The sequence below is a fragment of the Phacochoerus africanus genome, chromosome 2 (genome assembly GCF_016906955.1).
Source record: "Phacochoerus africanus isolate WHEZ1 chromosome 2, ROS_Pafr_v1, whole genome shotgun sequence".
Taxonomy (NCBI): Eukaryota; Metazoa; Chordata; class Mammalia; order Artiodactyla; family Suidae; genus Phacochoerus; species Phacochoerus africanus.
In genome coordinates, this window is record NC_062545.1 from 88003211 (window position 1) to 88147389 (window position 144179).

Sequence of the window (144179 nt, forward strand, 5' to 3'; positions counted from 1 at the left end):
TCAACAGTATGATACAGTTCATTACAAAACTCAGTTGATCAACACTGCATTTATAAAATAGTAGTTGCCAGGAGACGGGATTAAGATGGCGAAATAGAAGGACTGGAGCTCAACTTATCTCCTAAAAACAATAAAATTCATAACTAAAGACTGAGCACACTTCACCAAAATGGACTGGAAACCTTAAAAAAGATACCCTACTCCAGAAGAAAAAGAGGAGGCCACATCAAGAGGTAGGAGGGGCGATTTCACGATATAAACAACCCCATACCTCCTGGGTGGGAAGCTCCATAGACTGGAAACTAACTGGTTAACCTACAGGAGTGAGAGTTCTGAGCCACACATCAAACTCTCACGTGTGGGGATCTGACACAGGGAGGAAGAGCCCTGGAGCATCTGGCATTGAAGGCCAGTGGGGCTTGTGCACAAGAGCTCCACGGGACTTGGGGAAATGGAGACCCCATTCTTAAAAGGCACACACAGACTTTCATGTGCACTGAGTCCCAGGGCAAAGCAAAGTCTCCAAGGGAATCTGGGTCAAACCTGACTGCAGTTCTTGGAGGACATCCTGGGAAAACAGGGGTGAATGTGGCTTGTTGTGAGGGAAGGACATTGAAAGCAAAGCTCTCAGGAATATTCAGCAGCTGTAACTTTCTCTGGAGGTGGCCATTTTGGGAAAATCTGGCCCCACCTGTCAGCCAGCCGCTGAGAAGCCCCAGGGCAAACAACAATCCAGGTGGGATCACAGCCCCACCCCTCAGTAAACAGGCTGTCTAAAGACCCCTCAGGCACACAGCTGCCTCTAATCCCATCCAGAGACTAAGCCCCACCCACCAGAGGGATTAGAATCAGCTCCTCCTACCAGGAGGCGGGCATCAGCCCCTTCCATCAGGAAGCCTACAGCAAACCCCAGTACCAACTTCAGCCACAAGGGGGACAGACACCAGAAGAGAGGCTATTATAACTCTATTATCTGTAAGAAGGTCACCACACCAAAAACCTATAAAAATGAAAAGACAGAGAAATATAACTCAGATGAGGGAGAAAGAAAAAAACCCCAGAAAAACAGCTAAGTGATCAGGAGATTCTCAGCCTGCAGGAAAAAGACTTTAGACTGTTGATGCCAAAGATGATGCAAGACATTGTAAATAAACTGGAGGCAAAGATGGATAACTTACAGGAAACACTGACCAAAGAGATAACAAGATATAAAACTTAAACAAGAGATGCAAAATACAATAACTGAAATAAAAAATTCACTAGAAGCATCTAAAAGCAGAATACAGGAGGCAGAAGAACGAATAAGCGAGGTGGAGGACAGATTAGTGGAAATTACGGATGCAGAACAGAAAAGAGAAAAAAGATTGAAAACAAATGAAGAGAGTCTCAGAGAACTCTGGGACAACATGAAACGCACCAGCATCCGTATTATAGGGGTGCCAGAAGGAGAAGAGAGAGAGAAGGAGACAGAAAAAATATTCCAAGAGATAATAGCCAAAAACTTCCCTAACATGGGGAAGGAATCACTCATTCAAATCCAGGAGGCACAACGAGCACCATACAAAATAAACCCAAGGAGGAACACCCCAAGACACATACTAATCAAACTGACCAAAATTAAAGACAAAGAGAAAATCTTGAAAGCAGCTAGGGAAAAGAAACAAATAACATACAAGGGAACCCCGATAAGGCTATCGGCAGATTTTTCAACAGTAACTCTGCAGGCCAGAAGGGAGTGGCATGATATACTCAACGTGATGAAAGGAAAAAACCTCCAACCAAGATTACTCTACCCAGCAAGGCTCTCCTTCAGATTTGAAGGAGAAATCAAAACCTTCTCAGATAAGAAAAAGCTGAGAGAATTCAGCAACAATAAACCAGCCTTACAACAAATACTAAAGGAACTTCTATAGGCAGAAAAGAACAAGAGAAGAAGGAAAGAAAAAAGAGCAGCAAAAACAAATCCAAAGTAATTAATAAAATGGCAATAAGAACAAATTTTAAATATCTATGCACTCAACACAGGTTCGCCACAATATATAAGGCAACTGCTAACAACCTGAAAAGGAGAAATTGACAATAACACAATCATAGTGGGGGAATTTAACACCCCACTTACAGCAATGGACAGATCAACCAGACAGAAAATCAATAAGGAAACACAGGCCCTGAATGAAGGATTAGACCAGATGGACTTAATAGATATTTATAAGACATTTCATCCAAAAGCAACAGAATACACATTCTTCTCAAGTGCACAGGGAACATTCTCTAAGATTGATCACATACTGGGCTACAAATCCAACCTCAGTAACTTCAAGAAAATTTAAATCATATCAAGCATCATTTCCAACCACAATGCTATACGACTGGAAATCAACAACAAGAAAAAAACTGCAAAAAACACAAACACGTGGAGGCTCAACAACATGCTACTAAACAACCAATGGATTCCTGAAGAAATCAAAGAGGAAATTAAAAAATACCTAGCAGCAAATGACAACGAAGATATGACACTCCAAAACCTATGGGATGCAGCAAAAGCCATTCTAAGAGGAAAGTTTATAGCAATACAAGCCCACCTCAGGAAACAAGAAAAATCTCAAGAACCTAACTTTATATCTAAAGCAGCTTGAGAGAGAAGAACAGACAAGATCTAAAGTTAGTAGAAGGAAAGAAATCATAAAGATCAGAGCAGAAATCAATGAAATAGAAACGAGGAAAACCATAGAAAAGATCAATGAAACGAAAAGCTGGTTCTTTGAAAAGATCAACAAAGTTGATAAACCCCTAGCCAGACTGATCAAGAAAAAAAGAGAGAGGACTCAAATCAATAAAATTAGAAATGCAAATGGAGAAGTAACAACGGACACCACAGAAATACAAAGGATCATAAGAGACTACTATATGCAACTATATGCCAATAAAATGGAAAACCTAGAAGAAATGGACAAATTCTTAGAAAAGTACAATCTTCCAAGACTAAACCAAGATGAAACAGAAAAGATGAATGGACCCATCACAAGAACTGAAATTGAAACTGTGATTACAAAACTTCCAACAAACAAAAGTCCAGGACCAGTTGGCTTCACAGGCAAATTCTATCAAACATTTAGAGAAGAGCTAACACCTATCCTTACGAAACTATTTCAAAAAACTGCAGAGGAAGGGATACTCCCAAACTCATTCTATGAGGCCACTGTCACCCTGGTACCAAAACCAGACAAAGACTCCACAAAAAAAGAAAACTACAGGCCAATTTCACTGATGAACATCGATGCAAAAATCCTCAACAAAATACTAGCAAACCGCATCCAACAATTTATCAAAAGGATTGTACATCATGATCAAGTGGAATTTATCCCAGGGATGCAAGGGTTCTTCAATATCCGCAAATCCATCAGTGTGATACACCACATTAACAAACTGAAGAATAAAAACCATATGATCCTCTCAATAGAAGTGGAAAAAGCCTTTGACAAAATCCAACATCCATTTCTGACAAAAACCCTTCAGAAAGTGGTCATGATGGGAACCTACCTCAACATGATAAAGGCCATATATGACAAAGCCACAGTGAACATCATTACCAATGGTGAAAAGCTGAAAGACTTCCCACTGAGATCAGGAACAAGACAAGGATATCTGTTCTCACCACTACTCTTCAAAGTAGTTTTTGAAGTCCTAGCCGCAGCAATCAGAGAAGTAAAAGAAATAAAAGGAATCCAAATTGGAAAGGAAGAAGTAAAACTATTGCTATTTGCAGATGACATGATACTATACCTAGAGAATCCTAAAGACTCTACCAGAAAACTGTTAGAGCTCATCCACGAATTTGGCAAAGTTGCAGGATACAAAATCAATACACAGAAATCAATAGCATTTCTATATACTAACAATGAAAAAGCAGAAAAGGAAATTAGGGAAGCAATCCCATTTACCATTACATCCAAAAGAATAAAATACCTAGGAGTAAACCTACCTAAAGAAACAAAAGACCTGTACTCTGAAAACTACAAGCCACTGATGAAAGAAATCAAAGATGACACAAACAGATGGAAAGATATACCAGGCTTGTGGATTGGAAGAGTTAATATTATCAAAATGACTATATTACCCAATGCAATCTACAGATTCAGTGCAATCCCTATCAAATTACCAAGGAAATTTTTCACAGAACTTTAACAAAATATTTTAAAGTTTCTTTGGAAGCCCAAAGACCCAGAATAGCTAAAAACATCCTGAAAAAGAAAAATGGAGCTGGAGGAATCAGGCTCCCTGACTTCAGACTATACTACAAAGCAACAGTCATCAAAACTGCATGGTACTGGCACAAAGACAGACATATAGATCAGTGGAACAGGATAGAAAGCCCAGAATTAAACCCATGCACTTACAGCCAACTAATCTATGACAACGGAAGCAAGACTATACAATGGATAAAGGACAGCTTGTTCAATAAGTGGTGCTGGGAAAACTGGATAGCCAAATGGAAAAGAATGAAATTAGAACACTTCCTAACACCATACACAAAAATAAACTCCAAATGGATTAAAGACCTAGATACAAGACCAGACACTATCAAACTCCTAGAGGAAAACATAGGCCAAACACTCTCTGACATAAACGACAGCAACATCTTCTCAGATCCACCTCTCAGAGTAGTGACAACAAAAACAAAAATAACCAAATGGGACCTACTCAAACTTCAAAGTTTCTGTACAGCAAAGGAAACCCTAAACAGCACAAAAAGACAACCCACAGAATGGGAGAAAATATTTGCAAATGAATTGACTGACAAGGGATTAATCCTCAAAATTTATAAACAACTTCTGCAGCTCCATACCAAAAAAACAAACAACCCCATCAAAAAATGGCAGAAGATCTAAACAGACAGTTCTCCAAAAAAGACATACAGATGGCCAAGAAACACATGAAAAGATGTTCAGCGTCACTCATTATTAGAGAGATGCAAATCAAAATCACGATGAGGTACCACCTTACACCAGCCAGAATGGCCATCATCCAAAAGTCTACAAACAATAAGTGATGGAGAGGGTGTGGAGAAAAGGGAACCCTATGACACTGTTGGTGGGATTGAAAATTGGTGCAACCACTGTGGAAAGCAGTATGGAGATACCTCAGAAAACTAAACATAGAACCCATCAATCCCACTCCTGGGCATCTATCCAGAGAAAACCACGACTCGCAAAGACACATGTACTCTGATGTTCATTGCAGCACTATTTACAATAGCCAAAACATGGAAATAACCTAAATGTCCATTGACAGAGGAGTGGATCCAGAAGATTTGGTACATATACACAATGGAACATTACTCAACCATCAAAAAGAATGAAATACCAGAATTTTTAGCAACATGGATGTACCTAGAAACTATCATGCTAAGTGAAGGCAGCCATACAATGAGACACCAACATCCAATGCTTTCACTGACATGTGTAATCTGAAAAAAGGACAGACAGAACTTGTTTGCAGAACAGATGCTGACTCACAGACATTGAAAAACTTATGGTCTCCGGAGGAGACAGTTTGGGGGGTGGGGGGATGTGCTTGGGCTGTGGGATGGAAATCCTGTGAAATCAGATTGTTATGATCATTATACAACTACAGATGTGATAAATTCATTTGAGTAATAAAAAAAATGAAAAAATAATAAAATAAAAATAAAAATAAATAAAATACTATTGCAAATGAAAAAAAAATAGTAGTTGCCAGGAGACTAATCAGATTAGTCCAAGAATTTTAGATTAAGTGGAGCATGCTCACAGAAGAGATTACTACTAAGATGCTACTAAGGCTGGTAGCAGAATTTTATCATCATACTTTATAGGCACCACTGAACAGATGTGTCTTTGTCTTAGCCCAGGGTAGACCGCATGATAGTGAGCTAAGTAGCTGTGAATGATGTGAAAGACTTGAGCCTTTCCATGTGGTCCAAGTGTGCCATGGATACACAGGGACAGATCCCAGCTCGACACAAAGAAGACACATCTGACAGAGTGTTCTCACCAGCATGGACTGTCTTAGAAATGATGAGTTTCTGGAAGATAATGTGTAGATGAGACTCAGTCAACCAAAACCATTGGATGATTTCAACCCTAATGTTCTGTGGTTCCATATACCTCCCATTTTTTCCACATATGAAAATATGACTTTCAGTTTTATCAGCCCATTTATGCTGAATTTACATTATTCTGTTTTTCATCCTCACTCTATGATGAGCACCTAGGATACAAGGAAAATGTATAATAAAAGGAGCAGTTTACTGGGCTGCTGAATTCCTATTAACCTGCAGGTAAAATCACTTCCAATTTTTCAAGTTCTTCCTGGACTCTCCCTTCTATACATACATCATTTTTGATCTGTAAATATCCCTGCTTGCTTTTTCTGTACATTTTATATTTTCCTCCTCTGGTGTCTTATCTTTCTGGAATTATTTACCTCCCCTGATTTCCTAAGTTTTATATCTGGACTTCTCTTGGACTAAGCGGTAATTGACACTTCACTCTGCTGACCTATCCCCTCTCATTAGCAATGCCTTTTTTTCTCGTTTCATCATTGATCATCTGAGGGACTATGTAGTTTAGTTTTTCCATCTTTTAAACATCTTCTTATATTATCGCCTTTAAGTTTTATCAATTTATTTCCCTTTAAAAAAACATGTTTCTAAATGATCTATGTATTTGTTATCATTTTACCAAAAATGTGTTTTAAATATGAAGTATTACTTTTAATGTAATTTTTTTGGTCTCTTTAGGAGCCGCAAGAGCAGTATATGGAGGTTCCCAGGTTAGGGGTAGAATCAGAGCTACAACTGCTGGCCTACACCACAGCCACAGCAATGTAGGATCTGAGCTGTGTCTTCGACCTACACCATAGCTCACAGTAACGCCAGATCCTTAACCCACTGAGCGAGGCCAAGGATCAAACCCGCATCCTCATGGATACTAGTTGGGTTCATTTCCACTGAGGCACAACAGGAACTCCAATGTAAAAATATTGCATTTGTGACGCATGGCTACTTTATTTCCCCAACCATGCAAGACACTTTTTCTGTAGGTGTTTCTCTATTACCAAACTTTATTTCTCCCCATGGAGAAGAGATATTCAACTCATTGATATTTAACAATTATTAGAAGAGATAATACTGCAAAAATCATAGCTTTGCTCTAATCATTCATACAGAATCATTCATAGGGAGATGGTACAATTTAGTAGAAAACCATCTTACTCTTGGCCAGTTGAGCATATGGAGATTCCAGAAGAATATACAGAGGAGAATCAATATTTGAACCATACGTTTGATTCATGCATTTGTATGACTCATATTCCAAGTCTTAAGGTATGTGTGGGGTGGATGTTGTGGAAATATCCAAAGTGGCCTTTTAAGTTTATATAATTTGCCTTAATCTCCTACACAGACCTGGGGTCAATATTTTAGATTCTCAGGATACTTTATATAACCATCCCTCTTGTGGTCAATAAGGAAAATGTGTTCCTTTTGTAGGGATTCCTTTCACCAGGGCATGGAAAATTCATGAACCTTGGCTCTTTTAGATACTAGCTGACCTATGCCACAGTATTAGCAATGCCAGATCCTTTAACCCAATTTACCAGGCTGGGGATCCAACACACACCTCTGTGGGTGATCTGAGCCACTGCTCATTATTATTATTTCTTTTTTACTTATTCATTGGATTTATTCCGGGTAATCTGAGCCACTGCTCATTCATTATTATTTCTTTTTTATTTATTCATTGGATTTATTGCTATGGCCAGGACTTCCCATACTATGTTGAATAAAAGTGGTGAAAGTGGGCATCCTTGTCTTGTAGCGGGAAGGCTTTCAGCTTCAGAAGCAATTCTTATACTCTTACAAATTATTCTAAGTAGAAACAAATAGGAGGAAGTATTTTCCAGCACATACTGAGAAGTTCACATCAATCTGGAGGAAATATTTTCTAAATCTGAAATTCTATCTACATGTATTACACCTAAACCACAAACATTGAGGGACTTCTAAGGATGAAGTTCACGTTTTTGTGAATGATGCTATACTCCACTACTTGCTTGTCTCCCATGTATCTCCTGACAGATTCGGTGGCAATCACTACCTGTTTTCCCATTAACTCTTTGAATATTTCTGTCTTGGACATTACTAATTGATGTTTCCCTGTTTGAATAGTCTTCACTTCCTGCTGCTGCCCTATTTATAACCGTCCTACCAGTCCCAGTTCAAATCTTATTTCCTGTTTTAAGCCTTTCTAAGCCCCAGGTAAGGACAGATGATACCTACTTTTTGTAATTAGCACATGTATTGTCTATATCACTGATTTTTACATTATACACATACACTTTTTAGCCTGTCTTTAAAGGCTGACTTAACTTTTGTATAGTTTGTATCATATCTTCCAAGCAGCCATGTGATCCACAAAATTCCACTTAATTTATGGCTCTACATAAATCGGTCTTCTTTGAAACCCTGGAGGAGCTATCACAGTATTATTATGTAAGAGATGCTTTTTGCTTTTTTTTGTTTGTTTGCTTTTTTTTAGGGCCAAACCCATGGCATATGGCAGTCCCCAAGCTAGGGGTTGAATTGGAGCTGCAGCTGCCAGCCTCCACCACAGTCATAGCAGTTCAGAATCCGAGGCACATCTGTGACCTACACCACAGCTTGTGGCAATGGAGGATCCTTAATCCACTGAGCAAGGCCAGGGATCGAACCTGCATCCTCATGGACACTAGTCGGATTCATTTCCGCTGTGCCACAATGGGAACTTCTTGAGATATTAAATAAATATCACCGTTAAGCTAATGAATAGATTTTTTGAGAGAAAAAATATATAATGCTGTCAAGTTTTAAAGGAATAAATTTAAGTATACAACACAATATTATAAAAATATACAAAGACCACTAAAATGAGAACAGAGGCGATTTATGCAGATTTCCTCTAGCAAAGTCATTATTGCTTTATTTGGTAGGGATTCAAAGGTGGGCGGATAGTGGAGTTGAAAATCTGTTATAGTGGAAGACAAGAAGTCTTCAGGAATGTTCTTATAGGAAGTTGTTGGCAAGGGAATTTTGAGGTGAGCTAGCTAGAAGGCAGGAATCTTATCTTGCTTTATCTGGTTGGTTCTGAGCTAGAAGAGAGGGAGGAGGATTATGAAAATAGGAGAAGCAGGCAATTAGTGACCAAGTCCTGACCATTTGGGGCCAAGTGCTACAGAGGCAGTGGTTTAGTTTCCTTGGCTGGTTGCTGCAGAGGCTTTGGGTCAGAATTCCATTGTTGCATATGGTGAATGGATTCAGGCTCTCAGTAGAGTAGTAACTTACGTGTGTACAATATCTTGTGAGGTCTCTAGAACTGTATAAACTCTTTTATTGGGTCCTTATGACACCTCTGTAAGCCCGACAGATACTAACACCCGGATTTTACCAAAAAGGGAGATCTTGTCATGACTCAGCAGCTAACAAATCCTACTAGCATCATGAGGATGTGAGTTCCATCCCTGGCCTCACTTGGTGGGTTAAAATCCAGCGTTGCTGTGAGCTGTGGTGTAGGTAGAAGGTACAGCTCATATTCTGAGTTGGTGTGGCTCTGGTGTAGGCCAGCAGCTGTAGCTCTGATTGGACCCCTAGCCTGGGAACCTCCATATGTCACAAGTGCGGCCCTAAAAAGACAAAAAGAAAAAAAAAGATTTTACCAAAAAGAGGACTGAAGCTTAGAAAGCAAACTGTCTCGCCTGATGTATCCAATCTAGTAAAAGGAAGTGCTTCCACGGGGACTCACATCGTCCAGATACAAATTCTGATTTAAGAGGAAATAATCATGAATATGTTCGATCAAGCAAGGGCTTGCACAAAGGAGAATAAAAGCCTTAAAATTGCTGAGAGTAAGGAGGATGGGGTCTGGAAAATCTGAAGAATATTTGGGGGGAAAAAATGGAACATCATTCAGCACATAAGTGAAAGATACTGGGAATATTTGGAAGGAAGGGTGAGTGAGAGCGAAATAATCAGTATTCCTAACAGGGGTCTATAGAAGGCAAAGAAGCATCACCCTTTCCAGGTGGAGTCCCAGCTCACTTTCTTTCAATCTGGATGTACACCTTCAGGGGGCCATTCTGTGTCCTCTGGGTGTTTGCAGTATAAGAGAGTGGAGACATTTGGGAAAAGGGTGTTTCAGTGCCATCTTAAGATGCTTCCGAGTTGATGTAAGAAGTGAATTAGAGTTCTAGGGATATGCAGAGAGAAGAAAGGAGGGAAGGGTGGGCTTACTGTTTATCAAGGTGCTGTCTGCCCAAATCCACTTAGCAGAAATACTAACTAAGAACATAGTGCTAATTGAGAACTAATTGAGAACAAGGAGGAAGAGCTCCAGGGAGGCAGCAGTGATTTAGTTACTAGATGGTCCTGCTACTGGTAATAAGTACTTTGTGGCTGGAGAGGAGGTGAGAGAGAGAGAGAAATGCCTGTGAAAAGGACATGTGGCCTGGCTGGAGACATAAAGAGCAAGAGCAAGAACATTTATTTTAGGATTGGTCAAAAGTGAAGTGGCTTTGCTTCCTTTTATCATGAGTCAGCTGTCACATCTTCTATGAAATATCCCCTGATTGCTCCCTCCACCTCAACCTCCACAAGCTGCATGCATGTTTTTCCTGGAATTAGACCATAACTATTTACTAGTACAGGCAAATATGATGATGATGGTGGTTTCATTACCATTAACACCATATTCATTCTTGCTCTAATAAGTTCCCCTCATCTTATTAAATATCAAGCTTGTCACACTCCAAAATTTAGTCAATACCATTTTCTTTTCCTTTTTATGGCTTCACCTGAAGCACATGGAAGTTCCCAGGAGCTACAGCTGCCGGCCTACACCACAACCACAGCAACATAGGATCTGAGCTGCATCTGCAACCTATACCACAGCTCACGGTAACACCGAATCCTTTATCCACTGAATGAGGCCAGGTTTAGAACCCAGGTCCTCTTAGATACTAGCCAGATTCATTTCTGCTGAGCCACAACAACGGGAACTCCCCAAGCAGCTTCTTATGCATGCTAATTCCCTGTCCGAAAGAATTCTATTTTCTTAACTATAAGGAAATTCTCTAAAAGTCCCACACACAAGTTTGGTGCCACAGTGGCAGCTGCCTTTCCTACAGATTCCTGACCTGTGGGTCTGGATCGTGTGTGTCTTCCCAGACTCCAACTTCCAGGGAACAGCTAGCATTTCTTGCAAGATGTCAGGAGTGCTCTTGTGGCTCAGCTGGTTAAGAGTCTGGCGCTGTCTCAGAAGCGGCTGGGGTTGCTTCTGTGGCGTGGTTTCATCCTTGGCCTAGGAACTTCCACCTGCCATAGGTGAAACCAAAAATATAATCCACAAGTGGTTGCACGGCTAATGGGCTCCAGGCCAGGAGGAGAAAGGGATTTTCACATTAGTATCACAACGTCTCTACAATTCTCACACAGAATTTTCCCTGCCCACAAGATGCCAAATGAAGTGGCTCTTTGGGGAATTATTAGCTTCATTTCATCCATAAGAAAGTGAAACCCAAACCACCAAACCAGACTAATACATCAAGTAGAAACATTTCATCTCTAGGTACCAGGCACACCACTATTTGATTTGCAGAGTCGTTGTCTGTGGGGGTGGCTTTCAGTTATCCAGATGCCTCCTACATACAGGTCAGAAGACCAATTTTCAGGTAAGGAACACAGTGGATTTCCATCTGGGCACAGTTAACAAGGTAGAAAGCACAATATACAAGTTAATATATAGATGTCTCTGTAAATCAAGTTTTTGGCCCTGCCCCTGTTCAGTTAAGCAACCAGACTATAACAGTGAAGATCATTCAGTTCAACCCTCGTGATGTACCATCCAGAGATGGATGCATTCAGTTAAATTGTGACCCATCCCGATGAACTGAAAGGTGTGGCTTCAAGGACTGGGACTCTTTGGTGTGGATAGTCATCAATTCTGTTGTGTTTCCTTCACAGACATTGCATTGCTTACTTACAGCTTTATGAAACTTGAGGACAATTCCCTTTCTTAATGTGCTTCTGAATAATAACCACAACATCCACCTCCCATGATTAATCACAACCCACCCCTTCCTACAGTAGGAGTCTTTTGTTCTGTTACTATTGCAGCAACTTCTATTACAAGATTGAATGACTGCTCCTCCACTGATTGTATGTAATTTTTATCTGAACCCCTGTTTTTCAGGTTGGGGAGGGGGAGCTGAGGCAGCCTCATAGATGTGAAGTCATCTATCTTAAGTTCCCCGGTGTATGTAATGGAGTCTAGAGGTCCCTCTTATTATTATTATTTTTTAATTTATAATGTTTCTTCAATTTCTGTTGTATAGCAAAGTGACCCAGTCATACACAGTTCCCCATGCTGTACAGTAGGAATCCATTGCCCATCCATTCCAGATCTTACAGTTTGCATCCACCAACCCCAAACTCCCTGTACATCCCACTCCTTCCCCTCTCCCCCTTGGGAACCACAAGTCTGTTCTCCTGGGCTGTGATCTGTTTCTGTTTTGTAGATAGGATCATTTCTGCCATATTTTAGATCCCACAAATCAGTGGTATCATACGGTATTTGTCTTTTTCTGACTTACTTCATTTAGTATGAGAATCTCTAGTCCCATCCATGTTGTTCCAAATGGCATTCGTTTGTCCTTTTTTATGACTGAGCAGTATTCCATTGTGTATATATACCACATCTTCTTAATCCATTCCTCTGTTGATGGACATTTAGGTTGTTTCCATGTCTTGGCTATGGGAATAGTACTGCTATGAAAACTTGGACTTCCTCTGGGGCTCACATTATAGAGGTCCTCTTATTAGCTTTACATCCATACCCCTGTGTCAGGCTGCGTCTTACTACACATTAATGACATCTAGATACTTATATTTTATAAAGAATTATGGCTGCTCAGAACTAGGATGAAAACAGGATTTTAGAAGACTACTTCTGCTCATCAAGCTATAGAAGCATTAAAAATCCTTCTTGAAGATGTGGTATATATACACAATAGAATACTACTCAGCCATAAAAAAGAACAAAATAATGTCATTTGCAGCAACATGGATGGAACTAGAGACTCTCATACTAAGTGAAGTAAGTCAGAAAGAGAAAGATAAATACCATATGATATCACTTATATCTGGAATGTAGTATATGGCACAAATGAAACTTTCCACAGAAAAGAAACTCATGGACTTGGAGAACAGACTTGTGGCTACCAAAGGGGAGGGGGAAGGCGACAAAGTGGAATGAACTGGGAATTTGTGGTTAATAGATGCAAACTATTGCCTTTGGAATGGATAAGCAATGAGATCCTGCTGTATAGAACTGGGAACTATATCTAGTCACTTAAGATGGAGCATGATAATGCGAGAAAAACAATATGTGTGTGTGTGTGTGTGTGTGTGTGTGTGTGTGTGTGACTGGGTCACCTTGCTGTACAGTAGAAATTTGACAGAACACTGTAACCCATCCCATATACAGAAATGTTCGCATGCCAATCCTAAACCCATAATCCATCTCTTCACCCCACCTGTCCCCTTTGGTAATCATAAATTTGTTTTCAAAGTCTGCAAGTCTGTTTCCGATTTGTAAATAAGCCCATTTTATCATTTTTTTAGATTACATGTATAAGTAATATCAAGTGATGTTTGTCTTTCTCTGTCTGACTAACTTAATAGGATAATCTCTAAGTGCATTTGTGTTGCTGCAAATTACATTATCTCACTCTTTCTTAAGGATGATTAGTATTCTATTGCATATATGTACCACATGTTTTTAATCCAGTCATCTGTTGATGGACATTTAAGTTACTTCCATGTCTTGGCTGTTGTAAGCAGTGCTGCTATGAACATAGGGATGCATTAATCTTTTTGAATTATAGTTTTCTCACATATATGCCCAGGAGTGGGATTGCTGGATTGTATGCTAGTTCTAGAATCTTTTTTATTGTCTGTTTTCTTTGATGTACTACAACTTCTTGATGTCTTTAAGGCACATGCACTTGCTTCACTAACCACCTTCTTCATGTGCATTTACTAGATGTATGTGATTGAAAAAATATCAGTCAAATCTTTAGCAATTGTTTTTAAGGCATCATTGTGTATAAAGTTTAAACAAAAATTCGGTAAAAAAAGATTCCCATAAGAAAATATATTCAGCTATTAGTACTAGAAATATAATACTGGAAAAGATGTGCAAATCTGAAAATTCAGTCAGATAGTCAGGAATTTCTTTTGCTAGGGCATAATTATACACAATGATTTAAACAAAAATAGTCTGACAATAAGAATGAGTCCTATATGAAAATATGAACAACTTTAAAGTGTTAGAAAGAAAATACTGGAGAAAATAGTGTAACTACACAATCATTCATTAAACTTGTTTTGTGGGAAATATTTAAATAAAAAGTTTTCAGATCATTAAGAGGCTTAATTTTTTAAAGTCTGGTATATTCTTCTGCATGTCTGTGAGGCAGTAAAAGACCATGTTCTTTAGCTCTGTCATCTTCCCTTTAGAAAAAAACTGACAAAGGATATTTGAATTAGCTTTTATCTTCTTTATCAATTTTCAGAATCATTAATATAAATTCACATAGAAATTTCTGAGACATCTGCTCCTTTTCATTCCTCTAAATTCATGGGAACTGCAATCATAAGCATATTACCTTGCAGAGACTGAAGTTTACAATTGATGAAATGCACTTAGTAGTTGTAAACCTTACTAAATTGAAACTAGACTATGAAAATGGACTATGTTGAATTAGGGTCAAAAAAGTTAAACAACTGATAGAAAGTCTACTCCAGAAAGTCGATAATTAAATCCATGGTTTGGAAAGAGCAGTTATTCACTTTACATAGCTATAATGCATGTTGGAATTACATGGCTCCCCTCCCCTCAATAAAGTGATTTTGAAATGAAAAAAAAATGATAACTCACAGGAAAGATTTTGCTGAAGAGGTGACAATTACAATATGCCCTGAAGGTGAGTAGAATTCAGTAAGGATGATGTTATGTAAATGTTGCATTAAATGCTGAATTAACATTCTGAGAAAAGGAAGTAGGTTAGTACTATATCAGTAAATCACTTTTCCCAAGGAACCCAGTTAATCATAATACAAGGATCAACCTGGCATCATGCTTAAGCCAGATCAGTGAAAACCTGCTCTCTTGGTAGAAAGTGATAGTTCAAGTGAGAAGAAATAATGCCTAGAAAGAGTGGAGGTAATGGAAATGAAATGGCAAAGGCTCTGAAAGAATGCTATAGAAAGTCCCACGATGGCAAGAAGCAGGGCTGATTGGTCATCCCTATAGCTCAGCACCTAGTTTAATGCCTGAACTTAGCATGGACTTGTCATGTATTGAAGGAATGAATGAGTGAACGGATAGATGAAAGCCAGAATGTATATGACTTCATATCTATTTAATAAATGTAACTATTGAGAGTATGTATATGAGTCAGTCTTACTCTGACATTAATAGAAATATTTATATGGAGAAGGAGTCAATTTCAGAGAAAGGGGATGTGTTTATTTTGGACAGGTCAGGTTAAAAAAACCAAACAGGATATCCATGTGGAAGTGTCCAAAAGACAGTTAAAAATATGAGTTTGGTGGAGTTCCACTGGGGCTCAGTGGGTTAAGAACCCTACATAGTGTCCATGAGGATGTGGGTTCAATCCCTGGCCTTGCTCAGAGGGTTAAGGATCTGGCATTGCCACAAGCTGCAGCACAGACCACAAATGTGGCTTGGGTCTGGTGTTGCTGTGGCTGTGATGTAGACTTCAGTTGCAGCTCTAATTCAACCCTTAGCCTGGGGAACTGCCATACGCCCAGGTACAACTGTAAAAAGAAAAATAAATAAACAAATAAAAATATGATTTTGGGAGTTCCTGCTGTGGTGCAGTGGGTTATGAATCCAATTGCATCAGCTTGGGTCCCTGCAAAGGTATGGATTCTATTCCTGGCCTGGTGAGGCAGGTAAAAGATCCAGAATTGCTAGAGCTGTGGTATAGGTCACAGCTATGGCTGGGATTCAGTCCCTGGCCTAGGAACGTTCATAAGTTGTGGGTGCAGCCATAAAAAAATTTTTAAAATATTTTAAAATATGAGTTTGTTGCTAAGGAAAGAGTATTTTTGGTGAAATAAAAATCATCTTCCAAAAAGTGCTGATTTTTAAATTAGATACATGAGGTTCTATTTTTTCCTTATCTTGATTTTTATAAAACAAATTTTACACTTGAATTTTTCTTCTTGTTTCACTCTCATTATGTTCAGGTTATTGATTCCTGCACAGCAAACTATCTCAAAACTTAGTGGCTTAGCCATCAATTTGTCATCATTACCTCTCACAGTTTTTGTTTTGTTGTTGGTTTTGTTTCTGGTTTTGGTTGATGGGATTTCACTAGATGGATGGTGCTCACAGTCTCTCATGCAGCTGTGGTCAATGGTGCCTATCTGGGGCCTGGGCTGAGATGCTGGGATAGCTTCGGGATGGCTGGTCATTTGTCTAAGAAGCCTCTCAACAAGACTAGCTTGGACTTCCTCATAGCATGACATAGTCTCAGAGTAGTCAGGCTTCTTTGTTGTTGGCTTTCCCTGGAGTGAAAATTCTAAGAGAATAAAAGGAAAGCAACATAGCTTCCTACCAACTACATGAGAAGTCACATCATAGCACCTTTACCATGTTCTATGCATCAAAGGAAGCCCAGAATAAAGAGGAAGGGAATGAATAAGTCCATGGATGTCATCTTTGGAGGCCAGCTGCCATACTTCCTTTACCCACTTATTTGTGTGCATTTGCCTTTTTTTAAAAAAAATACTGTGAGATGTTTAAAGATCATAGAGCAAACACCATTCCTGAAACCACCACCAGATGAAGAAACAACTTGAAACTTTCCACTTCCATTGCCACCTCCCTTGCAGCCCTCCTAATTATAATGACCTCTTCCCACTAGAGGTAACCACTATCCTGATTTTTGTGATAATCATTTCTTTGGGTCTCTTTAGAGATTCACTCTCCAGGTACATATCCCAAGGAAATATAGTTTAATTTAGCTTGTTCAGAACTTTACATAAATGGAATTATACTGTATGTACTTTTGAGACTTGCTCAACATTGTGTTTGTAATCATAAATATTCCATGTGGACATCATTTATCCATTTAAATCACTGCATAAATGCCATTGTACGAATACAGTGATTTATTTATCCATTCTATTATAGATTGACGTTGGATTTTTTCCACTATGGTTGCTACACATACTGCTGCTGTAAACAGTCTTGGACATGACTTATGCACATTTGCAAGTTCTTCCTTATACTTAGAAGTGGAATTGATGGGACATCAGGAATGAAAATTTTCATTCACTTAGATAAGTCAAACCTTTCCAAAGCAGCTAAACACTTAACATTCCCATCTGCAAGATGTGAGAGTTCTCGTTGCATCACACTTGGCATATTAAAAGTTTTAATGGTTACTAACCTGGTGTGTGAATAGTGCTATTTTAAAATCACTTTAATTTGAATTAACTTGATGATTATTGAAGAGCAGTAACTTTTCTTCTGTTTATTGACCACTGGGATTTCCTCTTTTTGAGGGGCCTGTTCAAGCCTCTTCCTGTTTTTCTAAGGAATTATCTCTTTCATTGATTTGTAGAAATTTTAATATTTGTGGATCATAGCTTGTTCACTTTGGAGTTCAACTTTTCATTCTCTTTCATAACATTGTTTGATAAAAAGCAGCTTATCATTTAAATGTATTCAAATGTATCCATGTTGTCATTTATCCCTTTATCAGAATGACATGATAATACATTGTTCCTGTGAAATAACTTGGGCAAAGTGGGAATTTTTAATATATTTAAAAATACAAAGCACAAATACACTATGCCAGCTCTTAAAAAACATCATATTAGAGCACCATAATTAATAGTGAGTGTGAAAGAAAGGAAGAAGGGTTAGATAGAAAAGAGAATAGGGTCGATGGCTAAAAAGAAAAAGGAAATAATTTAGAGAAAGAGTAGTCTGAGAGGTTAGGAGAACAGTTGAGGCTGTACTGTGTCTCAAAAGAGGGAAGGGAGCTTTGCAAGAGTGAGGGAGGTTGTCAAGAGTGTGCAGTGTTGCTGAGAGTCTAAGTTCCATGAGATTTCAACTGGCCATCCTTATCTTTTCTTTCTTTTTTAATTCCTATTTTGTAGCAAAGTGCCACTTTCCAGCCCATCAGACTCTATAAATATCAAGTGGCCAGGCTTTCTTCCGTTGGCCCTTGGGTCCTTTTGCTGATCTGCCTTCATCACATGTCACTCATGCTGCCCTGAGAGCCAAGATCTTTCAATGAAGTGAGCCAGTCACTCTTTACGGACAGGGACATTGGGACACAAACTATAGAAATGGCTTAAAATCATCAAGATCATCAGAAAATTAGGTATTAGGTAATTTTTACTGATGCTTTACATATGAAACATTAATCCACAGTGTTCTTACCCTAGGGCTCAGATGTCAGCCTTAAGCATTCAGTTATTTGTACTCTAGGGAGATTAAAAGAGACATCAAAGGCAAACAACCCTGAGATTACACTGAGAGACTTTTCCAGTGCCAATGTGTCATAGAGGAGAATGAAAATGGATTTTAGAATTGAGCTTTACTGAATTTCTTGGTATCAGTTTCTTCATTTGGGGATAATATGGTTCTACCACCAATCTACTGAATTTTCTGAATCACTGAGACTTGAAACAGAATTTACCTTCTTTAAATTAAGGCTGTTAAAGTATAGATGAATTAATGTCATGCATTACACTGGGTTTTTTGTCCTGTAGTGAAAGCAATGTCCTGTGTGACTAATGACTTGACTTTCACTATAACTTTGAATAAAAAGGTACTTTTAATGGATATATATCTTTATAACCATACGTGTGTGTTTGTGTGTGTGTGTGTGTGTGTGTGTGTGTGTGTGTGTGTACCTTATCACCATCTATTTAGGCCAGGGACATATGACAAGGTTACTATGTTCTTAACAAAATATGTTTTATGGTCAAGGTTTTTTTTGAAACTTTTAATGGAGCTAACCTCTGACGTTTTATTTAAAGATACTTTAAATGTTTTTCAAGCTATTACCTAACAACACTATAATCTCTATGTGAAAAGTGTAAGTGCCCATTAATGTACTGGGGAGTAATAGTTCTTTGTCGCTTTTTACTTCTGCGTCTTCCCTCAAATAGCAGGCTGTCAAGAACCTTTCTGATGTAATTGCAATTGTGAGTAATGGCACCTCCCACCACCTGTAGTTTTCTGCTTCTTATCTGGTTTGTGTTCAGAAAACACATAAGAAAACCTTCTTCCAAATTTCATGGTAAAAAGAATCTAGAAGTTTCTGAAAGAGTTTTATCCTAGTGGCTAAAAATAAGAGCTCATATTTTCAATTTCTAATTTTGAGCCAATGTTTAAAAATGCATGTGTGCTATCTGAGTCTTATCTCAACCCTCTAAGATGGATACTATTATTACCCTTATTCTACAGAGGAATTAAATGAGGTTTAGGTAGAGTCATTCTTATACAAGTAAGAATCCTGCATGAAATCATTTTTTCTTTCCAAATCGCCCCTCAAAAATGGATAGAGAAACGATATAGGCAAACAAATGAATAAAACACCCCTGGACAATATCTACTACAAAATGAGGTAATGATAAATTCTCATGAACCCAAAATATGAATGGAAGGGGACCAAATACTAATAGCACCTGGATCCATATGATACAAGAAACAGGATGTTGGAATGTAGGGGGAAAAAAAATGACCCCAAATAACAAACAGAATGTTAGATTGGATAATCTATGAGCAGAGGTGGAAATTGCAGGGTGGGGCGAGGGCAGCTTTGAAGGCTCCAATGCTCAGGTAAGTGGCAAGGACATGAAGGAAGCCCTAATGATGATGGCAGGTCTAGACCCTTCCAACTCCCTGAACAAACCAACTGGAGTTACTTCCAGTGCACAGTCCTATACTGAAGAGAAACTTCTAGGAGGAGAATTCAAGTTGAGTTTGTTAATTAAACACAAGATCTGTGAGCTCCCATTGGGATTATTGTTCAGGGACTTGAAAAGGCCAGGGTGGGTCTTGTCCTGATTATTAGGTATGAAGCCTCTCTCTGCATCTTTGTGGCAGAGGTGCCAAGAAATTTTAGTTCAAGTGCTCCTCCAAAAGCCAGGGGACATGGACTGCACACTGTCCTAAAAAAATCCATTGTACTTAGCTTAGTTTGAGAATATGGAATAATGCCATTTTTTTTCTAACCATATAAGTCTATGTCATATTTTAGTGGCTTTCCTTTTTCAAAAAGTGGAAAAAGAAACTTCTTGAAGAGAAATTCATAGTTTGTCTCTTCTCATATTTCTTTTAAAAAGGCTTGAAAGATATTCAGAGAGAGAAAAATGTGATGCAATAAATGATATTTGTCAGAATGAGAAGAAATTTCTTTGTAGTTTCCCAGCCAGTGGAGCTCAGATTATGAGGAAAATTATTCCTGGCCATATTATCTTCTTTCTGCATATATATACTGTTGTATTTTTAATCTCTTTGTTTATAAATTAAGTTCACTTTCAAACCATTGTTGTGACGAACTTTTTTTTCCACTTTCCCAAAGAGGATTCATTTGTTCAGTAAGAAGAAAAGAAGGGATTTTTATCACGGAATTTTAAAATTGTCTTCACCAAGACGCAGCAGTGGAAGGGATCAGCCCCAGCAGGGTGTAAGAGTTAGGGACAGATCTGGAGGACAAGATGGCGGAGGAGTAGGGGGACATGCTCGCCCTCTCCCACAAACACAACAAAAAAAGCACATCTACAGAATAAATGACTTGCACAGAACAGCAACCAATTGCTGGCAGAGGAACCTAAACTCCAATAATGGCAAGAAGTTCGTGACATTACTGGGCAGAATGGGAGAAAAGAGGAGAGTGAGAGAAGGTGAATCCGAGCGGGATGGGCACTCCCGAAAGGGAACTGAGGAGGAGAAAGGGATCCCGCACCCTGGAAAGTCACCTACATGGGGGAAAGATCAAACGAACTGGAGGAATCTCCAGATGCAGAGAAGAGTGTAGCAGTAAGTTGGAGTATGGAAAAGCTGACCAAGAACCGAATGGACCATCTGAACTACAGGCACAGTCACCAAAAATTGAGATGCCTGGGTGGGGCTGGGCACCAAATCCTCGGCTCCAGAGGTTAGTCCCCGGGAAGGGGACGGGGGATGCCTGGATGGGGGCTGGGCACCGAGACCTAGGCTCCAGAGGTTAGTCCTCGAGAACGGGCTGGGGGGGGGCGGGGCGGAGCGGAAACTGCCTGGGAGGCCTAGAAACCATTTGACGGGGCAGAGACTGCCTGGGAGACTAGAAAACAAAGCTGTCGCAGAGGAAGGGAGCAATACTCTAGGGGCGGGGAAGTGGAAAGCCGCATCAGAGGGAACCTGGGAGAAGAGCCTTGTCTGCACCCATGCTGGGGAGGGGAGAAAAGAAGGGGTGGGTCCCCATAGAATACCCCCATGCCACAGCAAGCTTACAGGCCCGCTAGCTAGCTGAAAGCTGTGCTTCCCAGTGCATCCCCTCGCCCCACCCCCACCACCCCTTATGCTCTCGCTGAACCTGGGCTGCCTCCCATCCAGGAGGGCTGGCCTCAACAATTGCCTGAAGCCTACCACCGCAGGGGCTGTCCCTGCACAGGCCTGCTTGCCCTTTGGAGGGGCTACACTTCCGCAGAGCAGCACCAAACACCACCAGCCCCTGAGAAAAGGCCTGCAGCCCAGAAAAGCTAGAACAAGCCTAGCCAGGTGGTGAATAGATTTGCCTAATTCTCCGATGGTTTTTCTGAGTCAGGCTGCCCCGGGGAGGAGCCTCTTCGGTTTCCAACGGCCCTGCTACCCGCCCAAGCCCCCAGGGGGTGCCCCACTCCCGAGGAATAGCTGCTCAGCACCACCAGCCCCCTGGAGGACCCCCTGCAGGACCCCCTGCAGCCCAGAAAAGCTGCAACAAGCTTGGCCAGACTGTGAAAAGATCCGCCTACATTCAAAGGCCATCCTTCTGAGTTGGGCTGCCCTAGGGAAGAGCCTCTTAGGTTCTCAGTGACCCAGATAGCTGCTCCAGCCCCCAGGGGGTGCTGCACTCCTGAGGAACAGCTGCCCAACACCGCCAACCCCCTGCAAGAACCCCACAGCCTAAAAACACCAGAGCAAGATCTGCATGACCGAGTGAAATCTGCTACCATCGTGGTGTGGACCTCCCAGTCCTGTCTGCCCTCAGGAAGTCCTCCTTTGCTTCAAAGAAACACTGTTAGCCCCATCAACACTCCAGAAATGCCACACTGCCTCAAAAAAGATTGACCAACAACGCCAGCCCTCAGGAAATATTCCATGGCAGTGACAAGGCAAACACTGCCCGATAACAGAGAGTACAACTCCCTCAGGAGAAAGAAAACAACAAGCAAGATGAAGAAGCTGAGAAACCACCCCCAGTCAAACCAACAGGAGAACTCACCTAAAACAGTCAACAACGAAACAGATCTCTGCAGTCTGACAGACCTGGAGTTCAAAAGAGAAAGAGTGAAAATACTGAAGGAATTAAGAGAAGATATGAACAGTAATGCAGACTCCCTCAGAAAGGAACTAGAAAATATAAGGAGGAGGCAAGAAGAACTAGAACATTCATTGGCAGAGATGCAAACGGAACTAAGGGCAGTAAAAACCAGAATGAAAAATTCAGAAGAACAAATCAGTGATATGGAAGATAGAATAATGGAAATCACTCAATCCGCTCAACAGACAGAAAACCGAATCAAAAAACTGGAAAGCAATATAAGAGACCTATGGGATAATATAAAGCGGGCCAATCTACGCCTAATAGGAATTCCAGAAGGAGTAGAAAAAGATAAGGGGATGGAAAATATATTTGAGGAAATTATTGCTGGAAACTTGCCAAATCTAAAGGATGCTGGGTTCAAGATACAAGAAGCACAGAGGGCCCCAAACAAACTGAACCCAAATAGACCCACAGCAAGACACATCATAATAAAAATGGCAAAAGTTAGTGATAAAGAGAGGATCCTAAAGGCAGCAAGAGAAAAACAGAATGTTACCTACAAGGGAACCCCCATAAGAATATCACCTGACTTCTCTACAGAAACACTACAGGCCAGGAGGGAATGGCAAGAGATATTTAAAGTGCTAAAAGGAAAAAAATATGCAACCTAGAATACTCTATCCAGCAAGAATATCATTTAAAATAGAAGGGGAAATAAAAATTTTTTCCAACAAACAAAAACTTAAAGAATACAGCAACACAAAACCCAGGTTAAAGGAAATATTGAAAGGGCTTCTCTAAACCAAAAAGAAAGGAAGGAAAGGTAAGAAAAAATAATAGAAACAAAAAAGAAGAAGAGGAAGAACTGGGACTGAGGAAACCGCAATCAGAGAGCAGTCACTCAAATAAGCCAGCATACAGATTTAATCATGAACAGGACTCAAACAAAATAAAATTAAAAAGAAAAAAATAAAAAAGAGTCATCAAAACCATAAAATGTGGGCAAGGGATGTTAGGAAATAAATAACCCTTTTTGTGTGTTTGTTTGTATGGTTCTCTTCTTAATTTTAATATAGTAATGAAGTGTTTGAACTTACAGGACCATCAGGCTAAAACACACAATTATGGGAAGGGGTTAGCATACTTAAAAAACAGGGCAACCACAAGCCAAAACCAAATATTGCATTTGCAAAAAATGAAAAAAAAAATACACTCAAGCAGATAATAACAGGAGACCATCCAACCAAAAAACAAAAAAAACAAAAAAAAAAAGAAAGGAAGAATGGAGAACCATAGAATCAACTGGAACACGAGGTTCAAATGGCAATAAATAATCATCTATCAATTATCACCTTAAATGTCAATGGACTGAATGCCCCAATCAAAAGACACAGAGTGGCTGAGTGGGTAAAAAGGAAAAAACCTTGAATATGCTGCCTACAAGAAACTCATCTTAGGACAAAAGATACATATAGATTGAAAGTGAAAGGGTGGGGGAAAATATTTCACGCCAATAGACATGACAGAAAAGCAGGAGTCGCAACGCTCATATCAGACAAAATAGACTTTAAAACGAAAGACATAAAGAAAGACAAAGAAGGACACTACTTAATGATTAAGGGATCCATCCAAGGAGAGGATGTTACTATCGTCAACATATATGCCCCAAATACAGGAGCACCCAGATACATACAACAAATATTAACAGACATAAAGGGAGATATTGATGAGAATACAATCAAAGTAGGAGACCTTAATACCCCCCCCTCACATCAATGGACAGATCCTCTAGACAGAAAACCAATAAAGCAACAGAGAGCCTAAAGGAAACAATAGAAAAGTTAGACTTCATTGATATCTTCAGGACACTACATCCAAAAAAAGCAGAATACACATTCTTCTCAAATGCTCATGAAACATTCTCAAGAATCGACCACATATTGGGACACAAAGCTAATCTCAATAAATTTAGGAGCATAGAAATTATCTCAAGTATCTTCTCTGACCACAATGCCATGAAATTAGAAATCAACCATGGGAAAAGGAAAGAGAAAAAACCTACTACATGGAGACTAAACAACATGCTACTAAAAAACCAATGGGTCAATGAGGAAATCAAGAAGGAAATTAAAAACTACCTTGAAACAAATGATAATGAAGACACAACCGCTCAAAATCTGTGGGATGCTGCAAAAGCAGTGCTCAGAGGGAAATTTATTGCAATACAGGCCTTTCTCAAAAAAGAAGAAAGATCCCAAATGGACAACTTAACCCTCCACCTAAATGAATTAGAAAAAGAACAAAAAAGTCCTAAAGTCAGCAGAAGGAAGGAAATTATAAAGATCAAAGAAGAAATCAATAAAATAGAGACTCAAAAAACAATAGAGAAAATTAATGAAACCAAGAGCTGGTTCTTTGAAAAGGTAAACAAAATGGACAAACCCCTGGCCAGACTCACTCAAAAGAGGAGAGAAAGAACCCACATAACCAAAATTAGAAATGAAAAAGGAGAAATCACAACAGATACAGCAGAAATACAAAAAACCATAAGAGAATACTATGAACAACTATATGGCAACAAGTTTGACCATCTGGAAGAAATGGACAACTTTCTAGAATCTTACAGCCTGCCAAAACTGAATCAAGTAGAAACAGACCAACTGAACAGACTGATCACTAGAAATGAAATTGAAGAGGTCATAAAATCACTCCCTACAAATAAAAGTCCAGGACCAGATGGCTTCACAGGTGAATTTTATCAAACATATAAAGAGGAATTGGTGCCCATCCTCCTGAAACTCTTTCAAAAGGTTGAAGAAGAAGGAATACTCCCAAAGACAGTCTATGATGCCACCATCACCCTCATTCCAAAACCAGACAGAGATACCACCAAAAAAGAAAACTATCGGCCAATATCATTGATGAATATAGATGCAAAAATTCTCAACAAAATCTTAGCCAACCGAATCCAACAACATATCAAAAAAATTATACACCATGACCAGGTTGGGTTCATCCCAGGTTCACAAGGATGGTTCAACATACGCAAATCAATGAGCATCATACACCACATTAACAAAAGAAAAGTCAAAAATCATATGATCATCTCAATAGATGCAGAAAAAGCATTTGACAAAGTCCAACATCCATTCATGATCAAGACCCTCGCCAAAGTGGGTATAGAGGGAACATTCCTGAACATAATCAAAGCCATTTATGATAAACCCACAGCAAACATAATACTCAATGGGGAAAAACTGAAAGCCTTCTCGCTCAAATCTGGAACAAGACAGGGATGCCCACTCTCACCACTGCTCTTCAACATAGCCACAGCAATTAGACAAACAAAAGAAATAAAAGGCATCCATATAGGAAGAGAAGAGATCAAACTGTCCCTGTATGCAGATGACATGATACTATACATAGAAAACCCCAAGGACTCAACCCCAAAACTACTTGAACTGATTCATAAATTCAGCAAAGTAGCAGGATATAAGATTAAATTCAGAAGTCAGTTGCATGTCTGTATACAAGCAATGAAATATTAGAAAAGGAATACAAAAATACGATACCTTTTAAAATTGCACCTCACAAAATCAAATACCTCGGAATACACTTGACCAAGGAGGTAAAGGACCTATATGCCGAGAACTATAAAACTTTAATCAAAGAAATCAAAGAAGATGTAAAGAAATGGAAAGATATTCCATGTTCCTGGATTGGGAAAATCAATATTGTAAAAAGGGCCATACTACCCAAAGCAATCTACAGATTCAATGCAATCCCTATCAAATTACCCATGACATTTTTCACAGAACTAGAACAATCCAAACATTTATATGGAACCACAAAAGACCCAGAATCGCCAAAGCAATCCTGAGAAACAAAAACCAAGCAGGAGGCATAACTCTCCCAGACTTCAAGAAATCCTACAAAGCCACAGTCATCAAAACAGTGTGGTACTGGTATCAAAACAGACAGACAGACCAATGGAACAGAATAGAGAATCCGGAAATAAACCCTGACACCTATGGTCAATTAATGTTTGACAAGGGAGGCAAGAACATCACATGGGAAAAAGAAAGTCTATTCAGCAAGCATTGCTGGGAAACCTGGACAGCTGCATGCAAAGCAATGAAACGAGAACACACCCTCACACCATGCACAAAAATAAACTCAAAATGGCTGAAAGACTTCAATATATGACAGGACACCATCAAACTCCTAGAAGAAAACATAGGCAAAACACTCTCTGACATCAACATCATGAATATTTTCTCAGGTCAGTCTCCCAAAGCAATCGAAATTAGAGCAAAAATAAACCCATGGGACCTCATCAAACTGAAAAGCTTTTGCACAGCAAAGGAAACCAAAAAGAAAACAAAAAGACAACTTACAGAATAGGAGAAAATAGTTTCAAACGATGCAACTGACAAGGGCTTAATCTCTAGAATATATAAACAACTTATACAACCCAACAGCAAAAAAGCCAATCAATCAATGGAAAAATGGGCAAAAGACCTGAATAAACATTTCTCCAAAGAAGATATACAGATGGCCAACAAACACATGAAAAAATGCTCAACATCGCTGAATATAAGAGAAATGCAAATCAAAACTACCATGAGATATCACCTCACACCAGTCAGAATGGCCGTCATTAATAAATCCACAAATAACAAGTGCTGTAGGGGCTGTGGAGAAAAGGGAACCCTCCTGCACTGTTGGTGGGAATGTCAACTGGTACAGCCACTATGGAGAACAGTTTGGAGATACCTTAGAAATCTATACATAGAACTTCCATATGACCCTGCAATCCTACTCTTGGGCATCTATCCAGACAAAACTCTACTTAAAAGAGACACATGCACCCGCATGTTCATTGCAGCACTATTCACAATAGCCAGGACATGGAAACAACCCAAATGTCCATCAACAGACGATTGGATTCGGAAGAAGTGGTATATATACACAATGGAATACTACTCAGCCATAAAAAAGAATGACATAATGCCATTTGCAGCAACATGGATGGAGCTAGAGAATCTCATACTGAGTGAAATGAGCCAGAAAGACAAAGACAAATACCATATGATATCACTTATAACTGGAATCTAATATCCAGCACAAATGAATATCTCCTCAGAAAAGAAAATCATGGACTTGGAGAAGAGACTTGTGGCTGCCTGATGGGAGGGGGAGGGAGTGGGAGGGATCGGGAGCTTGGGTTTATCAGACACAACTTAGAATAGATTTACAAGGAGATCCCGCTGAATAGCATTGAGAACTTTGTCTAGATAGTCATGTTGCAACAGAAGAAAGGCTGGGGGAAAAATGTAATTGTAATGTATACATGTAAGGATAACCTGACCCCCTTGCTGTACAGTGGGAAAATAAAATAAAAAAAAAAGAGTTAGGGACAGACGGGTGAAAAAAAAAATTGTCTTCACCGTTTTAATAAAAATTACATGACAAAAAATAAAAATAAAAATCATCTAGTGGCTAAATGCCCAGGCTGGGGGCTGGTGTCTGCAATTCCAGGGGTCTGTGATTCTAATAAGGATGGCTCTTCTCACACATCTAGCTTGAAAGGTTTGTCCAAAAGGACACAACCCCTAGGAGACTCAGTTTTCTGGAGCTGCCATAACAAAGTACCATGTACTTCACAGCTTAAGACAGCAGAAATTTATTCTCTCCCAGTTCTGGAAGCCAGAAGCCTGAAATCAAGGTGTTGGCAGGCTTGATTCCCCCTGAAGCCTCAGTAAGAGAATCCTTCCTTCCTTCAAGCCTCAGGAGGCCCAAGTCCTCATGACTTGTGGCAACATCCTCCAGTGTTCGCCTCCATCTTCTTTTGCCTTCCATTCTTTTATTTATTTATTTGGTCTGTGTCTATGTCTCCATGTGCCTTTTTCTTATAAAGACACCTGTCATTGGATTGAAGCCCTACCCTAAGCTAGGATCATGTCATTTTGAGATCTTTAACTTAATTACACCTGCAAATAAAGTCATATTGGGAAGTTGTGGGTGACTTATGTTTTAGGGGGGCCACTGTTCAACTCATGGGGACTGATAAGTAAGGAAATTCTATCATATACTTAAAAATTTATTAGTGATAAAGATTATGCTGTACTCTTTTAATATCATTATTAAAAATGCAAAAACTTATCAACTTATGATATTTAATGAAAGAATACATTTACATCTTGAGTTTATTTCTTGTCACAGCATGAGATAAATTTTGTTTTGGAGAAAATTGATACTTCACCATTAAGCTTCTCAGAATTGTGAAATTCTAGTCTCTTGTACTGGGATTAAACCCTAAAACTAAAAGCAAAATCAGAAAAATGTCAGAGGCATTTTTGTGAGATAATGTTTTCATATTGGCCCATAGCCATATCATTATTATTACTATTATATATTATTATTATTATTACATGTTTTTACATTGTTCATATTTGTGTTCAGTCAGTTGTTAAATCAGTGACCTATGAATAAGAAATCCAACCAGGGAATTTTACAATAAGTAGGAAATTTCTGTAATAGAAAAAGAAAATTGAAGAGAAAAAATGTTCCCTTCAATATGAGGATTCTTTTTTATGGTTTCCTAAACAAAAATGATCAGTGTATGAAGAAAAGAAAGACATCCTATTCCTAATGTGATTAGGCAGAAGACAGAGAGACAGCAGAGAGATGGGGCAGCGTGAGGGTTTTTGCTTTCTCTCACATCCAGTGATATTATGTTTGCTGCTCCTTTTGTAGTATAGTACGAAATGCTTACACCTCTTCTTACCTAAGAGGGAGAACTAACTAAAGGAGAATAAGGTGGTAAAGACCAGAACATAGAATCCGTGAACCTAATTTGTTTGTAAATCTAACTCCTTTTTGTTTCTCTTTCTCCATCAACAGTATAAATTCCACATAATGAAAACCTTACCCTAACTCACAGAAGTTTTTACATGTAAAAATCCAGAAATTAATCTTTTAGAAAGAGAATATTGGAAATTTTGTGCTCTTTCTTGGGATGGTTCTTAAATTGTCTAATAATCCAATGCAACAAAGACAGTGATGCTCAACCAACATTTCATCTGGCCCCTCCCTTTCCTCTGCAGTGAGAAGGGACCATGGAACTAGTTCTGGCCAAGGAAGTATGAACTGAAGCAATAAATGTCTCTTCTTATTTGAGGTAGGGAGAAAAAGCCCTCATGATTCTCCGTTTCTGCTTGGACTCTTGGAGTAAGAAGAAAGGTCACATGTTGCTAATAGCAGGGCTCTAAGTTTTAAACTACCTAGGTCTCTGAGTGACCACATTTGGTTCAGTACCCTGGAGAGGTCCAAGTCCTTAGGGTACACTTCCCGTGAATGAAAAATAAACTTTATATTTTAAGTCATTGAGGTTTGAAGATGCAGTATTGCCACTGTATAAACCTATCCTAACATGTGTGATGTTTCTAAGCTGTTTGAGATTTGCTGAAGTAATCCCTTAACAGATGTGAATCAAAATTGAATGCTCCGAAGTAGACAGACAATAAATTTGCTTTTTTAAAAATGCACTCTTTTTTACGCTTTTTGATATTTTTGTTGCTGTTAAAAGGAAAAATAGTCTTGTGATTATGGGCAAGGGTATGTAAGTAGTCATTTTATTAATAGAAAAGTCTGTAATTGCAAATTCCTCTTCTACTTTTTTTTTTTTTTTTTTTTTTTTGCTTTTTAGGGCCACACCTGCAGTATATGGGAGTTCCAGGCTAGGGGTCAAATGAGAGCTGTAGCTGCTGGCCTATACCACAGCCATAGCAATTCAGGATTTGAGCCACATCTCCCACCTACACCACAGCTCAAGGCAATGCCAGAACCTTAACCCAGTGAGTGAGGCAAGGGATTGAACCTGCATCCTCATGGGTACTCGTTGGGTTTGTAACCCACTGAGCCACAATGGGAACCCCCTCTTCTTCTTTTTTTAACCCTAATTAACTTGATTGATTTTTTCCCACTTTTGAAAAGTTATATGTGAAAGCATGGAAATTATATCTTTTCTGATATCATATATTTCTTCTAGGTGTTTATATGTAATGTATAGGAAACTTCATAATATGGTGTCAATGGATGGGATTTTTGGCTAAACCAAAATTTAAACTGATATAAAATTTGTTTAACTTTGATGAGCACTAATAGGATGAATTTAGAAAAATCACCAAAGCCCTGATCCAACCATAGAAACCATTCTCCCTTTTCATGGGATTAAATGAAAATTATAAACTATGACCATTGCTCCTAAGCCTTGTGGGCCATTTAAGGGACCAAGCCCCTTTGATAAATTTTTGCATCTGCTTTGAAACATCACGTGTTATATATATGGACAGAAAAGGGACATGACCCACTTCTAGGACTTCCCACCAATGGAGATTACTAATAGTTACTAAAATAACCTGCAACCCTAAGGCATTTGGAGCATCTAACTGCACATGTGCCTCAAGGTTATGATAACTACTTGTTGTACAGGGTCCCTTAGTAACTACTGGTAACTTTCACTGGTTAGATATAGGTAGGTAAGAACTGTTTATACTTTTTCTTCCAAGATCACTAACAGGTGATATGGTTAGATGAGTACATATATAAGACTCTCCAGCAAGAAGAAAAATAGCCTGTCCTCTAGGTTACAGAAGTCCCTTACTCCTATACACCCATGTAACACTGTTAAAATCATTGATCATACATGCAATTTAACAATGTTTCAAGAGCTTACATTATCAAAGAAGCAGGTGCCAATTTTAAAGGCATCCCTGCTGCTTGGTGTAGACATTTAGAATGGGAATCAGGGCTGAGAGGGGGAGGAGACCATCCTTTTGCTTCTAAAATTCCTCTAGTGCCCCTAACATCCTTTTTCCTACTGATGATATATATATTACAAGTACTGGAACAATATGTACTTGTATTATAATCCTAGCAGTTAACGTCTGTTGCAGGATTTCTTTTTGCTGTTAATATCAGGAAACACAAACCATCTCGAGCCATTTATACTAAGCCATGAATTAAATAAAAGAGTCAACAGTTAACTAGATTCATACACACATGTCCATGCCTTCAAATTGTACAAATAAATGTCATTCTAAAAAAGTGTTTTATTCCTTTAAATGACAATTGAATGGAAGCCCTGGGAGAGACATGAGGACTTCATTCCAACAAAGTGTTATCTTTGAAAGATACAAGGAAAATACCTTAGTAAATTCATCATATGGAAAGTCCATCAAAACTATATTCCAGGACAAGGTGGGTGACTGATCCACCACTGACTGCATCCATAGATTGACCTCTTTTTCAGGAGGATTAAGGCAATATGGTACTAAAATGGGTAATGAGATCTTAATTAAGCTCCTGGGCCAGTAATTAGTAGGCAGTAGTTGTGGCGTGCTCTTCATTATGAACAGGCAGCTGCACATTCATCTATTAAGATTGTTTACTGCTTTTTGCACAAAGATAGGGTAAACAACCTGGGTAAATCTGTAGCCTTTTTGAGTTTGCCTAAATAAATTCAGCAAGTTAGTTTTATTGTTTAATTCCAGTTGAGGCCGGGCAACTGAGGGTGATTTTAAAAAACAGAGAGAGAAATTATTCATGTCTAATTAATTTAACAGGAGAATAAAACCAAAAAACTTTCTCCTACTGCTATCCCCATTTCTAATTGACTCCCCCAGCCCCTGCCCCCATCCTATACACTGACTCCTCATAGCTCCAATTCATTATAACCCAAGCTTCCCTTTTTCTCTAAGCTTTCAATCCCTGAGAACTGAAAGATGATCAGAGACTGCTAGAAACAAGCAAAATATCATAAATAGCAGCATACCTTTTGCAGCAACCTGGTCCTGCTCTTAGAAAGGAGATTCTTGATCAATGTAAGTTGCAGCAAAGAAAAGAATCCTTCTCCTGATGTGTTCTCCCACAGGAAGGGATGATTTCAGTCCTTTTTAACAGGCTCTCTATGAATACTCTTTGAAAGGAAAATCATAGTGCTTTTAATAAAAGCACTTCTTTCAGTTTCCTTCCCAAACTCCATCTGTTTCCTTTCCTATAACCTGGTGGATTACATCTTATTAAAAGGATTCTATTTACAAAGGAGGGTAGAATTACTATGTTACTTAAGGACCTATTTCTGGAGGGGGCAGTGATAGCATAAACTAGTATCTTGCCTTTATTTTAACTTGATTCTACACTTCAGCTTGAGTCCACTTGAATCAGTATAATAAACAGACTTTTCTACATTCTGAAGAAAAGCATTCAGTTAAGTTCTTTGAAAGGTGAATAGAATTATCAATAGAATACATTTATCATGCACAGATCATTATCTATCTATATGCACACATTTATTTATATAGATGAATAGGTATTCATAATCACCTAGTCACATAAGTTGTAACCAACAATTGATTCTGAAAACATGATAAAATATAAGCATTAACATAATAACAAAAGAATAAGAGCTAACAACTTTGAACTGATACATATAAATCAACTACAATTTTGGGCTGTAGTATATAACCCAACATGTATAGTCTCATTTAAACTTCAAAATAATGCAATTAGTGGATACTTTTACTATCTCAGTCTTACAGGTGGGGGAACTAAAACACAACAAAGTTAATTATGTAGAAGACAGCTTAATGAATATTTATTTTGATTGGTTGATTTAATTATTTACCAGATTTATTCAAATATATATATATATATTTGCTTTTTTTTTTAAGGCTGCAGGTACGACATATGGAAGTTCCCAGGCTAGAGGGTCTAATTGGAACTGCAGCTGCTGACGTACACCACAGCTCACGGCAATGCCAGATACTTAACCCACTGAGCGAGGCCAGGGATCAAATACACCTCCTCATGGATGCTAGTCAGGTTCATTTCTGCTGAGCTACAACTCATTATGTTATATATTTCTTAATATTTAATTATTTCTCTAGTTGCTAAAGAATTAATTCAATCAGTAAAAAAATAAGTATTCATTGGAGTGCCCATTGTGGCATTCCTGATGTGCTAAAAAGCAGGAAAAAAAAGAGGATTTATTGAACTCTCTTCTACATAGTTAATTAACCTTGCTGTGACTTAGGGTGAGCTTGTTTGTGCATACATACACACATACTAAGTAAAGAACATATAAAGATATATACATATATATATATATATATATATAGTATGGGCACACACACACATATATATACACATATACATACATGTACATTCTAAGGAGAAGGAGAGTGAAAGACAATTCTCGTATTTGTGAATCTTTTGCATTTTACACACCTTGTCAGTTACGCTCTGTTTGCCCCTTTTATTCTGAACTATCTTCTTTTCAAGGATCCCATAGTAAACAGCCTTTGAAGATGGAAATTGTGTCTTTGGAACAAAGGTAGCCTTGTTACAGCCTGGGACGATGGAGACAGTATCACCCTCCAGAGAAAAGCTTACTGCTATGAAAGACTCACATTCCCTAAGCCTGGGGCTCCTCTCCTATGAGGCAGTCCATTGTGGTGTCACGCGTTACCGGAGTTCCCTCACATCACTATGGAAAGGAGGTTCAGGAAGAAGCATGACTTATGCTGATACTCTCTGACCACTGATACTGGTGAATAAGTTCCTTTGTCTCTGTCCCAGGCATCCTGTGTCTTTAGACAGCCTCAACAAAACTGACAGGCTACCACTTAGCTTACAAATGGGGTAAACCCTCAGATCCTTCATAGGTTCTTTCCTGCTTTCTGATACACAGATACATTGTTCTTCCTTTCTGATCTGTCTCAGGATTCAAAAAGTAGTAAAATTCACTTACTGATACTTTTACACTTTGTTTTCATTCCTACCAAGCCTTAGACAGGGCAAATGGAGAGAAATGGTGAAAGGCAAGTAACAAACAAAGGGCTCCAGAAATAACAACTGGGTCAATGAGACACACAAGCACAGGTTTTGCGGCTCAATTTTGGGTCACTCTGTATTGCATGCTCTGGGAGCAGCTGGGGCTGCCTAACCTGCTGATGGTACAACTTTCACACTCATCTTCCCCTGAAAAGCATGTCTATCCCACCTTATTTCTCTAATAAGGCCCTGAATATTTTCCCTGTAAAGCACAAGCTGCCAGCATGATATAATTTGGTGATAGAAAAACAGCTCTTTAAAGGAGCTATTCTGTTGAAGGACAGCAGTTCCCTGGAAACCAGGTAATAAAAGTCAGCTCCTTTTTACTGCAAGTGAAAGTGATCTCCTTCTTAAACCCTGTCTTTCCTAATCCTAGATGTATTAGAAAATGACCCTCCTAACAGCAAATGTTATTTTTACATTCATAACTATAACAAACACATTCTATGATCATGTAAATATTATTTTACTTGCACCAAAACATTACTAGGATTTTGAGGGTGATAACAATATTCAAAGATAATGCTAAAAATGCACTGATCTATTTAGCTGTAATATAACATCTTTAAAACATTTGGGAAAATTCTATAGTAACTTCCATGTTTTTTATTTATATATAAGGCAACAGGGTTTGGGGGGTTTGTTTGTGTGGGTTGATTTAACTGTTTTAATTAAAGGCCAGTTCTCAAGTTTTCTGTATCCTGTGAACACCCAGATTATCCTTGACTTGGGAAACAGTCTCTTCTTTTTCTGGAGCCTCAGATAAAATGTGGCTCTACTGTGTTAGGTGGGACAGTGGTTGTTTAAGAAACCAACATCCACATTTCAGTGCCCTAATATAATAAATGTTTATTTTTCACTGATGTAAAAATCCTCTGCAGGTGCTTTTGGTAGATCGGATAGAGAATTCTACTCTGTATAGTCATTCAGGGACCTGGGATGTTGAACGTTGTACCATGATCAACACATGCCTTTTAAGATCATCCTGTGTTGATATTCAGCTGGCAGAGAGGGCAAATGAAACTACAAAAACTATCCCCACTTCAAACTACCTTGACCCCAAAGTGTCATACGCCACTTCTGCTCATATTCCATTGGCGGGAATTAATCACAAGGCACCACTGAGATTCAAGGATGATTGGCAAGTATAATCCATGACAGGGCAGTCAATTCTTGAAAATAACTTCTGACTATTGAAGTGGGTTATGAATATTTGATGGAAAAGCTGCCCCTGCCTCACTCCCTCCACTTAGTAATTACTCCCCAAGCTACCTGTAGAGACCTCACAATATTTTAATAATTTGTTCATTTTATTCTGTGAATGAGCCTGAAAACTCATTCTGTAGATATGCGGAAGCACTGATTCATTATGCTATAAATAAAGTAGTAAAAACTTAAACAGGCTTACACTGGTCATGATCAGTGCAGTCACAACGGAGAAATCTGCACAAAATACTGTGATATATGATGATATTTTCATGTACCCTTACCTGTTATAAGCATGATTTGAAGCCCATTAAGTAAATACATATTGCTAACCTTGTTTATATAATATATCCTTCTCTAAAAAATAATTCTAAAAAAATCCTCCCTAGTTATTGATCTTTTTTTTTTTCCCCTTCAGAACAATGGCTAATGCGCAGTTTCAGGAAAGAAAAGGGAAATCAAGAGAGCATATTCATAAAAAAATAAAATTTAGTTCTCAAACTAATAGTTATTAACTACTGAATGAATCCACTATGTTTTACAGATGGAGAAACCAAAAGCTAGGAGTTAAGTGGTGCCTGATCACAGTAAAACAGTAAAAACAATAAAATTAGATCTGAGAATCAACCCTTCCAGTCCTGTGCTTCCCCTGAATCCTGATGTGTGAGGCAGGTTAAGGTTTTCTGCAGCTGCTGTGGCTGGATGCCCTCAGATTTACTCTGCAGCTGCCTCTGAGTCTCCATGTCATGGGCTACTAGGAATTGGATAGAGTGCCATTGGTCGTGGGTTGGTCTTTGGAAGTGTTTTCATTATTCATCAAATGATCATGGGTTGGTCTTTGGAAGTGTTTTGATCATTCACCTCTTTTCTTGCGATTTGACAAAATCTATTAAAAAATGAAGAGTGCTGAACACATAAAAGAAGAGAAAAAAAATCCCAGATAGTTATTGCCATATGCAAGCTAATCTAATAGCAATGGTTTCCATTATTTGAGGTTAGATTCTGGACCAGGAGGTGCTTTACATCATGTTATCTCAAGGGGTCATCAAATAATGCTTTGCAGTACATATTGTCAGCACAAATTACCTGTTTTACATATGAGAAGGTAAGTAATTGGGTAAATGAGGGACAGAGTCATCATTCATTTGGGAATGCCTCAATCCAGGCCATTCCTTTCCCCAGCTCATACTTAATTCTCATGAATTTCAGAAGAGGACATGCAGATAATCTGATATGTGGTACTATTAGTGGGAATTTTTAGGCATATTGGAGCAATGACTGGTTGCTCTACATGCAACGACATTTCTAATGCTGAGGCTGGAACTGACCATTTAAATACGTGAAACATCAAAGAGGTTGTGCCTTAGAAGGTTCCCTTTGATTGCCCATATGTGGTAATGTGTAAGTACAGGGTAATTTTTAGAATAAGTCCATTTAAGGTGGTAGAATTCATATGTTCATTCACATACGAGAACGTTCCTGAAAGCACAATGAATTTTTTAAAGTGAATTTTTAAAAAGTATTTAGAGTAAAACAAACATACAACAATGAAAATGATATGTCAGAATACAATTTAGAAAACTAACAACTGTCACCATGCTCTTGAGAATAACTCCCTTTGGGCAGCACCTTTATTTCCTACTTGCATTCATAATTCAATAATTATCTGTCTATTATCTCCTTGCCCAGATAGCCTGTAAGCTGCATGACAGCACTCAAATCAGTGTTAGTCATCAAGACCTCTGTCTCCAGCACAGTTTCTCCTTCATTACACTGGCTCTTAATAATACCTGTTAAGGGAGTTCCCTTCATGGCTCAGTGGCTAAGGAACCTGACTAGCATCTATGAGGATGCAGGTTCAATTCCTAGCCTCACTCAGTGGGTTAAGGATCCAGCCTTGCCGTGAGCTGTGGTGTAGGTCTCAGACGTGGATTGGCAGGCAGCTGCAGCTCCAATTGGACCCCTAGACTGGGAACATCCAAATGCCATGGGTGTAGCCCTAAATGAAAAATAAATAAAATAATAATAATAATACCTATAAAATGAATTGATGAGTGAAGTACTGAAAGTCATTAAAAGTATTTAAATAAACTAATGCAGGCTAATTGTAAAATTCAAGCAACACAAAAAAATACAATGCGCTCTACCAGGCTTCTCCCACTTGATTGAACACTGCAGAAGAACATCAGTTCATCATTTCTTATAAAGTTTTTGAACTTTTATAAGCATGTATTCACTTCTTTTTATTGAAGTATGATTGGTTTACAATATTATATTAGTTTCCAGAGCATAGCATAGTGACTGTACTTGGTGACTTGGTGTTTTATTTTTTCTTTTCTTTTTAAAATTACTTAATGAATTTTATTACATTTATAGGTGTTCAACAAACATCAAAACCAAATTTTACAGCATTTCCATCCCAAACCCTCAGTGCATCCCCCCACCCCCCAACCTATCTCCTTTGGAAACCATAAGTTTTTCAAAGTCTGTGAGTCAGTGTCTACTCTGCAAAGAAGTTCATTGTGTCCTTTTTTTAGATTCCTCATGTAGGTAATAGCATTTGATCTTGGTGTCTCATTGTCTGACTGACTTCACTTAGCATGATAATTCTTACGTCCATCTATGTTGCTGCAAATGCCGTTATTTCTTTCCTTTTATTGACTGAGTAATATTCCATTGTGTACATGTAACATATCTTCATGTCCACTCCTCTGTCGATGGACATTTAGGTTGTTTCCATGTATTGACTATTGCATATAGTGCCACAATAAATACTGGAGTATATGTGTCCTTGCGAGTCATGGTTTTCTCTGGATAGATGACCAGGAGTGGGACTGCTGGATCAAATGGTAGTTTTATTTGTAGTTTTCTGAGGCATCTCCATACAGTTTTCCACAGTGGTTGCACCAATTTACAATCCCACCAACAGTGTAAGAGGGTTCCTTTTTCTCCACACCCTCTCCAGCACTTATTGTTTGTAGACTTTTGAATGATGGCCATTCTGGCTGGTGTAAGGTGGTACCTCATCGTGGTTTTGATTTGCATTTCTCTAATAATTAGTGATGTTGAACATCTTTTCATGTGTTTTTTTGCCATCTGTATGTCTTCTTTGGAGAATTGTCTGTTTAGATCTTCTGCCATTTTTTGATGGGGTTGTTTGTTTTTTTGGTATGGAGCTGCAGAAGGTGTTTGTAAATTTTGGAGATGAATCCCTTGTCAGTTGATTCACTTGCAAAGATTTTCTCCCATTCTGTGGTTTGTCTTTTTGTTTTGTTTAGGGTTTCCTTTGCTGTACAGAAACTTTTAAGTTTGATTAGGCCCCATTTCTTTATTTTTGTTTTTATTGTCACTACTCTGAGAGGTGGATCTGAGAAGATGTTGCTGTCCTTTATGTCAGAGAGCATTTGCCCTGTTTTCCTCTAGGAGTTTGATAGTGTCTGGTCTTATATCTAGGTCTTTAATCATTTGGAGTTTATTTTTGTGTATGGTGTTAGGGAGTATTCCAATTTCATTCTTTTCCATGTGGCTATCCAGTTTTCCCAGCACCACTTATTGAACAGACTGTCTTTTCCGTTGTATATTCTTGCCTCCTTTGTCATAGACTATTGACTGTAGGTGTGCAGTTTAATTCTGGGCTTCCTATCCTGTTCCACTGATCTATATGTCTGTCTTTGTGCCAGTACCATACAGTTTTGATGACTGTAGCTTTGTAGTACAGTCTGAAGTCAGAGAGCCTGATTCCTGCAGCTCCATTTTTCTTTTTCAGGATGTCTTTGGCTACTCTGGGTTTTTTGTGCTTCTAAACAAACTTTAACATATTTTGTTCGAGTTCTGTGAAAAATGTCCTTGGTAATTTGATAGGGATTGCATTGAATCTGTAGATTGCCTTGGGTAATATAGTCATTTTGATAATATTGACTTTTCTAATCCAAGAGCATGGTATGTCTTTCCATCTGTTTGTGTCACCTTTGATTTCTTTCATCAGCATCTTATAGTTTTCAGAGTACAGGTCCTTTGTCTCTTTAGGTAGGTTTACTCCTAGGTATTTTATTCTTTTGGATGCAATAGTAATTGGGATTGCTTCCCTAATTTCACTTTCTGATCTTTCATTGTTAGTATATAGACATGCAGTCGATTTCTGTTTATTAATTTTGTATGCTGTGACTTTGCCAAATTCATGGATGAGCTCTAACAGTTTTCTGGTAGAATCTTTAGGGCTCTCTAGGTATATATCATCTGCAAGCACTGATAGTTCTACTTCTTCCTTTCCAATTTGGATTCCTTTTATTTCTTTTTCTTTTCTGATTGCAATGTCTAGGACTTCCAAAACTACGTTGAATAATAGTGCCACTATTCCCACCATTCTCAGTGGGAATTCTTTCTGCTTTTCACCATTGAGAATGATGTCAGCTCTGGGTTTGTCATATATGGCCTTTATTATGTTGAGGTAGTTTCCCTCTATACCCATTTTCTGAAGGGTTTTTACCAGAAATGGGGGTTGGATTTAGTCAAAGGCTTTTTCTGCATCTATTGAGAGGATCATATGGTTTTTATTCTTCCATTTGTTAATGTGGTGTATCACACAGATTGATTTGTGGATATTGAAGAATCCTTACATCCCTGGGATAAATCCCACTTGATCATGGACTATGATCCTTTTACTGTATTGCAAGATTCAGTTTTTGTACATTATAGTCTATTAAACTTATTATAAGATAATGGCTATCATTCTCTGTGCTATACAGTATAAGTCACAGAAAGTCAAATACTATATTACTTATATGTGGAATCTAAAAAATAAGTGAATGTACAGTGGAATATTACTCAGCCATTAAAAGGAAAGAGATACTGGCATTTGCAGCAACATGAATTGATTTAGAAATTATCATGCCAAGTGAAGTTAGACAGTGAGACACCAGTGTCATATGCTATCACTTACATGTGGAATCTAAATAAAGGATACAGTGAACTTCTTGGCAGAACAGATACTGACTCACAGACTTTGAAAAACTTATGGTTTCCAAAGGAGACAGGTTGGGAGGTGGGGAGATGGGCTGGGGGTTTGGGATGGAAATGCTATAAAATTGAGTTGTGATGATCATTCTACAACTATAAATGTAATAAAATTCATTGAGAAAAAATTAAAAACCAAAAATAAATAAATAAGTAAATAAAAAATAAGTGAATGTATATAGTAAAACAGAAATAGATTCACAGAAAACAAACCAGTGGTTACTGGGGGAAGAGAGAAGGGGGTGAGGCAAGATAGGGGTATGGGATGAAGAAATACAAATCACTATGTATAAAAGAGATAAGAATGAGAAAAATAATGTGTATATATGTATGATGGTTCACTTTGTTGTACAGCAGAATTTGGTACAACATTATAAATCAACTATACTTTAATAAAAAATACAAAAAATAAATATAAAATAGATAAGCTATAAGGATATACAGTAAAACACAGGAAATATAGCTGATATTTTATAATAACTATAAATGTCATATAACCTTTAAAAATTCTGAATCACTATGTTGTACACCTGAACATATAATATTGTACATCAACTATACTTCAATCTAAAAAATAAGAAATGTACATAAGAAACATAGGAAAAATATATAGATATGCAACAAAGATATAATGTATTTACTTTCTGGTACACTAAATTACCAGATAAATATATTGATTTGAATTATAAATATATTTATTTGTTAATATAGTATCAAATCAATGATCATCAATCTAGACAAAAGATATAGTTTGGTTAAATTACTCCAGTCCCTAATAGGTCACATTCTACATATTTCTAAAAAAAAAAAATCCTTATATCAACTGATTTTTTGTGATTTATCTCTTTTTTATATAGGTAGCAATCAGAAAAGAGACCAAAGCAATTTGAACTTTTGGATTCTTTGGAGTCAGGAGAAATAACAACAGACATAACATTTTACACATGGCTTACAACATAGGTTCTTGATTTTGCTCTTGGCCAGTTTTGTCCATGGTGGAGTAATTTATTTGGTCTTGTGGTCATAAAAAATGTGTTATTGAACTAGAACTAGTGCAAACGACCCTGCCAACAGGAGCCACAGGAGGGTGCTCTGACACTGCACAGATCCTAGGAGACTGTTTCATTCTTAATTAAGTCTAATCATATCATTTGGTATTCGGTGATTTAAATTTGTTTTGTGTGTATAGGAATAATTTTACAAATTATGATTTAATATAATCAATTGTGACCTAGAAATTTTCGTTCTACATTGATATGCTGTGGTAATGAAATTATTTCAGTGGAAGTTAAACTATAGATATAGGATCAGCATTATCTAGTGACATGTAAAAATACATGTAGAAAACTAGAGCCATATTTTACTTATGAGTATATATTTGCAACTGCAGTGGGGTTCATCTTATACCATAATGTAGGACTTTTCATAATCTATAGTGGTTTTGCAAATAAAATTCCTTGATGCATACTCAGATGTAAATCATGCTGGTCTCTATTTAATATTAATATAAAAAAATATTAAAATTCTTTTTAAATTTCTCTTGTTACATGTGGAATTGTGAAGGACTGCTCCTGTTTTCATTCAAAGTTTATGTTTTTTCACTAATATGTTCCTAAAACCATAATGGTGGAATGTGTCTAAACCTGTTTGAGTAGTTTAATTGGTATCTGTTGCCTTTGCCTGTTCTGTATCTTTGACCAACAAGGAGTGGTTTTCAATAGTATGGTTCCCAAACCAAGAGCACCAATATCCCTTAGTATCTTGTTAGAAGTTCAGAATTTATGGTCCCACCCTGAGTTGTTTAAAAGAGTATCCACATTTTTAACAAAGTCTTCAGTTTGACTGAATCTACATTAAATTCTGGCACACATTGTTGCCCCATACCACTATTTATTGATATCTAAAGAGTTCCTTGATTTGGGGTAGAGTTGATCACACTTTTTCCTGGCATACAGATATGGCACGTGACCCAGCCTTGGCCAATCATAGCACCGCAATTTTAAGACCGGCTTGATTGCTTCAGCAATGGTTAAGTGACCCAGGCCATGAAAATCATTATCTCCCACGAAAAATCTTTGCAGGGGCTCTCAAAAGTGGATCACTTTCTATTAGGTTTGCTCGGCTTTCAGAATTAAGTTCCATAATCCTGGTGGCCAATATTTCATTACAGACAGCGAGCCTACCTAAGAATGAAGACAATGCAGAAGAAATTAAAGCCAAGAGATAGGGAAGGAGCAATGGGAGAGGGAAAAGATAAACAAGAGAAGGGAAGAGGTGAGGGGAGAGGTTAAAAGAGGGAAGTGAAAGAAAGAAGAGGGAAGTGAAAGAAAGAAGAGGGAAGTGAAAAAAAGAACAGGGAAGACAGGAAAATGGAAAGGAAGGAAAAATGGAAGACATATATATCATTATGCTCCAGAAAGTGTCTGTGCCTTAAGCCAGCAACACCTATGAGATTTCTCAATCACATAAGTCATTAAATTCCATTGCTTAAGTCAAGAGTTGGCTTTCTGACACTTGCAAATGAAATTATCCTAATGGTACCGATGATAAATATGTTTCTATGAGGAATTTAATTACCAAACTACCAGTCAGCAGACTCTTAGTGTGCCTTACATTTAGAAACATGCTTTAATTGTCAGCCTCAGCCTAATTTACTCTGTAATGCATTCAACAAAGCAAGTTCATGTTGTACATTTCTGAATCTCAAAACATGTGCTTTATCTTGAATAATTAAAAATGTGGTTGCTACTATCTTGCTGTAATGCCTGCCTTGGTAGGGGCTGACAGAAATGCCAGGGATTATTTCACTTGATGTTTAAAAATTCTTAGCCTTCAACTACTTATTATAGTGATTTTGAATTCTTTTAACACTTTCTGAAAACCTGTTTGATGATATCGGCATACTACAAGTAAACAGATTTAAAGAAAGCAGATAGAAAAAACAAATACTACTTTCCTTTCCACACCTCCTATCCCTTGCTTTCTTCTTCAGCCTGACTCATGTCCTGTTGTTCTTTCTTTCTTTTGACTTTCATTCCTGGGCCAAATAGTGGGCATCATCAAATACCAAATTCTGTTTTTAATCAAATTGTAATTAAACAGTTTTTCCCACACTATGAAATTCTTATTATCAAATTTTCCTGTAGATATTAGATAATGCATATGCTCTTCGTGGGAATATTCAAACATACAAAATATTGTAAGGGAGAGATTACGTTTACATCATTGTATTAATGTACTAATGTATTATTTGGAACTTATGCTGTATATTCTTAAATTGTTTTATACTTATAACATTTTCATGGAAGTTGATTCATCACAAAATAGAAATTTTCAATGTGCAGAATATATATACATATATACATATATATAGTGTGTGTATATATATATATATATGTTCTAATAATATATATATATTTCCCCTACTAAAAATACATAAATGTTAACATTGTAAGCCAAACTTTTGAGTGTTGAGCCGATCTAACAGCAACATTTTTTCCTAAACCCAAAAAGAGAAGCTCCCCTTACCAACCTCGTAAGTCCATTTTCTGGAGAGGAAGTATAAAGGCTATTTTTTATTTAGTTAGTCAAGAAGCATCTATTGAACACTTGTCATGTTGTTAGGTTCTGTAGATAGAGGTGGGGACAGGAAAATGGCTATGTCCTGGTTCTTTCCTGGAACATAATGTGATATGTTAATGGAGTGGTTGGGGGTTGGAGAGATCTGGGGGAAGAAGGCCTTACAAATCTTCCTGGGGATTTGTATCAAAATATACAAAAGCTTGGATTGGATTTTCTCCTTTCCCACCCCAATGAAGGATGTATCAAAATGTGGAGTGAAAAAGTTTCCCAGGGCCTGGTTCCTTCCAGTATACTCCTACCTGCCTGGACTTTTTACCTATTTGTAACTAACTGATGGTGTTTCCAATGAGGTGTTTGTTCTGGGAGCAAAGATGATGGGGTGATTAGTTCTGTGCAGAGCAGAGCTGGAAACCTCAGAGGAATTTCTGAACACAATTATGATGATTACTTTTGTAGCTCAGGTGGGCCTTAATGGATTAGAAAAATAAAAGCAGGCAGAGAAATAGGGCAAGAGCTTTGTCTGCTTGTGGTAATGGAGACATAACGGTGATGAAGCTTTTAAAAGTTTCCACCAATTGCCATAAGCATTCTTCAGGTGGTAGATAAGAAGGTAAGGGGCAGAGATTATGTGGTTTTCTTCTGGCTGTGAAATCCAAGCTTTCCTGTCCAAAAAGTGCTCTAGACCTCCATGCTTGGCTTCCTAAAGGTATGAAAAGCATCAAGTTTAATGCGCCAGGGATGCTACTGATTATGGTTTACATGCTGCTTTGCCTTTGTATGCCCAATAAGAGACACCTTGAGGTGATGAGAATTGACTCCATCAATAACACAAACTTTCTTTTAATATATTAATGTTGATTCTTGCTCTTTCACAGCCTCCTGTCTAAATCAAAGCATTTTCTTCAAAACTCTACTTATCTACCATTTTTCTTCTTCCTGAGTTCTGTGTGTGTGTACACACAAGTGTGTATACCATGTATGTGTGTATTGAGCAGTGGAGCTCCACAACCTGGGTGCCTACACTCCGTTGCTTCTGTCTGGATATATTCTATCACCAGGAAGATGGCGTTTTTGTTTTTGTTTTGTTTTATGGCTGCATCTGTGGCATAATGCAGAGTTCCTGGGCTAGGGATCACATCCAACCTGCATTTATAACCTACACTGCAACTGCGGCAACTCTGGATCCTTTAACCCACGGCGCTGGGCCAGGAATCAAACATTTGTTCTGGTGCTGCAGAGATGCCACCAATCCCATTGCACCACAGTGGGAGCTCCCAGATGGTGTGCTCTTGACAAGGCATGTGCCATGGGCTAATGCATGGACAGATGCATAACTGTTTATTGACCTGTGGATGAATGAACACCAATGAAGTGATCCTTCAGAACGAAAATTTTCCAAAAGTTGGGTTATTTGTTTTTTTCAAACAGATTTTGGTATGCAATATCTACTTTGCAGAGAGAATAAATATCTTGTCTCAAAATGTTTTGCATGTGAAAGTGGTGTCATGGGATCTTCCTTTGCTTTCATTCTTCATAAGCCACTTTATTCAGTTCCAAACTCATCAACGTTCTTTGTCATCTATCCCTCAATATTACTGCATGTGAATTTAAGGAATGGAAGAAATTTCAAATATAAATGGAGAAAGTATGTGGTTGTTATAGCAAGCCAGACACCTTATCTAGCCCTCTGTGTGAATTTCCACCTCACTGCTCACTGAGACTCAGAAAGAGTCAGGCTTTACCTGGTTTGAAAGTTCCACACTCTGCCTTGATAGCATGCTCTCCTCTCTGTCAGAGATGGCTCTAAATGCAATGATATAGGATTTAAAGGAATAAAACGTGATATTTTAAAAGAATTTTTTAATAGTTGAAAATCTGTATATTTATATTATATTTAGCTCATTCAAAAAATATTCAAATTGTGAAAGTACAAAACATAATATATGCTAAGGTCAATGAGTTACATGAGAAGTCCTCAGAAAATGTTAGTTATGTAAAGTCACGTTATTTGTACAGCTTTCATTTATTTGAACTTCCATTCCCATGACGAAAACATTTGATATAAGTTTTAACTTTTCCATTTTAATCAGGTTTTCTTTTGGGGGCCATGGTCCTCTTGTATTTTCACTTGCTGATTGGTTATTTTGTTATTTTTATAGAATTCACATGAGAAAAAGGATTATTTTGCTTACACTGACTTTAGAAAGGTATTTTGTGCTACTTTCCCATTCAAATGTGGTGAAGGGCTAAGCTATTTCCAAGGAAAAGGTAAGGAAGCACTTGGCCCCCAAAACTCAGTTGAGAGACAAACCCTGTTTCAGTAAAAGTAGTTCATTAGTACTCTTCATAAATATGATCACTAAGTGAGATTGCATCGGTTAAGTTACGCATTTTAAAAATTCTGCATGTGCTGCTTTGTTCATTTACTTCCACAGGATGCATTTCCCTTTGGAAGTAAGATGTGTAGTCCAGTGAATACTTTTCTGTTTATAGAATTCTGTTCTCTCATGTCAATGGATCAGTCATTTCCTTTCTGGACAGGAATCTGCAGAGTATAGAAATAATGTTTATGTTTGTTGGGAGGTCAGAATTGAGAAAGCACTATTTTAGGCCTATCTAGATTTGTCAATTTCATGCTCATAATTTTTCTTTTATTGTTTGTTTGTTTTTCTTGGGGAGGGGGGGGCTGCACCTGGGGATGCACAAGTTCCCAGGGCAGGGATCTAACCCAAGGCACAACCGTAACTAGAGCCACACCACTGACAATGCCAGAACCTTAACCCACTGGGCCATGAGGGAATTCCCACATTTATTTGTGACATGATCACTTCTTGGTTTTGAGAGCTGTGGTGTTATCAGTTATTCCAACTGTTTGGCCAGAGTGTTCTTAGTAGATAAAATACTCTCTGAAGTCCTGTTCACACTGCTTTGGTTCATCTGTAGCAATGTTTCTTACTATTTAATCAAACAGATCTCTGAATGCATTGAGCATTTAATATACACAGAAAAAAAAAGAATTTTTAGACTCAGTTTCTATATATGTGTTCAATTTTAGGATTTATGCTACTTTTTTAATGTCCATACCTGTACCATATGAAAATTCCTGGGAAGGGGATTGAATCTGAGCAAGTTACAGCTGTGACCTACACCACAGCTATGGCAATGCCAGATCCTTTAACCCATTGAGCCACACCAGGGATTGAAACTGCACCTCTGCAGCAACCCAAGCCATTGCAGTTGGATTATTTTTAAATTTTTTTATTGTAGTTGATTTATAGTGTTGTGTCAAATTCTCCTGTACAGCAAAGTGACCTAGTCAATATATACAAATGCACACACACACCCTTTTTCTCACATTACCGTCCATCATGTTCTATCACAAGAGACTGGATACAGTTCCCAGTGCTATACAGTAGGGCATAATTGCTTAACAATTTTATTTTTATTTTTATTTTTGATTTTAGGGCCACAGTGTGACATATGGAGGTTCCCAGGCTAGGGCTTGAATCAGAGCTACAGCCTCTGGCCTATGCCATAGCCACAGCAACGCCAGATCCAAGCCACCTCTGCAACCTACACCACAGCTCACAGCAATGCCAGATCCTTAACCCACTGAGCAAGGCCAGAGATAAACCTGTGTCCTCACAGATGCTAATCAGATTTGGTTCCACTGAGCCATGATGGGAACTCCTGCTTAACCATTTTAAATGTAATAGTTTGTGTCTACTAACCCTAAACTCCCTGTCCATCCCATTCCCTCTTGGCAACCGCAAGTCTGTTCTCCATGTCTGAGAGTCTGTTTCTGTTCTGTAGATAGGATCATTTGTGTCACATTTTCTTTCTTTTTCTTTATTCCTTTCTTTCTTTCTTTCTTTCTTTCTTTCTTTCTTTCTTTCTTTCTTTCTTTCTTTCTTTCTTTCTTTCTTTCTTTCATTATTTATTTATATTTTGGGGGGGGATAATGTCCTTTTATTTATTTTTTTTACTGGATATCACCAAATTAATACTTTTTAAAATCATTTATTTATATATATATATATTTTTTTCCACTGTACAGCATGGTGACCCAGTTACACATACATGTATACATTCTTTTTTCTCACATTAAGTGTTCCATCATAAGTGACTAGACAGAGTTCCCAGTGCTAAACAGCAGGATCCCATTGCTAATCCATCCCAAAGGCAACATTCTGCATCTATTTACCCCAAGCTCCCAGTCCCTCCCACTCCCTCCCCTTCCCCCTTGGCAACCACAAGTCTTTTCTCCAAGTCTATGATTTTCTTTTCTGCGGAAAGGTTCATTTTTGACATATATTAGATTCCAGATATGTGATATCATATTGTATCTGTCTTTCTTTTTCTGACGTGCTTCACTCAGGATGAGTCTCTAGTTCCATCCATGTTGCTGCAAATGGCATTATTTTGTTCTTTTTTATGGCCGAGTAGTATTCCGTTGTGTATATATACCACATCTGCCTAATCCAATCATCTGTCCATGGGCATTTGGGTTGTTTCCATGTCTTGGCTATTGTGAATAGTGCTACAATGAACATGTGGGTGCGTGTGTCTTTTTTAAGTAGAGTTTTGTTCAGATATATGCCCAAGAGTGGGATTGCTAGATGATATGGTAGTTCTATGTATAGTTTTCTAAGGTACCACCATACTGTTCTCCATAGTGGTTATACCAGCTTACATTCCCACCTATAGTGCAGGAGGGTTCCCTTTTCTCCATACCCCCTCCAGCATTTGTTATTTGTGGACTTATTAATGATGGCCATTTTGACTGGTGTGAGGTGATATCTCATGGTGGTTTTGATTTCCAATTCTCTAATAATCAGCAATGTTAAGCATTTTTTCCTGTGCTTGTTAGCCTTCTGTATATCTTCTTTGGAGAAATGTCTGTTCAGGTCTTTTCCCATTTTTCCATTGGGTTGTTGGATTTTTTGCTGTTGAGTTGTAGAAGTTGCTTGTATAGTCTAAAGATTAAGCACTTGTCAGTTGTATCAATTGAAACTATTTTCTCCCATTCTGTAAGTTGTCTTTTTGTTTTCTTTTTGGTTTCCTTTGCTGTGCAAAAGCTTGTCAGTTTGATTAGGTCCCATTGGTTTATTTTTGCTTTTATTTATGCTGCCTTGGGAGACTGACCTGAGAAAACATTTGTAAGGTTGATGTTAGAGAATGTTTTGTCTATGTTCTTTGAGCCGTTTGATGGTGTCCTGTCGTCTATTTAAGTCTTTCAGCCATTTGGAGTTTATTTTTGTGCATGGTGTGAGGGTGTGTTCTAGTTTCATTGCTTTGCATGCAGCTGTCCAGGTTTCCCAGCAATACTTGCTGAAAAGACTGTCTAAAGGAAACAATAGAAAAGTTAGACTTCATCAACATTTTCTGGACATTGCATCCAAAAAAATCAGAATATACCTTCTTCTCAAGTGCACATGGAATATTCTCAAGAATTGATCACTTACTTGGATACAAAGATAACCTCAACAAATTTAAGAGTATAGAAATTATTGCAAGTATCTTCTCTGACCACAATGGCATGAAAGTAGAAACCAACCACAGGAAAAGAAGTAAGAAAAAACTTACTACATGGAGACTAAACAACATGCTACTAAAAAACCAATGGGTTAATTGGGAAATCAATTGGGAAAAAAATACCTCAAGACAAATGATAATGAAGACAAAACCACTCAAAATCTATGGAATCCTGCAAAAGCAGTGCTCAGAGGGAAGTTCATAGCAATACAGTCCTGCCTCAAAAAAGAAGAAAAATCTCAAATGGACAACTTAACCCACCACCTAAATGAATTAGAAAAAGAACAAGCAAAACCTAAAGTCAGCAGAAGGAAGGAAAGCATAAAGATCAAAGAGGAAATCAATAAAATAGAGATTCAAAAAACAATAGACAAAATCAATCAAACCAAGAGCTGGTTCTTTGAAAAAGTAAACAAAAGTGACAAAACCTCTGGCTAGACTCACCAATAACAGGAGAGAAAAAACCCATATAAACAAAGTAGGAAATGTGTCACATTTTAGATTCCACATATAAATGATATCATACATTATCTTTCTCTTTCTCACTTACTTCACTTACTATGAGAATCTCCAGTTGCAGCCATGTTGCTGCAAATAGCATTATTTCATTCTTTTTTATGAATGGGTGGTATTCCATTTTGTATATGCACCACATCTTCCTAGTAGGGGTGCATGTATCTTTTTGAATTATAGTTTTGCCTGGATATATGCCTAGCAGTGGGATTGCTGGATCATATGGTAGTTCTGTATTTAGTTTTCTGAGAAAACTCCCTACTGTTATCCATAATGGTTGTACCAATTTACTTTTCTACAACAGTGTAGGAGGGTTCCCATTTCTCCACACCCTCTCTAGCATCTGTTATTTGTAGACAGTGATGTCCATTCTGAACAGTGTGAGGTGGTACCTCATTATACTTTTGATTTGCATTTCTCTAATAATTAGTTATGTTGGGCATTTTTTTTTTCATGTGCCTGCTGGCCATCCATATTTCTTTTTTGGAGAAATGTCTATTTCGGTCTTCTCGCTATTTTTTAAATTAGATTGCTTGATTTTTTTTGTTGTTGTTGTTCAGTTATATGAGTTGTTTGTATATTTTGGAGATTAAGCCCTTGTCAGTTGCATCACTGGCAACTATTTTCTCCAATTCCTTATGTTGTATTTTCATTTTTTAATGATTTCCTTTGATGTGATAAAGCTTGGAAGTTTGATTAGATCCTATTTGTTTATTTTTGGTTTTATTTCTATTGCCTTGGAAGACTGACCTAAGAAAACATTTGTGCAGTTGGATGTCATGGAATGGTTTGCCTATGATCTCTTCTAGGAGTTTTATGGTGACTTGCCTTATGTTTAAGTCTTTAAGGCATTTTGAGTTTATTTCTGTGCATGGTGTGAGAGTATGTTCTAGTTTCATTGATTTACATGCAACTGTCCAGTTTTCCCAGCATGACTTGCTGAAGACACTGTCTTTATCCCATTTTATATTCTTGCCTCTTTGTTGAAGGTAAATTGGTATAACCACTATAGAAAAACAGTATGGAGGTTCCTGAAAAATTAAATATAGAAATACCATATGATCCAGCAATCTCACTCCTGAGCATATATCTGGACAAAACTTTCATTCAAAAACATGCACTGCTATGTTCATTAGAGCACTATTCACAATAGCCAAGGCATGGAAACAACCTAAATGTCTATCAACAGATGAATGGATTAAGGAGATATGGTAGATATACACAATGGACTACTGCTCAGCTATAAAAAAAGAACAAATTAATGCTATTTGGAACAATATGGATGCAGCTAGAGATTCTCATACTAAGTGAAGTAAGTCACAAAAAGACAAATACCATATGGTATCACTTATATATGGAATCTAAAATATAGCACAAATGAATTTATATACAGAACAGAAAGAGACTCACAGATATAGAGAACAGACTTGTGGTTGCCAAGGAGGAGGGTAGTGAGTGGTATGGACATGGAGTTTGGGGTGAGTAGATGCAAATTCTTACATTTAGAATGGAGAAACAATGAGTTCCTGCTGTATAGAACAGGGAAATATACCCAATCACTTGTGGTAGAACATGGTAGAAGATAATGTGAGGAAAAGAATGTATATATATATGTATGATTGAGCCACTTTGCCGTACAGCAGAAATTGACAGAAGTCAACTATAAAAAAAATTTTAAAAATAATATCTATTTTTTCTGATATGAGTATTGGGACTCCCATTTACCTGTCATTTCCATTCACATGAAATATCTTTTTCTATCCCCTCACTTAGTGTTATTTGCCCTAAGGTGTCTCCTATAGGCAGTATATTGTAGGCTCTTGTTTTTGTATCCAGTCTGCCATTCTATGTCTTTTTATTTGAACCTTCAGTCCATTGACATTTAAGGTATATTTATCAATAATTATCAATATTGCCATTGATAGATATTTACTGCCATTTTAAACTTGTTTAAAATATATTTATTGCAATTTAAACATTGTTTTCCATTGATTCTATGTCTTTCCTTTGTTCCTTTCTTTTTTTAGTTGGATGATTTCCTTTTATTTTATGCTTATGTCCTCTTCTTTTAATTTTTGTGAATGTATTGTTTAATTTTGATTTGTGGTTGCCCTGTTGTTCAAGAATGTTAATCCCTTCCTATATCTGCTTACTTTAGCCTGATAGTTATACAGGCTCAAAGACATTCTAAAAAAAAAAAAAAAAAAGAGAGTCTAGATTTCCTTACTCCCCTTTCCTACATTTTATGATTTTGATGTCCTTTTTTATATCTCCATGCTTATCCGTTTGCTGTTCCTTGTGTTTATCATCAGTTTTACAAATAGTTTTTTTTCTTTTTGATCTATATACTGTTTTTTTAAGTGAATACTATCCATTTGTGATTTCATCCATCCTACACCTTCCTACTTCTTTCCTATTTAGAGGAGACCTTTCAGTATTTCTTTAGAATGGTTTTAGTATTGCTGTATTATTTTAGTTTTTGTTTACCTGAGAAATTATTTATTTCTCCTATTTTAAATGATGATATTGCTGGGTACAGTATTCTAGGCTGATAATTTTTCCCTTTCATACCTCTGAATTTATCTTGCCAATCTCTTCTGGCCTGTATTGTTTCTGTAGAGAAATCAGCTGATAGCCTTATAAGGGGGTTTCCTTATAATTAACTGTTTGTTTTTCTCTTGCTCACTTTAGAATCCTCTCCTTTTGCCATTTTTATTATAATATGTCTTGATGTGGTGCTATATGGGTTCAACTTGTTTGGGGCCCTCTGTGCTTCCTCTATCTTGATATCTGTTGCCCCCATTAGATTTGGAAAATTTTCAGCCATAATTTTTTCAAGTATATTTTCAATCCCTTTTCTTTCTCCTTCTGGAATTCCTACACATAACATGTAGATTTGCCCATTTTAATTATACCATAGATCTCATATTGATTTCATGTTTTTTTCCTTTGGATTTCTGTCTGCTGTCCTGACTGTGTGATTTCCATTATTCTATATTTCAAGTCACTTATTTGTTCCTCTGGATTATTCATTCTGCTCTTCAATGGCTTTAACTCAGCTTGCATCTTTGCAAATAAATTTTCTAATTTTTCTTGGCTCTTCCTTATATTTTCTATTTCCTTTCTAAAGTAGTCTGCATTACTCTTGCTATCCACTCTTAATTCATTCAGTATTTTCATTGCCTCCTTTTTGAATCAGTGTCTGTTAGACTGCAGAGGTCTGTTTCATTGTTTGCTGCTTCACAGGAATTCTCCTGTTCTTTTAACTGGGGATGGTTCCTGTGCTACTTTATTTTGACTATATTTTTTCTTATTCTGTGGGTTTAGGGAAAACAATTATCTACTGTAGCCTTGGAGAGCTATTTATATGTGGGAACATCACTGGGTAGCTTGTGAGGGCTTACTTTGTTTTTGTTTTTGTTTTTGGCCTTAGGGCTGCTTTTGGTTTAGATGTTTGCTATCTATTTTCTTTCCTCAGTGTGTGAAAGTTGTAATCCCCTTGATAGGGGATGTACCAGTGTAAGACCTGCATGTGCTTCCAAGGTCATTGGGGCAATGGGCAGGGCCTTTAGCCAGTGCCTGGTTGCCGGGTCCTTGGGAGGGGCGAGGACCCATGGGGAAGATGGGGTTGCAGGCTGCTTCTGATTGCAAGGCCTTGGGCAGTGGCAGTGACCCTCAGGGTGGTGTAGGTTGTGCCCAGAGCCTTTGGCAGTGGTAACAGTGGGGCATGTGTGTTCCCAGGGGAGTGAAGGCAACAAGTGGCCCTGCAGTTGGATTCTTACTCCACTGTACTATAGCAGGCACTCCAGATCTAATGCCATTTTAAATAGCTTTTTTCAGCCATGAATCTAAAGAGCTTAGCAAAACAATAAATAACATTAAAAAGGAAGAGAGATTAAAGTGAAAATAGGGATTGCAGAAAATGCTTTCTCAGTGTTTCTTCAAAATGGACTTTTCATTTTAGAATACATTTAGATTTACAGAATACTTATGAAGAAGTACAAGGAGTTCCCATATACCCTACACCCAGGTTCCTCTGTTGTTAACATATTACATAGCTCTAGTTAGTTACATGTCACAACTAATGAATTGACAGCTTTACATTTTACTGACTAGAGTCCACACATTTTTCATATTTCTTTTTTTTTTTTTATCACAGGATCCCATTCAGACTCAAGCATTACATTTAATAGTGATGTCTCCACATCTCCTCTGTGGCTGTGCTAGTTTCTCACTTTTCTTATCAGACTTGGTCAGCAATAATGGGTTTGGGGGAGGAAAACAGGGTTAAAACATGATTCTCATCACAGCATATGAAGTTTACATCCTATCAATATGACATCGCTCTCGACATTAACCTTGAACTCCTGTCTTAGGTAGTATCTGCCATGTTTATCCACTGAAACATGACTCCTTTCCCCGCTTTTCCATATATTTGTCACTTTCACACTAAGGAATTGGGAGTAATATTTAAGCTATTTGGAATTCTTCTGGATAATGTAGCTATTCTGATTTATTTATTCAATTGTTCACTGTACATCAATGTGAACTCATGGGTATTTATTTTACAATTTGGATTATTACCCAATACAAGTTTATCTGTTGCTCAAGTGTTCTAGCTTTGGCAGTTGGGAGCTCTTCCAGTTGACTCCTGTATCCCTTCTACATAACAACATGGGCTTGTTTGGCTAGTTTTATTTTTTAGGGCTTTTTTTTTTTAAGGACTACAAAATGGTTCCCAGCCCTCTAGGAAGTGCCCTACTTTTTTATTTTTTTTATTTATTTTACTGGGGAATTGTACAAGAATTTAAGACTTGTGTCCCATTCTTGGTCATTGCTACTGCAGTGTCAGTACCACTAGGCCCTCTCAGCTGACAGAGCAAGGAAATATATGTGCGTGTAGTGATTCCTGTATATATGCATATCTACCAATATTTATATAGTTATACGAAGCTAAACAAGAGTTCATCCTGATGTGTTCAACTTTAATCTATTGCCACATGGGCCTTAGACAGAAAGTCTAAAATATGTCTCCCCTTTCTGGTCCATAACCCCTCCCTCCAACAGTGAGAAACCTGGACCCTAACATTTTACCATCCCTCCACTCTCTTGATGATGGCAGCTTCATAATAAGTCTTGAAATCAGATAATGTGAGTCTTCCAGTGTTGTTGTTCTTCAATATTTTGTTGAGCCTACTAGATTGTTTGCCTTTCCATGTGAATCTTGGACACAATATTGATATCTATAAAGACACTATGTTGATATCAGGTTTTGAGAGTGATTGAATGGAATAAATGGATCAATATGGGAAGAGGTGTCATCATTGAGTCTTTCAATGCAGGAACATGGAATAGCTCTCCATTTATTTAGATTTTTGATTTCTTCTACCAGTGTTTTTTAGATTTTGGCATACTGTTTTGTATGTTATTACGTTTATACCCAAGTGCTTCCTTTTTTGGTGCTATTGCAAATAATATATTTTTATGTTCAAATTTTAATTATTTACTGCTGGGGAGTTTTGTATATTGATGTTGTTCTGTATGATGCTGAACAGACATAGTATGAGGGTCTCTTTGCCTTCTCCCCAATCTTCATGGGGAAGCACCAAGTCTCCTATTATGAGCTACAATATTAGGTGTAGGTTTTGTGTAAACACCATTCATCAAGTTGAGGAAATTCTCCTCTATTCCAGAGTATCAAGTGTTTTTATTATGAATGGATATTGAAGTGTATCAGTTTTTATCATGAATGGATATTGAATTGTATCAGATGATTTTCAGCACATTTTTCTTCTTTTGATCTTTTCAAGGAACCAGATTTTTTATGTGTTGTTTATGTGTTGGCTTACACTGGTGGAGTTTCAAATGTTATACTAGTTTAAATACCTTGAATAAATCCCACTTGTTCCTGGTGTGTAATTATTTTTACATATTGTTAGTCTACCTGCTCATGTTTTGTTGAAGACTTCGTATCTATGTTCATGAAAGATATTGGTTTATTGTTTTCTTTCTTTATGGCATCATCTGTTTTACAACTTAGGGTAGTTCTAATTTCAGAGAATAGATTAGAGATTATACCCTCTGCTTATATTTTTCAGAAGAGATTAAGGAGGATAGGTAGTATTTCTTCCTTCAGTATTTGGTGGAATCAGTGAAAACATCTGGGCCTAGTAATTACTTTTTAGAAGGTCTTAAAATGTCATTTCAATTTTAACAAGTATAAGACTATTCAGGTTATTGATTTCTTTGTATGAATTTTGGTAGTTTGCATCATTCAAAGAATGGTTCATTTTATCTACATTATCAAACTTGTGAGACTAGAGATTCTTGTATCTTTTCCTTATTGTCATTAGTGTTGTTCCCTTTGTCATTTCTGATATTGGTAATTTTGTCTCCATTTATTTCTTTGTTGGCTTGATTAGAAATTTGTCAATTTTATTGATCTTTTCAAGGAACCAGATTTTTTTTTTATAACAATGTTCTCTCTTGGTTTCCTGTTTTCAATTTCTACTCTAATTGCATCACTTCTTGCTTTTTTTCCCTTCCGCTTTAGGCTTAAATATTATTTCTCTAATTTTCTAAAGTTAATCTTAGGTAGTTGATCTCAGGTCTTTCCTATTTTCTAATATAAGCATTTAATACTATAAACTTCCCTCTCTGGCCTACTTTCACTGCATCTCTCAAATGTTGCTGTGTGTCTTCATTTACATTTCATTTAAAATATTTTAAAATTTCTTTGGGTCTCATTTGACTCATAGATTCGTTAGAAGTTTTTTTGTTTGTTTGTTTGTTTGTTTGCCTTTTCTAGGACTACTCCCATGGCATATGGAGATTCCCAGGCTAGGGGTCTAATTGGAGCTGCTGCTGCTGGCCTACACCAGAGCCACAGCAATGCGGAATCTGAGCCACATCTGTGACCTACACCACAGTTCATGGCAATGCCAGATCCTTAACCCACTGGGCAAGATCAGGGATGGAACCCTCAACCTCGTGGTTCCTAGTCAGATTCGTTAACCACTGCACCATGATGGGAACTCCAGATTCTTTAGAAGTTTGTTATTAAATTTTCAAATATTTGTGAAATTTCCAGCTATCTCTAGAATCCATTTCCACTGTGGTTTGAGAACATACTTTATATGCTTTTTTAAATTTGTTAAGATGTGTTTTATGACATAGAATGTGGTATATTTCAGTGAATGTTGGATGAAATCTTGAGAAAATGTATATTCTACTGTTGAAGAAAGTATTCTGTACATGTCAATTAGATCAAGTTGATTGATAATGCTGTTTAGGTCATCTTTATCCTTAGTGATTTGCTGCCTGCCCGATCTATCAAAGAGGGGAAGAGGTGTTGAAGTCTCCATTAAGAATGGATTTGTCTTTCTCCATTCAATTCTATCAGTTTCTGCTTCATGTGTTTTCATTCTCTTTTGTTAAGTGCATACACAATTTAGGATTATGTCTTCTTGGAGAACTAACTCATGTAATGCTCCTGTTTATCTTGGATTCTTTTCCTTGTCTTGAAGTCCTCTTTATCTCAAATTAATATTGCTTTATTTTTGTTAGTGTTAGTATATATCTTTTTTGTTGTTACTTTACTCTTAAACCATTAGAATCTTTGCATTTAATGTAGGCTTTTACAGACAACATAGAGTGGCTCACTTGTATTTTCAAAACCACTCTAACAACCTGTATTTCAATTGATTTATTTAGACCATTCACCTTTTAAGTGACTAGGAAAATCACTGGATTTATATATACCATATTTGAAATTTTTTATTTATTGAATTAATCACCCCTTTCTGACTTCTCTAGTTTGAATTGCTCATTTTATATTATTCTATCTCCTATCCTAGAATATTGACTATATTAAAAATTCATTGGTTGCCCTACAATTTATGATTTACATTTTTATCTACTTTAAGCCAACTTTCAGATACCACTATACTCTTATCATGGAGTGCAGATACTTTATAAGAAATTACTCTTAATGTCCCCCAGTTTCCACTGTGGTCTTTCTGTCATTCATTCCAGCCATTTCTAATTACCTCATACATTGTTATTATTCTTAAAATTTATCTTAGATCAAATAAGAATTAGACAAAAAGATTTTATTTTACTTTTATATATTCCTTCTTCAATGATTTCCTTTCTTTAGGTAGATCCAATTTTCTGACCTTTACTTTTTTTCTTCTCTGAAGAATTTCTCTAGAGCAGACTGGCTGATGAAGAATTTCAGTTTTGGGGATTTTAAAAATTTTTTTCATTCACTTTCAAAGGATAATTTTGGTAGATCAGAATGTTAGGTTTGACATATTTTTTATTTTCAGCACTAACTCATTCTCCTCTTGCTTTCCTATTCTCTGGTTAGAACTCCAATATAATTCTTATCCTTGTTTCTCTCTAAGTAAGGGTTTTGGAGGTTTTGTTTTTGTTTCTGCCTCTCTCTTCTTTTACTATTTCTCTTCCCCTTTCTTCTTTCTTATTCTTCTCCTTCCTCTTCTTCTTCTTTTTTACAGCCTACCGTTGGAATATGAAACAGATAAATGTAATCACTACAGCTGAGTTGGAAGGGATACAGAGGATTTCTTTTGAAGAAAAGAGATGGACTTATGGGAACCACTTTGTACAACTCTTGCAGGTGTCACTTATGTGGAATGCTATGCAATTGACACGTCCTGGACTTTTGGTAACTCTGGAAACATTTGACTTGGTTTTTCCCAGAAATAGGACTCAGGAGGAAAAGCAAAGAAAGCATAAAGATCATGAGCTGTGGAGTGAGAGAGGTTCACACTTAATCTCAACCTGGCTCTTATACCTGAGAATCCTTAGGAGTGTTATCTTATCTTTCCAAGCTGTTGTCTCATTGTCTGGAAAACAATACTCAATACTCATGGTTGTATTGAAAATCATATTACTATATAGACACTGGAAATAAAGCATCTGATACATAGAATTGATAAAACAATTCGGGTCTCTCTTCCCCCTTCTTTCCCTCCTCCCCTTCCTCTTCAGACTATTTTCATCCTTCTTTCCTCCCTCCTCTTCATCTGTTCCCTCTCCTTTTCTGTCTTCCTCCTCCTCTTTTGCTTCTCCTTCTCCTCCTCCTTCTCCCCTTTCTCCTCTTCCTTCTCTTTCCTTTTGTTTCTCCTCTTCTTGCTCCTCCAATTCCTTTTCCTTATCATTCTGTCCTTTCCTCCTCTCCTGTAAACTAAAGCACCGAATCTTGTCTGAGATTGAACTGGAAAGCTATTGCATAGAACAGAAAGAGCACCTTTCTGACAATACTATGCAGTGACTACATAGGGATAGGTAGACTAAAAGCAAGTTAAAGAAATTAGCCAGGTATTTATAATATGTGCTTGGATTGGAGGGTTGACTGTGGTTGTCTCAAGGCAGCAGGTGGACTGGAACAAGCTTAGTGAATAAGCTGGCTCTGGCATAAATAGAATTTTGAATTGTGTCAATGTGGCTGGGATTATACTCTTTGGATCATCTCTTACTGACTTATTGTTATTCCTTCTGAGAGTCCAAGGCTTGCTTTCAAAGAGAAGGAACACAAATTTGAGCCAAAGTGCTGGAAGTGGGATAAGATCAGCATCCTCCTGGAGTCTCGACAGGAGGTATTTGCACTACAGTAAAAAATGATTCAGTTTGGGAGTTCCCACTGTGGCTTAGCAGATAATGAACCCAACTAGTATCCATGAGGATGTGGGTTCAATCCCTGAACTTACTCAGTGGGTTAAGGTTCTGGCATTGCCAAAAGCTGTGTTTTATGTCACAGATGCAGCTCGGATCCCACGTTGCTGTGGCTGTGGTATAGACTGGCAGCTGCAGCTCCTATTCCACCCCTAGCCTGGGAACTTCCATATGCCACAGGTGTGGCCCTAAATAAAAGCATAAAAGCAGGGGAAAAAAAGATACAACTCCAAAGAGCAGATGAATCTCAGGGAGGCAGAATCAGAGCTACTTAGTAACCTAAAGATCATTCTGTTTCTGGTGGTTTTAGGAGGCTGTGTTGGTTTTATAATGAGCAGCCCCTTGTGGGAAGCAGGGAACACTTGCCTCAACTCTATGCCTAAATTCTGGATTCCAAGTAGCACTTTTATCCTTCTGAAATTACAGATATGGGGAAAAAATTTTGAGAGCTTCCTGTAGGCATGGGGCTTTAAAACAGCATCCTTAGAGAAAAACGGGCATGTTTTCTTTATCTGTGACTTATCTCCTCGATTCTTTTCTTTCTTTCTTTCTTTTTAGGGCTTCACCTACAGCATATGGAAGTTTCCAGGCTAGGGGTCAAATCGGAGCTGAGCTGTTGGCCTATGCCACAGCCACAGCAACTCAGGATCTGGGCCACGGCTGCAACCTACACCAAATCCCTAACCCAGTAAGCAGGGCCAGGGATTGAACCAACATCCCCATGGATACTAGTTGGGTTCCTTACCACTGTGCCACAATGGGAACACTTTGCTTGATTCTTAATATGCTCCAATGCTGTCATTTCATAGAATCTTCTTACCTCACAGTGGTGCACCCAGTCTTAGCTCTAACTGAGCATATCCGAAGAAAAATTTAAGAATACCAATACTTAAGCTGGTTTAATTTTTCTGAGGCATTGATAATTTTATAAGTTCCTCCATGAAGCAATATACACCTAGGGTTGTAAACTACTTAGAAGTAAGTTCCCATGTTTCTTCTGGAATTTTTGCTCACTGTCTCTTGGTTTGCCCTTTGTGGCAATGAAGGGCATCTGGTCACTCTCATCCTAGAACAGTTCTCCAAATGTTTCAAAGTAAATCCACCCCTCAGGTGTTTCACTAAATCAGCCTAGTACCTTCATCTCACTTCTTAAAAGCCACTCTATCTTTTTTCATTCTTTTTATAATTCTCATTAGGAATTCTTGAAATTTTAAATCTCTTGAAAGGCAAAAGACAAGAGTTTAGGGGAAAAATAGGCTTTATTTTAATTATGGTAGTAAAATTACCATTTCTTACCCATTATCCCCTTGTCAAAACATTCTGGGAGATTATTAACACTTCCTATTTTTGAAACAGTTACTGCCTATTGAACATCTATTATCAGTGTCCAGCTGACATTCTGATATAATTAATTTTTTCCAAAATTTACGTTAGAGATTTTCCTAGTTTTTTGAAGTCTTCTGTTGAGAAGAGACTACTTATACATTTCCTTAAATCTGGGGGCATAAGAGAGGCACTGTTGAGCAATAAATCTCAAGGGAAAGATTCAGTGGAAAAGCCCATTTCTATCCTATTATAGCAATTTTTAGGTGTATTGGATTCCTGTTTAAATTCCACCTAAAGGCTGTCAAATGGAAGTAAAAGCAAGGGGAATAATACCTTAAATTTCAACTATTGAGCAAAGGAGTAAAATTTCCCCTAAAGCATTGAACCATTTAATTTCTATCAGTGTTATCTGAGGAAAAATATCAATCAAAGAAACTTAGAAATCAGAATAAGCCCTCAGCCTTCAGAAACTGTAAAAGTTCTGGTTCAGGGAAATCAGAATAGAAATTTTCTTCTCAAGGTAGCCATGATTGAACTTTTGACCTTTATTTACAAAATAAACTTAATTTGTCAGAAGATTGGCAAGGATATATGGCTTTTCTGAGAACTGAAAATCTGCTATGAAGTCAACATAGCACTACATAGACTGGACAAACTCTGTACTAGGAAAGGGTAGGGAAACTTATTCTAAAATAGAAAGTGGATGATAGCTTAAGATGCCAAATAAATGACAGTTATAACTAAACTATACTTGCTTATGTTAGGTGCTAGGTGAGAGACCAAATAAACATTCATATTTGTGAGCATCCATCCTACACATAAATTTTGGTTATTTTTCAGATCAGCTCTAGAATCAAGCTGACTGGGTGGTGAGGCAAAGGGGACCAAGGAATCATAATGATTTTTTCACAGTTAATCTTAAACTAACTAGTCACAAACAAATATTATTGACCACAGAATGAGAAAAAATTTCAAATTAGTCCATAACGATTTCTATACTGAGGCAGTTTTATCCTTTGAGGCAGACTGAAGTGGAAGAGGCTTCTATTTAATGTGGAGTCTGGGCTGCATGGCAGAAGAGAGAAAGCATATAAACTGATTTTTATGACATATAAAAATGAAGTTTAAAAAATACTACAATCAATGTTGACTGAACAGATAGTATTTTGAGGATCAGCTAAGATTAATTATCATGCCAGTGCCCTGCTACTACAACTTTTAAAAAAGAATTATTTACCTTAATATTGATGATTAAAGAGTCAAAAAAAGTCATCTACCTAGGATGCTCTTTGTTGTGTGAAGTCAAACTGGTGCTAAGGCCCAACCTGCTATTTTATTTTATTTTAATTTTTTATAATGATTTTTATTTTTTCTATTATAGTTGGTTTACAGCATTTTGTCAATTTTCTACTGTACAGAAAATTGACCCAGCCATGTACATATATATATATATATATACACGCCATTCTTTTTCTCACATTATCCTCTATCATGCTCCATCATAGATCTAGTTCCCAGTGCTATACAGCAGGCTCTCATTGCTTATCCATTCCAAATGCAATAGTTTGCATCTATTAACCCCAAACTCCTGGTCTATCCCATTCCCTCTCCCTCCCCCTTGGCAACCACAAGTCTGTTCTCCAAGTCCATGAATTTCTTTTCTGTGGAAAGGTTCATTTGTGCCATATATTAGCTTCCATACATGTGATATCATATGGTATTTGGCCTTCTCTTTCTGACTTACTTCACCTAGTATGAGATTCTCTAGTTCCATCAACACTGCTGCTAATGGCATCATTTCATTCTTTTTATGGCTGAGTAGTATTCCATTGTGTATATATACCACATCTTCCTAATCCATTCATCTGTTGATGGACATTTAGGTTGTTTCTACGTCTTGGCTATTGTGAATAGTGCTGCAATGAACATAACATGTGCCATGTGTCTTTTTCAAAGAGAGTTTTGTCAGGATATATGCTCAAGACTGGGATTGCTGGGCAAATAACAAATGCTAGAGAGGGTGTGGAGAAAAGGGAACCCTCATACACTGTTGGTGGGAATGTAAATTGGTACAATCACTATGGAAAATAGTATGGCGGTACCTCAGAAAACTAAATATAGAGCTACCATATGACCCAGCAATCCAACCTGCTATTTTAGACATCTTGGGATTGAAAGCTCCAGTAGACACCTGGGAACGTCTTCCTTGGTCCTTTCCTCTGAGAACAGTCTCCCATCCCTAACACGGGTCCACAGGGACCACCACTTTCTTACATTGCCTTGGTCCTCTGGCAACATCAGACAGGCCCTGACTCACACATGGTTAGTCATATTTGCCTCAGGAATGTGAATGGAGGGACAGAGCCCATACCTTGGCTGCTGAGCCACTGCAATGGCAGCCCTCTAGGGAGAGACCCAGAAATTCACGATGCTATGAGCCTTAGATCCAGCTCCATCCTTTCTTGAGAGTGACTTCTTTGTCCAAAATCCAATATTCTTAGCATAAGTTTCCTTTTAGTAGTGAAAATTTCTCATGCTGTATCTTTAAAAAAACACTTCTTTACTATGTAAGCAATTGTGACAGTAGAGTTTAGGAAAGGCTTCGAGGACTCAGCTAATTTGGCACCGTCACTGCATATGAAGAGACTGACTCTCTAGTTGTTCAAGTTAATTCTAACATATACAGAAATAGAGATGCAGGATGAGAGCTTAGCTTCTACTTTTTCTGAGCATCCCACTCTAGTTCCCATGGTTTACCCAAGTTACGATAAAGGCTCATGAAACACAAGCCTCTGGGCTTAGTAACCTTTCCACATATTATGGTTCCTTTGCCTCATGCTAAGTTTCTTACTTTTCATGTTTCCATTTTTTATTGTATTTCCTTTATCAGTGAAACAAAAGGACCAGGATTTTTATATGTACTCTATCTAGGCAAAACCCAAAATTAAGTCTCATAGATTATTATTTGTAAACAAAGTGTGTTTGGATAGGGAGAATTCAAAATAACAAATTAATCTATTCAACCAATATGTATTACATCTTTAGTGTGTGCTAGGCACTATTTTGGATTCTTGGGGATAGGGGAGTAAGCATAGATAAATCTCTGCCCTCTTGGAGTTTCTGTTCTAGTAGAGGAATAGACAATTACAACATTATATAAAACATACAGTCTATTGTGCTGGAATGAATACCAGGGTATAAGTACAGCAGGGAAGGGAGACAGGCATGTATGGTTTGGTACTGTAATTTCAGAGATGGTGGCCTCATTTAGAGGAAGACATTTCAATAAATCCTCAAAGAAGTAAAGTAACTGGCTTTGCAAATACCTGGAGACAAGCCAACCAGAAAGAAAACAGCACATGCAAAGGCCCTGAGGCAAGGATATATCTGATTTGTGCCAGAGACACTGACGAGGCCAGTATGGCTGATGCCCTGTGAATAAAGGGGAAAACCATAGAAAATGAGGCTAGAAAAAGGTAAAGTAGTCTAGGAGACACAGATCACATATGGCTTTATATTCTATTGGCTTTATCTTTTGCCCTGATGCAAAACCACTGTGGGAATTTGAGGTAAGGAGAGATGTAGTTTTAGCCGCATTGTTGTGGCTGCTGAGGTCAGAAGCAGGGAGATAAGCTAGGAAACATTTGCAATAATTCAGAAGAGAGATAATGATGGCAACAAAGAAGAGAGAAGTAGGAATATTCTGGATATATTTTAATGATGTAGCTGACATGATTTAATGATGAATTAGATATAGCTACAGAGTATGTAAGATAAAGAGAAATTCAGGAGACCTCCAATCCGTTTGAACAATTCAAAAATAGAATTGCCATTTACCAGCAAATCCCCTAGGATTAAAACAGATCCCATAGGGTACCCTACTACACTGTTGGTAGGAATGTAAATTGGTACAACCGCTATGAAAAACAGTATGGAGGTTACTCAGAAAACTAAATATAGAACTACCATATGGCCCAGATATCCCAATCCTGGGCATATATCCTGACAAAACTATAATTCAAAAAGATACATGCCTCCCATGTTCATTGCAGCACTATTCACCACAGGCGAGACATGGAAACAACCTAAATGTCCATTGACAGGATGAATGGATTAAGAAGATGTGAGATATATATATATATATATATATATATATATATATATATATACCATGATATATATATATATATCATGAAATACTACTCAGTCATAAGAAAATCACAAAATAATGCCATTTGTAGCAACACAGATACAACTAGGGAATCTCATAATAAGTGAAGTAAGCCACAAAGAGAAAGACAAATTCCATATGATATCACATATGTATCATCTAAAATACAGCACAAATGAACCTATCTATGAAACAGAACAGACTCACAGACATAGAGAACAGACTTGTGGTTGCCAAGGGGGAGGGGGAGAGGGAGAGGGAGTAGGATGTACGGGGAGTTTGGGGTTAGTAGCTGCAAACTACTATGTTTAGAATGGATAAGCAATGAGGTCCTACTGTACAGCACAGGGAACTATACCCAGCCTCTTGGGATAGACCATGATGGAAGATAATATAAGAAAAGGAATGTATATATATGTATGACTGGGTCACTATGCTATACAGTAGAAACTGGCAAAACATTGTAAATCAACTATAATTTTTAAAAAGGGGCAATGTGAAAATAAGACTGCGATGTAGGATGCCAGGGATTAAGCATACTCCAAGTGGAAGTTTTTGCAACATATATCCCATGCTGCACAGACATCGCTGCGTGTACTCTGTAAGCTTATGTATTAAGGTGGCCATGTTTTTACCCCAAATGCTCAGACACATTAGAGCCATCTACAATTACCCATCAGGACATCCTTACCATCTTTCCAGATAAGGTGAATTGCCTGCTTTAACTGTTTTTGAATTTTACAATACAGTCAAGGGACTCAGACAGTGACACTGCCCATTTCCCCTGATTTTCTACCCAAAAGATTGGTTTATGAGTGAAGCTGATGATTCAAATGTTAAATTTCTTATGGCAGGGCCTGGATTGGGGCTGTTAAAGTCCCCAGCCCAATCCTGTTACAGGTGCTCCTTGGTTACTTAATTATTGTATTTAGGATTCAAGTTTATTTCTTATTGTTATTTTTCCAAATACAGCAGAAAGCATTTGATTAATAGTTAACAGAAAACATAAGGATTCAGAGAAATTGATTTAAATTCAACATGTTCTCATTTTTGTGCCAACCTCAAGGACATCTGTGAAAGTGAAAATTTCTCCCCAAATTAAACTAATTTCAGTTGAAAGATTTCTCTTGTTTTCTTCTACTCCAATATTTGATCATTTGCTCAATGACCTCGACTTTCTGTAAACCCCAAAGAGCACAGTGCCATCCACTAAGAGAGAAGGAAGAATTATTTCTCTTGTTTAGAAACATTGCCCACTTACAATAAATGTGAACCATTCTTTCTTCCCATTTCCTATAACCCTTAAAGCCAATTCATCAATTTTCACAGAATACAGCCTTCTTCATGGTTGCACATTCATTTTTGGTATTGAAACACGAGTAGCGTCCAAAATTTTCAATTTTTTTTCGTAAACAAATTTGTGCCTTTTGCTGAGAAGCTAATGGAGCCTTTCACTTTGTGTTGTTGTTTGGAAAGACGAACGCTTTCCCATCTGAGTTTCTCTTAACTAGATTCAAGAATCATTATATTCATTATTTATTCAGTCCTTCCTGACTTCCTTCCTTCCCTCCATGGGCACTTATTAAGCATCTAGTAAGTGCCAGGCAGTTGTGGGAGACTGACAATAAAAAAGACGAATAAATCAAGATCTACCTTTAAACAATTTACAGTAAAAACCATAAACAACTAAGTACAAAATAAGTGACATCATCATTTCTCAGCAGCGCTAATCTCCCTCTGAACTTGCTGTTTTCCCTTTACTCTCGTCTCTACATTGGGGCCAGATTAATCTCATAAACAAAGATTAGGATGTGTAATTCTCATGTTCAAAAACTCTCTGTGGGTTGTTATCACCCTCAAAATAAATTCTGACATCCTTGAAGCTTCTTTGTGGTGCAGTGGGTTAAGGATCTGGCATTGTCACTACTTGGCTTGGGTTGCTGCTGCAGTGTGGGTTCAGTCCCTAGTCTGGAAACTTTGAGATGCTGGGGGCCTGGACAAAAATGAATAAATAAATTCTGACAACTTTGGTAAGGTCACAATACAATTTGGCTCAACGACCTCTCTGCTTCCCCCATCCCCATCATGGTGCTCAATGAACAAGGATCTTTTCCTGTGTTTCTGCCTGAAACAATTTTCCATGACCTCTTTTTATGACTCACTCCCTCAAGTATCTTCAGTGCAACACTGGATCCAAGACACACTGCAGGCTCTGCCACTGTTTGTGGCAATGCTGGTTCCTTAACTCACTGAGCGAGGCCAGAGATTGAACCTGCATCCTCACAGTAGGTTCTTAACCTGCTGAGTCACAAAAGGAATTCCTCATACCAATTCCTTTACAGCAAAATCCATGTTCCAGATTTTAAGTTTCATGCAGGAATGGATTTTTCTTTCTATTTTCTTTGTATTTGCATCCCCAGCCTCTAGAAATGGGCTTGGTGTAGAAGAAGTACTCAACTAATACTGATTAAATGATTTCACGAATTATGGAAATGAGTGGCAAGCGAGGGAATGCAGAGGATAAGTCACTGAAGTAACATGCAAATAGGGTGTAAATGATGAGCAGAGATTTGATTGATAAGGATAGAAGGGGAACTTTAAGAAAGATGTATGTATACAAAGTGGGTATCCCATAATGTGATGCATTAAATTAACTCAGGACATGGTGTGCTTGGGGCAAATGAAGTTGGGTATCTAGAAGACACAGATATGGTAGTCATCAGTGTTAGAGAGGTGAGTTACAACAATGAAGTTTCTCTGAGGTTAAGCACAGGGAAAAATTGAGAGAGATTCTAACTCCTAATAATGCCTTGCTTTAAAACGAGCTGTGCTTCCTCCCAAAGGTCTTACTGGTGACAAGTAACTCCGTGAATAATTGCATTCAACTTTAATGAGTTTATGGTAATTAGTGGTTTGAAAGGATGAGCCTTTTGCTATTCCATTATTAAAATGATTCGTGAGCAGACAGGTACACTCTCTGCTCCTGCAGGCTTGAAATTACATCCTCTTTATCTTTTCTTCCATCCCAGCTCCAAGCACAGTGCCTGACACATGGTTCGGAGCTCAGTAGATAATGACTAGAGCAGCAGGTGTAAATTTTTTATTTCAAATCTAAATATTTTAAACAAACCAGGAGCACTATTTTGAGCATTCTCTATAGCATTTTTGCAAAAAGAATAACCATCTTTATTTATCCAACTGCATGTTCAATTGCTTTGAGTACTGAGGAGACTGTTTCTGGCTGGTCAGAATGCCCATCATCATGTTTGCAATGGCTTGGTGTCATTGCCATCCTTCAATGGCCAGCAGAGGTGCTGTCTCCTCTGAGGGACAATCTGTTCTCAATCCACGGAGCTCTAAGAGTCCTCAGCACCACTACTTTGGTACCAGTTACCCTGCCTTTTTCTAACAACTTAGATTTACAAGTATGTGTTGTAGATACAGGTTCTGCCACCCACCTGTATTTGGAGTTCTTCAAGGATGGGAAAAGCTATTCATGCTTAACAATATCTCAAGCATCTAACAGAACGTTTTTCCTTTATTCAATCTGACACATATTTCTGAGGCCTCTAAAAGTTAGGCACTGTATACTGTGCTTTTTATGGGGCATAAGACAATGGACAAAAAGATGGAAATCCGTACATCCTGTGTTTTATATATAGTGGGAATAGGTAGGAAATAAAAATAAATAAATAAATAACATATGTGGTGTGTGAGAAGTTGGCAGTTGTTAAGAACAAGAAAGCAAGGAAGAAAGTTGGTGGCACTGAGAGGGAAGCTTGCAGGTTAACATAGGGTGGCCTGAGCCGCCTCAGAGAAAAGACTGCTTTTGTAAAAAGACCTCCAAAATGTGCAGTTGATGGGAGTTCCCATCGTGGGTCAGCAGTGACGAACCCAACTACCATCCATGAGGACTCAGATTCGATCCCTGGCTTTGCTCAGTGGGTTAAGGATCTGGTGTGGTGGTGTAGGTCATGGACAAGGTTTGAATCCCAAGTTGCTGTGGCTGTGGGGTAAGCCAGCAGCTGCAGCTCCAATTAGACCCCTAGTCTGGGAACTTCCATGTGCTGGGGTTGCAGCCTTAAAAAAAAAAAAAAAGAAAATGTGCGGCTGAATTTGTCTCTAGCCTTAGTCAGTTGCCTGGGTACAGATGAATATTTAGGCAGAGAATTATTCTCTAGACATGGAAATTTATAAGTAGAGAGGAGTTGGCATGAGGGCACACCTGGAAGGTTCTAGAACAATAAGGAGGGCAGAGTGGCTGCAGCAGAGGAAGTGAGCAGGAGGAGGAAAGGGAATAGGGTCTGATGGACAATGGGTATTCATAAAATACAACACACTGTAGGTGCTGCAAGGATGTTGGCGCCTCTGAGATTCCCAGGATTGTTCTGGCTTCTGTGCTGAGAATCAAGTGCAGGTGAGTGGGGCAGGACTCGGAACAGCAAATGCTCATGGAACACCCATCAAGCCAGATCTTCACTAGTGACCAGGAACAGGGCTGCTCATGAGAGGGGCTTTGATATCTGCTCCTGAGTTCCCGAACCTCTAGCTTTAGTCCTCTGGACACCATGTTGCCTGCCCCTTCCAATCACCAGAGCCTTTAACCTATCCTGAGTTCTCTCTTCTGAGAGCTGAATTCTGGAGAATTTACCTCATACCTATAAGACATCTTTTACTTTACTTTTTTTTTTCCTTTGAGTGGAGTCAAGGCACATTGGAGCAGCAAATTAAAATGTACTAATTGTACATTTTGTCTTCTACCAGAAGTAGGTGGTTGTGTTATGAACAAAGAATGACTAAGAAAATATATCTAACTGTGAATGAGTAAGGTTCTGGAAATAACTTAATGCCAAGGTGAGGTCTTATATAAAATTGTGGAATGATCAGCATTTCCCTGGAGCTCCTATGTCTTACTCATCCCTTCTCTGATCAGCTACTCAGGGCTAGTACTCCCACCTTCCTCACTCATATGTAAATGCACACATTACAGCCCATTCTTTACACCTCGTATTCTGCTAGGTGCCTGAGAGGGAGATGATGTTCCAATGAGGTATGGCTAAGGGAAGATGACCTTAGTCATCACCTTAGCTATCACTGCTCTCAAATACTGGCATGCCTGCATCTAGTGAAAATGATGAGTTTAAATATATTTGGGGAGGTTGCGTGTAGGTGGTTTTGATTTGTAAAACACCTTTCAAGCAGCCTAGAATGGAGATACCTACTCAGACCAAAGAAATGACAATTAGCATCCCTGGGAAATACTGTGTAGCCTGGGATATTATTTTAAAATGAAGGATTTTTTATTATTCAGTTATGGGGTGGATGACAGATCAGAGGAAATCATCCTTGAAAAGGACATAGACTTCAAGAGGGGAGGAGCATGCCATCCCTTGGGGAGCCCCTTGGGAGAGCAGCTGGTTAGACAGGGGGCCAAGGGAGCAGGAAACGCAAGGGCAATGGCCTTGACTATGGGTTCCATAGAAAAGATGGGCTGGCCGAGTAAGCATGCTTAGGATTGGCTAGTTTGGATAATTTCAACAGGCTCTGGGTTCTGGGGACCATGCCTAGTTAGCTGGCACCTGGCCCTGGAGTGATTAGGGCAGGTGGATGGTACCCAGAGTGTGAGAAGCCTGTGTAAGCACCTAAAGGATGTGTTGGGGGTGTGGGCTCTGAATTGGCTTGTTTGCATATGAAAGTTGTGCTCTCTGTCCAGTAGGTTCGTACCTCAAGACAGTGGCCAGCCTGGCAGGGAAGTCTCTGCAGGACCAGCAAGGACCCAGAGGTCAAAGACTCAGAGACATATGGTAAGTACAGACACACAGGTGTATGTCTTGTCTCTAGAAGAGTTCATGTCTCCTGGGCATAGTGACACACATCTGATAACTTCCAACAGAAGAAACAAAATAGATCTTCCCTGAGTGTGAGTCATGATAAGCAAAAAAGATGTACAGATGGGGCTTTACATTTCTTTCACTGTAAGAGATTTTTTTAGAGGTTTCAGATTACAAATATAGGATTTGGGAACCTTCCAGGTTGAAAACCTCTCTACTTAGGAAAAAACAAACAAACAAAAACCCTTAAAAGGATCTTTGATCTACTCATAATGGTAGACAAATAGTCTTGTCCACGGCAAATGTCCAAGTATTTTCTGACTCATATTTGCACCTAAAAATTATGCATTCTAAAAATCTCATCATATAGAAAAAAAAATTGCAGACTGTACTTGAGATACACCAAAGTGCCCTTTAAAAATGTACTAGGGATTTCCCGTTGTGGTTCAGTGGTTAACGAATCTGACTAGCATCCATGAAGACACAGGTTCGATCCTTGGCCTTGCCATTGCGTTAAGGCTCTGGTGTTGCTGTGAGCTGTGGTATAGGTCGTAGATGAGGCTCAGATCCTGCATTGCTATGGCTGTGGTGTAAGAGAGCAGCTACAGTTCCGATTCGACCCCTAACCTGGGAACCTCCATATGCCGTAGGTGTGGCCCTAAAAAGCAAAAAAAAAAAAAAAAATTTACTAGAAGATCACTCTGCAACTGCATTTTAGGTCCTCCTCCTTGCTGGTCTGTGATGCTTGTTATTTTTTTATTTCTCTGAACAATATCCAGGCAGCTTCAAGAGAAAATCCATTAATGCCTCTAAATTTGCATCTGTATAGCAGTTTTCTCAATTCTTCACCTTGGTCTGGAGGAACACATTATGACAGCTCCCCTCTACCCCCCCCTCAAAGAAACACTGTGTTGGAAAGTAAGAGAAGTCTGCGGAGGATTTGGATTCAGTTTAAAAAATCACCAGAGGGGTCTGCCAAATTTCTACTATGTATTGTAGACACATTGCTCCTTAAGAAACCCCATTGGCTCATGATTTATTGGAGACCAAATACCCTGGAAGACTCATAAATTACTCTTTGAATGGGCTTTTAAATCCCTCTCCTACATCCCACCAATGGATTATGCTTCAGACCTATTTGCACCTGACTTAATCTATAGGAAAATTCATCTGTTCTTCCTATCTCATTTCTTAGATTGTTATATAAAAAGATTATGTAGCTGGAATATATTTAAACAACAGAGATTTTGTTAGCAAGATATTATCAGTCATATTACATACTAAAAAGTTTTCTGAAACATGTTATTTCAAATCTAGGTTTTAATATTTGAGTGATTTCCTAAAATGCCTTCTGGATACAAGGGTGAGACCATTCGCATGGATAAAACTGCAGATATTTTTATTCCAAAACAGGCCTTCTTTAATTTGGAGGAGAAAAAAAATCAAGCTATCAGAATTTTCTCTATCATCTCCCCAGATATAAAGATATTTAATGATTTCTGCAAATACTTGAACCTGAAAAATTGTCAGCCTTCTGTGCATGAGGTATGAGAATTAAACAAACCAGCCCCTTGGTTTTGAAGATCAAAACTAAAATGACTCATTGCAATCAATAAGCTGTATATAAGTAGAAAAAATAAAATGAACAGATGGGCAAATAAAATGAGGTAAACAACAAACAACAGGGTAATCTTTAAATTACTAAGTTAAAAAAAAAAGTGGGACAATAAGTTTCTGTTTTGGCTCAGCAGTAACAAGCCCAACAAGTATCCATGAGGATGTAGGTTTCTTCCCTGGCCTTGCTCAGTGGGTTGGGGATTCAGCGTTGCTGTGAGCTATGCTGTAGCTCTGATTCAGCCCTTAGTCTGGCAATTTCCATATGCCATGACCTGTGCAGCCCAAAAAGCCAAAAAGCCAAAAAAAAAAAAAAAAAGCTCAAAAGCCAGACATAGATTTAGGTAAAACAACTAAAAGACTGGAAGTGTGATAGTCTGTAAAAGTTGTAAAAGTGTCATTCATTCATTTACTTAACAACAAACTTCCATTCAAAAAAATATAACCGATGGCTTATGTTGTGCTAGATGTTAAGAGACTATGACAAACTAGCCAATGTTTTCTCCATCGTTGGGCATAAAGACTATTTTGAGAAAACAAACCCAAGATAAGTTATAACAAAAGGAGGGCAAGAGTGAAAATTAACTATGAGCTACTTTGGCAGACTCTAACTGGTCTCAAGGATCAAGGGATGAAGACTTGTCTCTGGAGGCAATGATGCTAAGGAGAGATATAGAGAAGGCATAGATGTTAGAGAGTGAGTGGATGTAACAAGACAGAGATGGAAGTGGTAGTAGTGGATGCATTATTGGGTGGTTGCAGAAGTGTCTACAGGCAGAGGACACAACAGCAGGAACAGAAGCACTGTGTGGTGGGCAAAAGAGTAGCATGACTTAAGAACTGAACATTGGTCCCAGTACTCCAAGAAAAGAGTACAGAGATAAGATAAGCAAAAGGCTGAACATTAAAGGGCTCAGTCAGGAATCTCAACTTTACTCCAAGAGAAATGAGAAGTCACTGATGGATTTTAATGAAGAGATTTTAAATCTACATTTAAAGCCAACCAAACAAAAGAACTATGCCAGTAGTGGCATGGAGATTGGGTTGTAAGGCAGTGATAAATGTGGCTAATTAGGTATGAGGCTATTTCATTAAATTAGGTAACAGGTGATGACTTTTTCAGGCTGGGCTATTAGAAGTGGGGTTAATGACCCCACTAGAGAAGCATAGAAGAGGTGAAAACCATGGCACTTGAACATTGATGACATGGGTGATAGAAAGTAGGAAAAAATCAGAAAAGGTCTTTAGGTTTTTAGACTGAGCAAACATGGTCATTGGAGGACTTAGTGAGGCAGGAAAGACTGGAGGAAGAATAGTTTACGGGAGAGTTCGTGAGTTCTCTTTTGGACATGTTGAATTGGAAGTGCTTGTGGGGCAGCCCTGTGTCATCACTTGCAAGCTGCCGATGTGTATAGTATAAAAGGTGGAGTCAGATAAGAGGTTGGAGCTTCTGTCAGTCAGCCTGGGCTGGATTATAACAAAATTTCAGGAAATTACAAGGTTTTTTTTAAAAAATTCATTCAATAAATATTTATTTTTAAAAAGTTTTAGTGAAGTATAGTTGATTTACAAGGTTGTATAATTTCTGTTGTACAACAAAGTGATTGAGTCATATATACACACACATCCATTCTCTTTCAGATTCTTTTCCTATATAGATTTTCAGAGAATACTGGGCAGAGATCTCTGTGCTACACAGCAAGTCCCTGTTAGTAGATTGTTCCATATACCCCAGGGTGCATATGCCAATCCCAGATTCCCTGTCCATCCCTCCCACCCCCCACCTGTTTCTTTGGTAACAGTAAGTTTGTTTTCAAAGACTGTGAGTCTGTTTCTGTTTTGCAGACTTATTTGCAGTTAAGTTCATTTGTATCTTTTTTTTTTTTGATTCCATATATAGGTGATATCACATGATGTTTGTCTTTCACTGACAAATATCACTTAGTATGATAGTTCCTAGGTCTATCCATATTTCAGCAAATGGCATTATTTCACTCTTTTTTATGGATGAGTAATACTCCACCATATATATGTACCATATTTTCTTTATCCATTCCTCTGTTGATGGACATTTATGTTGCATCCATGTCTTGGCTATTGTAAATAGTGCTGCACTGAACATTGAGATGTATGTATGTTTTCAAATTATGGTTTTCTCTGAATAGATGTCCAGGATTGTGACTGTTGGATCATATGGTAATTCTTTTTTTTAGTTTTTTGAGGAAACTCCATACAGTTTTCCATAGTGGTTGCACCAATTTACATTCCCACCAACAGTGTAAGAGGGTTCCCTTGTCTCCACACCCTCTCCATCTTTTGTTGTTTGAAGATTTTTGATGGTGGCCATTCTGGCTGGTGTAAGGTGGTACCTCAGTAGTTTTGATTTGCATTTCTCTAATAATTAGTGATGTTGATTTTCATTTTTCTAATAATTAGTGATGCATTTCTCTAATAATTAGTGATGTTTCATGTGTTTTTTGGCCATTTGTGTGTCTTTGGAGAAATGTCTATTTAGATCTCCTGCTCATTTTTTGATATGATTGTTTGTGGTTTTATTGGGTAGTGAGCTGCAGGAGGTGTTTGTATATTTTGGAGATTATTCTCTTGTCAGTTGCTTCATTTACAAATATTTTCTCCTATTTGCTGGATTGTCTTTTTGTTTTGTTTATGGTTTACTTTTCTGTGCAAAACATTTTAAGTTTAATTAGGTCCTATTTGTTTATTTTTGTTTTCATTGCCATTACTCTAGGAGGTGTTTCTGAGAAGATATTGTTGCAGTTTATGTCAGACAGTGTTCAGCCTATAATTTTTTCTAACAGTTTTATAGTATCTGGTCTTACATTAAGGTCTTTCATCAATTTTGAGCTTTTGTGTATGGTGTTAGAGTGTTCTAATTTCATTTTTTGCATGTAGCTGTCCAGTTTTCCCAGCACCACTTCTCTCTGTGTGTGTGTGTGTTTGCCTTTTCCAGGGCCGGTCCTTCAGCATATGGAGGTTCCCAGACTAGGGGTCTAATTGGAGCTGTAGCCGCTGGCCTACGCCACAGCCACAGCAATGCTGGATCCTTAACCCACTGAGCGAGGCCAGGGATTGAACCCCCAACCTCATGGTTCCTAATCGGATTAATTAACCACTGAGCCATGACGGGAACTCCCTGCCCAGCACCACTTACTAAAGAGACTATCTTTTTTCCATTTATATCCTTGTCTCCCTTGTCATAGATTAGTTGATGACAGGTGTGTGGGTTTTTTTTCTTTTTTTTGTCTTTTTAGGTCCACACCTGTGGCATTTGGAAATCCCCAGGCTAGGGGTCCACTTGTATCTTGTAGCTGCCAGCCTACACCACAGCCACAGCAACATGGGATCCATCTACAACCTACAACACAGCTTACACATCACCGGATCCTTAACCCACTGAGTGAGGCCAGGGATTGAACCTGCATCCTCATGGATACTAGTTGGGTTTGTTACAGCTGAGCCAAGACAGGAACTTGCTGTGTGGATTGGCTTATTTCTGGGCTTTGTATGTTTCTGTTTGTGTACCAGTACCATACTGTTATGATGACAAGTTTTATTTCTTGCTTTTGCTACATGTCCATTGCTGGTTGGGAAGGGAGCTTTTCCAGATTCTCTACTCAGACTCCCAGGCTGATTTAAGCCTTACTTGGTTATGATGCTGCTACCTCAACTGGCTTCAGCATTGACCATGGCAAGGCAGGAGAGTATGTAGAAGACATATCAGATCAATAATGTCCTGTCCTGAAGTGACACTTGCTACTTCCATTTATAGTACGTCAGCCAAGGTAAGTCACCTGACCTCTGCTGAGTTCTGGGAGGAGTAAATGCAATTTCCCATTATTTTCTAGGAAGAGAAAGAGATCCAGAAAATTTTTGGTGAGTGATAGTAATGTCTATCACAGAACTGATGATGTGAATTTAGATGATCTTAACCTATGGACCATGTAGTTGATATATGTTGCATGTGCTGGACCAATATTTTCCCTATATTGTAGTAACTCCTCATATTATACATCTGTCTTCCCAAGACAGAAGATAGAATATTTATATCTCAGCCTCTCTTGCAGTTTTATATGCAGGCATGTGGCTTAGATTTCTTCAGTCATTTGAACCCACTTGAGATTTGCATCAGAGAGTTAGAGTATCAAGAGGTGAATGTGAAAGGAGGAATACACACTCTGGCACATGTGATAACAGAGACGTTGTTATTGGATGGGTAGCTTCGGAATCTAATTTACATTGGGTTCCAAAATATCCCTTTAAAAATTAATTTTCTCCTTAACTAAATCAGAATACTTTCTAATGTTTGCAATTACAAATCCTGAGCAGGATGGTATTTGGTCCCAGGAAAGGCAATAGTTCCTCAAGGAAATGAAAATCAGTGGCATTGAAGGTCTAGTAAGTATAGGAGTGGAAACTCTAGTGGTTAATGACAGAGCACATGAGTTATTTAAATAATTCTCTATAATGAAATGGCTATTGAAGAAAAGACTGGAAAAATATGTAGCTGTTGATAAAGAGTGAGTAGTAAGGACTAAAGATTATAAAGAAGAGAAGGAAGACAGGCTTATTCTAGCTGTACTGGGGAGCTTAGTGACAGAAAATGATAAGATCAAAGTTTTAAATTCTTGGCTCAATGCAGAGTAAGAGAACCAGGGACTTGCTATATCTGTCAAAAGTACTTGTTGCAACAGCAAGATTGATGTAATTAAGAATAAAACATCCTGTCTGATGTTCTAGGTTGCTGAATTTGAGATTAGTTTGAATTCACCTCTTTGTCAAATTTCTTAGTAACAGCACTTGAATAGAAAGGAGTCTGACACCAGAATCAAAAAGGAGGCATTTGGGAGAAACCTGAATACCCAAACTTTATGGAGAGTCTTGTCAGCAAAACAACCTCTTTTCTGATCTATTTAGGCCTCAAGATCCCTAAGTTACTGCTTTACAAGGAGGGCCAATTTTCCTCATGGCCCTTCTTTTCACCCTTTATTGCTGATGGTCCATAGCTACAGTCAGAAATTTTAATTGCTTCCTCAGTTGGTTGTTTGAAACTTACACATAAGGATTGCCTGTGCTGAATGAATTAAAGTTGGCATAAAATTCCTTGAATTAAAGTAGAAAATCAATCTGATAAATCATGGACATTTTTTGGAGTCAATTTATCATCAGTTACTGTAACCCTCCAGTTGGTTTTCTGAGAGGACCTAGAATATTGGTAGCTAATGCATCAGGAGAGCAAGATTCAGTGCTATTGAAAATTATGATGGTGGTTGCTTTTGGTAGCCTTTGAAGTCCTTTGAGTCAATCCGTTTGAAAGGAATTCCCTGATTCCAATGGAGTTTATACAATCACTAGAGAGGGTATTAAATAAGTCAATATATGTAAACCACTTAGAAAAGTGCCTGGCACATGTTAAGCAGTCAATAAATCTTAGTTATTATTAGTCTTCCCCTAAGATATCTGTGCTATCCATGAGGTCAACTACACTGAAGTTAGAGAAATACCCACACATTTTGTTGAGTATTGGATTCCAATCCCAAGGTTACACTACTGGCTGAGCCACTTCTGTAATTCACTAAAAACACTGGGTTTATTGGGGGTCAAGTGATTAATGTATATCTTAGTCAGCTTGGGCTGCTATAACAAAATACCATAAACTGGGTGGCTTAAGCAACAGATTTTTTTCCTCACAGTTTATATACTGGTCAAGATGAAGAGGCCAGAAGATTCAGCCCATCCTCATGATTTCATCTAACTGAATTCTAAAGGCTCCACCTTCACATACCACCACTTTGGGGCTCAGGTCTTCAACTTACGAATTTTGGGAATTCCCTCAGTCAATAACAATGGAAGTTTGGCATATATATATTTTGAAGTAGGCCCTGTGGGTTTGGAAGCATCCTGTTGCTTTTGCCCTAGTTCTTTCTGAGGATTGGAATAGCTATAATCAGTCAGTGGAATGATCCACAGATTAGGTTCATAACTCATAGAGCAAACTCTATTATGGTATGCTAAATAGGGGTTACTGGACCTGTCCTTTCCCTTTAAATGTAAAAACCAAAGTGTTATCATATCTCAGGTCAAATTATAGGGATTTATAGTCCCACTAAAGGCATAGTCAGGCCTTTCACTTCTTCATTCAACTAGCTTGTAAATAGATGCATGTTGGATGCACTATAGATTTTCCTACATTTAATTCATTTAATTACATGTTAATTCTAATTTCAACTGTTTTAGATTCAGTATTATTTCATGAGGAAAATTACCAAAAAAAAAAAAACCCAAAAAACAAAAACCATGCTTGGAATAGTACCCGGAATGCAGCTATTTATATGGTAAATACCTTTTCTTATCCTATTAATTAGAGAGCACCAGAAACAGTTTGCTTTTACCTGGTACAAACAGCAGTAGTCCTTTACTATCTTGTCTCCGAACTACATTACATCTATGATTCTGGACCATAAATTATCGTAGGGGGCCCCTGAACTTCTCATAATGTCAAAGAGCATCAACCAAGTTCATTATATTGACAACATCACAAGGAAAGGAACAGTAGAGCAAGTGCTCTAGAATGTTTTTTGGCAAGACTTGTACACATGCTAAGTTTGGGTGATAAATACCATGAAAATAAAGAGGTCTGCTACTATAGAAAAATTTCTGAGTGTCCTGTTGTGTAGGACATGCTAGGATACACCATTTGAAGTGAAAGGCGAGGTGTGGAACCTTGTCTCATAAATCTCTAAAAAAGAAGTGCAGTGGATTTCAACTGATATTGGAGAAAATTATCATCAAATTTGGTTTGGCTATTTAATGGCTTTGCCAAGGGACTCAAAAGGATGCCATTTTTAAAGGGAGTCTCAGCAAGATAAGACTTTTTAGCTGGAGCAGATGCCATGAAAGCAACCCTCCAAGGGGCCTTATGACAGCTGATCCAGCTGTGCCCACAGTGTCCATAGCAGAAGGAGGTACAACATACAGCCTGGGTCAAGCTTTAATAGGGGGATCATAGGACAGACACCCAGGGTTTTGAAGCAACATTGTGACCTTTTTGCAAGTAACTATTTCCTTGTGATTAACAGTTGCTAGTGTTCCCATCAAAACAAGATCATGATAGACATTGAACACCTAGAGATAGAGCACAAAATTACATGATCTTATACTCATGAACTTGGTGTTACCTAGTAGTCCAAGCTACACAACTGATTATGCCCAGCAATGACCCATCATTTAGGTATAATAGATACATGTTTGACTTCAAGCAGGTCCTAAAAGACAAATAAGTTGCATAAGCAGATTCATCAATTAAAAATAAAAGAAGCTTGAAATTGAGGTATAGCCAAGATGGCAGTGTAGGAAGACTTTGATCTTATCTCCTCCCATGAGCACAACAAAAGGACAACTATTTACAGAGCAACTAACTATCTATGAGAATGACCTGAAGACTTTCCACAACTAAATATACAAAGGAATCACAACAAGATGGGTAGTAGGGGTGGAGATCAAGTATAGTTAAGACCCACACTGGAGTTCCTATCATGGTGCAGTGGAAACAAACCCAACTAGGAACCATGAGGTTGCAGGTTTGATCTCTGGCCTTTCTCAGTTGATTAAGGATCTGGCATTGCTGTGAGCTGTGGTGTAGGTTGCAGATATGGTTCAGATCCCATGTTGCTGTGGCTGTGATGTAGGCCGGCGGCTACAGCTCTGACTTGACTCCTAGCCTGAGAACCTCCATATGCCACAGTTGTGGCCCTAAAAAACAAAACAAAAACAAAAAAACAAGACCCACAACCCCAGGGAAGTGACCCACAAGTGGTAGGAAGTGGTAGGTTAACTGTAGTTGCAGAGGTTCTCCATAGGAGCAAGGGGTCTGAGCTCCCTATCATGGGGGATGGGCCCCAGAAGGTCTGCCTTTGAAGCTTGCATACTGGACAACAGTCACTATCAAAATACCAGTGGGATTTTTCACAGAACTAGAAAAAAAATCTAAAATTTGTGTGGCAACACAAAAACCTCAAATAATCCAAACTATCTTGAGAAAGAAAAATAAAGTTGCAGGTACCCCACCTCCTGATTCAAAATTATACTACAAAGTTACAGTAATCAAAACAGTATGGTACTAGAACAAAAGCAGACATAAAGATCAATGGAACATAATAGAGAACCTCAAATAAACATACACGTATATGCTCAATTAGTGACAAGTGAAGCAAGCATATGTAATGGGGAAAAGAAAGCCTTTTCAATAAATGTTGTTGGGAATACTGGACATCTACATGCAAAAGATTCAAACTGGACTACTTCCTATAAACTCAAAATGGATTAAAGACTTAAATGTAAGATCTGAAACTATAAAACACTTAGAAGAAAACATAGCAGTATTTTGATGTTGGTCTCAGCAATATATTTTTGGCTCTGTCACCTCAGATCCAAACAAAAACACAAATAAACTAATGGGACTGCATCAAACTAAAACATTTTGCACAGGAAAGGAATCTGTCAACAAAATGAAAATGCCATCTATTGAATGAGAGACAATATTAACAAACAATATATCTGACAAGGGGTTTATATCCAAAATATACAAAGAACTCATATAACTCAACATCAAAACAAATAAAGAATCAAGTTAACCAGTGGGCAGAAGACTTGAATAGACATTTTTCCAAAGAAAACAAACAGATTGCTAACAGGGAAATGCAAATAGAAACAACAATAAGATATCACCTCACACCTATCATAATGGCTATTATCAAAACTAAAACAAATAACAAGTGTTGCCAAGGATCTGGAGAAAAGGCAACCCCTGTGCCTGGTGAGAGGAATATATTGGTGCAACCACTATAAAAAAGTGTATGGAGGTGCCTTAAAAAATTAAAATGGAACTACCATTAGACTCAGCAATTCAGTGTCTGGGTATTTTTCCAAAGAAGTAAAAACACCAATTCAAAAAGATCAATGCATCTCTATGATCATTGCAGTATTATTTACAATAACCAAGATAGGGAAGTAATCTAAGTGTCCATGAATACAAGAATGGATAAAGAATATATGGTACAGGGGGCTCCCACTGGGGTGCAGTGGAAACAAATCTGACTAGGATCCATAAGTATGCAGGTTCAATCCCTGGCCTCACTTAGTGGGTTAAGGATCAGGAGTTGCTGTGAGCTGTGGTGTAGGTCACAGGCACAGCTTGGATCCTGCGTCACTGTGGCTGTTGTGTAGGCCGGTAGCTGCAGCTCCAATTCGACCCTTACCATATACAGGTGTGGCCCTAAAAAGCGAAATAAATAAATAAATAAATAAATAAATAAATAAATAAATAAATAAAAGAACATATGGTAGATAGATAGATAGATAGATGGATAGATAGATATTTATCGCTATCTCTATACACACACATACCCTGGAGTATTATTTAAAAATAAGAATGAAATCTTGCCATTTGCAACAACATGGACAGACCTAGAGGTAAGTAAAAAAAGTCAGACAGAAAAGATAAATACCATATGATTTCACTCATACGTGGAGTCTAAAAAGTCAAAACAAATGATGAACAACAAAGAAACGGATTCATAGACAGAGAATAAACTGGTAGTTGCCAGATGGGAGGAAGCTGGGGGGAATGAATGAAATAGATAGAAGAGATTGAGATATAGACTTCCAGTTAAAAGATAAATATATCATAGCACTGTGATGTACAGCATAGAGAATAGAGTTAATAATATTATGATAACTTTGTATGGTGACAGATGATAGACTTACAATGGTGATCATTTTGTAATGTATAAAAATACTGAATAACTATGTTGTATATCCAAAACCAATATAACATTTTAAATAAATTATTCTTTTATTTTTAAAAAAGGGTATCAAATGTAGCCATAGGACAAATAAAAAATAAACACTAAAGTGAAACAGATAGTTTTAAAATTAATACACTATATAATACAATGTAAGTATTGCAATAGGAAAGGGGGTTCAGGGCACATTGAACCCAACCTCAGTTTTTACAAACACGACTGGGCAGAAGGTCAGAAAGGGAGTGAAGCAAGGGAATGGAGAAAGATGAACAGAGCCAGGGAAGTGGAAAAGTTCTAGAGGGTTGTCAGCACACATGCACCAAACCCCCTGATAGCTGGCAATTATTGAAGTTAGGATTCTTTCCTCCCCCAGAGACTGGGAGATGCTGTCTTACCTGATGATTGCATTTCTAAGCAAGGACTTTCAGGACCTTGAGAAGACATTCCTGAGTTACAGGAGATACAAATCTACCCCAAAGGGAGAGAGAAAAGGATTCACAATTGTTAAGTAAATGATCTAAGAAAAGGTCAAAGGCCTACCTGATAAGTTGTTGGCTGAAACAAAGAGCACATTCTTCTAGCAGCCTTGAGTTTCAGGCAGTCATTTTAAGGAGGTTATGGTCATCCTAGGCTTGCAGCCTTGAGCTGTTAGAAATTATGCTAGTACTGTTCAAAACTTTTAATGCATAGTGTGTGTGTGTAGGTAATGAACAAAATAATTTATGCTGAGAATCTGTGGTCTGGGGTCCTTTTAGCCAAGGCTGAGGCTTTGTCAAGGAGAGGATCAGAGGAGACGGACTAGAGTTTGGTCAAGAAGAGACACTAACTTCACAGTCCCTGTGTTCCACTGGTTTTGCTGCTTCCATTAGGGAACAGAAGTTTGTTCTGCCCAGATAGCAGAGTGCCATCACTCCGCTAGCACTTTTAAAACTCATGAGAAAGTCCTGTAACAAGCAGATTGAAAAAGAAACAATTTGAGCCTAATTCACTTGGCATGATAGGCTGGCACTAATCAGAACTGGACTGCTGTTACATTCAACTCATTCAGAGGTGGCAGTAATGATAGTAGAAAAGGAACATCTTCTCAAAATACAGAAGTTCAAGTGGCATATTTATGTTTGCTTAGTATAGAGAGGGATGGCTGAAGGCTGGCTCTAGGCTGATTCATGACTAATAAGCAAGAGTTTGACTTGTTGGTCTGGCACATGATGGAAGAAGTGTCAATGAAACGGAGATCTGGGGTTAGAGTTATGAACTTATTTCTCAAAATGTGCTGAGAGACTGACAATATTTGTATCCTAAGTGACTACTCTGAAAGACTCCCTACCGTGGAACAGGCTCTCAATGATCTATTGGACAAAATGACCTCCCTTGTAGGTGAAAGTCTGACTCCCTCCAGCTACTCCAAGATCTGCCCAGTGTACCCTGGAAACAAATGGCCATGGTGCCAAGGACAGTGGATTTAGATGGATTTCCCCACAACAAGGTTGCCCTGGACAGCAGAACTGCTGATTACCTGATTTATCTGCATCAGAAAACGATCCTAAGCCCCTGGTAGGGTCTATACTCCAGGGAAACTATCTGGTGGTGGTAACTTAATTACCTAGGGTAGGGCTTCTTCCATTATGGAATAGAAGTTTGTTCTTAGTAGGATAACAGGTTGATTTGGATTTGTTTTTGCCCCCATGTTCAGTCTCCTTCCTCTAGCATCACCAAGCACAGACTTTATGGAATATCATATTTACTATTAAGCCACTCCATACAATAGTTTTGCTTTTGGAGAATACATTTTTAGATAAAAGAAGTAAATTAATGAGCCAACTCTCATGCAACTCACTGTTTGTGCCAGGAATACTATGACTGATGAAATGTTTTCTTCCTTTTCAAGGTGATGATATATTCATCTATAGGCAGCTGCAATGGGACAGGTGATGGCATGTTTCTGTCTGGAAGATTGAGTTTGGAAGAAGGACATTAATTTTAGGTCAGTAAGAGTAGATTGCCATGAATGGATCTTTTCCATTTTTGGTCCCTGAATATTCCAGAACACTTTCCCTATTTTCTATAATCTCCATGCAATGAATCCTGTCTTCCTCAGCTAGGAAAACTCACATTTATTGACTCTTTGCAGTCTGAGTGAGGACAGACATGTGACTGAAGTTCCTCTGAACAGACACAACTTTGAGGGACTTGGGTGCATATGTGAGGAATGTGAGGATCTTGCTGTGTAAGGAAGCACAGTGGCAGAGGTCTCCCATTCTTCAGTGGTGGCACTAGCGTTTTCACTAACACATCTTCCTAGTGTGGGGACTATTTCTGGGATTAGCCTTACAGCCTATCTCTCTGACTCTCTTTCAAATTTTGTGAGCATTCTAATATGAATAAATTCCTTATCATCTTAAGCTAGTTGGTATGTGGGTGCTTGCAACGAGGCACTCTGTCCTGGACAGCAGAATTATGATCACTGAAATCATGGGAACAGATATTTCTCCTAGAGAGAGCATGTATGAAGCAAAAATAAGGCCTGAGAGATGACCCCTGAGGAACCTGACTCATCAGGTGGAGAAAGAGAAGCCAGGAAGCAAGAAGGATACAGAGGTGCTAGGGAGGTAAGGTCACCATGCAAAGAGCAAGGATCATTTTATCCAGAAGGGACAGCATTTTCACAGGACAGCGGTTGTCCTTGTTGAACACTCCTGGAATTGCAATGGTGAATAAAAATAGTCTTTTATTGTACCATCTCATTTCACCACCGCAAGAACCCTATCAGAGAGGTAATGTTTCCTGCATGAATGAAGGTAAAGGAGGATGATAGGGAAACAGTATAGCAGATACTATATACAACAATTTCATTTTAATGAGAAATAGAATGGTAGCTGGAGGAAGACACAGGTAGGCTTTTTGTTTGTTTGCTTGTGTTATGGAAAGTGGGTGAAATTTAAAGGTAAAGGAGAGAGGCAGATGGGCCAAGTTTGACATAGAGAGAATGTGATACAAAATGCAGGTGGTGAGTTCCCATTGTGGTTCAGCACGTTAAGAACCTGACATAGTATCCATGAGGAGGTGGGTTCAAACCCTGACCTCGCTCAGTGGGTTAAGGATCCAGCATTGCTGTAAGGTTCAGTGTAGGTTACAGATGCAGCTCAGATCTGGTGTTGCTGTGGCTGCAGTGTACGCCTCAGCTGCATACACCATGGTGCAGCACTAAAAAGAAAAACAAAACAAAACAAAATAAACCTCCAAATGGAGGTAGCCTCATTACCTTTGATAGGAGGAGGCAAACATGTCCATTATTATAAAACCGATAAAAAGAAGATAATTGTATATGATGGCCAGGGTTTTGTTTGATAGCAGGAATTTATGAGAATTTCTATTTTTTTCTAATTTCTATGTAAAGTACAGAATGAGGTTATTTGCTAAGAATGAGGGCAGGTGAGGAGAGTTTGGTCAAAATGCTGAGGAAAGAAGAGGTAGTTTGAGAGAGTTCTTAGAGATGAGAGTGAAATACAAAATGAGAAAAACAGAAAAGATTCAGTGTGCAGCAGTGCTGAAATGGAAACAATGAATATATACTAGTACAATTAGCTCTTTCTGTGTGGTTTTCTCCAGGAATACTCAGCAGATTGGTGAAGGACACAGAAGATGGATCACAGTAGCATCCTGAGCTGGAGAAATGGAGATGTAAGATATCTGCTACTGTCTTTGTCAGGAGGACCTAGATATGCACATACTATGATATGACTCAGGATGGGCTGTAGTGGGGGCACAAAGCAGGAAGTAATTATCCCTACTGGGGGACCACTGAGTGCTTGGAAGACTTGAAGACTGAGGTTTGTATGACGTGGAGGAGGGAGTACTCAGGAGAAAGATAAAGCTGTGTGAAAATGTCTTGGTTTTGATGATCGACTCTGTGTATTCTGAGTAATGTAGGGAAATGGTTCAGAAATATTTCTCACAAAATTAAATATTAAACCATTATAATGTTGTGCAGGGTTGCACGTTCAATTCACATAATTTACTGAATTGTGTTGGCGTCATGTCATTGATACCAGGGCCAAGTGTAGAGTCTAGATTGATTTACTCAGACCTTACAGTCACATTCAGGAGTGTAGCTAATAACAAGCAACAACTAGCACCTTGACCCGATCAATAAATGATGTCTCATTGTGCTCACAGAGCCCCAGGCAGACAATATCCGGCCACTACATAACAAACCCATCCCAAGCTTTTAACCTTAGATAACTGCAAACAAAACAAACAGAGGAGCAAATAAAAACTATGTTTCTTAGCACATGCTGGATTTTACTTGTCAGCGCTTGGTTAGTGCTGAGTACATCAGTAACTTACTTTCATATGCTGTTTCCCATTATCCAAAGGCAATGTGATAAAGTGTACCAATTAAGGTGTCTGGAAAGTCATCTATAAAGTGATGCAGGTAGTACAGAGAAAGCAAAATAATCTTCTATGGATATTAAGTTTGCTAAAATAGTCAAAGGCTGTGAGTACATGTCTGAATGTCTAAGATATTTCCATCTAGGTAGTTTCTGATGTATCCTATATTTTCACACTTGCTTTTTCTTTTTTTTTTTAACAGTGGAAATAGATCACTTTTATGGTTAGTATTTAAGGAATACTTATGAGTGTTATATCAGAAAGTTAATGGACTTTGTAAAATGTTACAAAGTTTCTTGACTTGTAGAATTGCAGACAGGATGAACATTTCTCCTCAACAAATACTATGTAAACTATTGTTATCTTTGAAAATAGAAGTTTTAAAGGAATTAGACTTTGCTTTATAAAACTACTTCACAGCAAACTTCGCACTTATTTCATATTAACTGAAAGGTATATTTATTTATCTTCAAATAGCTCCTAATTGAGATTCTGTGGAACTTACATCCCCTTGCATGTCATACTCTTTGCTCACTAACTCAGAGTAATACAGTATCAGAGTGTCACTGCACAGGTCGGCTAGTGGCCCTGAACTTTGGCCCACATATCTGAGCTATCTATTTCTTAGTGTGAATAATCAAATGAAAATTCATTAGGTTTGGTTCAAAGCAAGCTTCCCCTAAGGTGCTTGATGCAAAAATCAAAATCATTTATTACATGCCCTGAATATCTAGTTAAATAGACACTATAGTATACAATTTGATTTTTTTTTTTAATCTTTTCACTTTGCAAAAAGTAAAGAAGCAAGTCTTTTAGCAAAAACAACTCCATGCCTGCAGATTTTGCACCTTGGTTATATTAGTGTTGTTTTTTTTTTGTTTTTTGGGTTTTTTTTTGGTTTTGTTCTGCAGAACTGGATTAATATGATCCAGTTGTGGCACGTGGAAATGAATCCGACTAGTAACCATGAGGTTGCAGGTTCAATCCCTGGCCTTACTCAGTGGGTTAAGGATCTGACATTGCTGTGAGCTGTGGTGTAGGCTAGCAGCTGTAGCTTCGATTAGACCCTAGCCTGGGAACCTCCATATGCTGTGGGTGTGGCCCTAAAATCTAAAAAAAAAAAAAAAAAAGACCGCAGGGTCATGACACACTCTCATTGTTGGTCAATTCATAGCTTTCTTTTCCTTTCCTTTGCTTTCCTTTCCCTTATTTCCTTCCTTTATTTCTTTTATGACTTATCTTCTTATAATATAATAACCAATCATAAATCTAAAAAAAAAATCTAGGAAGTCCTTGACAATAGTCTATATCTAACCATTTGGTTTATCTTAGCTAAAACAGTCCTTGACATTCTGCTAACTTGAAGTTACTAGCATTATTCTAAATCCTATTTTATTATCCACTAAATTTCCTTTTTATATAGTTTACCATATCTGTATGCATTCACAGAAGTATATATTTTAAACATTATTTTAATTCTGTAAAAAATGTTTTTATGCTATATGTATTCTTTGGGATTGACTGATTTTTACTTTCATTCATATTGCTGAATATTACTATAATTCTTTTGTTTAAACCTATGGATAATATTCTACTGAGTGAAGATCACACAATTTATTCTCCCACTTTCTAATTTATGAGCATTTGATATTTTGCTATCATAAGCAGCAATACTATGAATATTTTTGAATTAATAAATGTTCCTTTTGCACATAGCCAGGGTTTTATTCCTATATACACTTAGAAATGCAATTACTGCATCATAGAATACTTGTTTATATCTGTTCTGAATATTTGTCTGGCTTTCATGTTCATGATTTAAGACTAAACAGCTAAAATAAGAAAGAGAAAATAAGACTTCTTCAATGGTGTTTTGAAAATAATATAATACTTATTTGGCTTGGAAGAGTTCAATAGTAAATGAATGCAGAAAAAAAAAATGGTTCATGGGGTTACCTGTACTTTGTGAAGCTCATGTGGTCATGATGCTCTTTGTTTCTTGATGGTCATCGAGAAGAAAACTGCCTTAATTATAAATCAAATATCATACTGACACAACTCTAACTGAACATTTGGCAGGTATATGATTCTTTAAGGGGATAGAAAAGGATCAATCATATCTGGAAACATATAAAATATTTTCTCCATTATAAGGAAGAACTTTCAGGAAAGAAGACCTCTGTATTAGTAACTAGATCAAGTCTTGCCTCATTAACATTTATTTTAGCATTTTAGATTTTTGTTTTTTTTTCTAAAATGTGCTGTGCTAAATGATTACTTTCACTCACTTAATCATTTTCACAATTGCTAGGATGCCAGTAATTTTATTTTCAAAAAAGGAATTGATGAAAGTCAAATCATGTTGAATCTTCTTACAGCAGGGATCAAAGCTGGTTATTGTTATGCAATTGCGTGTTCAGAAGTGTACTCTTACTTATAAACATTGCCTTTACAATAGATGCTTTTTGACATTCTAATGGATTGTCCATATTCCCTCTGAGTAGCAGCTTGACTTGATGATAGTCCTTCAGACTATTAATAAATCCTGCCATCATCCTGCCATAATTGATCACATTTACTGCTTTGCTTCCTTTGTCCCATTTTGAGAAGAAAATATAGATGAAATATTTTTCCATATAATTCCTTTGAATGCACATTAACCCTTGCTATGAATTACCCTTCATACTTGTCAGTAGATGTATTCAGGAGCAAGAAAGGGCTTATCCTTTCTTTGAATGATTAAAGGTTTAAAGCAGCCACAGTAAACAGTGATTGTAGAAAATGAAGCAAAAGTAAACTAAGCCCTTCTTTTGCACTCTTTCTTTTCTTTCCAGTTGGTAACCCCCTTCTTCATTCTCTTGAGCTGGCAAGAAGCAGAGGTCCTAATGGAGGGCCCTTATGTAGTTTCAAAAGTGTAGAATAATGCAGCAATCCCTACTGAACTGAACTGGCAGTGTTGGTCCTTCTTTCTTACCACCACGAGCAATAGGAATTATCAAATTATCAAACCATTATAAAAGCAATAAGAAAAATAAACACAATCCCACCATTTTTTTAAAGTCAATCATAATTATATGAGCCCCAAATGAAAATCCTAAGTACTTTCCACCATGTCTGAGCAATATACATAACTTTCTTAAGACATTCTTTAAACAGGTTTTCCTTTTAGATACTAAAGGTAAATAAATATATGCTACTTTTGTCACTGATAGTTGTGCAACTCTTCTTGCAGAACTGTCCTTTAGCAGGAAGTCAACTAATGGTTGTCAAGAGTGGAAAATGTTTGAAGTTTCTACTGAGTCTATATGTAACATACTGACAATCTGTACATCACAAGTGAGTGGGGACACCAAAGTTCATTTATAAGGAAGCTAACTGGAAAGTGGGATATATTTTGTATAAAAATTCCATTATACATGGACATAAGATTTTTTCATCAGGACACAAAGGCAGCTTAATCTCAGATGCACCTATGTACCTTGTATTGCTAGTTGACCTGTAATTACTCATGATTGGCCATATTCTTTTTTCTTCCACGGAAAACACTTTCTGAGTTTCAGCTCATGCTCTACTTAGGCAGTAGTGTTTGGAAACAAGAGAGCCACCTAAGAGAAGAGATCAGCCTCCATTTCTAGATTTGAGACCTACATTGGGTTCTTGTCTCTGAAAGTGAAGGAAAGAACAGTTGTCTAGGCTGTGGGAGCTTTGGTTTTATATTCACTCATCTGCTTTTGTGCAGATCCTTCCCAGTCTGGAAAACCAATTGCCATTGTTAATCTATAAACTAATACAGTAACATAGTCACTAACGATTGACCAATTACCATGTTCCAGACATAGTACCTAATTATAGTAAACATTAGGACCTAAATTTAGAAAGAACCTTCTAAAGTGCTAAAAGCATTAGGAGACAATATCAAGCCCACTTACACTAAAACAAATTCAGTACTTCTAGATCAGCCAAGCAACTAAGTGTGTGACTTGGTCTTGTGCTTAGATTTTTTAGCATCTGTTTTGCCATCTATAAAATGAAGGCAATGAACTAGATGATATCAGGTTATCAGGTTCCCTTTAAAGTCAAAAAGTATTTGAACATTTAAAAATACTCAAGAATTTCTTTTCTGTGGAAAGGTTGATTTGTGCCATGTATTAGATTCCAGATATAAGTGATATCATCTAGTATTTGTCTTTCTCTTTCTGACTTACTTCACTTAGTATGAGTCCCTAGTTCCATCCATGTTGTTGCAAATGGCATTATTTTGTTCTTTTTTATGGGTGAGTAGTAGTCCATTGCATTTATATACCATATTGGGGGAGAGAGTGGGATGGACTGGGAACCTGGGGTTAATAGATGCGAACTATTGCCTTTAGAATGGATAAGCAATGAGGTCCTGTTGTATAGCACTGGGAACTATATCTAGTCACTTACGATGGAGCATAATAATGTGAGAAAAAGAATGGATACATGTACGTGTGACTGGGTCATTTTGCTGTATAGTAGAAAATAGAACACTGTAAACCAGCTATAATGGAAAAAATAAAAATCATTTGAAAAAAATACTCAATAAAGTATGAACTGGGAGTTCCCATTTGTGGCGCAGTGGTTAATGAATCTAACTAGGAACCATGAGGTTTCGGGTTCAGTCCCTGCCCTTGCTCAGTGGGTTAAAGATCCTGCATTGCTGTGAGCTGTGGTGTAGGTTGCAGACACGGCTTGGATCCATGTTGCTGTGGCTGTGGCGTAGGCTGGTGGCTACAGCTCTGATTAGACCCCTAGCCTGGGAACCTCCATATGCCATGGGATTGGCCCTAGAAATGGCAAAAAGACAAAAATAAATAAATAAATAAATAATAAAGTATGAGTGATGGCTCATTGAAGTGAATAATGCCTTTCTGTCATAAACTTTTATATGCTTTTAGATTGCAAGATTCCTGGGTAAGAGGCAGTGTACTTGATGTCTCCCCACAGCAGGGGTTTGCATTGCCAATGGTGCAGTCAGAATTTAGAATCCCAAGTCCCCAGGGGTGTGTGGGGGGGAGGGGTTTGCAGAATTAAGTCCAGTCCAGGCAGGTGGGGCTGGAAGATATTGGGATTGTGGTAGGTAGCTTATGCTTCCAGAAGCAGCGGTCTTTAGTGAAAGGTGACTAGTAAAGTCAGAGTTCACAGGAACTCTGTTGTGACTGGTGCAGGTATCAGCTAGTGGCTGGCATGTTACTGAATGCTGGCAAACTGGAGGAAGAGATATTGAAAGCCTGGTCCCGCCACATTCCTATGAGAGTGCTCATAGGAACAAATGAGAGTAATAAGACCACAGTCCATGGCATATTAGTTGGGGATCAGCAGGTCTAAGCTACAGAAATTGTCTCCTTAACATGTGCCATAAAGAACGTCTGGTGGCTCACAGACCAAACTGGAAAGCTGAGGATCAGTCAGCTTTAGGAACAGGCAGAAAGCAGGCAGCTATGGGAGTCCAGCAGCAAGAATGTTCATAGTCTTGTCAGTGTGCTGTGGTTGTGATAAATCAGCTGCAGCTGGCTTCAGTGATTCTGCATAAGGTTCAAATTTCAGAGAGGGAGTTTCCAAATGGTTCACCTTTCAGCTAGAGGGAAAAAGTAGCTTGATTTTTTTTTTTTTTTTTTTAGTGTTAAAAGAGACTACACAATGGGACAAGGAAACTACAAAAGGAAATTAATATGTTATTTCCAAAAGAAGATGGCATTTAGGACTGGGATCCAGATGCAATGGGAAACCAGAATGACAACAGGAGGCAGCATAGACTGCCTGGCATGTGAACCACACACAAAGAATTGTAACCACCCACGTTACAAGCAGGCAAAATCTGTTCTGAAGTCTCTGGTGGGCAGGAAAGAAGTCTTCTAAATATACCATGAGGATTTCACTGACTCCAGACCTCTAAAGGACTGATGTGTTTATAGCAGGTCAGCAAATTAAATTGCATAATGTAGTAAAGCATGTTGCAGTTTCTAGCACATCTAAATTATGGTTAGCATTTATTATGATAAGTGCCATTAAACATAAGTTGAATAGGGAGAGATTCAGGCAGAGAATAAATTTCATTATGGCTCAGCTATGAGTCCACTTAGAATTAAGTTAGAACATTTAGAATGAATGGAGATAGGAATAAATGCAATGTATTTAATATCTATCTCTGTCACATCTCGTGTGACTCTGAAAAGGTTCTTAACTTCTCTGTGCCTGTTTCCTCATCTATAAAATGGGACTAATAGAAATAGTAGTTTTGCCCTATTTTATAGCATCTGCTTCCTTTTTTTTTTTTTTTTTCTTTGGCCATGGCATAAGAAAGTTCTGGGGCCAGGGACTGAACCCATGCCACAGCAATAACTATGCCAGATCCTTAATCAGCTGAACCACCAGGGAATTTTTTTTTTTTAAGTTTTATTATTTTAACTTTAGAGTTCACAAGGTGCTTTCCATAGATATTTCATTCCATTGACAGAAAGAATCCTGCACTAAGATTATCCTTTAAAAAAATTAACAATAAAGAAATGGAGATTTTTATCTATACAATGGAGGTAGAGTGATACCTTCATTTTTTAAATTCAAGCGCTCTACCTTGTTAGGTGTGTAAAAATACATATCACGGAGGAGCTCCATGAAGACGGGAAAGAGCAAAACTTTGCTTTCTGCTCTTCTACCCGCCCCACAACCCTCATCCCCAGCCACCACCCTTCTTTCTGTGCTTCCCATTGTGCTTTCCCTTCTGGGTGTCACTGCTGTCACCCTGTGGGAAAACCAGAGAAGGTCTCAAATGAAACTGGGCACAGAGAGCACTGATTGACAGGTCAGAGAGATAGTCAAGTTCCTCTCATCACTTTTCCCAAATCAAAGCAAGATGAGTAAAGAGCTGCCTTAGGTTTTGGAGGGAACATATCACTGAGATGCTTTAAATTATTTATTTATATGCCTTTTCTACTGTGATGTAAAGAGTTGTATAGATAGTTTCTTTCTACTTCAAAAGACAGTTTAGAAATGTAAACTACTGTCCATAGGGTCATACATGGTCATATAAGGTGATACAATTTCAATCATGAAGTAGAGATATTTTTCTTTATATTTACAATGAAAAGGATGATTTTGGAGCCAGGATAGAGAAACCGTGCTTCACGTGTATTATTTATTTCCATGTCTAAGATGTAGGAATTAACTCTAATCCACAAAGGGCTGTCTGACTTGATCCTCCCATTTTGAAAGATCTATCGTGCTTTATCCTCAAAAAAGTGTTACTCACACTGGCTTACAAAACAATCAGATACTAGAGTAGAATTCATATCTATTTCATGTAAATAAACGCCATCAATTGGCTATCTCCGATATCTTACTGAACTTTTTATTCTTCCAAATACAAAGGAATATTTCAATCATCCTAATTGTACTTAATGGAGTGTAAATTTTCCACCACTATAATTATCACACACATACGCTGTGTCTGTCTAAAGTGAACTGCTAAAAGAGTGCATAGTGGAGTTTTACTGCCAGGGTCACTTTATATTCTGTACACTCAGCTTCTGCAGAGTTAGGACACAGCACCTGCGGGTGGCTGAGTGCTCAGAGTTCAGACTCCTGACTCTGTTGCTTGTTGCTTCTTTGAATCTTGGCTCTGATTTTTTTCTTCCAGCCTTGTGATCATGGACTAATTACTTAGATGCTCTGTGTTTGCATCCTAATCTTACTGGGGATGAAGATGATAATATATTTATCACTTATCTTCTAGGGTTGTTAGAAGGATTAAGCAAAATAATGGTTGTCAAGGATTGAGTGGAGTATCTAGCACATACCAGGGTTTTACAAAACACTGGGTATTACTACCTGCCTTGATAATGTGATGGTGTTCATGGATTAGATGATATGGGTGGAAGAGATTGGATTTAAAAGGAAAGTACACCATAAACCAAGGTCCCCCTAGATGAGGAAATTATCAAGTTTTTTCATGGGAATAATATCAGTATATTCATTTGGAGCTGGAGACATGCTCACATTATTTTAGTTACTTATAGCTGTGTTTGTTTGTTTGTTGTATAATTGGAGTTGCTATGTTCTCTCAGCCTGATCTCTGGAGCTCTTTCTTAGACTTTATCAAGTTGCTGGAGAAGATGCCTAGCCAGCTGTGGTGAATTACATTGCTTGGTCATGGACCACTGTAGAAGAGGACATATGACACATTTTAAAGGCCTGTGGCTCTTCCCAGGAGCGGCCCTGGCTCTGAAGTCTTCCCAGAGGGCAAAGTCAAGCCAGCATGGTTCCAGGGCCTTGTCCTGTTCTCAATGCAAGTTAGGACAAAAAAGGCACCAATAATGACCCAATAGTAGAGGGAGCACCCCTTAAGGACCACAAGGTGAAATACAGGAAAGGAGACTGTTTTTCAAACAATCACATGTGTTTTGAGAGGTTTGGATCTCTTTACAAAATGAGTGTTGAAGCTGAGTGTGTGCTTGAGAAAGAAATAAGAACAAACATATCCTTTTCCCTGCTGGTAGAGTGTCTGGATTTCCAGTATTCCTGAGATGATTAATGTTTCATGAAAATGTCTTAGTTAAGTCTTTAAAGCTAAAAGCAGTGATTCTGTTCCCCAGCACAGCAGGGGTGCGGTCCTTAGGCCCCCTCTGGGGGTCACGGGAACATGCTAAAGACTCAAGTGGTGAAAAGAAATTAAGCACAAGAGCTGAGAACAAGCCACTGTTCATTAACTATTTATTTAGATCTCACCAGATTCCAGAAGAATTGGAAGAAGATAGAATTTCATCTCCAGGGTTGAGAAATAGAATAATATATCTATAACTAAGCTATACTTACTTTATAAAAACAGATTTCCTGGAATAAGAGGAATATACTGATATGATATGGAAGGCCTAATAGCTCAACTGAAAAGTAACATTCTCTCTGCCCTTCTGTGTGCTCATCATTCCATGCCAGAACTAATGTAGAAAGGTACCATTATTTTATATCTCAAACTCAGATTAATTTTTATTTACTCATTTTTTTTTGGTTAAATTTGTGGCATATAGAAGCTCCCAAGCCAGGGATCAAACCCATGTCATGGTAGCAACAGAGCCAAAAAAAAAAAAAAAAAAGTGATGGGGGGAGTTTCTGTTGTGGTGCAGTGGAAATGAATCTGACTAATATCTGTGAGGATGTAGGTTCAATCCCTGGACTCGCTCAGTGGGTTAAGGATCTGGCATTGCTGCAAGCTGTGGCATACGTCACAGATGTGGCTTGGATCCTGTGTTACTGTGGCTGTGGTGTAGGCTACAATTGTGGCTCTGATTCAACCCCTGGCCCGGGAACTTCCATATTCCTCAGGTATGGCTGTAAAAAGAAGACAAAAAAAGTACAGCAGCTTGTGAAGGAATTGCAACTCTTTATAGATCCAAGAACAAAATAATCAGATTTGCTTCCTCTCCCCACTGGGCTGAGTACTGCAGCCTGACAGTCCACCTTCCCCACCCTGACAGAGAGCTTTGAACTTTTTAGGGCATTATTGTTTGAAGATGCTCTGTAACAAACCTAAAGTCTGGACTGTAGTAAAATGATACAATCCAGAAAAGGACATCTGCTCAGCAGGGGCTGAAGAACCCAAGGTAATGGGTTCTACTAATGAACTGCCATGCTATAAAATTTGTACCTGAGGGTTTACAAAGTTTCAATGACAATCGCAAAGAAGTATTTGTGAAAAGTTTTGCCAGGACAGTTGGCAGTGCCAGTGCATCACAGTGATTAGGAGCATGGACTGTGAAGACAGAATTCTTGGGGGTGAAACTCAATTCTTCTTTTCCTGATTTGCCTGAGTTCCTTGTCTCTAAAATGGAGGTAATCATGAACTTATCACATAGGATTCTTGGGAGAATGAAATGAGTAAATATATGCAAAATGCTTAGATCAGTGCTTGGCATCTATCTAAGCATTTTACATACATTTACATACATATATATACGTACACACATATGTATATAATGTATATATGTAATATGCATATGTGCATATGCATATATATGTAAATATTATGTGAGTGTAAACACTATCATCTTTATTATTTCCTCCATTTTTAGGCTTATTCTATGGTCCTCTTTATTCCCCATTCTATCCTATATCTAATTTCATTGCTGCCTAATTGCTAATGTCTCCATTATTCTTATCCCCCAAATCTTAATTGCAACAACATTCTTAAATATTGCTAATTCCAGCCTAAATTATTCATTCATTCACTGTTTCATTCATTCACTCTTTCACTGTTTTATTGAAACACAGAGATATAAATGTCTCATTTTATCATCTTTTTCACCTCAGTACTAAATATACTTCACAATTAATAATGTTATGGACAAACACATGATAATGAAGGGTTAGGTATCATAGAAGTGACTGAGGTGTTTAAATCAAAATAATATAAAATGGAAATAAAATATATCTCTATATTGTACATCAATGATAACCACAACATCTTGGCTCTTCTTCTGGAATAAATACATTTCCTAGGCTAGTTTTCAGAACTTGAAGGCGAAAGACTATTGTAATTATTCTTGCTGTCATTATGTTGGCTGATTGCAATGGAAACAGAGCCATTACTGTTGCTGATATATTTACCTACCCTGTCTAATCATTATGGAAGAGAGGATGCAGTGATATTATGGGTTGTCAATGCATTAAATATTAGAGAAATTCCTCCTAATTCAGGATATGGAATGCCTTTATTGTATCAAACTAAGTAAGTGTGGTAGAGCAAATTATTTGTCTCAATTTGATTATCCACCCTCTTGAGTATCCATACTCTTTGCCATGTAACTTTGTCTTTCCACTCAAGGTGGAGGGTTCTTCCCTGTCCTTTTCCTCTGGACTTGACCCTGTAATGTATTTGGCCCAGGCAGCAGGGTGGGCACTGCTGTCACCATGTGTGCAGCAGTGACCATGTAGATTTATCAGCTTAGCACACCTGTCACTGTCATAGGGAATTTCCCCTGAGCAGCTGCTTCCTCAACCTGGGCCCCAGAATAAGCACCTGTGTTAGAGACCAAAGCTCAATTTACAACAAGGAGCCTAGCACAGTGGGATCTGCAGCCTGAGGAGAGCTTTTCAGTAGAGCCAGATGAACTGACCCCACGTAATCTACTGACATCTAAGAAATAAATAATCATTGTTGTATTTGGCCCAGGCAGCAGGGTGGGCACTGCTGTGACCAGGTGGTCATTTGTTATATACTATTGGCTGACTGATACATACTTTCACTTTCATTTCTATAAAAAAGGCTTTATCTTTTCTAGAAAGCTAGAAATGATTTCACAAGTGTGGCAGATGATATGATTTTACATAAATTGCTTTTTAATACCAATGACATTCAAGAATGGTAATCAACTTATAAAATAATATTACACATAATAAAGCAAATTTATATTTGTTGTATCCTAAATTGCACTCAAGAAAATTTTATAACATGTGCTCACCAAGTTAGTTGATTATGATTTTAATAATTGAATTAAAGTCAATGAAACTGTGAAACTGGAAAATTCAACCTATACATTTGATAAGTATTTATATACCTTTAATAAATATAAGGTATATTTCTAGACAGATGTTAGAAGTTGTGAAAATATCCTTAATGACTTAATTACACATGACGGCTACATTTTAACCATAACAGAGATACTAAATATATTCACCAGAATCAAAAAATCTGTTGAAAAACAAGTACAGAGCATTTAAAACAACTTTTAAAAGGACTTGACATATATGTTGATTCTATAAAATTAAAGGCCATTAAGTTTACAAATGTTAAGAACTTCTCTCCTTCTACGTAGTCCCCTCTAAGATGATAGACAATGATGTAAGTGAAACTATTTAAGAAAAAAAATAGCTTAAAAAAAATCTCATGTATAACCACTTATTTCAAATACTATGTTGATATAGCAACAAAACTTCTAAGATCTGCTACCTTTTAGCATCTATTACATGGAAACCTTTTAAAATGTAAATTTTTTTTTATGAGTAGACAAATAATGGTCCATTTTAGAGAATAACTGCTGGACTGTATTGAGTAACATATTATAAGATACTGTCCCATAGGAATGGGGGGTAAGCATTCTTAACTGAAACTGGCTGAGTTTAGTTTAGAAATATGACTTATAATCTTTTCTATACAATTTGTCTATTAAATTGACTTAATGATTCTATTAGAGATACATTTAAAATAGTTAAAATTTCTTGAACTATTTCAAGATCTTCATAGATTCAACTTTAGTATGCTCCTGATATTTGTTAAATTGCTAAGGAAGTGACTTCTTTTCAACAGTTTCTATCTCTACTGAGTTCAAGAGAACACCTAGTCTCCATAAATAAAAAGTAAATAAAGGAAATGCATCAGAGAGTTGAAAAATTGTTTCATCATGCTTCTGAAGAAATGTTTTGATTTCTTGATCCTCACGCAGTATTCTTGAAGTGTTGCCTTCTTGGGTTTCCTTCTGAAGAAGTTGCTCCAGAACCCAGAAAATGAAGAAAACATTTTCATAGCGCGTCACATCGTGATTGGCTTGTGCCTACAGATAAACAACAAACCCCTTAAAAAAATATATTGGTTGTAGCTCGGCTCAGAAAAAGATAAATAAAGAGATTACATTTCTGAACAAAAAGTAAACACTTGACTTATTTGACACCTTCTGTCTTCCTGTTCCTCTGATTGGGGTGGAGGGAGAAGAACAAAGAACATTTCCTTTTTCAAAAACTTGATCATCTTGGTGAATGACTTTCTTTCCTTAAGGTTGTTACAAAGCCCAGAAGCCTTTCTCAACACTGTGGCTACAATTCATTACTCAAATTAATCTGATAACACCTACCAGTCTTACACATACCAAGTCTAGTGTGTAGAATTCAAGGTTTCACCAAAGACGTCCAATACCTGATACTTCTATCAATAATAATAATACATGGATCTTTGGCCCTGGGATTGTAGGGACTTTATTTTTGGAGTATAACTCTGTCCTGGAGCAGTGACAATTATGACCATGTGTGATCGTTTCCTGAGTCTACACAAGTCAAGGAGGAGGAGGATCAGACTGGGTAGAATCAGATATGGGCTTGTGAGAAAAAAATGTAGCAGCAATTTGGCCTCAATGGCTGAAAGTGAGAAGAAACAAAGGAAGGCCTAAAAAGTTCACAATGGAAGGCAGAACTGAGGGAATATAGCACGTGAAGACATAAACTGGCTTTATCATTTGCTTATTAAGAAATAACTGGGAAACATTCACCAAGTTTATCTACTGTAATAACAATACATAAATGAAATACCATTCTTGTAGAGCCTGGAGGAATGTATCTTCAACAAATTTGTCTGATAAAAGAATAAAATATATACAGATAATTGATACTTTTAAAAAATTGAAGTATCACTGAAATAATGTTTTATTAGTTTCATGTTGTACACTTGTAAGGATTAGTTTTTTTGTATATATCTGTACAGACTGCAAAATGATCATAACAATAAGTCTGGTTAACATCCATCACCATAAACAGTGACAACATTTTTGTCCTGTGATGAGAACTTTTGAGACTGATCTTCTATCAATTATGCAATACAGGATTATTAACCACAGTCACAATGCCCTATACAACATCCTCATGACACATTCATTTTACAATTGGAATTCTGCACCTTTGACTCTCTTCACTCATTTTTCCCTTCCACCCTCACCTCAAGGCAACCATGAATCTATTCTCTGTAACCAGGTTAGTTGTTTGTTTTATTTTTTGGATCCACACATACATGAGATCATACAGTTGTTACTTTTATCTGACTTATTCTACTTAGTATACTGCCTCCAGGTCCATCCATGATCCATGGTGTTGCAAATGGCAAGATTCCATTATTTTTTGTGGCTGAATAATAGTCCACTACATATATATATATATCCCACATTTTCTATCTACATTCATCAATCTATGGCTTTTAGGTTGTTTCCATGCCTTGGCTATTTGGCTATTGTAAATAATGCTGCGATGGACATAGGGGTACATACATCTTTTCTTTTTTTTATTTTAATGAATTTTATCTTTTACATTGTAGTTGTTTTTTAAATGAATTTATTTATTTATTTAGATTTTTAAATATATTTTCTAATTAGTGTTTCAAATTAGTTATCACTAATACTCAGAAGTGGAATTGCTTGATCACGTGGCAGTTCTGTTTTTAGCTTTTTGAGGAGCCATCATACTGTTTTCAATAGTGGCCACACCAATTTACATTCCCACTAGGAGTGAACAAGTGTTCCCTTTTCTTCCACATCCTCACCATCATTTGTTATTCCTCATCTCTTTGATAATAACCATTCTAGTAGGTGTAAGGGGATATTTCATTGTGGTTTTCACTTGCATTTCCCTGACAATTAGAGATGTTGTTAGTGACATCTTTTCATGTATCAGTTGGCCATGTGTAGGTCATTTTCAGAATTAAACATTTATTATATTTATTTTTCTATTCCTATGTTGCCCTTGAGATAGTCAAAGAATCCACATATTTATTTAAGTGGTGAAAAACAGTAATATTTCTTTACAGGCTGCAAAATTTTACTTCAAAATTTAGATTCCAAAGTTAAAGCTATGGGAACACAGTGCCAGGTTACTAATTGCTGTTTTAGTTGAAATTCTATCAAAGTTAAACTGACATTTTTGTAAAGACTTATCCATGGAGCAGACATACCTACTTGCTTTCTCCATACCCCTTTCTCTCTCCCTTTTCATCAACAGAACCCTAAATTTGTTCAGAATGACAATGGATGAACTAAATCTCTTCTAAGGCTAATTCCTCTGGTTAAAAGCCATATACATATAAATAACTGGGGGGAGCTTCTCTCTGAGAAGTTCTTTAATAGCCAGCAACATCATGTGGAATGCCCTTTGGCCTTCTCTCTTCATCCTTTTTCCTGCTTGGAAATACCGATGCAGTGCTTGGAAGTCCCATAGCCTCCTTGTGGGCCTGAGGATAAAGGTGGCCCAGGGATGGTAGAAGGAGCCAGCTCAATATTTCCATGCAGGTCGGCTGTACCTTGCTGCATTACATGGGGCTTCCTTCCTCCATTCTGGTCTTTTAAAATCATAATCTTGGAGTTCCTGTTGTGGCTCAGTGGTTAATGAACCCGGCTAGTATCCATGAGGACATGGGTTTCATCCCTGGCCTCACTCAGTGGGTTAAGGATCCAGCATTGCCATGAGCTGTGGTGTAGGTTGAAGACACAGTTCGGATCTGGCATTGCTGTGGCTGTGGCATAGGCTGCCAGCTGTAGCTACAATTCAATCCCTGGCCTAAGAACCTCCATATGTCATGGGTGCAGCCCTAAAAATACAAAAGTAAAGAAATAAATAAAATAAGAATCTTGAGACTTCACCTAGGTGGGAAGGAACTCTTTTTTTTTTTAATTATTTATTTTATTTTATTATTTTTTTGGGGGGGAGAAGGAACTCTTCCATTTCCCTAGCCTTATGCTGTCTCTGACATGCAGAGGACAGATGCATAAAGGGACAAAAATACTCACACTCCCTGGCACCTGAAATTATAATAAAAGGTATGGTCCATTTCAGACATGGCTCACAGCTTGGATGTTTATATTTAATGCTGCAAAGTATAGGAATGTAACAGTTCATTAAATTCAACTGTGTGATCATTTAGGTGTGCTCGCCAAGGGCAGGCATAAGCTCAGTCTGACACTTAGAAATGAGCATGCTGCTACGGAAGGGGTAAAAACACAATCTGACATTTTTCTCATTGCTACAAATGCAAGAGATGAAGGAGAAAATGGGATCACTACAGGGCAGAAAACCAAGTCAAAGAGTATAGGTGTATGACCTAAATGCTCAATTAAATGTTCACTGACTATAATATGCCATTGGCTTAGGATCCCATATGCCAGATTTTATTAGACAGGAACAATTAGTAAGATACAATTATAATAAGTAGCTTCCAAAAGGATGGCTTCAACACAGTAATTTAATGGAAAAAGTCAGTCATGATAATTAAGTGAAAAGCTTACCCTTAAGTTTTAATAACTAAGTCTTTTTTCTTTTTATGGCCACACCTGTGGCATACCGAAGTTCCTGGGCCAGGGGCTGAATTGGAGCTACAGCTGAGGCCTACACTACAGCCAGGGCAAAATCAGATCTGAGGACATCTGTGACCTACCCCACCCACAGTGTGCGGCAATGTCGGATCTTTAACCTACTGAGTGATGTTAGAGATTGAACCTGTATCCTTACACAGACCACATGGGGTTCTTAACTTGCTGAGTCACAATAGGAACTCCAAAAACTAAGCATTTTTTATCTACTAGAAGGCAGGTTTCGGTCAAGGAGGTGAGGAGGATGAAATTAACTCTATCAGCAGGTCACGAAGCAGCTTGCATCTTCTGAAACTCAGGAGAAGACACTGAAAGAGCTCTCAGATAAACAGGGGTTTAGCAGTTCCTACTGTGGGACAGGGATTAAGAATCTGACTGCAGCAATTCAGGTCACTGTGAAGGTTTGGGTTCAAGCCCTGGCCTAGCACAGTGGGTTAAAGGATCCAGTGTTCCTGCAGCTGTAGCATAGGTTACTGCTGTGGCTTAGATATACCATATACCAAGGGTATATGAACTTCTATATACCAAGGGTGTGGCCATAAAAAACAAACAAACAAAAACAAAAAGACCCCAGAGGCTTAGCTAGGTGCTCAGCACAATACTGCACATGCTAGCATTGAACCCTGAGGACAGAGTAAGAGAACCACAAGCATATATATATCATCTATAACTACAGATATAAATACACACACACACACAAAATCAATGAATTTATGATCACAATAGAATCCCAGCAACCATACCCATGCTGAGGGGGTATAAAGCAAAAGGCTTATCAGAGCAGAGTCTAGTTAGTTAGGGAAGGTTTCCTAGTGATGAACTGTGAGCTCGAAGGGACTGAGGGGTATAGATCAGCGAGTCATTTTTTGATCCATGTGTGTGCCAGGTAAAGAAGAATGAAAAGGATTCAGTGGGTAATAATCCATTTTGTTTTATCAGATAATGGTATAGTTATCAGCCTAAATAAAATGTTGAAACCCAGAGACTGGTTCCAATGGGTTTATATTTAATGTATGGGTAAACTTAGATGAAAAGTTTGAAACTGTTAAAACTGCTAACACTTGGGATCTTGATAGTTTGCCTTGTTTCCTGTGGGAAATAGTTTAATAAGTATGCAAGATTTATGCATGAAATATTAATAAAAGGAAATATATATATATATAAAACAGAATGATATTTTTAAAAATGTCATAATTAGTTAAAATGATGGTTTTTTTCATTAACCGACTTTACCTACTTTGCTCAAATCTTTTTTTTTTTTTTTGAGACTGAATATTAAAAACACAGCACTGGATCACAAATTGTCAAATAAGTATTATCTATTCTCTTTTATCATCATCATCATTATTGTTTTTACCCAAAGTGAAAAACATATAATCCCTATTCATAAGATACTTTGCCCCTAGAGGAAGGATACTGGCATTATTCAAGTACTACAGTCAATTACTGGAAACATTTCAAGTTCACAGTGAAGTGTTCACGCAGAGATGTGTAAGAACCTATTACACACCTTTATCGACTTTCCTCTACCACGAAAATCCTTCACCAACAGTAGTAATCTCCCAGACAGTTCCTTTTTGCATAGAGAGGCAGTGCTAAGGAACCTAAAGGTGAAATGATTATTTTAAGGCCTTGCTGATATTAGAAGGCCCTGAAGAAGGCATACCTGTGGGTTAAACATGGTATCTTACAGGATTTATATATTAAAAAAAAAAAAATCTAGTTATTTGGTGTGGAATGGATCGAGTTCAAGTCTATTCTAGAGGCAGGCTGGTAAAAATGAGCTACTAAGTACACCCTTTTGGTGACTAACTCAACAACATCACAGATTAAATCCCAAGTGCATTAGAATCTTACATTTGCACATTTCTCTGGGGAAATCTGTGGTTTACTTCGTACTCATCCCTTTCTCGGTCATCAGGATAGCACGCTGGCTGACATATGATAAAACAGATCCCATAAAAATTCAATTCTCAGATCTCGTCACCTAAAGGACAGAGAATTCCTGATACAGCGACTGAGTATTTCTTTGTTCCATGAGATCTCCTCAGTGAACTTGAAATAGCTTTACCCTCCATCCCCGCTGCTTTCTTAGGATCTGCGCCTTTATTATGGGGCCATCAACCCCACTCAGAGGAACTCTTTCCCTATTTTATACTACAATATTAAACTTAGTCTCAGACAGGAAATGCCTTTCAAGCATTCTGACAAGGAATCAGATAATTTATTTTGTCTGGACTTCCATCACAGTAGTTCTTGACAAAGCAGTATGAACCAGATGATTTGGTTGTTATTATAAGAGCCTACTGAGTGAAAGAATAGGGCTCAAAGACTGGAATAAAAGCAGCTGAATTCTTTAAGGACTGATGTAGCTGCAAATCCTTGGCGTTTTACAAGTCTATGTTTGTGCCTGCCTCTCACTCCCCCTCTCTGCCCTCATTCCTGTTATGAACACTGACTGGGAAACTTCATGTGCTCATGGTACCCCACTGCTGGGGATGAACAGGGTGGGGTCCCTGCCTGTAGAATGCCTCCCATGCCTCTAGGGAGACAAAGACATAGGAAACAATGACAATGCACAATGCAGGCAATGAGGACTCCAGAGGAACTCTGAAGGGAGTTGAGTCACATGGTGTGGAGGCGGGAAATGAGTTCTGTCATGGAGGGTGATCCAGCGGGCTCCCCTCCTCCTAGATGGGGTGGCAGGCTTCTTTTGGAGATATGACATGACAGTGGTCAGCACAAATCAAATGGCTGTTTAGTTACTACCACAGGCCCCCTCTGTCTCTGGTGGCTCAGAATGCACTGAGCAAGGGAGAGAGCTGACAGGGTGGGGTTGGGGGAGAGTCAGCAATCTCTGCAACAACTCACTTGCCAAGTGCCCACACCTCAGCCTCCTCTAAGGCTGTGGGACCAGATGACACTGACTGGTGCATGCAGGCAAGGGCCCATAAGTCCCAGGTGTTAACAAAATTTTAAAGATGATTTGCTTCCATGAGGTCTGTAGTCACTTTATGGTCTGACACTCAACTTCCTGAAGGAAGGCACAGAGGACAAGGGAAATGTTGGAAGTGGTATTCTTCAGAGAGAATGCGCTGCTTCACTGTTAAGCCGTCCTCAACATGTAATTAAGACAGAGCTGCAGCAGAAGAAAGCCAGTGAAATGTCGGATATATAATAGAAACAGAGATCCAGATGGCTGTTATTTATGGGAAACAAGTGTCCAAACAGCCAGTGGGGGTAAAATCAACATGAAACTTTCTTCTTTAGGAGTCTAAAGATTATCCAAGATGGCATTAAAACCTGCCCAAGCAGGCAGAATGCAGAATGCAGATTTCTCAATGACCATCCAGCCAGGCAAAGCCAGAAGGTACAAGAACCTCCTAGAAGCTGCTTACCTAAGCTTTGATACATTTGCCAAAGCAACCGAGGTGTGTGTGTGTGTGTGTGTGTGCGTGTGTATAAAGACATATATATTGATGATTTTATATATTTATTAATAAATAAATACATTTAAGAATATACATATTTAAGGGCACTGGATCTAAAGCCCAAAATTAGTGACAACAGGTGGGTGGACTCGTAAGTGACAGATTCTTTCCAATACTTTTACTTTGAAACTGAAAGCTAAATTGGACTGGCCTCAGATAAGCCACCGTCTTCCAAAGGCCAGCTGAATAGGGTTGTGTTTATAGAAATTAAAACCAACATATTTGTCCTTTTTCTCCCTATTTCCAACTTGCTTCACCACTGATTCAATGAAATCAGTGTATCAGAACTTGACATCAAAGGCTCAGTGAGACTGCACAGCACACAGGAAAGTCTGGAAACACAAAGATAAAAAAGAAAAGACAACATGTTTTCTCACAAACATTCTATCTTGTTATTCATGTAGAGGCTGGATCTATAGCAAAGTGAGTATTGCATCTCGTTGTCTTTTCTTCTTAAAAAAAAATCAATTGGCTTCCATTGCTCCATTTTTAAAAATAAGATTTTTTTGGAGATATAATTGACATACAGTTATAGGTACCTTTTATAAAGTGCTTGGTATTATCAATTTGATAAACTGATTTTAAGAACAAAGACATAAGACAAATGATCTTTGACTAAAGAAAAAGCAATCATGCTACAACCATGTGATAGGGTTTAACAACATTTTAAATGTCTTGCTTCCTTCTAGTTGATTTATTTATTTTATTAAAGTACAATTGATTTACAGTGTCATGCCAATTTCTCTGATACATCATAGTGACCCAGTCATACAATACACACACATTCTTTTTCTCATACTATCTTCCATCATGTTCTATCTCAAGAGACTGCAAATAGTTCCCTGTGCTATACAGTAGGACCTCATTGCTTATTCATTCTAAATGTAATGATTTGCATTTACTAACCCCAAACTTCGTCCATCCCACTCCCTCCCCTTCGACAACCACAAGTCTATTCTCCATGTTTGTGAGTGTTTCTGTTTTGCATATACACCACATTTAGTGTTGTATTTTTTTTTCCTCTTTACTATTACATGAAATACTTCTCCACACTTAGCTATAATTTCTTACCTGAAGATACTCCATGTGTTATGCAGAAAGTTTAGGATAAGGAACTAGACTTCGAACTATGAAACAGTTAATCTGGTTTGACTATTTTCATTGCTGAGAAGCTGCTGGGGAAATTTATGTCATAAAAATGCTACGTGGTCCTAGAGAAAGTTTTGATGTGTTAGTGCTGGTAAGACTCGCCACCTGTGACAAAAGTAAAGGAAAGTGTATAGAACCAGAGGACCCAGGTTTCCATTCTCTCCTTCAAAGAACATCTCCTCAACAGCCAACCACATGCTGAGATGAACATCATACACTGAGGACAAGAAATATGGGTTAATATACTTTAGGCCTCAGAGTTTGAGACTATACTCAAATAGATCTATTCTTGCTTTTTCTATTAAAACCAAAGTGTAAAAGCAGCAGCAAAAAGCTCCCAATGTGGAAAAACTGAAATAGCTATATGTTTCTACAAATTTGATGTCATTATTGAAAATATTCCATGAGTCAGATAGAAGTCCCTAGAAAGAAGAATTTTAACTTTCATTTGCAGTGATTTTACATAATAAAATAAAAATTTTAATAATTAGCACACTTTGTCTAGAGTGTTTTATGGTAAGCGTGAGACCATGGAGTTTCTTACAGAAGGAAGAGTTCTGGCATTGGAGAATTTGGAAAGCAATGCATACTATAACTCTCTTACAGATTCCTAATTAATATTGAAATTTGGAGAAAATTTCAGCCAATTAGTCAGTTTAATACAGCATTTTGAACATAGAATTCTTTTTTTATTTATCCAGGGAGAATGAGCATTTTTTAGAACATATTATTGACAGTAATAAATGATAATAAATGTCCAACAGGATTTAAAAGATAGTCATGGAGTTACAGAAAAAAATCCAGTTATTTTCAAATGTTAAAATAAATAAGGGATCATATTTGTCTGATATCAGTAAATGTATTTATTTCAAATAATTCCAAAATCATTACTATGTGTTGCATACTTAATGGAAAACTTCATCCAAAACCTATTTGATTTTCTAAGTGTAGTATGTAATATTTTCTAGTGCAGAGCTAAAGGATCACTTCAATGAGGTCAACAGCTCAGAAAGGAAAATTTCTAACCATTTTCCCCGAATATTTTTTAAGAGAAATCCATTTGTAGTCTTTCAAGCATTTTCCTTGTGTTTCAAAAAGACATTTACATTCCCCCAAATCCTGCCTGTTTCTGAAGTGTGCAGAGGGAGGCTGGGGTGGTGTCTTCTTTCATAAGCAGTGTCACCCAGAAGGTCAAGTACAGTTTGCTAAGTTCTTTGCAGATTCTTTCAAAGTAAGAAAAAAAAAGAAAAGAGTGGAAATCTTTTCTTTTTGTTAATATTTTATATTTAACCTAAGTCCCTGGAAAAGGTAGAATGATTCCCCTATAAATTTTTCCCCAAAGTTATAATTATTAAAACATGTTCTTTATGAAAAAAGGCCTGAGTACAAATATGTATAAGGAATTTTTTTTTTTTTTTGGGCTGCACCCACAGTATATGAAAGTCCACAGGCCAGTGACTGACTCTGCGCCACAGCTGCGACCTATGCCACACCTGCAGCCATGCTTGATCCTTAACCCACTGTGCCACAATGGGAATGGCAATTAATATTTTAAATACCCACAATAATACCACCAAGAGAAACACACAGTTCTTGCCATGATAGTCATTATCCGCTAGCAAAGTAGACGTAGAAATTAAATGAGTAACTACATAAATAATATATCAGTCGACTTGTGATAAGTGTTAATGATGGAGAAATACAGTTCTCTGAAAGCAAAATGACCTCCACTTATTTGCACAATATTTATGTCTCTTTGTTCTGCTTTTCAGTAGCTTTTCTGTTTTTCATCAATAATAAAATCTGTATGTGTCTAAAGTATAGCTGCCCAACCAGAATACCTTGTTCTGGGACAGCTGAATTATATTGAACAGTGTCTGTTCTCTTTGCTCTGGGTTTGCTCCAGACACTTCTGGGACCAAATATGGATTTGGGGCGGGGGAGGGGGGAGGGGGATCAAATGTGAAGCCTCAACCACTCAGAAAATGGCATTCCTTAAAACAGAGCCTTCAAGGCTCTTGTTCTCATGTATTTCCAAGAGCATTCCTAGCAGGACATGTTCTCATGGCACAGACCAAGTCAAAGACAACTCCCATGTCTGCAAGGTCACTGGTAGGAGGGCATTCTTTCTGAAACCAGGGAGGGGCAGCTGTGGCTTTTGGAGAGGAATGTCAATCTTTATACGAGGAAAGTATAAAGATTGAATGCTGCAAAAAAAAAGATGTAAAATTGCGTGTTCTAAATTTAGGTTTTGCATAGTTTCAGAGAATACCTAAAGGCTCAATTTAAAGGGGAAATAAAACCTTTATGATTAATTTCTCATTTGGCTGAATTTAAGCCTTTTGGTTTGGTTTTTTAACTGCTGTTGATGTGCATGGAGTTTTCTATATATAATACAAGACAATTCCAACATGTACTCTTCATGTCATCACTTTCTAATTCTAAATGTTTGACTCAGTTTTAGAGATGCAAAAACAGGCAGTTGGTACCGAAACTTCGAAAACTTTTATAGACTATAAATACAAAACAGCATTATATTTTGTTTAATATATTTAACATGAGTAAACACTATATACATATTTTTAATTCAAAATATATTTTATTTAATATATTTATTTAGTATGAGTAAATACTATGTACATATTTTTAATTCAAAATACATTTTAATGTATTTAATATGAGTAAATTTTATAAACATATTTTTAATTCAAATAGGTATAAAAGATACACATATCTTTTATTTCAAAAGAAATAAAATGTTTTGTGAATGTTTTTGTTTCTCTGTATATTTAGGTTGGTTTTCCCAGGTCACTTGTGTTTAGAGAGACACCATAGCCTTGTCATGCTCAAGAAAATACCCAGTCTCCTGAACAATTCTATTCTCAGTATCACTGAGTAAATTTGGATTCTTATTGTTTTTAAATGCTGACAATTATAAAGCAGGTATTTAGGTCGCTGACTAGAGGATACTCATGACATTTCAAGTGTTTTCCACATTAAGGTCTGTATGCCATCACGTCATACACATTATTATAGAAAAGCCTGGAGTTTAACCTAACTTTTAGGAAGTTCAGACCTAGACCTAGACCCTCATTGTATTAGGTTAAACCCTATCAATTTTTCTGTATTTGACAGTTGTAACCTACAAAAACAGCAATTTCATATGGCTTAATATAACACTACATGTACCTCTATTCCAGTAGATAAAATTTAATGGTTCATTTGATTAAAGACAAAATGAAATAAAAGAAATAAAACAAACCTCTGACAAATATCTGCAGATCATTTGAAATTAAAATAGCTACTATAAAGTGGCTTTTTATGATTCAGCTGGTTAATGGTCAACAATTAACAGCATGAAACTAACTTTTCTAAAGACTGCTAAGAATTTCACCATTTCTCTTAACAATGCATTATTATGCTTATCTTCTCTGAAGACTTACATGCTCATTTTCTATTTATTAACTGTGCATTTTAGCTAAAAAGCTGCTTCAACTCATTTACAGTCATCAGGAAAAGTCCTGTGATGAGTACGTTTAGAATATTGACAATCCATGGTAATTGTCTTTTCTACAGGTAGTCAGGCTTTCAAATCAGGGAGTTATTTATTTATTCTAGAATTGTGGCAGGGGTGGGAGAGAGGGTGAGAGAAGGGGGGAGGGGGAGGAAGAGAGGGAGAGAGAGGAAGAGAGGGCGAGAGGAAAAGTGGGGGAGGAGAAGGGGAGAGATGGGGGAGAGAGGGAAAGGTAGAGAGGAGGGGGAGAGAGAGGAAGATAGGGAGAGAAGTGCTCAGTTTCAGGAGCGCAGCCTTTGAACCCCTCCAAATCAAACTCAGCAGAGGGGCAGATGGAGCTAGTGTTCCTTCAGTCATAGCAACTGATATTTTCCAAACACTCCTTTTTCAGATGGTTAGATTTGACCTTTCTGATGATCAATATTTAAGATGGTTATTCAGGTCTGAAATTTGAGCCATCTCCTTAAGTCTCTATGTAAATTAAAGTCTGGCAAATCTCTGGCAAATATCTGGCAAATCTAAGTGTGTGAGGAAATATTCCCTTGTTAGCCCTGAGCTGGAAGACACTTAGGGAAAATGGCTAATTTTTCTCCCTTTTGAATACTGGCATTTCAACTGTCAAAGGATTATCTTCTGAAATACTTGACCATGGAAATCTGAGCAAGGCCATCTGTTAATGGCTCTTATCAAAAGAACTTGGATCATTAGAGACTTAGAAGAAAAGATACATCTATCTTCTGTTTGTAGCTAGTAACACTAAGAGTTAAGTGTGATTACGTTTTGTTTGTGTCAGACAAAAATAAATATATTATATAAAATTAACTATTCATATATTCACACATATTCATATTCATATATGTATATGAATAAATAAGTAGTTAAATTCAAAGTGGGTCTTTCTAGGATTTCCATGAGGTACTTTAAAATTCCATTTTTAAAAAATGTTTCACATTCCACTCTAAACCTTAAATCAGTGGCTGCTTCCCGAGGAGCATACGCTCTACAAAAGATTAATTCAGTCCTTGTACTCAAGGGCATGGTCCCAACATTCAAAAATCTCACTGGGCATTTCCTTTCTCTTTTCTTTCTCTTCCTTCTTCCTCTCCTCTTCCTCTACTTCACACTTTTTCTATTTCTCTTCCTAATGTGAGAAGCACTGCCTGAGGGCTTGCTATCATTGAAGCCGTTTGGTATTTTGTCTCATATTGTGCTAAGTCATGATGATTTATATTTTTAATGTCTTTAACTGATGAATAAACATATTGTCTCATCAGCAACACTGTGGGGTTGCTATTATTGGGCATGATATGAGGCAAGGTGATATTGAGGAGAAGGCAGGGGAAAACTAATATTTACTGAATATCAGTTGTGGCTCAGGAACTGGGCTAGGGACTTGATGTATAAATTCTTACTCTAACCACAATGGGTTAGGTAGGAGTTATTATCATTTTCCGGATCAAGAAACAGTGAAGCTGCCTAGGTTCATGATAACAGCTGCAATTCTTTCTGGGTCTCTATGGCTCTGAAGCCTGTGTTCTTTTATATCCTGTACCTGGTGGTGTGCCCTTGAAGAAGTCAGTTATGTACTGATTTATATCATCACATGCCAGAAAAAAAGGATTTGAAATAGATAATTTACCTAATCTCTCTGGCTTACAGTTTCTTTGTCAAAAAATGAGGATTTCCATTCAATTATCCTTTGAATACCGTGGTTTGGTAAATTCCATATGGACTAGTGTTCCCTGAAAGTGCCCAGATTAAGTGGGATATGAATCTCTAATGCTGCATGATACACATTTTACCATGAAATAAATATCTGAACACATCTCAGTTCTTTGCACGGTCTTCACATCTATCAAATCCTATTGCCACAGAATGGTATTAAGACTTTTATTTAGTATAAAACAATATGGATCAGTATTAATTGTTCATTATTATATATTTATATTATATAATACATTTAATATATAATATATATGTTTACTATTATCTAATATAATATGGATCAGTATTAATTGCTCATTGTTAAATACAGAACTTCCTTTCCCAGATTCTGAATTTCTGACCTTTGAAGCCCTAAAAATCACTGAAAATGGCTAAATCACTGACTCTCTGTCCAGCTTGCAGACCCTTTTCAAAACTGGTTTCACAACTTCAGAAACTTAGAATGTGGTTTGAGGGGTCCTAGATCCTTTACAGTCATATCAAATATAGAAAGAAAGAAAAAGAAAAGCTATTGTTAAGCAATACTTTGATGGCAAATAATTCTTTCCTACTTATCACACAGCCATTGATTCAAGGAGTCACTCATTCACATAACATTTCCAAATTGCCCAGAGGCCACTCTACGTAGTATAGAACCAAGAAGATGTAGAATGTGCCTTGTAGGTGTTTGCAGTCTATTCGAGGAGAAAGGAAGTAAACACCTAAACACACATGCACACAGAAATGAGTGCTGTGAAGAAAACAAAGGGAATTCTCTGCTAGATCATCTCAGGAGATAAGAAGCTGCTCATCAGGGGAAGAGAGCCTGTGGAGGAGGAGCCACTCTTATGAAGGGAAGTTCACCCCAAAAACGTGAACTGGGCTGGGTAACTGGGTCCAAGTACATGCTGGACAAGCTGAATCGCCATCCTTTAGCCATGACCCTTCAGCTTTTAAAGTGAGCAAACTAAAAGCAGGCAAGAGCTACTATCTCCCTGCCTTTTTCAGGTTCACAAAAGACAACTTTGCTATCCTCCATAAACATTTCTCCTGAACTCTAACTTTTTATGTTCTGTTGTAACATCTGTGTCTAAATCTACAAAATTAAATTTAACCTACAAATGGAATTGAAAATGGATATACTTCACAGCATGATCAGAATGTCTCACATCCTTTTTGAATGGAATTATGGTTCTCTTTCTTTCTTTCTTTCTTTCTTTCTTTCTTTCTTTCTTTCTTTCTTTCTTTCTTTCTTTCTTTCTTTCTTTCTTTCTTTCTCTCTTTCTCTCTTTCTCTCTTTCTCTCTTTCTCTCTTTCTCTCTTTCTTTTTAAATAGGACATAAAAGCAAGAAATATCAAAAGCTTCCAGTTCTCTTCCTGGCTTTATCACTAGCTCTAAGAAAGTCCTTGCTCTCCCTTGATTTTTGTCTCTTCATTTGTAAAATAAAATAAAATAAAATAAAAAGATTGGTTGTGAAGTTATATAAGTCCTGTAAGCCATCCCTAGCTGTAATTCTAAGATGAGCAGAAATGTGGTCAGGCTCTGTCTGAAAGTTAAGGAATCCATCGCATGGTGCTAAGTCCACAAATATAAAAATATGCATAGGAGATGTATCATTATTGCTATATTAAGTCTTCTTGAAACACAGTCCCTAGGCATATGCCAAAAAATGCTAAATTAGATTTCCTCCCTCAAATGAAACCCAGAGTTTTAAATCTAATCTAAAACAATGGTACTGTAGCAGCTCTTTAAAAGGAAGAACTAGTTTCAATAATTTATTATCAGAGAGCACTATGCTAACAAGATAGTCATTACAAATTGAGGACACAATTTAGAAACAATACTTCTTCGCTATAAAAAAGAACTTTTAATAATGCAACTACCTGATGAAAACCAGCATATCTCAGCCTCACTCAGTGCGTAATTACAGTTTTGCTGGCTGTGTAACATTCACATTTGTAAACAGTCTGAATGGCACGTAATTATCTTGTTTTTTCCTCTCCCTGGACCTCTCTGCTCATGCCTAAAAAAAAGTCATTCTAAAATTAAATGAGGTCAAAGCTAAACCCATTTAACATCACAGTTTGGATTTAGCGCTTTATGAAGTATATTCAGCATAACTCACTCTACACTTAATTGTGGCTCTTTTGTTCATTCCCTTTGGCATTCAATATGTGGATTTGACACCCATCATTCAAATGTTTACATTTGCAGGGGTCAGTTTACCCACGTCCTTTCAGTCTCTCTTCATCTGTTCTCTGGCCTGAAGTCAGGGACACACTGCAGCACCTGCCCTGTTTCCTCTCCTCTCTGTGGGTGATGGGCTGCCCTGAGGGGCCTCCCCACAGAGCAGTACCACATTTATAACCATCCTGCCCTCTGGATTCCTGGCAAGATGGACTGTCCAGGAGTGGGGGGGAGTGGGAGGGCACTCCATTCCTATACCACCCCCCTAATCAACAGGTACCCACTATGTACTTCCACCTACCCAATCAGCCACTCCTATGCTCACCAAGTCTTTATCCCCAGCACTCTGTAGCCTCAAGACCTCTGTGCTGGCTGCCCCCTCTCCCTGATAGTCTCTTTAGCAAATATTCACCCAGTCCTCCCCCTTACTTCATCCAGGCTAGTGCTCAAATGTCACCTCTGCAGAGGTCCACCCTACCTAATGGCATGTTCCATGCGACTTGCTTTTCTTCATAGCACCCTATCACTTGACATTATTTACATGTACCTTTTTTTTTCCCGGGCTCCTCCAACAGAATATAAAGTCCAGGGATTGTTTGGTTTTGCTAATGGCAGTATTCCCACAGGATTCTAAGCCAGTCTCTGCCACGAGTTGCCATTCAGTGTATAAATGATGAATGAATAACTTTCCTGAGCACCTCCTCTGCCTAAGGTAGTAGGCTGGGCAAGGTGGGCAATGTATCCAAGAGGAAGAGACATCCCAGCAGCAGGGGAGCAAGCCCCCAACAAGTACAGGGGATGCTTCTGGGGACCAACCCCTTCTCTCCCACACCAGGGGCCATGCTGAGCTTCATCTGGGCCCTCTGGTGGGGACCTTGGGATGATCCACCCCAGAATCAGGACAAATGTGCGTGCCTACTCCACACACAGCCCATATGCTTATCCTGTTTGAGATTCACTCTCTGGAGAGTTGGCTCAATGATTTTGTCTGTCTCTTGATTTAAAAGTCAGGGGACAAGAACTTTAGAGGAGGGTTCTTTTCTTCCTTTCTTTCTCAATACCTTCAGCATCTATCTTTTTTCCATTTTCAAACAGAAACTATATAACAATTCTTTTGGAGAAACGGGGGAGCATCATGAGGAGAGTTTACAACACAGTGCTCTAGACATAAACTTAAACAGCCTATTGGGTTAATTCTCCAAAGTAAAAAATATGGCTATATATATGTTTATATATAGGCATGGAAATTTTATGTCGGTGTGTGATGGCTTAACATACACAAGTTCTTTCTTTCCTTCTAAGTTTGTATTATGTTGATCTGTCCACAGAAACCTTCAGTCTGACTGCCAAAAGCACAGAATATCAGTATCTGAACATAAACTGCTGTCAGAGAAAGTGAGGCACAAATGTTCTATATCCTGAGTTTCCTTTTTTTTTTCTCTCTCTCTTTAGGGCCAAACCCATGGCATATGGAAGTTCCCAGGCTAGGGGTCGAATGTGAGCTGTAGCTGTCAGCCTACACCACAGCTACAGCAATGTGGGATCCGAGCCACATCTGTGACCTACACCACAGCTCACAGCAATGATCCTTAACCCACTGAGCAAGGCCAGGGAGCAAACCCCATCCTCATGGATACTAGTTGGGGTCTTAATCCACTGAGCTGCAACTGGAACTCCCTGAGTTTTCTTAGTAATCTAAAAAATTAAAATTACCATATTTATGTGCATAATTAAAAAGTTAGTATAAGAAACCCAGAAAAATGATACTTCTACTCATGCTTAAGTCCCCTGCTGTTGGCACTTCTCTTTTTAGTTTTTTCTTCCATATGTACCTAGGTTTCTGTAACTCACTAGCCAGAAAAACATGTCCTAGAATGGTGTTTCCCATACTGTGTTTGATTAAAAGATGCTTCAACTCAAGAAAAGCAAATAAATAAATAAATAATAATAATGATGGTCAGTAAGTTTGGTAATACTCATGGTAAAAGTTCTGATAAGTTCTGCTGCAAATACATATATGTGAATTTATTATGTTTCCTATAGTTTTATTTTGAAGGCTTTATTCACAGAACAGCAAGATCTAGTGAGATGATGATATGCAGGGTATTGATCTGGAAAATGCTAGTTTCTGAGTCTTTTAGATGGCACTCTTCTTTCTGTCAAAATTTCCCCTCCTTGCCTTCTCCCAAGGTTTCACATCTGCTAGGACACTCCCCAACACTCAGAGCCATTCCAAACATCATTCTGGGGAATTATCTTGTGTTGCTCCCTACATACTTCATGTTCTTCCTTCCAATAATTATGTTCTTTGTGTCTACTCTGTATCAGGCTCTGTGTTTGGCTCCCAGGATGGACGACCCATAGACTAATTAGCTATCCTTGAGGAGTTAGGATGTGGAGGAATATCAAACACAAGCTAAGCTGATAAGTGGGCTGAACCAGGAAGAATTAGAGAAGGGATCTAGATAAAAGGGGATGTCTGTGCAGAGAAGTAACTGGGGGAGGGTTATTTAATACATGTGACATATTATGTGCAAAAAATAGCCTGACCTATAGGAATCTGTGGATTTCACTGCATTCCCTAGAAACAGGGCGGAAGGAGGGAGGTGGGCTGTGAAGGAAAATGCTGGAGAGGCAAGAATTAGTGTGGTCATGGAAGGCTTTGCATACTAGGCATACTGAATTTATCCTTTAAGCCAGAGATCCTCACCCTGGACTGCAATTTTTACATTACCTGGAGCTTTTAAAAAATGCCTATTCATGGAGTCCCCGTCATGGCACAGCGGCAACAAATCTGACTAGGAACCATGAGGTTGCATATTCAATCCCTGGCCTTGCTCAGTGGGTTAAGGATCCGGCGTTGCCATGAGCTGTGTTGTAGGTTCAGATGCAGCTCAGATCTTGTGTTGCTGTGGCTCTGGCATAGGCTGGCAGCTGTAGCTCCATTTTGACCCCTAGCTTGGGAACCTCCATATGCCAAGGGTGCGGCCATTTAAAAAAAAAAAAAAATCCTGTTCATGCAGCCAGCATCAATTCAGGGACATTGAGAGGAGAGTCTATTGCACAGTACTCTAAAGTATGTCTTTAACAGCTTATTTGTTTAATTTTGCAAAGTAATAAATAATAATAATAATGTTCTTTTTTTGGCATGGAAGATTTATTTTAATTACATGTGTATTACTGTTGGTGTATAATGGCTTAACACATGGAAGTATTTCCTTTCCTTTTAAGTATCTGTATTGCTGATCTGTTCACAGAGGCCCTGCAGTCTGACTGCCAAAAGCACAAAACATCCATGATGTCTGGAGAAGAGCCTGTTTTTTGTTGCTCTTTTTTTTAAAAACTTCATAGGTGATTTCACATGCAGCCAGAGCTGAAACTACCACTGGATGCCTTGGAAACTTTGAAAGTTATTGAAAGCTTTTGAAAAGCATGAAATGTGGTCAGATTTATATTTTACATATTCCTTTAAAGGAAAACAAAAGCTGTCTATGATTACAGAATGATGTTTAACACTGAGAATCTCTGGCATTCAAAAGCAATCCAAGAAACACTGGGGGGAAATAATAAGTAAACAAACCAAACATTTGTGGAAGATTACGTAGCCCTTGCTTCCCAGGCTGGCCAAGGGAGTGTGGCGGCAGCAGGAGGAGAGCTTTCTAAGAAGGAAAGGAGCAGGACAGGCTCATCTTAAATCTGACCTTCTTGGTCAAAACCTTTTTCTGTGGGCAGTCTGGTATGGAGGTCAGGGGGATGCAGGGAGGTCAAATGGAGCTAAGCAAGCATTTACTCTCAGGTAAGTTATTTATTCTCATCAAGCCTCAGCTTTAATATCTGTAAAACAGGGATGATGATAAGGCAAATGAAGTAATGCTTAAGCAACATTTAGTCTAATGAGTGATATGAAAACTCATTTAGGGTTTATGGAAAAAACCTTACAACTGACATGCACTTATAGGGAATTAGTCAAGGAAATTTCTCCCCTTTCTGTTTGATGTTTGGCCACCAAACCCACCAACTATAGAGAGAAGTTTCCCCTACAGAGGATAGCTGTTACCACACCTGAGGAACATTCTCAGTTTTTCTTAAACATCTTGGTTTTTATTGTTTGTTTGTGGGTTTTTTGTTGTGTCTGTCTGTCCTTCCTTCCTTTCTTCTTTCTTTCTTTCCCTCTTTCTTTATTTTTCTCTCTCCCTCCCACTTTCTTTCTTTTTGCTTTTTAGGGCCATACCCACAGCATATGGAGATTCCCAAGCTAGGCACTGAATCAGAGCTGTAGTTGCCAGCCTACGCCACAGCCACAACCACAGCCACGCCAGATCTGAGCCACATCTGTGACCTACACCACAGCACATGGCAGTGCTGGATCCTTAACCCACTGAATGAGGCCAGGGATCGAGCCCGCATCCTCATGGATACTTCTCAGATTTGTTTCCACTGAGTCATGAAAGAAACTCTCCCTTGAAGTACTTATTATTATTGTCTACCTATTACAGACAGCAAAGCTTAAAAAGTATTTTTTGTCTTTTTTTTAGGGCCACACCCATGGCACATGGAGGTTCCCAAGCTAGGGATCTAATCAGAGCTGCAGCCTCTGGCCTACGCCACAGCCACAGCCACTTGGGATCCAAGCCATATCTGAAACCTACACCAAAGCTCACAGCAACACTGGATCCTTAACCCACTGAGCAAGGCCTGGGATCAAACCCATAACCTCATGGTTCCTAGTTGGATTCTTTTCTGCTGTGCCATGACAGGAACTCCAAAGCTTAAAAAATATAAATAGATTGTCCAGCTAATTAGAAACCAGAACTGCAATTAAAGAAATTCAAAGTTAAAACTGAAACCAGAACTGAAATTAAAGAAATTCAAAGTTAAAACTTTCAGTTTAACCATTATTCTTTAAACTGCTTTGCAAACTCTTAGATATGAAATTTTCTTTTTCAGAATGAAATTTTAAATTAAAATACTTTTAAAAAACAACAGAAATGGACTTCAAGAAAGAAAAATTAATGTAAGCTGAAAGTAAAAATGAATGAATTATATATGAGAACCAATATATATATACTGAGATTCAACCTTTTTTGAGGTGAGCACAATAATAACAAATGGCTGCATAGTCTAATTATAAAAGAATAATTAACAATATCACTTCTACTAGTAAGAGTGATAACAACACAAGAGCCAACTGTTAGGCTGAATCTGTCATATGCAAAGCACTGAGCTCAAAGCACTTCAAAGGTATTAGATCAATTAATCCTCACAATAAACTTTTATGATAAATACTCTAATACCCATTTTACAGATGAGGAAACCGAGCCTTAGAGAATTTCCTAAGGTTCATGCAATTTCTAAATGCCTGCATCAGGTTTTGAACTCATGTCCAGAACCCCAGCTTGTATGATTTTACATGTAGCTGCTCAGAGAAAATAGGTGCCTACATTTAGGAACAAGAATGCACATGTAACAAAATAAGTGAAGAATATTAAAATTTACTAGAAAATATTAGGAAAAATTTTGTGGCACAGATCTCATCTCATCATTTAACATGATTTATTTTACCAGAAAAATGTAATTGACTCAAATTAATATAAGAATAAGACATAAGATATTAGAACTGGTTTGAAAAAAGTGTAACCATAAAAAACAAAAAATGGGAGCCGCTGTTTAAAAACCAAACCAAACCAAAACCTTTCAATGAAAGAACTCAGCCTAGATAACTTTATAAGTAAATTTCATGACACTTTAAGAAGCAGGTAATTCCATTAACATGTCAATCTTTGCAACCCATCAAAAGGACACTAGGGAACAAGCCAAAGGAAGACAGCATTGTACAGGGTGAGGCAGAAAAAAAGTTAACTTTGCCGCAAAGAAAGACAATGTCAGACCAGCTCTATGAAGGTGAGGGGGTAGTGAAGAATTCTACTACAGATGCTGCTGAACTTCAGGATCGTCCTCTCCGAGAAGGTGATACTGTTATGGCAGCAATGATGTGACAGGCCAGAAGCAGCTGGACATGATAAGATATAAAGAAAGAGGCATTCGAGGGAGTAACACAGAGAACAGCAAAGCAAAAACTCCTTGAGGCAGGAAGGCACAGCACATGTGCAAGAAATAGAAAAAAGGACAGAACAAAATTTTAACTGGGAAGAAGGAGAAGGGTTTGAGACCATTTTGGGGAGGCAGTTTCAGGAATCCAAGTGACTGCTAGGGTTGCATGAATTATGGTGGTAATGGGGGAGATGGTGAGATATGGAGAGTTTTGAATTGTATTCTTGAGATGCTGATATTCAATATACATGTACGTTTTATATATATATATAGATAGATAGATAGATAGATAGATATAGTAAATGTATATATGTTTGTGTGTGTATATATACACACATACATGTGTTTTAATATGGTCAGGGAGGCATAATAAAATTAAAATTTTATTTAAATTCTCCTTCAAGTGGTTTGATATCATGCTATGAAATGTAACAAAAGAAACCCTGAGTGTGGCATGGGAAATATGGTTTATTGATAATGAAAAGATGCTTCTTTATGAAATAAAATCATTCCTTAGCATTTCAGTCCATCTTGATGAACCCTGTTAACACACACCTCAGTGTGAACAGGTTTGCTAGTAAAGTACCCGAACCAAAATTGCTGCATTTTTCTAAACTACATTATGGCTCATTTTCCACTGGAATCATAAACCAGCTATATAACAGGTTTAGGTACACTCATCAGCTTCTATGCCCTCTTCCTTTCTGACCTCATTCAAATTTCATTTCACAGATCTTTCACAATCACATTTAGAGAATCATGTATTATATATAGTTAAGAGAGCAGTGGAAAAGAGTCAGAAAACCCAGATCCATGTCACCTCTGCTGATAACGAATAAGCAGTACTGAATTTCAGTTTATTCATCTGCAAAATGAGAATCCTAATGCCTGTTGTCATATTATTGTGAGAAGCAAATTAGTTAATTAAGTGACATGAAAGGAATTTTAGCTATTTGAAGATGGAAGATTTGGTTATTCTGTTAATAATTTATACTTCTGTATTTCCCATCATGGCTCAGTGGAAAGAAATCTGACTAGTATCCACGAGGGATGTAGGTTCGATCCCTGGCATTGCCCTGAGCTGTGGTGTAAATTGCAGAAGCAGCTTGGATCTGGTGTTGCTGTGGCTGTGGTGCAGGCCAGTGGCTAAGCTCCGACTGGACCCCTAGCCTGAGAACTTCCATATGCTGCAGGTGTGGCCCTAAAAAAGACTTCTTGGAAGTACATGAACTTAATAATGAACTGTGATATCAAATGGAATAAAAATCCATAGAGTCAACTTGGAATGTTCATAGGATTTGCACTGGCTTCTGAGCAAGGACAGGTTTCTAATGGAATGATCAGCCTGGATCAGAATTGCACCGCTACTAACACGCAGATAGGTCCAATGGGGCTGCACTTCTGAAATATGGATGTGGGGTTCTCCAAGCCCTGTACTTCAAAAGGATCTCTGAGTACACACGATCAACACCTCAACTGAAATTAGGAGGCACTTTTCCCTGTGATTTAATTTTCTCTATGGGTAGCCTCAATAAAAATTCTTCTCTCACCAAAGTCTACTAAAATTCTACCTGTTTTCCATTAGAGATGTTTAAAAATTCAGAATACCTGATTAAAAGAGATTATGAGAAACTTCAGATCCATACTGGCTCAAACTATCCATTCATCTGAATATAGGCATTTCCTTTCCAGCAGGCAGGAAGAAAGGTACTATTAGAAATTTAAAACACACACAAACACAAAACTTACAATGGCAATATAGAGAAGGGGATTAATAATAAATAACCATGCTATAAACCAAATCCTTCTGGCTGGCCAAAGATATTACTTCTTTCTGGGGTCTAAATTAGACTTTTTAAGATTCTCATATTCAGTAAACATGCCTTCCTAACTGCAGTCCTTTAAAGGTCTTCATAAATTTCTTTAAAAAGGCTGATGTTTTTGAACACTATACTTAGTTAATGTTCATGGGAACCTGATTTAGCAGGATCATGAGTATTAAAGTGAAAAAGTAAGAAAAACTCCCAGAGTTCCCATTGTGGCTCAGTGGTAATGAACCTGACTAGTATCCATAAGGATGAGGATTCAATCCCTGGCCTCTCTCAGTGGGTTAAGGATCTGGCATTGCTGTAAGTTGCAGTGTAGAGAGCAGCGGCTGTGGCATAGGCTGGCAGCTGTACCTCCAATTTAACCCCTAGCCTGAGGACTTCCATATGCCGCAGGTGCGGCCCTAAAAAGAAAAAGAAAAAAAAGAAAAAAGAAAAATTCCCAATTACTATATGCATATATAATTTATTGCTTTAAACAGAAAAACTGCTACATTATACCAAATAAGTTAAATAAACTATTAATACATTACCATTTTTGGTGCTAGAGTTATTTTTAAATCAATATTACTGAAATCATATCAATTTTAAATGTTCTGGCCAATTGAATATGCCTTTGACCTTTCGTAACCTTATTCCCATATGGGAAAGTTTTATGTGTATCTGAGACCAGATATACACTTATAATTTATTTTTATTTTTATTTTTTTGCTTTTTAGGGCTACACCCGTGGCATATGGAAGTTCCCAGGCTAGGGGTCAGATCAGAGCTACAGCTGCTGGCCTATGACACAGCCACAGCAACGCAGGATCCAAGCCACATCTGCAACCTACACCACAACTCATGGTAATGCCATACCCCAACCCACTAAGTGAAGCCAGGGATCGAACCCGCATCCTCATGGATTCTAGTTGGATTTATTTCTGCTGTGCCACAACGGGAACTCATAAATATACACTTATAAGGTGACATACTTTTAATATGCCTTGATGGTTAAAAAAAAAAAGTCTGAAGATATAACACTGGAAACCAAAGTCACATCCTTTCCTATCCAAGGATATTCTGCTTTTCGTTAGATAACTGAAGTAACTTTGTAATTTTAGATAGAAACACTCATGCACTATATGACAAATAAAAATTATACTTGAATTGAAAGTGATTCCTTTCATAATTTCAGGCACTATTTACAAATATGAAAATATAGCATTGTTGTATTGTACAAGTTGCTAAAAATTATGTAGACAAAGGTTAATATTTCCCATGCAGTTTACTCAGCAGTGACTCTGATCAGCAGGGTCTTGAATGTCACTGTACAGAGTGCTCCCTCTACACATGGCTAAAAACAAGTTAAAGCAGAAGAAATTCTGCCTTTCAGAAATGGACATGGGTATTCGCCAAGTGTTGGATTTTCAAATTGTTTCAGAAAATAACTTCATTGGGTAACATTATTTTATGGAGAGAAAAAGACTGATTCTACAAACTTAAAATGGAATTGAGGAGTTCCAGCCATGGCACGGTGGGTTAAGAATCTGACTGCAGCAGCTCGGGTTGCTGGAGAAGTCTGGGTTCAAGCCCCAGCCTGGTACAGTGAGTTAAAGGATCTGGCAATCCTGCAGCTGTGGCATAGGTCAAAGCTGCAGCTCAAATTCAATTCCTAGTCTGGGAAATTCAATATGTCCTGAGTATGCCCATTAAAAAAAAAAAAAGAAGAAGAAAAAGGAACTTGAGACAATCCAGAGTAGTAAACTCTGCAGCTGGCATGAACCTTCTGGATTGTGTGGTCAAAGTGGCCTTAATGGCCCAATGTGACGTCAGAGGACCAGATGGACAGATAACACAGGTAAACCATGGGGAGGGCTAATTCCATCACAACTTGTTTGTGGATGTGGCTTTGCTTTAGTGGGGAAAAACAGGCAACAAACTGTGGCATGGATTCTGAAATTGCCAGTTCTAGGGAATCATCAGGAGTATCTTCAAATGATGACCTGTGTGACGAGAATCTGTATCAAGCCAGCAGGAATTATTCTCCTATGATGAAGTCAATGTCCATTCCTTTCAACGATGCTCTTTCTCCAATCAAGTCATTAGTAATGACTTACTACTCCTTCCTTACAACTATCTTCTGAATGCAACCAAAATTAAAATGTATCCAAATTTTAAAAATATTTTCCTCTGTAGGTTTTTTAAAAAGTCCATAATTACCAAAATGAGATATTCTATCCTGAAAATGACTCACTTGTATTATAACTTTCTTGAGTATTTGAATACAGATGTTCCAAATTATCACAATATAATCTGAAATTTCTGTTCATAAACCCTCTCTGAAAGAGTTACTTGGGGGTGTACTTCAGCAAATGAAAAAAAAGTCTAACAAAGAATCTGGATATAAAAGTAGAATATATACATATGCAGACATTTATGTACACAACCGATTAAACCAAAATTGTGGTGAGCAAGACCAGCACAATGCAAAATTTAGTTCAAATAATTATTAATATATTCTGCAAGCAGTACTAAATATATGGAACTAAAATCTCACGTGGGCATAAAATGGAGGGCAATATTCATGTGCTCTTGATAAAACAGAAACAATGAGGTCATTTTCCTGTCTTGGGAAATACTGATTAACTCTAGGCACTGCCTCAAAAGGTACACATTTCAATATTCATATAAATAAAATCTATAAATTAGATTAATAGAAGGGAAAATATCCTCTTTCAGTAATAAAAGAAAAAGGAAATGGATAACAAAAATAAGAGCAAATTAGGATAGTAAACAGAAAAAGTTAAAAGATGGCAGTAGTAAGGACTCATTTTATTGCTCTTCTCCCTTATCATGCTTTGCAGATGTTGTGGGACTTCTTAAAAACTATTTTGTTTTATTTATTTATTTATTTATTTATTTATTTATTTATTTATTTATTGTTTTTATGACTGCACCCATGGCATATGGAAGTTCCTAAGCCAGGAATCAAACCTGAGCCACAGCTGCGACCTATGCCACAGCTGCAGTAATTCTGGATCTTTAAGCCCCTATATCACAATAGGAACTTTTTTTTTTTTTAAATTAAAGGTTTCTAGTAACTCTGAACGGAGTGAGTCTATTTGAGTCATTTTTTAAAAAGCATCAGCTTACTTCGTGTCTGTGTCGCACTTTGGTATTTCTCACAATGTTCCCTTTTCATCACTAACATATTTGTTCTGAGGCCTGGGATGGGTGATCTTTGGTGCTGCTACTACGACTCAATGAAGGCTCAGAAGATGATTTGCATTTTTCAGCCATAAAGTATTTTTTAATGAAGTGATGTACATTGATTTTTAGACATAATGCTATTGCACACCGACCACATAGTTTAACATAACTTTTTTTTTTTTTGTCTTTTTAGGGCTGCACCTGTGGCACATGGAGCTTCCCAGGCTAGGGGTCAAATCAGAGCTGCAGCTGCCAGTCTACACCACAGCCACAGCAACTCGGGATCCAAGCCATGTCTGCGACCTACACCACAGTTCAGGGCAATGCCGGATCCTTCACCCACTGAGTGAGGCCAGGGATTGAACCCACATCCTCATGGATGCTAGCCAGGTTCATTAACCACTGAACCATGATGGGAACTCCAACATAACTTTTATATGCACTGGGAAACTAAAAAATATGTGTAACTGGCTTTATAACAGTGATCCCACCACCATGAACCCACAATATCTCTGAGGTCTGCCTGTATCTAATGGTAAAACAAGAGACAATGCACTGCTGTTTACTTTGTTTAACCTGATCTCCATATAGGTCTCCATACAGGCATATCAAAATATGTGATTATTTTATTCCTTCATGTTCAGAGTCTCCCTATCCCACTAGAAACTAAGTACCACAAGGGGAGGGATTATCACCTTATTATTCACTAAGTATTCTTAGTAACTTGCATAGCACTATATGCTGTTTATATCAGACAAATATGAATAAAACTAACAAAGTACAAGATAATTGCTTGGAACACAGATACAAAAGGATAATGCAAATAAAAATCAGGTAATCATGGATATAAATGACAAAATAAAAGTCACAGTGAAAAGTCCTGAACAAGATAAAAAGGTTGATTTTTAAAAAAAAAATTTTAGGCCACACCCACAGCATATGCAAATTCTCAGGCTAGGGGTTGAGTTGGACCTACAGCTCCTGGCCTACACCACAGCCACAACAATGCAGGATCTGAGCCGTGTCTGTAACCTACACCATAGCTCACAGCAACAATGGATCCCTGACCCACTGAGCAAGGCCAGGGATGGAATCTGCATCCTCATGGACACTAGTTCGATTCATTTATACTGAGCCACAATGGGAACTCCCTAAAATGGCTGATTTTGTATTGAGAAGAGTTATAATTCACCACAAAGATATACTGGCCATTTATCAACAATGCTTTAAAAAAACAAACAAAAAAAACTGTATCCAAAAAACCTGTCAAAAATAGAAGATGCAAGAGATGTGTCTATAATAATATCAGAATAATAACATTTCTAGGTTTGTGATAGATGAAGAAGACAAAAAATATAAGCCTATAAAAAATACAATCAGATAATTATCACACACAGAACTGGTTACCAAACAGAGAGAATACAGTCAGCCCTCTGTATCCATGGTTTCCTCATCTGCAGATTCAACCACCTGCTGGCTGAATTCACTGGATGCAGCAAGCTGTGGGGGTGGGGGTCAGCCAAGTCTACTACACCATGTGATCTCAGGGACTTAGAGTATCCACGGATGTTATTATCTGGACATGGTTTGGAGGGGCTTGTCCTGGAACCAATCCCTCACAGATACTGAGGGATGACTGTATATTCTTTTGAAATAACCCTAATTGGTTTTTTAAAAATAAGTCATGCATCAGGTTAGGAAGAAAATCTTAAAGCACACCAGAAAGTGTAAGTCATAAAGGCCATGCTTGACATAATGCAATTAAATTGGAATTTAAAAAGAAAAGGATAGCAATGATGTCGACAAGTTCAAATGACTTCAAAATGAAGATCCATAGCATGTAGCTGGAAGAAAAGTCAAAACTGTCTTTTTACAGTATTGTCCCAATATTGACCTGAAGAATCACTGAAATACCAGTGAAAATCCTAAGAGGATACTTTGATGATCTTGCCAAGTTGGTTGTAAAGTTCACTAGGAAGAGAAAATTAAACTCATCAATAAAGGGATAAGTGAAATTAAAAAAAAAAAAAAAGAAGAAGCAGACTGACCTATCTGCAGAGTGCCTCACAGCCTTGTGCTGTCCATCAGATACAGTTTAGTTTGCTCGGATCTATGCAGCTGTGAGTGACACGGGCCCTATGCAGCCCTGAGGGGTCAATGCGAGGGTATCCTGATTAAGGCTGATGGAAGGGCACTCCCCAAACCACATGACATGCTCCTGGGCTCCCGCTGCTAAATGGGTTATCATTAGTCAGTTTCCCTTCCCCATTTCTCCTTTATCAAATAGTCACCAACATTAGCTTCCTGAATTCTGCCCTTCCTGGTACACTTGTGGAACCCTTTACGTGCACAGTGGCATAAGTAGATGGGGTTTTATGGGAACACAAGACAAGATACCCTGCGGAGTCTGGGGAAGGTCAGGTAAGCACCTGAATTGAATTTAAAGGATGAAGAGTCAGCAAAGAGAAGGAAAGCTGGAGTTAGTGGAAGACATTCTAGCAGAGAGGGAGCATCAACAAAGCAAGGGTGAAGGAAAGTGAACAGTGCCTGTCAGTGCCCTCTGAGCCAGGTGAGGATGGAGAGCTGGACCACCGGTTCAGGCAGCAGCTTGTCAATCACACAAGGGAGCTTGGGTTTAACCCTGGAACTAACGAAGTGCCCAGCAAAGGATGCAGGTGCAGGAGAAACAGTGTTGATAGAGCCCTGTGGGAGCTGGGTGAAGAACTGATACCCAAGGTGAAATTATTAGAGTAAGGAAACCCTATTAGGAGAGAAACAGATAGCAAATTCTTCTCACAAGAGTGCACAGTGCCTGTTTTGAATTTGCATTCTTTGTCAAAGAAGTTTGTTAAAGTTCGAGTAAAGCCAGTGGTCTCAATTACCAACTCCTAATTCTATGAGATGAATAAGCCATCACGGTAATGTTTCCTTGATAATGTGATTTGTTTCCAAGGGGAGAGTGGAGACTTTTTCGAGACTACCTTTTTATAGTGATGGCAGCTTTTCTCCATTTTATCTGAGCAAAGCATTAAAGTCTTTTTATTTTATTATTTTATTTTTCAGCTGCTCCAACAGCACAGGGAAGTTCCTAGGCCAGGAATCGAATCTGAGCTGGAGCTGCAACCTACACTGCATCTGCAGCAATGCAGGATCATTAACCCACTGTGTCAGGGTGGGAACTCTTAAAGTCATTTTAAATTATCTGCTTTGTTCCTCTCCCAAGAAAAGGGCCTACTAGTTAAGGGCCTAGAATTTGGAGTCAGACAGACCCAGGCCTTAAATAATCATGTCACCTAGAGAAATTTATCCATATGCTCTGAATCTCAGTTTCTGAGCTGTAATGTAAAAATAACATATATCTTGGGGGTTGTAATATTTAAGTGCAGTAGTTTTGATAAGTATGTAGCTCAAAAAATAATAGTCACCATTATTTTCATTACTATTATTCTTAAGGTAGCAGAGATTGATACTTAAAAATCATGGGGCTTTGAAACCAGTAAGGTTTAAATTCCAGCTCAGGCATACCAGTTTCTGATCTCAAAACTTACTTATCACCTTCTCTGCAAAAAGGAAAAAAAAAAAAAAGATTCCTACACCACAGGGCTGTTTTGAGGATTCAGCAAGATAATGTGCATCTCTGGGCTGGCATAGAGCAAGCAGAGGGTATGTTTACACTAACATGGTCACCACCACCTACCACTACCCCAGTCAATACTAGTAACCTCTTCTGGGCTTGCTCATGAGTGTAAAAGGCCAGACATAAACCTCTGTCTATATAAAGTTCTTCACATAAGCTACTGAAATATGGCTATTGCTAGGGCAAACATATATTTTGGCCAAAATTACTTCATTTTCCTTCTTTGTTTCCAATACTTTGTTTTAGTCTTTAAAAAAAATAATGCTTTTTTTAATTTAAAAAGACATATCACCTGATTCAGGAAAGAAATAATTGATAATCTGGATTTTGTTAAAATTTACAACATCTGCTCTGTGAAAAACAATGTCAATCAAAGAAGACAAGCCATAGACTAGGAGAAAATATTTACAAAAGTCACATCTGATAAAAGACTATTATTTGAAATATACAAAGAACTCTTAAGTCTCAACAAGTGGAAAACAAGCCAGTGAAAAAATGGGCCAAAGATCTTAGCAGACACCTCACCAAAGTTACACAGATGGCAAATAAGCACATGAAAATATGCACTCCATCATATGTCATCAGGGAAATGCAAATTACAATAAGAGACCACAAAGTTCCTGCTATGGCACTGTGGGTTAAGGGTCTGGTGTTGCTGCAGCTATGGCGTAGGTCAAAGCTCTGGCTTGGATTTTGTCCCTGGCCTAGAAACTTCATATGCTGTGGGTGTGGCCAAAAAAGAAAACAACAACAACAACAACAATAGACCATACACACCTATTAAAATGGCCCAAATCCAGAACGCTGACAACACCATGAGCTGGAGAGGATGCAGAATAACAGGGACTCTCATTCATCACTGGTGGGAGCTACACAGAGAAGAGCTACTTTGAAAAAATTTGGTAGTTTCTTAAAAAACTAAACATTTTCCTATCACATGATCCAGTAATTTGTTCCTTGCCATTTACCCAAAGGAGTTAAAAACTTATGTGTATATAAAAACCTGTACACAGATGTTTATTGCAGCTTTAGTTATAATTGCCCAAACTTGGAACAACCAAGACGTCCTTCAGTAAGTAAATGGATAGACCAGCTGTGGAACATCCAGATCATGGACTATTATTCAGCAGTAAAAAGAAATGAACAATTAAGCCACAAAAGACGTGGATGAACTTAAATGTGTACTACTCATTGAAAGAAGCCCGTCTGAAAAGGCTGTGTACTGTATGATTCCAACTATATGACATTTTGGAAGAGGCATAACTATGGAGACAGTGAAAGGATCAGGGCTTGTCGGGGCTGGAGGGAGGGAGAGATGAACAGGGAGAAGGGTGGAGCACAGAGGATTTTTAGGGTATGAAACTATCCTGCATGACACTATAGTGGTGGGTACAGGTCATTATTATACATTTGTTAAAACCCACAGATGCATAATGCCAAGAGTGAACCCTAATGGCAACTATGGATTCTGGGTAATAATGATGTATCAGTGAAGGCTAATGAATTGTAACAAATGTACCACTCTGGTGGGGAATGTTGACAAAGGAGGCTATTCATGGGTGGGAACAAGGGGGTATTTGAGAAACTTCTGTACCTTCATCTCAATTTTGCAGTGAACATACAAAAGCTCTAAAAATAAAGATTATTTAAAAGGACATGTGGAGTTCCCATAATGGCTTATCAGTTGATGAGCCCGACGAGTGTCCATGGGGTTGTGGGTTTGATACCTGACCTCGCTCAGCAGGTTGAGGATCTGGCATTGCTGTGGGTGGGGGTATGAGTCTTGGATGTGGCTCAGATCTGGTGTTGCTGTGGCTGTGGTGTAGGCCGGTGGCTGTGGCTCTGATTTGGCTCCTAGCCTGGGAACCTCCATATGCCGCAGGTGCGGCCCCCAAAAAAGATCAAAAAAAAAAAAAAGATGTGTGGAGTATAATGGAAATTTAGACAATTTATATTAATAAAAGTAAATAAAAATCACTCATAATCCACCCCTCTACAATTGCTGCTGACATTAACACTTCCTTGCACATTATTTCAACCATTTTAAAAATATTTTTTTCCATTTTTGGTTTTTTATTTTTTTAAAGAATACTTCCAGATAATAGTCTCATATTGAGCACAGTGGCCAACTCTTTAATCTCAAACACTGAAACAAAAACTTGTTGGGGTGAGTGCTACCTCCTTCCCCTGTTTAGATTTAAAGCATAAATTAATTGCTCCATGTCTTTAATGGACCAAATTCTAAAAAACAAACAAACAAACAACAAAAAAAACTTAACCAGAATACAGACGGTTTGGAATCCTGTTAACTTGTTCCCCTGACTCCAAGTTCTGCTTTAAGAAGAAATAGGAAAATGATAGTAAAAAAAAAAGAAAAAAAGTATGGTTTATTTTTAAGAGAGAGTTTCATGGTCACATAGAATCACTATTAATGTAATCACTTTAGTGCAGTGGAAGTCCAAGGACAAGTGACATTTATCAGCCTCACACTCATCATGATTACCTAGAAAATATTTAATTATGTTGAACTGATCCTTAGTTAAACATAAAATCCAATTAACCAGAATAACCATTATTTAGATATTCCAATAAAATACTGCATAGTCTTTGAAGAATGAGAGTCATCAAAAACGAATCTCCTCTAACCCAGTTATCTTTTGGATTTGTACTTTCTAAGCCTCTCATTATTTTCACTTGCTAATCTTCTAACAGAACCTAATTTATATCCTGATATAGAAAATCTGTGAGACACACATGCAGAGCTTCAGGTTAAGCTTTGGATTGAACTCTTCTGCAAGAGACTGAGCTTTTGTCCTTTGATAGAGACCAAGAATTCAGACCTTGGTTTGTCATGGAGTTTCAATATAGTGTTCAGAGATACACATTATCTCATATGCTTTTCACAGCCATTTAAGTTACATGGTGTAGCTACTGTTATATTTGACTTATAACAAAGAAAATGAGATTCCGAGATATTAAACGGCATTTTCCCTATAGCTGCAAAATGCTGAAATTGCAGAGTTAGCACTGCATTCCTGTTTTTGCTGCTGTGAAAATGAGCAACCATGGGTGAGCCACAGAACCTTCCTGGAGTTCTGGCACTAGTAAAATACAGGGATCAGTCTGGATGATCTTTCCTTTCCTGCCCAGCTTTAAGAGTCTGAGCTGCAACCCTCTATAGAGTACAGTGCTCTTGGGCCCCAGTACTTAGGTAGGAAACCTTATTTGGCTGGACTTGACCCTTCTTATTGACTTCATTAATCCCTATTCCTCTCAATGAACAGTTTTCAAAGTGTGGTTCACAAACTTCTGAGGGCTAATGACCCCTTCAGAGGATTTGGGTCTGTGAGGTTAAAACTATCTGAATAAAATAAAGAAATTGTCCTTTTCACTGTGTTAATATTTGTGCTGATTATACAAACGCAATAATGGATCAAATTTGGGACACTTGGGTATTGTTTTTTTCATCATCAAGCAGTACAAACAAAAGTAAACAACAACAACAACCGCTAGATTCACAAATGTCCTTGACTAGAGTTCTCCTGTGGCCCAGGAGGTTAAGGATCCAGCATTGTCACTGCTGTGGCTCAGGTACAAGCCCTGGCCCAGGAACTTCTGCATGCCACGGGCCTGGCCAACAAACAAACAAACAAACAAATAAACAAAAAACAACAACAAAAAACCCACATAGACCTCATTTTGGAGTTCCTGCTGGAGCAGCCCAGGTCACTGTGGAGGTGTGGGTTTTACACCCAGGCTAGCACAGGGTGTTAAAGGATCCGGTGTTGCCACAGCTGTGGTGCAGGTCACAGCTGTGACTTGGATTCTATCCCTGGCCTGGGAATTTCCATATGCCATGAGTGCAGCCATAATTTTTTTTTTTTTTTTAAAGTTCTTGGAGTTCCTGCTGTGGTGCAGTGGAAATGAATCCAACTAGTAACCATGAGGTTGTGGGTTCGATCGCTGGCCTTTTTAAGAACCTGGCATTGCTGTGAGCTGTGGTGGAGGTCATAGACATGGCTCGGATCCCTAGTTGGTGTGGCTATGGTATAGGCCAGCAGCTACAGCTCTGATTGGACCCCTAGCCTGGGAACCTCCATACGCTGTGAGTGTGGCCCTAAAAAGCAAAAAAAAAAAAAAAGTTCTTGGAGCAGTAAAAATTATTCATTTTATTAATTAGTAATCTGAGTGTATATCTTTTTAATGGCTTATATGACAGATTTGGAAGTATGCATAAAATACTTACACAGCATGCCTAAGTACGAATGGTTTTCACCAGAATAATGACTCGGGTGATTGAGGTACAAGCTGAACTAACTTCTTTTTACATGGAACAATGTTTTTATATGGAAGAATAACTATCGGGAAACTATAAATGATGTAAGACCATCACTCCAAAAACCCACAAATTACAGTATTTCTTACTGATGCTAAAAGCAAGCTTTCAAGCCAAAATGAGACATTTGAAAAATTTGTATCCACCATAGTGTGCTGGAAAGCTTGTAATACTTAGAGACTTTTCTGATGAGGCAGTGGTAATATTAACATACGTACTCTTTGTTAGTATTGTATAATGAAATGTATCAACATTTGGAAAATTTACATAACTCAGTGAACCACTCTTTCCAAGTGATTAATGCATAGGTAAAGAGTGCAAGCTATATTTTAAGAGAACTGAGTATGAAAAGTTCACTGTTTTGTCTTCAAATAAGTTGATGACCATAATAAACACAACTGGTGTTCCTCATCGAATTCGCTCCTGCATTTCCCCATTTCTACAGTTCTCTCCCATTTTCTCTTTGTCTCTCTATTCTCATTCTTGAAGAACTATCAAATCTTGCATACAGGAAGCACTAAAAGTGTGTGTATCTGTGTTAAATTATAACACAGATATATCGCAAGCCAAATCTATTAATATCACCTCACTTAAGAAATGCAAGTACTTGTTGCTCATTTCCCATAAGGTATTGGGGACTCAGAGGTCAATGGAATACACTTTCTTCCTGGAGCACAGATGTGACTCCCACACACTCAGCGCCTAGACGCCTCCCATGGCAGCCCAATCCCTGGTGGGCTCTTACTTCCTACCGAGGGCACAATCCCTTGGTGTTTCTCAGTCTAGGTCTATGTCTGCACCTCTAGATATGCTGCCATACACTTCACTGCTCAGGAAGATCCAGGACTTTGGATGCTTGCTTGGTTGTTTCTAGCACAACAAAAAATCTACTTGCTCCTTGACCATGGCTTAAACAAGATGTTTTAAAATTATATATTTGTTGTTTTTTGTAAAAGGTTTTGCATTTATATGGAGCCCATCTTGAGTCAAAAAGGAATCAAAGGCATATGCAATCTATATTTGTTACAGATACATGCTCCATACATGATTGTGCTTAGAAATGGAGTAGTGGACTCATACTGAATGAGTAGGGCTCCCTTTTCTTTTCTGTGTAAACATGAGAAATGAGAGCAACCTGGATAACTTAAAAAATACACACACACACACACACACACACACACACACACACACACACACACACACAGTCTTTGAAGGGCTGTACCCATGGCATATGGAGGTTCCCAGGCTAGGGGTCAAATCAGAGCTACACCTGCCAGCCTACACGACAGCCACAGCAACACCAGATGCGAGCCACGTCTGCGACCCACACCACAGGTCACGGCAATGCCAGATGGATCCTTAATCCACTGAGTGAGGCTAAGGATAGAATCTGCATCCTTATGGCTCCTAGTCAGATTCATTTCCACTGAGCCACAACAGGAACTCCCTTAAAAGTATCTTCAAACAAAGTATTGTTGTTACCAATGCAACAGTAATTAACTTTCTGACCCCTTGACCACAGTGAATGAGGGTTCTGCTCTGTGAATCTCAGGCACGTGACTTAGGATATGTATATAGGAGGCACTGAAAAACACTTGTTGATTTGGGCTAAATTCTAAGAGACATGTATTGTAAGCCTAAACAAAACTTGTCTCTTTGGTATGTTGTTGGATTCGGATGGCTAAAATTTTGTTGAGAATTTTTGCATCTAAATTCATCAAAGATATTGGCCAAGAGTACACCATGACCAGGTGGGATTCATCCCAGGTGCACAAGGATGGTTCAACATATACAATCAATCAACGTCATATACCACATTAACAAAAGAAAAGTCAAAAACCACAGCATCATCTCAATAGATGCAGAAAAAACACCTGACAAAGTCCAACATCCATTCGTGATCAAAATTCTTACCAAAGTAGGTACAGAGGGAACATACGTTAACATAATCAAAGCCATTTATGACAAACCCACAGCAAATATAATACTCAATGCAGAAAAGCTGAAAGCCTTCCCACTCAAATCTGGAACAAGACAAGGATGCCCACTCTCACCACTCTTATTCAATAGAGTACTGGAAGTCCTAGCCACAGCCATCAGACAAACAAAAGAAATAAGAGGCACCCAAATAGGAAGAGGAGAGGTAAAACTCTCACTGTATGCAGATGACATGACACTATATATAGAAAACCCTAAGGACGCAACACAAAAACTACTTGAACTGATCAACAAATTCAGCAAATTAGCAGGCTATAAGATTAACATTCAGAAATCAGTCGCATTTCTGTCTACGAACAATGAAATATTAGAAAAGGAATACAGAAATACAATACTATTGAAAATTGCACCACAAGAAAATAAATACCTGGGACTACACATGACCAAGGAGGTAAAGGACTTATATGCCAAGAACTATAAAACATTAATCAAGGAAATTAAAGAAGAGGCAAAAAAATGGAAATATATTCCAGGCTCATGGGTCAGAAAGATTAATATTGTAAAAATGGCCATACTAACCAAAGCAATCTACAGATTCAATGCAAACCCTGTCAAATTACCCAGGACATTTTTCACAGAACTAGAACAAACAATCCAAAAGTTTATTTGGAACCACAAAAGACCCAGAATTGCCAAAGCAATCCTGAGGAACAAAAGCCAAGCAGGAGGCATGACTCTCCCAGACCTCAAGAAGTATGACAAAGCCAGAGTCATCAAGACAGTGTGGTACTCATACCAAAACAGACACACAGACCAATGGAACAGAAGAGAGAACCCAGAAATGAACCCAGACACCTATGGTCAATTAATCTTCGACAGAGGAGGCAAGAATATACCATGGGAAAAAGACAGTCTTTTCAGCAAGTATTGCTGGGAAACCTGGACAGCTGCATGCAAAGCAATGAAACTAGAACACACCCTCACACCATGCACAAAAATAAACTCAAAATGGCTGAAAGACCTAAATCTAAGACAAGACACCATCAAACTCCTGGAAGAGAACGTAGGCAACACATTCTCTGACATCAACCTTATGAATATTTTCTCAGGTCAGTCTCCCAAGGCAGCATAAATAAAAGCAAAAATAAACCAATGGGGCCTAATCAAACTGACAAGCTTTTGCACAGCAAAGGAAACCAACGAGAAACCAAAAAGACAACTCACAGAATGGGAGGAAATAGTTTCAAATGATGCAACTGACAAGGGCCTGATGTCTAAAATATACCAACAACTTCTACAACCCAACAGCAAAAAAGCCAACAATGCAATTGAAAAATGGGCAAAGGACCTTAGTAGACATTTCTCCAAGGAAGATATACTTGAAACAATGCTCAACATCGCTGATTATTGGAGAATTGTAAATTAAAACCTCACACCAGTCAGAATGGCCATCATTAATAAGTCCACAAATAACAAATGCTGGAGGGGGTGTGGAGAAAAGCGAACGCTCCTGCACTGTTGGTGGGAATATAAGCTGGTACAACCACTATGGAGAACAATATGGAGGTACCTTAGGAAACTATATAGAGAACTACCATGTAATCTAGCAATCCCACTCTTGGGCATATATCTGGACAAAACTTTTCTTGAAAAAGACACATGCGCCACTATGTTCATTGCAGCACTATTCACAATAGCCAACACTGGTAATAATCCAAATGCCCATGGACAGATGATTGGATTAGGTAGACGTGGTGTATATACACAAGGGAATACTGCTCAGCCATCAAAAAGAACAAAATAATGCCATTTGCAGCAACATGGGTGGAACTAGAGACTCTCATACTGAGTAAAGTAAGTCAGAAAGAGAAAGACAAATACCATATAATATCACATATCTGGACTCTAATATATGGTAAAAATGAACCTTTCCACAGTAAAGAAACTCATGGACTTGGAGAATAGACTTGTGGTTGCCAAGGGGGAAGGGGAGAAAGGGGGAGGAACTGGGAGCTTGGGGTAAATAGATGCAGAATGTTGCCTTTGGGATGGATTAGCAATGGGATCCTGCTGTTTAGCACTGGGAACTCTGTCTAGTCAATTATGATGGAACATGTAATATGAGAAAAAAGAATGTATACATGTATGTATAACTGGGTCACCATGCTGTACAGTAGAAAAAATATATAAATAAATGATAAAAAAATTAAAAAAAAATAAACTTGTCTATAAGATAAAACTATTCATATTAGTTTATATTCAAACTGTGCCCACTTTTTCTGAATCAAAATATACCCTAAATGCTTTCTTCCTATTTTTTTCCTTTTTCCGCCACCCCCGCAGCATGTGGAAGTTCCTGGGCCAGGGAATGAATCCAAGATGCACATGCGACCTATACCATAGCTTGTAGCGATGTCAATGCCTGATCCTTAACCCACTGTGACACCATGGGAACTCCATCTTCCTATGTTTGATAACATGAATATATTGAGTAATAGAGATGTTCATAGGATGATTACAGCACACATGAAGAAACACATATGATTTAAATAAAATATAATTTATGTATATCTATTTTCAAAGTTTTATTATTTTTTAACACTTGCCATGTCCCATCGACTTCTGAAATTTTCTGATATAGGGCAGCTGAAATTTCTGGTATTCCTCAGCTTTGTAATGGAGGAATATCTTTTTTTTTTTTTTTGACTATCTTTATTAGAGCAAAGTAACCAAGCCCAAAAGTTTTTTATTTCTACAGAAAAGAAACAAAAAGTATTACATTCAAGTTAAAGGAGAGAACCTGACTAAAACTCTAAGAATGGAATTTTATTACATATTGGAATGCCTATTCTGGCCCACTTCTACATGGAACTTAGGTGTTCAATTACTTAAAAAAAATCATATTGTAGGCCCATTAACAAATAAGGCAAGTTAGGTTATATTTGACTTGGGATGTATGTTCATGCTAACATTACTGCAGTGATATTAAAAGTTCACTGTTTTAGAAGCTCTTGTCTTCTCCTTTCTCAAATTTCTGCTTTCAATTTCTGCAGGTGTTTTTTTAATAAGCTTATCCTTCAAAAGCTAAATGAAATTGAATATATGAGACAGTCATCTCCTCAGGTTCTTAACCATTTCGTACATGTTTAGGATGAAAATGGAAATAAAATTGCTTTAGTTTTCACTAAACTCTGCCACTGCTTTCATATTTTGATATTAGATGTGCTCACTGATAAAGGGTTTTAAATCATTCTACCAATTGGGATGCATTTTTATGAAAACATTGCCTCAAATGTTAATGTAAAAATGTGGAAAATAAGCAATTTGCCACTCAAACGTGTCAGATTCTTAGGAATATGAATACACTGAGAATCAGAGAGGTTTTCCTGAACCACTGGAGAGAACCCATGAAGTTACAGCTTGGGCAGGCTGAGCACCCTGGACTCCTTTGTTCTATGGTCTATACCTGCCAAGGCTGTAAAGAAGGGCCTTTTCTCATACATTCTTTTGGTGTTCCCTTTTTTCCCCATTTTCATTCCTTGAAAACTGCAGCACTCTCAAGAAAACATACAAAACAGAAACTAATACCTACCTTAAAAAGTCAGAGACCAAAAGTTTCTCACCCTAGTCAATTGCAATATACTGTACCACTTTCTCTGTAACCAATAGTTAGAAGTGAGTACCCTAATTTGAAAATCTTAAACTCTAAACATCTACGTGTAGAACATAGCTTTCCTTCTTTTTTGAGGGGTGGGGGTGCTACACCCAAGGCATGTGGAAGACTGAACCCACACAATAGCAGTGACCCAAGTTGCTGCAGTGACAATGCTGGATCCTTAACTTGCTGTGCCACAGGAGAACGCCAGCTTTCCTTCTTTTTCTTTCTTTTATTTACTAGATGACACCTGACATTCCAGGCAATCCAGATCACTTATCTTTATCACTATAACTTTTTGTTTTTTCCCCTTAGTTTTACTGTGACATAACTGACATAGCTCTATTAGTTTAAGGTGTTTTTCTTAATGATTATATATATATTTTATTATGAAATGATTACCAAAATAAGTTTGGTTAACATCTATCACTTCGTATGGTTACAAAGTTTTTTCTTATGATAAGTATTTTTAAAGGTGTACTCTCTTAACAACTTTCAAATACACAATAGAGTTTTATTAACTATAGTCACCATACTGTATCTTGCATTCTAGAACTTAATTATCTTATAACTGGAAGTCTGCATCTTTTTACTACCTCACTCATTCCCTCCCAGCCCCCATGAGATAATATATTTATCTGTCTGACTTGGTTCACTTGGTAATAATGCTCTCAACATCCAACCATGCTGTCAAAAATGCCAAGACTTCATTATTTTTTAAGGCTAGAAAATACTCCACTCTTAGTATGTTTGTGTGTGTGTATTATATGAATATGCACCCTATACTTATGTCTCTACTCTGCTTTCTTTATCCATTCATCCTTGGATGGACACTTTGTTTCCAAGCTTGGTACTGTGAATAAGGCTGCAATAAACTTGGGAGTATAGATAGGTATCTCTTTGAGATCTTTAATTTCTTGAGGAACTTGTGTACTGTTTCCTTAGCTTGAAACCCACTCCAAACATGTTCTCCTTAGTGGACAAGTCTGATTTGGCATGAAAATGCCTTGTTTTCACAGGCCCCAGCAATCCACCCTTTAGCCTGCTATGGGGATCAGCACCTAGGGCCAATCTCAGAAACGGCACAAAACTAGCTTCTGGGAGCTGCATTCTGGAAAGTTAACCTATACTCAGGGAACAAACAACAGCCCCAATTCGTCTTTGCTGAGGAAAGCAACGCTTGCCTTTTTCTCACCTAGCCCTATGCAATACATAGTGGCTGCACCAATGTATATTCCCACCAACAGCACACGTTTTCTCCACATCCTTGCCAGCATGTGTTATCTCCTGCCTTTCAGATAACCGTCATTCTAACAGGCGTGAAGTGATGTCTCACTGTAGTTTTGTTTTCCATTTCTTTGATGACTAGTGACATTGAGCACCTTTTCATGTATTCATTGGCCATTCTGTATGTCTTCTTTGGAAAAATGTCTATTCTTATCTGCTGCCTATTTTTCAAATCAGATTATTTATTTGCTATTGCACTCTATGAGTTCTTGATATAATCTGGATATTAACCCTTTAGCAGGTATATGATTTGCAAATATTTTCTCCCATCCTATAGGTTGCCTTTTTGTTCCGTTGATGTTTCCTATGCAGGAAGCTTTTGAGTTTGGTGTAGTCCCAGTTTATTTTTATTTTTGTTTTCTTTCCTTTTGGTGCCAAATCCATTTCTTTCCATTTCTTCAATAAGTACTTTTTTGAAGTACAAACATGTACCTTCTCAGAAAAAGAGACAGTCACAGATCAGTCTTTTGCCTGAAGTCATTCTTTCTGGGCACTCAAAGGATTTCTGCATAAAGTGAACATGGTGAAGAGACATAGTTTCCAATATTCTTTCCTTCCCTTTATTCTTTTTTAATTGAGTGAACTACAGATTAGAAAACAAGTGGGGGTGAGTTTGAGGATCAGTAAGAGTTGCTGATTATGGGTTGCTTCCTTTCTATTTAAGTTGAAAAATCCTAACATTGGAACAACACATTTATTTTTTTCCATAGGTGAGTTAGAGAAATGGAACAATGGATAAGACATTTTTGCTAACCTCAATACATTAAAAAAAAGATATGTAAATGACACTGAAGTATAATTATTTCCAATAACATGTGTTACTACCTAATAAAGAGAGTGGAGTGAGAAGGCTTTGGGTGCTCCTGCTTATGGGGACTATAGGAAGGCTTCCAAAAAGACGTTAGGTTTCAACAACATCAGGAAAAGACACATTACTGAAATACATTTGTTTTTTCTCATGACACGGAAATAACTCTGGTGATTTCTGACAGTCATTAAAACTGCAGCAATGCATTCTCATGCTTGTGGGAAAAAAAGTAATAATTAATCATATTTAATTGACATTTTATTGGTGGCATAGCCAAATGCAATGTACTTTCTGTACTTACCCCGAATTTCTCGACTTAATTATAATGTAAGGCACAGATAGCTGTGACAGCCATTGTACACCTGGTTCCTCCACAGCTATTTGCTCCCATACAGCATGACCCCACACCACCTCAGAACTTGTAGGGAACACCACTGACTCATTTATTTAAGCACATGTTAAACATTCTATGAACTCTCCAAAATAAGTAAGTAAATGTTCCTTCACTTCTTTCAGCTCCTGGTAAGGGTACAGAACCCTTAAAGGTGATAGAATCTTATTAAAAATGACTTCCCCAAGAATCCTCCAATTTTCTCAGTAAAGAATCTAGGAGGGTGAAGTACCTGTTGTGGCTCAGTGGGTTAAAAATCTGACTAGTATCCATGAGGATGCAGGTTTGATCCCTGACCCTGCCCAGCGGGTTAAGGATCTGGAGTTGCCGTGAGTTGTGGTATGGGTTGCAGATGCGGCTCGGATCTGGTGTTGCTGTGGCTGTGGTATAGGCTGGCAACTATAGCTTTGATTTGACCCCTAGCCTGGGAACTTACATATGTTGCAGGTAGGGCCCTAAGAAAAAAAAAGAAAAAAAAATCTACGAGGGACAAAGAAACTCAAAGCAAGAAGCTAATTCAGCTGAATAAAGAAATATAATCCAAAACCACCCCCCACCCCAGTTCTCCAGTACTTGCCAAACAACAGGCTGGGGGACCATACACCAGGCTGTGTATGGCAAGATGTGGTAAGGGCCCTGGAAAGTGTTAGTGCTTAGCACTCTAGTCCTCCCGTATCTGGTAAACTCATCAAAGCAATTCAAGCAGGATGCAGGAGTCCATGCTGGGTCAACAGAACAGCAATGGACACAGGTGCCACTATCTGCCCTCCTGGAATGGAGGTAGGTTTCTAGTCTCACCTGAAGGCACTGACCAAGGACAACTGACACAGGCATTTGTGGGAAAATCCTAGGCTGATTCAATGATAATTTTCCCATGAGAAGACGAGGGGAAAGGCAATTAAACAAATAAAAATACACACTCCATAGGACACACTGAGGTGACAGAAGAAAAGGAATCATATCCTTAATGCAAGAAGAAAGGACACAAGGAAAAGACAAAGAGACCAGAGTGAACAGAAGGAAGAGGGTGTGGCAAGTTCAGTGATAGGAAAGGATACATGCCCATTATGAAAAGGGGAAAGCCAACAGAAGGTAAAAAGGCAACCATACTTAATTATAGAGAGCAAATAAAAAGTGAAATGAAAACTGTATGTGGTGAAATGAAGAACATTTATGAGGGGGCTAAAATTCGAAAAGAAGAATTGAAATCCGCATTGAAGATAAAAAATTGAAAGAAGCAATATTATAGAAAAATAAATGGTGAAGGAAGAACTCGAGAATATCCACTTGACATGTAATGGGTAAGGACAAAGAGATTAACATAATAAGAAATTATAATAAATATAGATAATGTCAGCCATAGACTGCAATACCTGCCCTTTTTGAAGACATAATTTTTAACAATGTTTCCTCAAAACAATTCCCAATGAAGAACTACAGTTTTATTTTTAACTTGAAAAAATTATTCTCAATATCCTTTGGAAGTATGAAGAGGAAGAACACTAATAAAAAGTAGTTACAGCAATTAGGTATTAAAATACCTAGTAAAGCAAAAGTAACTAAATTAGTGATGTAGTACTTCAGGAACTTACAGGTTAGATTAATGAACAAATGCTGTGAAAACTAAGTAGATAACAAAGGAAGCATTG